Source organism: Sparus aurata, chromosome 1 (genome assembly GCF_900880675.1).
Source record: "Sparus aurata chromosome 1, fSpaAur1.1, whole genome shotgun sequence".
NCBI lineage: Eukaryota > Metazoa > Chordata > Actinopteri > Spariformes > Sparidae > Sparus > Sparus aurata.
Window position 1 is genome coordinate 16,484,715 of NC_044187.1, and position 122,077 is coordinate 16,606,791.

The 122,077-nt window shown below is 41.7% G+C and overlaps 3 protein-coding genes across 6 annotated transcripts; 2 read left to right on the forward strand and 1 right to left on the reverse strand.

The window, feature by feature from the left end:
* The first annotated feature begins 18,220 nt into the window (after window positions 1–18,220).
* Window positions 18,221–78,737, forward strand: fbxo41 (F-box protein 41). 3 transcript variants are annotated; one of them, XM_030421484.1, is made up of 15 exons: window positions 18,221–18,457; window positions 18,610–18,741; window positions 35,789–36,586; window positions 37,192–37,421; window positions 55,881–56,088; window positions 62,515–62,588; window positions 67,563–67,951; window positions 69,698–69,933; window positions 70,046–70,161; window positions 70,628–70,780; window positions 70,964–71,059; window positions 71,179–71,297; window positions 71,652–71,810; window positions 72,028–72,143; window positions 73,909–78,737. In XM_030421484.1, the coding sequence occupies exons 3-15, from the start codon at window positions 36,038–36,040 to the stop codon at window positions 73,969–73,971; spliced, it is 2,508 nt and encodes an 835-aa protein (XP_030277344.1). In that variant the 5' UTR covers window positions 18,221–18,457; window positions 18,610–18,741; window positions 35,789–36,037; the 3' UTR covers window positions 73,972–78,737. The 3 variants fall into 3 exon arrangements, with proteins under 3 accessions (XP_030277344.1, XP_030277335.1, XP_030277353.1); XM_030421475.1 differs by lacking the exon at window positions 18,221–18,457 and having other exon boundaries at window positions 18,579–18,741; XM_030421493.1 differs by lacking the exons at window positions 18,221–18,457; window positions 18,610–18,741 and adding an exon at window positions 18,835–19,420.
* A 1,133-nt stretch (window positions 78,738–79,870) lies between these two features.
* On the reverse strand, window positions 79,871–99,646 carry smox (spermine oxidase). Of its 2 annotated transcripts, XM_030429055.1 has the most exons (8): window positions 99,491–99,620; window positions 94,958–95,032; window positions 92,943–93,177; window positions 89,935–90,161; window positions 86,009–86,182; window positions 84,844–85,576; window positions 81,998–82,158; window positions 79,871–80,442 (listed from the first exon to the last, which is right to left on the reverse strand). In XM_030429055.1, the coding sequence occupies exons 3-8, from the start codon at window positions 93,148–93,150 to the stop codon at window positions 80,290–80,292; spliced, it is 1,656 nt and encodes a 551-aa protein (XP_030284915.1). In that variant the 5' UTR covers window positions 93,151–93,177; window positions 94,958–95,032; window positions 99,491–99,620; the 3' UTR covers window positions 79,871–80,289. The 2 variants fall into 2 exon arrangements, with proteins under 2 accessions (XP_030284915.1, XP_030284909.1); XM_030429049.1 differs by lacking the exon at window positions 94,958–95,032 and having other exon boundaries at window positions 99,491–99,646.
* A 2,395-nt stretch (window positions 99,647–102,041) lies between these two features.
* Window positions 102,042–104,191, forward strand: LOC115568260 (axoneme-associated protein mst101(2)-like). The gene has a single exon (XM_030395410.1). It carries the CDS (start codon window positions 102,108–102,110, stop codon window positions 103,416–103,418), a length of 1,311 nt encoding a protein of 436 aa, XP_030251270.1. The 5' UTR covers window positions 102,042–102,107; the 3' UTR covers window positions 103,419–104,191.
* The last annotated feature ends 17,886 nt before the right edge of the window (window positions 104,192–122,077 follow it).

Genomic DNA, 122,077 nt, shown 5'->3' on the forward strand with positions numbered 1-122,077 from the left:
GAGTTGGACGATGGCAAAAGAAAAATGGAGGACCGTGTGAGACATCTGAGCAGCACTGGGGCGCCTTCTGTTGGTTGTGTTGCTTGACATCCATGCCAACGTGAAGGACGCATGGAAGTATGCGCACATTGATGGTTGTATCATTGGAAACATACATATCTATTAATATACATAAGGGAAGAAACTGTATATGCGCCTTCACCCGCATGACAAATCAGCTGTCTCTGCTCAGAGAGAAGAAGAAGCTGTCGATTTCTTCCCAAATTCCTCCCTTCCTCTCCAGTTTTCTCCTGTAGATGGTCGATGGTTTCGTTTCTTCTGCTTCCGTGAGGTTTATTGGCAGTTGGCAACACAACTGGTTTTATTTCTAGTTTGCGACCTTTCCTTCTTCAAGTCTTACAGCCCTGTGTAACGTAGCCTGTAACGCCAACTTGTTGAAACTACCCGTTGCGTGGCATTGTTTATGTGCTCCCAACGAGTTGATGGAAGCACGTTTAAAGCAGGTCTACATCGCTTCAATTCTGCTTGATAATTAGACAGAAGCACAGCTATGGTGTAGTTTACAGTTAGCCGTTTTCAGCATACAAAAACAGAACAGCAGACCCTATCACCAGCTGGTGAACATAGATGTGCGTTTAGCAGCTAAAGAGATAGATAGATAGATAGACTCAAATAAACGCTAATGTGACTCCGTGTCAGCTGGTCGACTTTATAAGGTGATATACGTAAATATGTCAGTGCTGACAGTCACATCTTGTCTCCGCCACTTCCAAGCTTCCAGAAAATAAATGATTTCAGTTATAAGTCATTTTCTTTCTGACAGACGGTGACAGAATTTTTTTTTTTGTTTTTCCATCAAGACAACCTGCTCCTGCTTGAACAAGAACACAAACCTGATTACCGTCTCTCCTCCATTTCCACTGGATGAATATGAATGAATGATTGAATGAATATTTATAATTCAAGTGGGCTGGTACCTTGGTAAACTTCAAGGTACCAGCCGACCCATGTGGGCTGGTACCTTTAGGTGTATGACACGACTGACAGTACACTTCAGAGACAAGAGAAAAACTAAAAAGCAGCACATCATATCAGATATAAACTTTACAAATAATACATACAACGCTCTTAAACGTTGGAAGTGAACATTCGTCAAAACTAAAATATATTAAAATATCTTGCATGCAAATTCATCTTTCATCTCGAACAGAGCAGGATGTATTTGTTTACAAGCGGCATTATTGTTGGCACTGCTTTTGCAAGGACAACTGGATCGTTTCCATTTTCCTCAGAGTCGTAAATAACAACAAAACAGGACAACATGTGAGTTTATTCAGTCATTCAGTCTATAATGGAGATGTGAAAGCAGACAGAATCGGTGCCAGGCTGCCAAGCCGACTGCATTGCCAGTTAACCTTCCTTTTGGCAGACAAACTTATAGTAAATCTAAACACTGATGGTTTTATTCACATTCCTGTGCAATCAACATTTACGGCAGAAAACTTCACTATGGCCAGTTCAAACAGACAGTTCACAATCAAATCACGAAGATGATTACATAGTTTCCCTCTTACCTGTTGTGCTACTTATTGTTTTGGTGTTAGTTGCCGAGTTTTAGAGATATCGGCGGTACAGATGTCTGCGTTCTCTCAAATATAAAGGAACCAGATGGCACTCAGCTTGTGGTGCTCAAAGCACATAAAAAAATTGCATGTGAAAAACTCAACAGCAAGGTCTCTTTTCAGATATTATGACCCGCTTACTCAAGATGATCCACAGACCTTGTTGAGCGCAATTTCATGGAGGAGCAGCTTTTCTCTTACTGTTTCTTTAACCTCAAATCCAGCTCAGCCTCCAGGATGTAATCTTGAAGATAACATTTCTGCAAACCACAAATACGTCCAAAGTTGACATCTGTAGCAAACGTGCAGAATCCTGCTCACATTAAACGTTTACAGCTCTAGCAGCTTTAGTGGCGACCAAAACCGTCCATCTTTGATGTTGGCGACCAAAACTGTGTATTTTTATGCCAAACCATGACATTTTCTAACCCGAACCCAAATATTTTTCTTTGCCTAAACCTAAGCAGAGCACCAACACACTGCGGTGACAAGATAGAAATAGAAAATTCCACCTAAACTGATGTAAAATTGCAACACAAAGAAATGTCTGGTTTCATCTGTGGTTTTGCAGAAACTTTCCTAGCTGACATTTATTCTGCCGACTGGGATTTTCCAATTCACACTGGTGACACTTCCCATCCTCTCCTGGGACCTCATCCTTTTTCCACAGTCCAACACAAACAGACCTCTGAGGTCTTGTCAGGTTATGCATTGACATGTTGCGTGCTTAATTACACAATCTCGTCCCAGTTCTGTCTTTTCATGATATTTCTTCAGACCATTTTTGTCCATAATTTAGGAATAGCAAAGACTTAAAATAACTACTGTAACACTGCAAGGCAACTTATATAACAAATCATAACAATGCCACACTGACTGTGGTCCAAGACAGTTTGGACGGCTGTGACAGCAGCTTGTGGTGACAACAGGATGAAATGTTAACCATTAACCCGATCAGCTGGTGGCGGACTACTACAGCTTCCTCTGACAGGGAACGATCAGTCACATCAATCGGGATATAATATGTCAGAGGCGATGGGCACACACACACAAAAAAATTCCCCACCCATGCTTTAATAACCTGTTGACAATAAATTGGCCGGCTCAAATACTTTGACGCCTGTGGAGTAAATAAGCCTCGGCTGCACGTATATCATCAGGTCCGTGAGAGGAACGTAGCTGGAAGCATCTCGGATTGACAGTAATGACTCTGAAGGAAGTTTGTGCTTGTGTATAAAAAAAAATGTCCATCATGCTATTATTACTTGTTGCAAATATCTAGAAAAACCGGCTGTCACATTAGCATGCAGCCATCTCGCAAAGTATCTGAAATACAAGAAATATGTAAGAAAATCCACTCATCTGTGCCCCATCACCGTATACACATATCTGTTAACCCCTCTTCCCATAAAATAAATTACGGTGCGACCATGTGTCCGGTAGAGCTGTGAGTGATTACTTTAGTGCTTTGACATTTGCAACAGCAGTAATGAGGCATGTCTGTGACAGCTGTGTCACTAGCGGCAGCCTATGTCTCGGCTGTTCAGTTCAACGCCGGGAAGAAGGCATACTGTGGCCAAACACCGGCACTCTCTCTAGATAATGATGGCTCACCCATAGAGAGGCAAAGAGAATGTGTCGAAGTCGGAGGAAAGCTGTGCGCATGTGAGGGAAAGGAGTGAGTGAGGGAGGCCGATTGAGAGTGAAGTGTATTAGTGTGTGTGTGTGTTTGTGTGTGTGTGTTTGTGTGTTTGTGTGTTTGTGTGTGGATCTGCATGTCTGTCATTGCCAAGATGGAATCAGAGACTGTGAGAGAAGGAGGCCGGGCTGGGACATAAAGACTAGTAGTATAAAAATGAGTGGGCTGAACATGCTCGGCTCATACGGTGCACCCTTTTCCGTCAAGCAGGGCGACAATTTGCATGTGCACGCCAGCCTTTTTCCGACGCCAGCTACAGTATGCATTCTGCATCTGAATTAACTGTCCAAATTGTGCGTTGCTCTCCGGAGCTCCATGAAATGTATGCTAAATGTAGCTACTTCAAGCATTAAGCAGGCTTGTTCTCTCTCTCTCTCTCTCTCTCTCTCTCTCTATCTGCTGCAACAGTTGTTATAATGCCCGCTGAATTCTTGATGGTTGAGAATTGGAGCCATTAGTAAAGAATAACAGAGAACACAGAGCCTCCTTAAGTGGTGGACTGGAACATGAGTGACCTCGGTTGTACAGATGGAATCAGACGGTGCCTGTTCGTTAGGATTTAAGGTGACTTCAGTTGTGTCGAAGTCTTGTAATGTGTAACATGTAACATGTTACTTGTGATATGGTGATTTAATCGTACTGAGCCCTGATGACTTGCTGTAGTTCCCACATATCTGATTGCATACAACCATCATGAATATAATCATTTTTGATACGTGTTTTGCTTCTCGTTAAGTGCGCATTCTAAATTATTAATGTGTTGGTTTTTTTTACTGATTTAGATCAGATTTAATGATCCTTTGGTTTATTTTATTATTCGTTATGTGATTCGAAATGCTTTGGCAACACAAATTATTGTCCTGCCAGTGAAGCGACTTTGAATTTGAATTTGTTCTATTTTGCTCTGTTCAGTCTTGTTTCGTCTTCTCTTCTTTCCTTCTGTTCTATTCTATTCTATTCTATTCTTTTCAACACCCTTTCCTGCCCTGTCTTGTCATTTAACCTTATTTTCTATTTTGTTTGACGTCGTTTGAGTCACTAGATTTGACTATAAACCTAGAAATCTGCCACAGTTGCTGGTAAAATCCATCTCAGGTCTGACAGAATGAGCAGCCTCTAGTCGTATTACTACTATTTTATTCTGCAGCTTTATACAATCATATCATGTGGAGACTGTATTCTAACTAGTAAGTGTTTTCTGTCAAATGATAAGGTTGGAGGTGAGGCGCAGTAAAATGTAGAATGTTTTCCTTGGATATGTAGGAGAATATAAGAAAGTGTAAAGCAACAGTAGAGCACAGCTACCTCAAGAGTTATACATAAGAGCAAGGCCGCAGCCATGGAGTCAACTTTGGGGGGGCCGAATCCCCCAAACCCCCCAAACCCCCCAACCCTGACAAAAATAAAATAACTAAAATAAAAAATAAACAAACAGGACTTTGCTCAGACTTCAAGTGGGCGTTCTTACAAATATAACACAAAAAAACAATAACATGAATAAAATACACTTGTGAACAAGACTGTTGGTCGCTGGGTGAAAGTGCAGCTAATTTGCTCTCCACCTCATGTAGCTACGGGAGCTACTGTTAGTAATGGATAATTGATTAGCGCTTGCAAATCAGCCATTTTTCACCATTTATTTCCACCCCATGCAATGATTGACACCTCTTGGCTAAATGTATTTACAGCCCTGTGTTGACGTAAAGTTTTTGAGTAGATGCACACAGTTACTCTCCACCGCTGGTTCCATGAGGGTCAGTGTGGATATATTCTAACGCTGCTGAGCGAAAATTAAAAGCACTTTTAGGGACGCTTCAGTGGGCCCTCTTTCTAAGTACGTTTACTCAGGTTCTATACTTATGTACCGTTTTTTTCAGGTACTTGCACTTTACTTGAGTATATTCCATTTTCTGCTCCTTCAAACCTCTACTTCACCATTTTAGAGGAAAGCGCTGTTCCAATGCCTTTATTTGACAGCTATATTTAGAGTTATAGCTGATATGAAGCAATTAAAATGTCGTCCTCAGCTTGAAAACGTTTATGCAGAAATAATAATCTGATAGTTTACAATATAATGCCATTCTGCTGCATTATGTGCTAAACGATCCGATCTGAGTACTTCTTCCTCCACCGCCTGCTTGTACCTGTTGGGGGGGGGGGGGGGGGTGCATCACACAGCCTCCTCCCCTCTGTTCCTCACCATTTCCCCCCCAGTGATGCATAATAGCCTGCTCTGCCCCCCCCCCCCCCCCCCAGTGGCTTTTAACTGGTGATGGACCGTCACTTTCACGGGGGGGGGGGGAGCTCAGAGAGTGACGTCTCTCCCTGTCTGAGTGTATAGGAGCCATGCTGGGGTCACACAGGGGCGTATACCGTATAGTACGTTTCCCAAGCCTAAAAGCCCCAGCCATATATCAGACAGAAGCTGTCTCTGATCTCAAACCTTTAGAGTGTTGGAAACCCAAAGAGACGCGTTTTGTCCCCCTCCTGTGATTCTTTGGCGCTTTAAATGGGGGCTTTCATATGTATGAGTCAGATCAGCAGTACACATTTAAAAATCAAAACACCTTTTCTCTCACTGCAGGGCCCAGAGTCTCTTGTCTTGTGCTGTGAGCAATCACCATGTGAATTAACAATGCGATTTAGGTTGTAGTTCTTGTAATTGCTTTTGTAGCTCTGGAGAGTATGGTATGGCCCAATTACTGCTGAAAATGGAGAAAATGAGGGACTAAAAAGTGTGATTTGTACTGCAGCAAAATAGAGTGGGGTAAAATAAAAATAAAAAATAAAGATACTACAAAATGTATAAAATATGTGTAAAAAGAATTGTTGTCATGGTACTGGAATGTTTAACTTCGGTATAAAACACTGAAAAATATCAATATTCAAAACCATTTGCAATACCACAAAAAAAAATTGACACAGCAGGAAGATGTCAATATCTCACCTTTATAGAAACGTTTTTTTTCTCTTTCGATCATACCTTTAATTAAAAATCTTACCATCAAAGCAAGCTTGTCACTCAAATGAAAATATCTTGTCCGCCTTAAAAAGGCTCTATGTAACACATTTGTACAAACTTAAAGATGCAATATGTAAGAATTGACCACCTGTCAATTTCAAACGCCAACCAAATCGGGGCCAGCTCATAACTGATGTTAGCTAGTTAGATCTGTTAGCAGTGCAGCTAGCGGTCCTATTAGCTTTGGACCACCGGGAAAAAAGTTTTTTCAGGCCGGGTGCCACGCTGGGCTAGCTAGTTTGGAGAGTTGCTAGTTTTGCTATACACTGTTGAAAAAACCTGATAGTGTGTTAAGTCGCTGTCTGAGAGACGGGAAAGCGACGAAGCGCAGCATCATCTTTTTTCTCCTCCTCTGATGTTAGCAATTTCTTTGCTAGTAACGTGAGCCTCCTGGCTGTCGTTTGCCTATTCAGCCTGGCTGGGAACTGCTCTCTGAGCTGAAAAACTGAACTAATGTAGTCATTATCACATTATTATTTGGTTGTAAAGCTCTAGCCACCTCCTCCTTTCCCTCTCTTTTCTTTTCTGGCACTTTTATCTAGCACTTAGTTTAGATCAGTAGCATAATGTTCTGAAGTTTTGATGTTGCGTACATAGAAAAGCGTCCATTTTCAGGATAGGGGGGCTTTAATTATGAAACAGCTGCTGTAAATACAGTGTTTATTTTGTGTTGTTTTAGTAATCAACATTACATTTGAAATCATTCCTTATGTTAAAGATGGAAATAATTATTGCTGTCCTCTCTGACATGGCCCCCCCTTATGTGCAGCCATGATTAGATGCGCACATCTTTTTATTTGGTTGCCTCATGACTCATTTTCTCAAATCAAGAATCCTGTAAAGAATAAATAAAGCGATGCAAGCTACATTCAGCTTTGAGAAATTAGCAGCATAAATGCTCAGCGAGGACACAGAAGAGGGAAAAAAAAAAGAGTCTGCTCTGTTGTTGTTAGTCATCCGTGATCCTGTCACTCAATGCTGTGGCGGCAGAGGGTCTGCTTCCTGTTAACAAGATATGTTTACAGCATCAGCATTAGGCTCCCACCGTCTGTGTATTTGTGCATTTATCCTCCTTGTCACTCCTCAGGATTGATGCACCCACATGTCCGTTAACTATTAACTAACCAGGAACTGCCATCCTTGGGGAGACGGATAGTGACAGGGGTCCCCGGTCCTCCACAGTACTCAGTGGCTGAGGCAGGCCTTCCTTTTGTTATGGAGCCAAAATGGTGCCCAGTGGCAGGATGCTGTGTCTAACCATTAACTAGATTCTTGGCACTTGGGCTCACCACTGAGGTGACAAACCACAATGTTCCCCAGAACTGGAGAAATATTAACCCTGTCTCAGCTGGGGCTCTTCCTCTTCTGTCGTCCTGCAGATAAATGAAGAGATGCTGATCCTTCCATCACCATCAGCTTGTCCTTCCTCCTACTCATCCACTCTCTGTGTTTGTGTCTCTTCTGGCACCACCGACAGTGGCGTCTTGTGAAGGAGGAAGAGATTGATATGATGAGAGGACGATGTGCTGCTTCCTGCCTCTGGACGAGAAAAAAAAGGATAATTTATGGACTCATCACTTTGCGGGTCGTGAAAACAGTGATTTTCTTTTTTTCTTTTTTTTCTTTTTTTTCCAACAAAGAATAACCCTCAAAGAAATTATCATTATGAACGAATGCAGAAGTATGATTGAAGTTGAACAATCACTTAAACAGTCGCGGAGCCGGTACAATCAAGGACTTTAATTTATGTAGCAGATTCTCTTCATTTGTGATCTCCTCCAGCACCTGTGCAGCATACAGTCGTTTTTTAATGTGACCGCGTTCCTGTTCGCGTGGCCCATTCAGTGCGCCCTTGAATGTTGTAGGTCTCCCCGTGTTTAACACCTCTAGAATATTTTTCTCCCTCCTTCCACGAGGAGTTAAAAGGGTGACAGATTTAGCTGTTGCCTCCATCATTAAATCCTGTACCCCTTCATAAAGTCAGCAGACCTCCATGGTGTCTCGGTCCTGCACCGTAATGGCCGCTCATGGTCCAAATGGACTGAAGAGCTTTCATGTGTCCTGAACAGTCTACTCCTCTCATTACGGCCCATAGTGGTCTCACATCAAACAGCCTCATTATTTTCATCGAGGGAGGAAGCGCAAAAGTGTGTGTGTGTGACGAGTTGGAGCTACAAAGTGACTACCAAGTTCAAATAAAATCTGCACTTTGTGGTTATGCCGTGCAAGCAAAATGCTGCGGAGATGAAAGTGTTCCTCCAGAACGGTCACACGGGGCTTAAAGTCACCGGTGTTCCCTGTGTACACAGGAATTTGTGCGGAGAAATTTACAGGAAAGCAGGACCTCTCCTGTTCAAGCGACAAAAAACTGAGAGAACTGTGCCTCATGCATGCTGAGCCGTGGTTGGTTTTAAATCTGAAATGCGCTGTGATTATGATGGTGGAGATTAACATTCAACACCAGCACCTCTGAAATGTCCTGCATCATAAATGGCTTTTCACAGTCTGACCATTAAAGCGCTGCCGCAACAATGTTTTGATATCACAGAGACCGTCATATTAGCTCTCAGCTGAATTATGCCTATTTATAGCTTTTGAAGCATTTTTACATCATTTACATAAAAAGCCTCTATTACCAGCCTAATTTAATATTAGCTGACAACAATTTGACGAGGCAGGATCAAAGGTTAAGCTAACACACAATGGCTGTTAACTCCATTAACATGGAAATGAATGCAACAACTCAATAGCCTGTTGTCATACCTACAGTGAACAGCCTAAATAAGTTGCAGTGAAAAAATCACAAGGGCCGTACTTGATAAGACATACTCGTGTTACTATGGCAACATCCATGGCTCAAGCTAAGAATGCAGAGATCTGGATAATCGTTGTCATTGTGATACACGGGGTTCTGCTATAAGACCCGTGTATTACTATGTTGGTACATTAATGTGTTTATGCAGGCAGTGAGATCAGTTTTCCATTCAAAGATCATTATAGCTTTGAATATACATGTGCTAATCTTTTTAACACAACACAAAAGCCTCTGTCCATCAGGATATCTCTGTGTTTGAGATTAATATACACCTCTTCCTGTGGAGATATGTGTTTGAATATTACACCAGTGAAATAACATTATTGTGGCAGCGTACGGAAGAAGATGCATTTTGAATGTTCTGACAAAACGTTTGTTGGACATCCTGCAGAAATCATATTAGTGAGCTGAATACAAGATGTCTAAAATGATCAGTATTGCATGTTTTATTTTTTTGTCTTATAAGCATGATCTTTATTAAACAGAGTGTTTTTAGGTGCATCAGTACATACACACACACACACACACACACACCAAAACAAAACACAGGACTCCACATTTTTGATTTGCTCATACAATCAGCTCCTGAAACCATCCATTTCCAGTTTGATATCTTGGTAAAAAAAAAAAGAAAAAGAAAGCTGGCACTGTCTGCAATGCTCAGAAACTATTTACTGGTCCTCGGGAACAAACCACACCATTAAACAACATTTAAAGCATACATTGTGTGAGTGGACACATGAGATAATAATCCCCCAGTTTGTCGTTTTCTGCAGAATTACTGATAAATCTGCTGAGCGCCAACTCTGAGTAATAGCAGCCTTGTTTGCTAAAATTACTTGACTATATCTTCAAGTGATGTCCAAATGTTTTATATTTACCCGTTATTTGGCCTGCCGCCCCATCGGTGCGCACACACACTGATTTTCGTTGCTGGACTGCCTGATAATATACTGCACACTTTCAGTTACATTGTTGTGCAGTGAATGTGATAATGATTTTCAAGCTGTTAGCCTGCAGTTTCATCACATTTGTATCCCTTTAATGAGAATAAGTGGCACTTAAGGTGATATATTGATATTGGCTGAGCTCCCTCAGGCTTGTATGTCGCTCAATTGTGTTACACTCAGTGTTAGCAGACGGACAAAAAGCCACATTTGACTTGAGTGAAGTAGCAAGAATCCAGTCATCCGTTGAGGATTTTGCACAGGTTTCATTTTGCACCGAGGGGTCTCTGATCAGTGCCTCTAGATCCTTTTTGAGATTTCTGTTCAGTGTTTACAGAAGATGTGATGACATTCAGTTCCTGGACACATATTACGCTGTGCAGCTCATCTTTTTGGAACATTACGTATGAAAGAAATAGGAAAAATGCAGACTGAGAACATGTTAACAATAAGCCATCTGCAAAATAAATTGCAGACATTTCTTATATTTTGCTTGATCTCTCCTAGTGACTAAAAAGTACTCTAATATGTCTCTCAGTAACTGTTACAATGGTCATCCATTAATCCTTGCATATTACTGGTGCCCCCTGCTGTTCAAATCTTTAATCTCTCCCTCTCCCTCTGTCTTTTCTTTTGACATTTTGATGCATTAAAGAGGGATCATTTACCCCAAAATGAATTAAAATTATCTTAAAACCAGAAAGACAGGCTCAGTTCTAATAAATATACTGTAATAAATGTGCTTTTGAGGGCACTATTGTCCCAAAAATAGAGTTGCAAGCCATCTTTCACAATGAATTAAACATGCGATCGCCACAGTTGCTTCTAAGGCGCCTGTCTCCTCCAGTGTGACGTCGACATTGCCCCGAAAATATAAGTGTAACATAACTTCAACACCCGTGACGTAGAGCGTCACACATAATGATCATACTAACAGACCTTGCCTGTGTCCTTCAGTCCTCTTCTCCTTTTATAAATCCTTGCAGCCAAAATAAAATAAACTCTGGGCAAAACACTTTCATTGTACAAAAATGTCAGACATGTGTTGTGGTTGCTAAGCAAACAGTGACTAATAATATCTACATGGAAGAGGTTTGCATTAGTGCAGCAAGCCAAAGCACAGCATGTCTCAGTCTCTACCAATCTAAAGACAATGAAGGTTCACCACACTGTAATTACCAGACAATGAGTTTGTCAGTCACTTCTCATAAATATGAATAAGGAGGGATGGATAAAGGTGTTCGGTCTAAATTTGCCACGGTTTTTGACGTGAGAACGAGAAAACGGCCCAGAATCATATTCATCCTATCAAAATCTCCTGAGGGAGAGAGTTTTTAAGCTTTTGTGTGTCAGTCTTTCCCTGTCATGATTGGATGAGTGCGGCATGTAGAGGGCGTAGAGGGGTAGAGATTGATGTAACAGGTTTGGGTTTTTACTTTCTTTTTTTTTTTTTTTATTATGAAAGGGTTTTATATATATATGTATATATATATATATATATATATATATATATATATATATATATATATACATATATATATATATATATGTATATAATATATATATATGTATTTTTTTTTAAGAAACAGCCTCAAGGTGTCAGCTGTTACTGTGAAATGCAGGACAATCTCAAGGATGTAGTGGACAGAGCAGTGATGGAAAACAGAAAAGGTAGCTCTGAGATTGTTTGATTGTCTAGCTGATTTAAATATTGATTGGTAGTATATATGAAAATAACCACATACACCTCTGCTTTCTGGGTGTATTCATATTATATTCTGATGCATTCATAAGTCTTCATGAGTAAAAAAGATTACCCAGCAGCTGTGCTATCATGTTACAATGTTACAATGGTGAAAAATACCAATACCCATACCAACAGCACTTGTCTTAGTGTCTTGACTAGTTATAAATCAGAGCATGAATCAGCAACCGTTATTTTTTATCTTTTATTTGAGTCTTATGATGAACGTTACCCAGCCTAAGAAGTCTAATTAGCTTAAATATTATCAATCGGCCTCAAAGAGCATTTTTTTTAATGTTTTCACATGTGGCTATTCTGCTCGTTATGTACTTGAGCATGTGTGATTTCTAGCCTACAATAAAAGAAAACTGTTTGTTACTTAATAGGGAGATACTTTAACCAACAAAACACAAAACTGAACTCTTGGTCATCTGTAGGTCTACTTATAAACAGAGTAGCATCATAGAACTATATGCAGGCCTACATACATGACTCCTCCCTGTGTTTGTTAAGATTAAATAAAAAGACACATAGGCTAGTTTCAGTTTAATTTTGACCAAAGTCCATTTCATTGTGAAGTAATCCTCCTCTTTCCTCGGCCACGTACAGCAATCAGCCCCTCTGGGCCTGAGCATGAAACACAACAACAACAAACATCAGCTCAGGGTCGTTCAATTCATTGGCAAAGGCCCAACTTGCAGGAACAGATACTACTCTGTGCGATGGCTTCAAGCATTTTTCTTTTTTTTTTACAATCGGACAATGTTAGAATCACAAGGCCCACAACAGTGATGATTTTGGAAAATAACATTCACAATAATATTCAGAGTCACAGGGTAGACACTGCAGAGGAGCTGAAGAGCTGCAGGTTGCTGATCGCTGCTGCAGGTGGTCATGATGTACGATAAGCCCCATCAGTCAGGAGCATCTGTCCACACTCCTTTTAAGTCATATCTATAGTGTTTTTAGTGTAGTCATGAAGCATTATGATGATGAATGCCCCCATAATGCACTTGACTCGAGTCACTGTTTTGATGACTGACAGCTTGACTTGAGAGAAGATGAACGGACTTGTAAGTTGGAAGACTCGTAACTTGAATTGAGACATGATGACTTGCGTTTTTTTTAAGCCAGCTGTTTAAAAGTGACAGGGGGGGAACATATTTTTGATTGAGAGAAAATAAGAAATAAATACTCTTTTATATATATTTATTTTTGTTCAGTTACATTTATTTCACTGAATATCATTGATTATAAGTATTCTTATTGTCAAAATGGTTGCAATTATGATAGCTATACACAGTTTTGACCGTGCATGTAAGCTCAACAAAGATTATAAAGGTATTCAACTCTTATTAATATATATTGCATGTCCCCATTAGCTGACATTAATTAAGAAGTTTATACATAACGACCGACAAATGGCTCGCTTAATCACACAAATAAAAGCAAAAAAACGAAGCTTCCTCCATTTGATATTTAGATAAATTTACTGACGGTTTTCTCTGTGTAGACATTATCATTTAAAAAAGAATAATCTCCCTCTCTATACACAGAGAGTCCTGTATCTACCACAGTAGAATGAAGACTTGTCGGTCCCACATCTTTGCTCTCCTCCGAGTTTTGCAGAGAAAATCAGTGAGGGACATGTTGACATTTGGCATGAATAATTTGACAGTCGCAGGAGTGTGATGAATTATGGCCCATTTGACACCTTAATGTTCTGTGTACTTGCTCAGAAGACTCTAAAGTTGATGGGGGACTAAATGAATTCTTAGTTAGACTTTTTAATTGCGGCTTCACAAAAACGAGGCAGATTTTATACATTTCAGACATCACGCTGGAATGAGGACCTCAGACTACATGTGAAAAACAGTGTGTTGAACATATTTTATCAGTTCATTTGGCATCCTGATGTAGGCCACCACAATAAAATAGACTTATTGTCTGTTGACAGCTTGGGCTTCATTGTATTTGTGTCACTTTATGTTAAAAAACACTGCGTTCCTGTCATGTATTGCAATGGTAATGATGCAAAGACTTTTTCACTCCTTCTAATTCATGACATGACTGATTATAGCTTTGAGTTTGTTCTGTGCAACGATTTAACAGCTGAACTGATGCCAGTTTACACACTGAATCTAAACAAAATGTGTTAAGGAACAACTGCTGTCGAACAAACAGCTGTGTGTTCAAAAGCCAGTCATTAATCTTAAATGAATTTCACTTCCCAGAGTGGAGGGAGTCTTTTATTGAACGGTGAAAATAATCACCTGTACAAAGAACATTGGAAAGAGCTGGACAGAATGATTGACTTTCAGTAGAAAAATGTGGTCGTAAGGTTTATCTAATATTATATTCTGATGTTGAACTGTGATATGGACAATCATGGTGTTTTCAAATGGCAGCTTGTACATCATGTACTTCTCATGTTTGACCAGTAAGTGGTGCTTGAGCTCCTAAATGGGATTTCTTGGGGATCCTGCAACCCTCTTCCCTTCTCCCTCTCTCCCTCTGTCTCACACACACATTGGTTGTGGCTGAGGTTCTAGTGTCGTCCAAATTTATATTACTTCAGACTATGTAATTAAAAAACATGCTTAAGTTGTAGAGATTTCCTTTATTCAAACACTTGCCCCGACCTTTGCTTGATTTTTGGGGCTGATGACAATTCACACTGGATAGATAGAAGATAGAAGACTGAAAGATATGTAACGGAGTCAGGTTTTAATTACAGTTTACACAATAAACTTTATTGTCTTTATTGTTGATAATTCAAAAATGTGATCATCCCAAGTATCTTTATCTGCATTCTCTAAATCTCTAAAATCAAGAGTGTTCATATCAGGCAACGCCATTAAAGGCAAATATCGGCAGATGATAACAGGCAACCAGTATATCGGTCGGGCTCTAATTCACACTCCTGCCCCTTACATAGAGCTGCAACCATTTGTCATCAACTGCTACATCGATCGACAGAAAGATAACCTGCAACTATTTTAATAATTCAGTAATCAATAAAGTAATTGGAAATGGCGGAATATGCTGTCATATATAGAGATTTCCTGCTCTTCTCTCGTCTCTGTTTTATATCACATTAAACTTTCATCTTTGGGCTTTGGATCGACAAAACAAGACATTTAGAGACGTCACCTGAGACATTTCTTCACTATTTTCATAAATTCTTTGCAGACCAAATGTATAATTGATTGTATTAATTGGCAGATTAGCCAAACATATAAATGACTGTTGGTTTCAGCCCTAGGAGTCTAAGATCACATGAGTTTTAAGACTTCACAGCCTTTACAATCATTTCCTTTGTCGTTGTAGCGTGTTGCTCATTGTATAAATACATCATTTAGTTTATTTTACTCACAACTCAGATTGTCTTGCAGGCATTAAGTTCACTGGGACGCTGGTTGCTTTACATGCTGAATCCTCAATGTGGCATCACTTCAGCGACACCTACAGTCGATCTGTGTTAGCACCACAAAGTCACACTCAGGGATTGCATTCGCATACAACGGCAGCAGGGGGAGTGGGTTAGAGTGGACGCTCTAAAGTGCACGACAAAGGCAAAAAACTAGTCGCCATGAATACACAACTATTTTTAATCACTGATGCAGAAAAATAACCCCTGGGCTGTGACGCACGGGACCAAAAACATCAGCTGGAGACTGAAGCGCTGAGAGCAGATTTCAAAGTCATGCCGTTTGTTTCTTTTTTTCTTCTCTTGACTGTCACCACGTAGTAACCAAACGTATGATTAGTTGTAAGATTTATGACCTTCACACCCCTCAGGCAAAGATCCACGGTGTTCTCAAACTTTGAGACAGAGACACAAAAACCATGCAGCTGATACCATGTCTGACAAGTCTTTTGCAGTTCTTGTAACTACAACTAGTGACTATTGGAAAAAGGGATGTTAAATACAACTAAATCTACAATAATCTTTAGCAGGTAAATCAAAGTAGACACTAAAAAATTTCTAGACCTTCCCTTCCTGACCGAAAGGTAAATTTCTTGAGGAGAAATATTATAATTCCTTCACCTAGACCTTCGGCTTTGGCCTAAAACAGTTGAATGTTATAATTTACTATAACCATTTATTGTTTATAATTGAAGAATCAAAAACTACTATATTTGATTCTAATTGCAGGATCCAAACTCTTCTTCGGGTCATTAAAACCCCAAATTTACCTGAATCATCGCTGAGTACTTGAGCTGAGTACAACACCTCTCTGAGTGCTTAGGCTGCAACCAGGAAATGTCTTCAGTGTCGGCTGTCTGGATCATTATGTTCCTTGATTAATCCGATAATTATTTTGTCTATTGACGGGCAGAAAATATAGATGGATATCGCATACTTCCGTACTTCAAAAACCCAAAGATACTCACGTTTTATTGATATAAAATCATGGCCGGAATAACCTCTTTGGTTAGTCGTGGACAGAAATTGGTTGCTGGGCTCTGGTTTCGTCCAAGTTTCCCCATTAAGGAATCAAATCACACTGTAAATAGCAGCTTCCTTATATTTTGCACAGAGACATGTTTCTACGGTGTCCCAGAACTGACAATTCAGAGAAGTGGCTCTAAAGAAGGATTTTCACATTGTTAGTGATCATAGTGGAGGGAGGTTGATGAGGGGGAGTATTCCTCTGGTTTCAATCTGCAACCTCACAACTAGATGCCACTTAATCCCATACACTGGAGCTTTAATGAGGAAGGACCCAGTTGTTATCGTTGTTTAGAGGTCCCAAACCAATATGCTAGTAGGTAAATTACCCAAAAGCATCTGACATCCAGTGAACATTGGGGCTTGTTGTGAGGTTTTGGAAGCAGTTGACATCCCTGCTCAGTTGGTAATCCAGGCTTGAATAAAACAGCAGAATCCTCAAACAGGAGACACCGGAACCAGAAAATGTCCAGAAAAATCTTTTCTGCTCGATGATCGACTTCAAGAATGAATAGTTTGAACATTATAAGCCGCACTGTGTTTCATCATCACAGGGCTGTTGCGATGGACAGCATCATGATAAAGTAAAACTTTGTAACTTGTAAGACAAAATAACACACTCTTCCTATTTTCTTAAAAGTTTAATTCATAAGCAGAAAAACATCAGCCTGTTCAGTGCTCTACACTCAGGAGTTGTAGAGCTGCTACATCCTTACTTTGACTGGTGATGGGAGCTTAAGGGTGCTGTAATGTCAGTAATGTTAGCAAACTAGATAATAACTGACATAGAGAGGCAACGACCCGCCTCTTCTGAGTTTATTTTGAAAAATGTAAAAAAAAAAAGTGTCAATGGAAAGCGATGAATAGTGTTTTGAACCCACTGGAGTTGTGCCATGAATTACACCGAGGATTGTTTTGTGTGAAACTGCTCAATGAACCGCATCGTCTCACTAAGTATATGTCACCAACACCAATATGGCTGTTTAAAGGTGCAGTTTGTAGTTTTGAGGAGGAAATCTTTATCGAAAGAGAAAAATCTTTAATGACTGTTTTTCTATTTGTATGGCTCAACAAACTAAATAAATCTTCATGACTGAATAAGCTGAGTAGACAAACTGACCATAAATGACAACACAATTTGGTACTATTTCACTTTGTTCAAATGTGGCGGACCCTGCCACCTTTCTAGCTCGGAACAGTGTTCTGGGGAGCTTCTTTTCCTCTGAGAGCAGCACGTTCATTCAATTATGGAAAAATAAATATGTCTGAGTTTGTATTATTACCTCAAATGCTACATAGTGCCCTTTTAATGGATCAAACATGACACAGTTTAAACATTTGTCTCTCACCACTGACTACTTCATTTGTTTTTTTCTGGAATAAAGTCCCATTTTGGTCCAATTACTGATCCAGTTTGCTTCTACCTCTGCTACTGTTACACTTTCATAGCCTTTATAATTGTCTGCACTTTCGCTCACAGGGACAGCAAAAGTTTCATACTTTTCATAATGTCCAAGCTTCCAATCCTGTTTTCATTCTCAGCAAACCCTGAGTGACAAATATGACACAATAAGGTAAAATCGACTTGGTTGTACTACCTTTTACTTTTACTGGAGGTCTATGACTTGACACCGGAAGTCCTTGATTAGTGGCTGAGAAAACATTTTGCTGGATGACTGACAGGATGCTAAGTACTAAACGCTTTGGGATGCATGGATGATGTTTCACTCGATTCACGAAAGCCAAACGGCAGCTGGCATGAACAAAACTGTCTTCACATCTTGAAGTGTTCATCAGGATAAATGGGGCACGATGTCTGTCTTGTCTTATCTTGTCATGACCCTCCTTCTACTGTCAGTCATCCACCTCCACCTCCACAGACTGCTCTCAGGTACAGTGGTGAACTTTGAGAACAAAACCAGCTGGAGGTCTATGACTTGACACCTGAAGCCCGTCTTTACCGGCTGAGAGACATTTTGCAGGACGATTGTCGGATGCAAGATAGCAGAAGATTTTACGGCACATGTATGACGCTTTCGCTTGATGTCGCCTGATTCACAAAGCCAAAGCAAAATTGTCTCCACAGCTTTGCAGTGTTCATCTTGTCTCCTCCTGTCTGTCATCCACCTCCACACCCACAGCCTGCTCTCAGGTACAGTAATCACAAGAAGGGAGGGATGTGTTTTTATTTTTATGATTCATGTTTTTTTTTTCTTTGCATCTGTTCAAGCATTGTCTCTCCTTCTCTCCTCCCTTCCTCCCTTCCTCCTCCTCCTCTCTCTCCTCCCTGGTCGTCCTCTGCAGGCCTGCTGCTGCTGCTGCTGCTCTCTGCTGCAGAGAAGAGGGGCTGCGTGACGTCAGCGAAGGCTCGAGCGGTTCCTTGCTGGTTGGAGCGGAAAAAAAAAATGAAAAAAAAAATGGGGAGAAGACAGCGAGGTGAGTGAGACGCACATTTTCTGTCATTTCTTAACCCCGCTTCTTCTCATCGCATTTGCGTCTCCCTCGGCGTGTGTGTGTGCATGTGTGTGTTTACAATGATCGCTTCATTGACGCCGCTGCTCCTGTGCAACACATTTACGCAGCGTCGGGGAGTCCAGTCCGAGCGGTGAGCCGAAAACGGGAGAATAATCGGGGTGCATGCCAACCTCTCGCCCCGTTCCCTCCGAGAGGGCACAGCTGCTGCCGCCAGCGTCGGGCTGAATTAACCCGGCTCCGGGCATTTCTTTTATTTCTTTTTTTCTCCTTCCTGTAAGCCGCTAACAGTGGCGTTCATCGCCTCTCGTGATGACATTCGGTGATGCCGCTCGTCCACACCCACATGATATTGCTGCGTGCGATTGATCCATGTGCAGTGCAGATATGAGGATCAACGGTGCGTTTCGGCGCTGGATGTGTCAGTGTTTACTGTCGGCCTGAATCAGCTCCCTCAGACCGACAGGGAGACTTTTGGGTCGGCCCTGTTCGGCCTGCATGTGTGAGGATTGTACCTGCCGCCGCCGCTGTATTTACAAGTTCAGTGTGCCCGCTTCTGTGCAGCGCACACACACATTTGCAGCGTTTTCCCCCCCTTTTTTTTAGTGCGTGAATGCGGCATTATTCCATATTTCAACACAAGGTATTTATTTGCGTTCTTCTCGAGTCTTTATGCAAATGTGTGTTTTGTGACATTCCTTCTGAGCACACTTGCATTCAAGAGGAGAGAGTCCAAGGGGAATTATGACTGTGTAAAATTCATCACACTCTCATAATGATACTGATATCGTTCCCACGGGAAAGTCTTCCTGGTGAGGCAGCACACACTCTGCTGAAGTGACAAACATCCAGGGCTGCTGCTGCTGGAGTTTGGGAAACTGTCACGTGACTGAAGTGCATGAGGAATTTGACTCAGAGTCAGTTTGGCCTCCTCCTATATGCTGCTGTGTCTGTAGAGATCAGATGTGACTGAGGTTGGAGCAGTGGTGCAGGAGAGGAGAGGAGGGGTAGCAGGAAAATACACGTGTTATGGGATGTTTGCGGAGAATGAGATTAGAGTAAAGGACTATTAAAGGATGAGTTCACCCCAAAAATGAAAGGCTGGGGAAGTTTCGTGTATTCAACAAAAACATTTCTGGAGCCTCACAGCAAAAAAAAAGCGTTGCAGCAATCTCCTAAAAGACTGAAGAACATGGGGACTTGTTTCAAAATGGAAGACAAAACAAAAAAACCCCAAGTAGCCCAAGACTCTGGAAGCCCTGAGATCCCTAACTTGATCCCTAATTTGCAAAGACGTTAATGTTAACCCTCGAGACAAAGTTGAACTCGTGCACCAGCTTTAGACAGGGTGCATGCTAATGCGCTAAGTTCAGCAACTTCAGTGATGATATTGACATAGAAATGGTAGAAATAACATCTTTTCAATTCAATTTGGGATCTCGGGTCTTCATCCGCATCAGTGGTTTAGGAGAATGCTGTAACGCTGTTTTGTGGACTACAAAGCTACGGCTGACTTTCGGTCGGCATGGTGGTGAGTAGAAGTTAACTGAATTTTCATTTTTTGGGTGGACTTATCCTTCAAGTCCTTGTCTGCTCCTTTCCCTATAGAAAGGCTTCAGTATCTGACTGCAACAGTAAACAACATACATACATGCGACATGCCTGTTTGCACGCCCCATGACTCCTTTATTCGCTGGTCCAAGACCAGATTTTCTGTTAGCACACCTGCAGTTTTCAGCAACCATGTAAATGTCAGTGCTGGCAGATGGTTTCCCAAACGATCACATGTGAGGCAGGAACTCTTACTGATGGAGAATATCTTACTGTCTTTACTGTGCATCGGATATTCCCTCTGGTGTTTGTGTGTATGGAAACGTTACCTTGTGTATGTGTGTTTTCCTTCGGTATGCCAGCGTGTGTGGCTCTTAGAACTGTGAAAGTGACTCCAATGTTTATTACCCATGATCCCACAGGAGACAGAAATCCTCCAGTGTTAGAAAACATGTGAAATTCTATTTACAGTATTTTAATCCACGCCTTTTTGTGACAGTAAGGACAGTTGTGTTTACATTCCTATCTATCTATCTATCTATCTATCTATCTATCTATCTATCTATCTATCTATCTATCTATCTATCTATTTTGACTGCCAGGCACCTGTCAGTCAAAATGTGCTTTGAAGTACACAGATCAGATCTACCTGTCAGGATGTTGTCAGTCAGCCTCGTCACTAAAGTTCACACATTCCATAGGTATTTTAATTCCCTCACTACATGTTTAAAAGATAACACTGGTGATATTTAATTGGATTACTAACAGCAAAACGGACAGGAAGTTAGCTGAAATGACAACAACGCCTCCAGCAGCTTCAAAGACAAAGAGTAAAAATTGTTTATTGCTTCATTTATGATATATATCAGCTCAGTAATTTTGTACAATAGCTGATCTTTGGTCAGACGAATAATGTAAATCAGGCTTTGGATACACAGTCAGTGCTTTTTAGTGGGATCATAAATGTTTTTGTACACTTATGAAAGCTGTTACAAACAATGTGACAAAAATAAGGCTAATAATATTAGTCATGTATTTACCCTGTGATCTGTGTGTGTGTGTGTGTGTCATCATGGCAAAATTTGGCCCAGAGACGATTAATGTAACAGGGAACTGCCACAGAAGCATTTTGAGCACTTTTCCATATATGATATAATATTCCATTTTATAATAGTCTATGTCTTTCTGCTGTCTTTTGCCTGGCAGTAGTAGCATCACAACCGAGCAAGGTACAGTCACAGTGTGTTCACAGGTGTGTAGTTGAGATAAAGATGGCTGAAATCGTAGATGGGTGTGATTTAGCCCACAAGTTTTGACTACTTATGTCATCATCAGTCCTGGGTGGGAACGTCAACATGGCTCATGTGATCATATCCCAAGGTTGCCTCCAGTCGATAGTTTTGTAGATAAAATCTCAGAAGTGCCTTTAAATGTCTTGTTTTGGTCGACCAACAGTCCCAAAGAGACATAACTCTAAAACAGAAAGAAGAACAGTGAGTCCTCACATTTCAGAATGAGCCAGAAAATGTTTGGAGTATTTCCTTGAGAATTGACTTGAGGAATTTTTTATCAAAATAGTTGCTGTAGTTGTTGAATTTTCTATGGATTAGCTCTTATACATCACCAGCCTTATCCTTGTAAACCAAAGCTTTTTCATCTCCGGACAAGTTTCCATTTTTGTGCCTAATTTGAAACTTGTTATTTCATCATTATCTAGCTTCATGCCTTTAGTGCCCATTCTCTTGCGATCAGACGGTTCTTCCCTTTAGCTAATCATTTATTTACGACTTGGTCTCGCTATACACTTTTTGTTATAACGAGACTGTGTGTCTGTGCCCATGCACAGCTGGCTCAGGCATCTCCGGGCTGCTCTGTTATTGTTGTAGTAAAATGGTGTTCATCCAACCGTCACTCGGAGATCAAGGATCAGGCCCATGACTCTGGCTGTTGGGCATTTCAACTTTTCTGTGGGAGACTGTGGGGAACTACTGAATACTCATGTATTATTGTCTAATTCTTCTTTATAAAGGTTTTCAAACCATTAAATAATGACATATGCCTTATGATGGACACGCTATCAAATGTATTAAATGCTCTCTCATTTGGTGTCTTGTCAGACAGAGCGCCATATGTCCACCCAGTTGAAACAGCAAGTATTTAATCTGCACTGATTTCCTTACTTCTCCACCAGAAAACTTGAATATCATGCCAACGCAGGCTCAAGATTAATGAGTATAAAAGGGCCTCAGAGACAGTCAAAATGCAGCCACAAATCACAGAGGCCATTTTCTGCATCATTTCCCACAGACGTCCTCTATGGAAGCCACGTCCCCAGTCTTGTTTTGGCTAACACAGGGGGCTTAACGTACGTACATAAGAGGCTTACCCGTGTTCTTTTAAGAGGATACGAGACACTGAGAAAGTACAGTATCTTAATCAACTCTGATTGGATAAGAGGTTCCTCGATGGAGGGGACAAATGTTTGAGCATATATGAGAGGGGTGCCTGCAAAGCCATCAGTGGCTGAGTTTAATGCAACTAGAATGCTAATAAACACTCAGTATGACTTATTAATGGGTCTAATTACCTGTTGAGGAAACTGTAATATCCGTTAGTTTGATCAGCAATGGACCGGACCACGCTTGCCGGTATACACAGTGACCACAGCAGGGATCAGTGCTGTTAGAGTGCATTGTTGATGCACATATACTGAAAGATAATAGTCTCAGTGAACAGCCGCTTGGATCAATAGTAGACACTGGTGGGACCGCCGGGAATGAGTCTGTCCATCAGCTTACATCTGTTGAAGTCTGTCCATCTTATTTCCCTATCCCCGCCACTGTCCTGACTCGCGCGCCCATAATGAGGCTGTGCAGATTTAGCTTTCTTTTTGTGTTCAGTCTCACTGTGGCATCTGAATGTTAGTACTGCTTCAGTGGGTGCTGGCTGGGGCCTTATGTAACACAAAATTTGGGTGAGAACCACAGCGGCACAAGTGACATTTTGGGTGTAAGTGGGTTGTATATATAAATCAGATGAAGGCTGTTGATGAGCTCTTTCAACTGTCAAAAGGGCACATGTGAATTCAATCCAGAGTTATTAAAGATGCAACATGGAAGATTTTTAGCATTCAAAGTACCAACAATATGTGAAAAAATAACAGATTTGATTATTGCCTCTATGTACTGTGTTGCAAATATATCTAATGAATATAGCATGCTCATCAGCTAGCCCCAACCCGTCCCAGTCTAAAGCATGTGCTAAACACCAACAGTCCCTGAGTTCACCAAGCTCCCTGATGAAACTGCTAGCTACATCGCTAACTGAGCTAACTAGCTAACGGCAAAACAAACAAAATGAGGAGGAAGTATTGTCATGTTTTGTTTTTGGCTCTCTTGGAAAGTAGATTTAATGTGAATTATGGTTTTCACCTCCTCTCCTTTGCCCATGTATTAATCCCATAATGGCTAAAATGAAACGATAGTTAACATACATTAGTGAGCAAGCAATTTCAACAGATTCAATACTAGTCCAATTTATTTGTCGGGCTCTACAAAATATTTCTTTAGCAACTACTGTTTAGCTCTTGAGAGAAATATCTGGCTCTCTTGCTGCTAAAGGCTTCACTGCGTTCACCAGCTATTCACTAACTGTGTCTGTCTGCTGTTTCCTGCTCAGCGAGTGGTGTACTGCGGCTATTCAAAGCTTTTCATCGAAAAACAGTTGCCTGCTGTGGCCCAAAAAATGCTGTGAGAGCAGTGAGAATTAACCAAAAAGTGAAGTTGCAGTTTGAATGACCCCTTTAACATTGTCACTTTGTTTTCACATCGTCATTATGAAAGTACTGATTAAAGTTACTATGCCTTTCAAACGGGCTGCAAGTGACACTAAGGTTGCTGTAAGTATTATTTTCTTATTTAAATTAAGTGTTAAATAGCCCTGTATTCCAACACTCATCACTGTGGTGGAGTGTTATGTTAAATAAAGAAGAAGAAAGAGAATAAAAGAGAAAATACATTTTCTGGTATCCCTGCCCACTTTATCCAGTCAGGACAGAGAACTCCATAATAAGGCGGCCCTGCGTGCTCATGAACACATAATGGCAGAACAGGGAAAGTATGGAGCCAGAACAGTCTCATAATGGATAAATGCACACATAAAGGAATAAATGCATGAAAAAGGACTCACAAATGTATTTGGGGAGTTGTATATATATATATGACTCGATACACTAATGCATTTTCAATGCACACACAAATATGCTTCAATCCATATATAAGTAAAAAAAAAATTCACATATAAAAATAAGATTTGTAAACATATTTGTGATGCGCACACAAATATTTCTTGTTTTAAATATGTGCAATGAAAATTCACAAATGTACAAATCGTCAGTTATTTGCAATTTTCCTCAAAAACATATTTGGAAGTTGTAACATTGATATATGAATTGTCAAACGCGCATTTGTCTCAGTGCTTTTAATTCGTAAACCTCCCTGCATTTGTGTGCAGATTTTTGAGACTCATCTAGCGCGACTCCGATTCACAAATGCGTTTTTTCTACAAGGGGGTCATCTGCAGCCAATCAGATGTCTCACTCCTTTACAGCCAATCACATGAGTGCCTCCCCACGAGGGGTCTTTAACTGACGTCATTAAAGCGCGGATCTAGCCTATGGGGACTGCCATGACAGATAACTACTTCGGCTGGCGGTGTTCTGTGTCCGGTTGCCTTGCAACTGCATGACTGACTGCTGCCGCTAAACTAGCCCTAAACAACTAGCGTTATGTCATAAACGCTAAATTGTTTTTAAAATGAGCTCAGGTACAACATGTGCCGTTGTTGGTTGCCACAACAATTCTAGAAAATTGAAGGAGCAGTCAGTCATATATATATATGTATATATATATATATATATATATATATATATATATATATATATATATATATATATATATATATATATATATATATATATATATGTCAATGGTTTCAATGTATCCCTCTCCATTGTGTCTGCTAAGATTAGACAGGCCCGAAAATGAACAGAGGAGTTACCTTTAGCTCATGTCAGACCTTAGTGGAAATGAGGCGAAGCGTGTTTGAAGATGTCCATGAATCAGCTTGAGAACAGTGAGAGATCAGCTTAAGCTCCAGTCCCATGACTTACTCAGGACTATCACACTTGACCTGCTCATGTAGGTGCCTACTATAAAAGCCATTAAGGGCTTTCACTAAACCTCTTGGTCAGTTCAAAAAGGAGTCTACAGTAGATTGTACTGCAGCTTGTCCAGGATACATGTCAAATCTCTGCAGGGTTCTCGTCCATGTTGGCTGCTGTCACAGTGCTTGCAGTCTTTTTTCTCTTCATTTGATTGGCTGTTTATGATGGTATTGACGATGAAAATAATAATGTGGGAGTGGGAGGAAGAGCACAGTTTAAGCAACCAGCAGTGAAAACAGTTCCAATGCCGAAGCGTAGGTTTCGTTCGTGTCACACCTCTATTACAGTCTTGGCACCTCCAGCATTATGTACAGTTGTGTGCTGCTAACTGCTAGTCGAATTCAGTGCCACAGCATCTCTGGGTGAAGCTTTGCATAGGACTGGCGTGACTGCTGTGATGCACCTTGACTCACTCTGCTCCTCACACCTCCGAGCAAAACAAATCTTTATCAGAGAGCACAGGCACACAGGAATAAATCTCACCTGGCTGTGCTGAGTTAGAGCTCCAGAGTCAGTCCTGTGAACCAAAACTGTGTGAAGCTGAGTGACATTTTGCTTGTAGCTGGTGACTTGTATTATTAATGAATGAATTCAGACCAATTTGATCAGTTGGCGTTCATCCTTTAGAGCTGAACTTTTAACAGTCACGTCATTAGCCTAGCCTGAGGGCAAGCTGATGTTTTATGCACATGGTGCAGAGTTTAGGAATTCTGTTGCAGTGACTGCAGTGTAGACCACAGTGTTTCCACAGTGATAGTGTAAAGAATTTGAAATAGATAAGTTAATATCGCAACAGGGGTTATTGTGCTTCTGTGCCTCTGGTAATGTCAGCTGATCCTGATGATGTCAGACACTTATGCCAAGGGACTGACCAATTATAGAAAATGTTTACAGTTCGATTTGGCAGGAAAGGCTCTGCTATTTGAGGGAGCTCTCAGAAGATTCGATCAGCAATGAGGATTCTGCTGGGCGAAATAATCCCTCTTTAATAAACACACAAATGGACATTAAATCTTAGTTAAATCACCAACACCATTAAATACAGCACATACGGTCCTCCTTGTTTGGGGGGAGGCAGTAATCAGCGTTGGAATGAGCATATCAGCAGAATAGTAGTGAGAAGTGTTGTGTGTTGCATCTACATTGATATGACTGCGTTACTAGTCAGCTGATGGCCACACAGATGGGAATAATCCAGTGATTGTGAAGCATGGATTGAGACAGGTTAGCCTGAACTAACACTATTCTTCTCTGGTCTGTACATTGGTGACAGTGATATGTTGTTGTGGATGCCACAGCATGTTGTGCAGGACCCACCCTATTCTGCATTTAATTGGCTTGCATCTTTGTATTTTTGTATGATGAATGCCTGTAAGGCTTTTTGGTCCTGGAAGTCCGTTTGATAACTATGGGGAGGGAGACCAGTGTGGCCCGTGCCAACAGCCAGTGCCTGTTCATTGCTTTACTGTTTAATCACACCACAAATGATACAAGAATTAGCTAGCTATTTCCTGACTGTGTTTAGTGGTTTTTCTGGTGTTACTGTGTCGGTGTCTTTCTTGTGGTTGGTTTTTATAACAAATAATTAGTGCTGATACAGCAGATTGTGTGCTTAAGTTTCCCCAGTAACCAGACCGACTACATTGGCCGGCAGTATCCCTCGGGGGACCAGCTACAGGGACAACCGATGGGAACCCACCCTGCAACACCCCTGCTGAGCCCAGAGACACTCGTGCAGTGAAGAGTGGCCCTGGAGGATGAATGAGCCTGAGAGGAGCCACAGAAGGCCGGAAGAGAGGCTGAAGAGATTGTTGTGTTTACTGGGGAAACTACTGCTCATAAACCGCCGTATCAAAACTGCAAGAAAAATAAACATAACCAGAACACCACTTTGAGTTAACGTGGAGAATTCAACTAACAAAAGCAACCAATCAGAAGCAGAGTAGGGCAGGTCCTGCAAGAAATGCAGTGGGATCCATAACTGTGCAACAGTGATGGGCTAGTTATGCTAAACTAACCAGGAATATTTTGGGCAATCATCTCCGTGTATTGAATGACCAGCGATCTGTGAAAGCCAGGAGGAACCCTCCATATTTTGGGAAATATAAACACTGCACAAACCAAAGAGACACAATTAAACTGGAAGCTCAAGGTTGTTGAGGTTAATGTACTTGTATGCCACTTTTAGACGTGTCAAAGGATGTTACAGAAGATGACAAACCTGCTTAGGTAAAGAATAAATCTGGAATGAATCGCAGAATGCCAAACAATTGATAAAATATTCAAGAACATAAAACACTGGGAGATTGCCTGTCAACCTGTACTTTCCCTTCATTGAACAGGATTGGTGTTAGAAAAACTTTTAACAAGACTTTAAGAAGACGGCGAATTCGCTGAGTAGAAAGATATTTAAAAAGAAAGTGACCTTGGATAAGCTAAGTTGGAAGGGAAACCCCCTACTGGGATGGTTGAGCTTGCAGTGAGTGCGGTGAAATATTAAAATATGTGCGATTGATCTGCAGAGCTCATGGTTTGATCCAGATGTTAGTGGTGCTGCACTCCTTCATTTTCCACTCTTAGGCAGATAAAATGCTGCTGTGCTGGACGCAGCAGCACAGCAGGTACATTAAGGGTGGTTGTATGCAGAGCTGCGATAGAGTGTCCCATACCTCCTAATTAAAACTGCTTAGATACTGCTGTGTACACAAACTGTTAGCCAGTGACCACACACCTGTAGTGCTGAAGATTAAAAGATATAGTGAGAAGGAGAGAACGACTACAGATCTTTGTCTGAAATGATTTTGGATAAAAGCATCTTAGAGTTAATACCTGGCTTGACATTAATATGAAAGATGTTTCCAGCTGTGTCGCAACACTTTTCTGACTGTGAAAGCCGATGCAGGATTTTAGTTACAACTATTAAGTATGTGGAAGCCTTATCAACATATTTATGTCTCTAAACTATGATTTTGTGCTGATTCCTGATTAGGGCTGGACGATGGTTGTAATCAAATGGTAAATAGACTTTGTTTATAGATTATAGCTGGAGCTCTCATGCAAGATGCCTGCCAAGTAATCACTCTAAACTATCTGCATGAAGAATGTGTTGGCAAGGGACACGATTTTGGTATCGGAAGTGTTCTGGTTTTGGATTGTTGTCCAAGAAGTATTGACCGACTGGTATGTTGTCTTTTAGTATCCTTTGGACTCTGTGCTCTGTAGATAAGTACCAATGATGTTCTAGGCGGCTTTAATCCACCCGCTACGTCGACTTCCTGTCCTGCGCCGTCCACCAACAATGCCAGTTTGTGATGCCTCCAGTCAGAATGCTTTCTATTGCTCCTCTATAAATGTTTACAAGGTTTTGGCGCTGGAATTTAGCCTTCTTAAGTTTAAGTTTCAGTAAGAAGTAGAGCCTTTTCTGTGCCTTTTTTTTTTTTTATTAGGGTGGTGTTGTGTGACAACCAAGGTTCTCTGTCATGTCGATTCCTAGGGAGATAAAACTGTTCACCTGCTTCACCTCAGCTCCAGTGATGTAGTCAGGGGTGTGTGTCTCAGCCTCCCTTTTTTCTAAAATCAACAATCAGCTCTTTGGTTTTGCTGACGTCTAGCAGTGGACTGTTTATTGTGCACCGCTCTGCAAGATTTTTTGATTTCCTCCCGATATGAGCTCTCATTGTTGTTTGTGATGCAGCCGAATGTAGACAGCCTGTCTGGAGAGCAAAAGTTTTCCAACGTGCAGTCTCATAACCCTACGATCATCTGATGGTGATTTAGCTTTTATATGCTTTTGTAAAATTTATCTGCATTCATAAAAGTTAAGAGCCGTGTCTCAACTCCAACTCTATTCTCACGTCTAAGGTTGCTAACCGGGCTGTAAATAATGACCGGTGGATGGTAGAGGAAATCTTGGCTATTGCCACCAATGGCTAAATCATTCTCAGATGGGTTCAGAGATTGCTGGCCGATCCATCTGGTGATCAGTCTCTTTCTTATTTATAGTATCAATATATTTCAAAACATGGCAAACAAATTGAAAAACCATTCATATAAAACTGGTCGACCTCAATAACTCATTGTTAGCTTTAAGCTATATGTTAAAGGTACCTCATGGACTTTATTTCTTTTGTCCACAAAGTTATGCTTTATTATTATTATGTTTACATTCAGTCTTACTTTAAATCCAATGTGTGTCTTGAGGCCTACAGTACTTAACCTGTTTAATGCATTTCCTTATGAACAATTTGCAGAGGAAGACATTAAAACCTTCAGGGTTTACACGCTTGCTCGCAGTCTTCTTCATTGTTGCCTTTCTTGGTGAATCGCTACACTTCTCCAGTGCGTGCACATGTGCATCGTTGTGTAAATGATAGAAACATTGCTCCACACCATAAAAAACTCTACAATATGGACCTTGTATTATTTCCCAGCTCAACTCTTGAATGGGCAAAACACAACCAAGCAAAGAATTTTTGCATGTATTTTGAGATGAGAATCTTTCAGATTAGTAAAACTCCACTTTCACTCTTTGTCTTTCCCATTCACGCAGCTTCCTCACAATCATACCTCTCTGCTTCTCCACTCTCGCTCTTTGTCATCACCTTTCTACATCTCTATTCTCTCCGTCTATTTGAGAAGGCTCTCCTGTGACTTCCTCCTGACTTCATGCCTGGAAACCTTTTCTCTGTGAGATGGAAATGGACTGCAGGAGTTGGCAATGACTGTGGATCAGCCTCCGTTTTTTAAACACCCTCTTGACTTGAGGTTGCTGCCCGGTAGACATGTAAACAGTAATACAGACAGAGTCTTTTAATCCTGATACGTTCACTCGCGCTCATGACCTCATGACCAAGAACTATGATCAAATTTGTATTCTGTTCCATTTTGGACTGACTTAGATGCCTCGCTGGGGCCGCCTCAGAGCTTGCATAGGATTGACAGACCATAAGAATGAGATTGTTTCCCAGCAAAGAGCCTTTAAAAAGAGGCTTTCCATTAAGATCTGTACATTAGGGGAACGCAAGAAAGAGAAATAAAACATCCAATTATGGTGATATTTTTGATGGCCTGTCATGTCAGTCAATAATGTGGTCTATAGCATTATGAAGCAGCATTCGGATCTTTACTAATGACTTTATATCCCCATCAGCCCTGGACTTGCAGAAGTCAGAGAAAACTGAACACAGTAAATAAACATTGAAACGGTCGATAAACGATCGAAATGAGCTGCTGACTTTGATCAACGAGAGCAGGATACATAAAATGCTAAACACCGCGCCACTCTCTGTGGTATTTTGAACATAGTACAGGTGGCTGCTCTGTAGAATCATTATGACTGAGCCTTTCTGTGCTTGTTTTGGATCCCAAAATAGTGTCGCGGCACCAAAATGTGGCCTTGGGATTGTAGCAGATGTGCGTCTGATCGCTGCATGAGTGACAAAGAAGCACTGAGATTTTCCCATTTCTAATCCATCTGCCTTTACCGAAAGGACGTCTTGTGTGTCTGATCAGTGTTCTACTGTCTCGGCTTGTCAGTTGGCAGTTAAAAGATAGAAACCGCTGTATACTAGATGCAGTTGGGACCGCTGGTTTGGTGGGGTGATAGTTGTTGGTCGTTACTGGAAAAAGAGAAGTATCAGTCACATGTGTTGTCCCGACACATCAAACTTGTTGCCTAATGTCGGATGAACTGAATGTCGGAATCCCTTTGGGCTGATTGGAGTAGATTCAGATCACCTGTTGCGCAGCGTGTGGAGACCGGTTCCTTCATAAACAAGTCCTTCACCACTGGAACGATAAATATGAAACTTGACTCTAAGACAAATGTTTTTTGACACTGGTGCTACATGACCAGAGAAAAACAGAGAAAAATGGCTGTTGCATTCATTCTGCTCAAAGAGTAGAATATGTACAACAACCAGAATGTGCCGCACCGGACCAACAAACACTCGCGCCGATGGCTGATCTACTGCGATTTAGGTGGTGCTTAGTTTTGGCTTGGAGTCCTTTTTGAAACAGTACACAGCGAGGCAGCCAGCTGGTAACAAACAATATTATATTACATCTAAACAGCGCACTAAAATATGTTAAAATATGTAGATGCAACAGCCCAGATGGCGGATCCTAGGGCTGTTGGCGCATTTTTGCAGGCTTAAAAAGGCTGGGCTTTGGGTGCGGGCAGAAGAAGTTTAACATTGTTCATTGGAGTATACTACCAACATTGTAGCGATACAAAGCTGGTTTAAAATTTGCCCTCATGGCCAAACAGGGTTTGATGATGCCGTTTTGTGAAGGCTTAAGAGAGTTGGGAAGTAGCAGTAGCACACTCCTTCGTTTATGCGAATCTGTTGACACATTCTGATTTGTATTTTGAGCATTCTGCAGCCTCGTTGAGTGACTAATAAAAATGTCAGTATTCAACTGGCATCAGAGCCTTGCTTTGTGCTATTTGTGCAAGAGCTTTGCCTGCCCCACCAATAGCCTGGTGCCTGCAGGTTCCTTTTGTTGTTTACCTTCACTGAAACCCCTTTAAACCCAAGCCCCTTCATGCGCATCTCATTTAATTTGGGAATCTTTATAGGGAGGTAAAGGGAAGAAACATATTTCAGTTTCATTATCACTGAAGAGACATTTGTGAGATTTGGGATTCCCAGAAAAACTTGATTGTATTTTGATGCGGTTTGGAACTTGTTGTCAGGCTTATTTCCCCCAGCGCCGCCTCAATTCAAACACAAGCTACAGGATTAAATGCAACAAAAACATTGCTTATGATGTGTCTGGTACTTTTGCGGTGTGATTTTAACCGAGATTTTTGTTTAAACACACAAAATGAAAACAGAAAATGTCAAGTTTGAAACAGTGAGCCATAAATGCAGTGATGTGAATTAAGTAGATGAAGTAGTAGATTTCTCTATTTGTGCTTGACTAAGACGGAATCTACTGACGATGTGTGCTGGTGGAGATATCCATAACTGTGTAATACTCACTCGTGCACTATTCACTGATCACAATCAAACATTGAAGACAGTCCTCTGGGATGTCTCAGCTGAGCTTCACTGGCGGGATGTGACATGTGACTACCAAACAGCCTCACTTCCGTCCATGTCCTGCCTGCTTAAATACCTCACTTTGTAATTTCAAGCAGATGGGGAGGCCTGCTGTCTGCAGTGTAGTGACTGCATCTGTGAGATCCTCCTCCTTTAATAAGTGGGCACGGCTTGCCAGCACACTCCCTGTTCCAGCCTCACCAGACGTCTAATAACAGTCTCTGTGACTTCTGGGGATTTCCAGTGTTTAAGCCCTCTGTGGAGAACGGCTGGCATCTGTGATTTGTGATTTCACCGCCAACGTCTGTGCCCACTACTTCTCTCATTAATCACTGCTGTAGAAAGTTCTCTGAGAGACTTTGGTCCAAGCTCCGGTCTTGGATTGTTAGTTTCGTTGAGATAATTAGTTCTTGCAGTTATTATCCTTTTAGAAATTGATTGTTTCTGTATCAACTGTCAGACAAATACAACCACAGCAGATACGACATTACAATTACAGAGGGACATTAAAACAAACACAGCGCTCCACCATAAGAAGTAAGTACAACAGAAAACAAGTGACACGCAGCCAACACAACACCACAGCTGCAGAGTCCAAATGGTCCATATTAAAGCACAGACTGTGCCCACTCGTCTGCATGGGCTGCACTTGATATGCGAACCATGTGGCATTATACACAAATCCAAGTTCAGGGCTTGGAAGCCGATCTGTTTTTGAAAGGCAAATGACACCAATGTTATTTGTTTTATGGGGAACTTTCAGTGTTAAACAGTACTTGTGGAGTATACAGTGTGGATCAGGGTTTCATTTGAGGGGGAAACATAATGAAGGATGAGTTTAGCGGAGCTTCGGGGATCCATGAAAAGCAGCGAGAAATGGTCGAATCCAGTGTTGTAAAAGTACTCAGAAGTCTTACCTGAGTTAAAGTAAATATGTAAAGTCACCCACATGCATAGTAAAAGTATTAAAGTACCTGATACTAGATGTTCTTAAGTATCAAAATGACAAGTATGAGGAAATTATACATCATTTTTGTATGTATATGCTGTATACTTTGGGTTCCGGACTAACTTTTTACTCTGGTTGCACTGGTGTAACTTAGGTTTTCATTTAGGTACACCCTCGTAATTATACTTATTGATGCACTCAATAATACAGTTGAACTTAATTTCTTAACCAATTTTGTAAAATGTTGTATACAGGAATACGGTTGTTCAAAGGCAAGTGCAACCAATGACACATTTTTGGGGTGCATTTTGTGACCAAAATAGCATCATGGTGTCCTGAGTGGAGTCAAAAGCACAATATTTTTCTCCAGAACATTGTAGAGTGAAAGTGTACAGTATGACATGACTTAAATCTATTTACATTTATCACATCAGCAGCCCATATTATAAGACGTGTGAGGTATTTTATTACTAATAACCATTTTTTTTATGATAAGTGTGATAAGAACTTTTGCCGGTGTGCTATAGTTTTCGATCATTTCTGTTATGAAGAGGAATACTTGACCATGGGTGTAACCAACTAAACCTAAACCCTGTTTAAGGAGATTTTTAGAACAATCTTGACACAAAGAGCTTTTTAGAAAGATTCATACGATTATGCAATGTGTAGACAAGAACTAGTGTTGCCATTTTCATATTAAACACCATTTTTATTCATTTATTTATATCTTTTACTAGTTTTCACTGAATTGGTTTGTAGCAAACAGTTTTTCAGTGCAGTGCTGATCAGAGAATCAGAGAAACCTGATGCGGAGGAACTGACCTGAGGCTGGCATGCTGAATTTCTATTTACACTAGGGACATCAAGCGCTGAGTAATTGGATAAACCCACTGATGCAATGTTCTTGCAGTGGCATGACATCGCTCAACATCTTGTAACAAATAGAAATAGTACAAAAAATACTTTTACTGTATATGATGATTTTGAATTATCATATGAATTGCTGAATGCTGATATTCATGCTTTGATTGTCTTTAATTCTTTTGGTGTGCAAACACTTGACTCATCTTTTCTTCACTTTCTACTTGGGTGTTATTGGAAATATAAGGCAACATTGAAAGCTTACAAGATAACTGCAGAGTCAAAGCCCGGAGAAAGAGGACACTACTCAGATAACAGACAGTCGGGTTCCCAGAGAGTGTTATCCAGCTGACCTGGTACACTTCAGACTAGAAGATTGGGTGTTGGCGCTAACAAGCACTCTCACTAATGGAGCCATTTCCTTTTTCCCAAGTCCTCTCCCAGTCTTCCTCTGAGTATTCCAGCATACAAGTGCAAGAGTTAGCTTTTTAACCCTTAGTCAAATACAGGTTTCATGTTACTTGACCACTAAACCTAAAGATCAATATTCCCACTTTAAGGGTTCAGACAGCAGACTGTGATGTCTGCTGTGTCCAGACAGCTGGAGAAGGAAGCATTTAGAGATGGACCGTCACATTTTACGAGAATGTATCAGAATACTAATATCATGCAGTTAACTTTAAGGAAGGTTTCTTGTTACTGTTGAATGAAAGTTGAATACAAATGTATGAATTTGTCTGATTTTCCTTCTTTGTTTACAACCCGGTCATGGTTCACTGCATGTCAGTTTGTCAGTTGAAAGAAGAATAACAACTGAAAGAAGTCCGTAAAGGTTAAAGTAATGGAACTTTTTCGACCTTGTTGCAGGAAAATTCTAAATATATTTGAAGTAAAAGGCTGGGAAAAGTTTGCCCCGGTGTATTGATTTGCAGTAAACTTATGTCAGCAACTTATTTTCAGAAGTTTTGCAAACATAAAACCTCCATAGATCCAGCACCTCTTTTATAATTGTAGTCTACGGGGAAAATGCCTTTTTTTGCGTGCATTGCTGAAATACCGGGGGTGATCACTGGGCTAGGTGGCACCGCCTTATCCAGGTCTAAATAGTAGGTTCATGACCACAGCCAAGGTAGCAAAAGCACTGAAGGAGGTGGTGCGACAACAAGCTCAGGTCTAGACAGCTGACCAATCAGGGTAGACTGGCCTTTTAGGGAGGGGGGCCCTAAGGAGACAGGCACTACAATGGAGCGTCCAGACAGAGTGTGAATTGAATGAATAAAAGTGTTTTTGAATGTTAAAGTACAAACCCAAAATGAAAAAATGACCCTGATCCTGAACCTTTATACTGAGCTGTGTTTTGTTTTTTTTATCTGTTTCTAGGATGTTACGCAGCGGAACCATGAAAGATGGAGTGAAAGAAACAGCTGGATGTTGCCACTATGTGTGGTCGTGTGACTGAGCCGGGCTCCTCCGTTGCACATGGGATCTCTCTTCATCCTACTGACTTGCCGTAGTTGCCCAGTTTTCGCCATGAGAGGATCTGTCAGGTGTTTGACCTCTGTGCCCTCATACTGGCACCACTGTTGTGCCGCGTGAGCGCCTCCTCTCCTCCGGCAGTTACTGCACGGCATGGCCTCTCTGGACCTGCCATACCGCTGTCCTCGCTGCGGGGAGCACAAGCGCTTCCGAAGCCTGTCATCCTTGCGTGCCCACCTGGAGTACAACCACACGTACGAGACCCTCTACGTCCTCTCCAAGTCTAACAGTGTATGTGATGCCGCTGCTCTGCTGCCACTAGTGGCCGAGGGAGCTCTCCTCACACCTGCCAACAATAACGACCCCTTCGAGCCCCTCCGGCCTTCAGCTTTAAAGGAGCGACGCTTCCCTTGCCGCGAGCTTCCTTGTGCTGACGACCTGAGTTTGACCCCGGCTAACTCCAACACAGCAGCCAGGTATATTCCCAATGTGGAGTTTCCCCTGGGGGAGATTTTCATGAAGAAAGCCATGACATCCGCGGACCCGGGTCCCCATGGAAACCCCAGCACAGCTGTAGCAGTGGCAGCTAATGTAGCGGCCAGTGCAGTGGAGGCGGCTTATGAGGAAGGCCTGGCCAGGCTAAAGGCGCGGGCGTTTGAACGTCTGGAGCTGGATGAAAGGCTGGAGAAGCTGTCGGAGGAGGTAGATAAACAATTGAATGCAAGAAAAAACTTGACACAGTTTGGTGTTAACAGTAGGAATTGATCAGATTGTTCCTATGTTGTGTATATCGTCGTAGGGGGACTTATTTTAGGTAATTTATTTTACAAACAAAAGCTTAACCTTCTGTAGAATTTTTTTATTCCCACTAGAGGTTGTAAAAAACTTGGATAAAGCCAGGCAACATTGAGAATCAATAAGATGAAAGAAAGGCACACATTTTACTCAAGCAACTTCAGGCATGAAAAAATGCCAAACATTTGCCGGTTCCAGCTTCTTGAATGGAAAGATTTGCTGTTTTTCTTTGTCATTTATGATAGTAAATAAAAGATCTCTGGTCTTTTGGACTTTTCTAGTTCATTACATTAGCGCTTTGAGCACTTTTCTGTCTAATTTCACATTTTCTTTCCTCAAACTAATGACGCTGTAAAATGTATGCAAAACATGGAGACGTTTGCTGACACATTTTTGCCAATGAACAAGTTAATTACTTAGTTAATGACCTCATTTGCACAACTAGATAGTTCCGCTCACAGTGGGGACTGCGGTGGGACATTATGCAGCTCAAAGCACCTCTTGTCTCGTAGGTGGAGCAGAAAATAGCGGCCCGCGTAGGTCGTCTTCAGGCGGAGCTGGAGAGGAAGAGCTCTGAGCTGGAGCGGGCCAAACAGGAGAGCGAGCGGCTGAGCCAGGAGAAACAAGACCTGGAGGACAAGGCCTCAGAGCTCTCCAGGCAGGTGGACGTCTCCGTGGAAATGTTAGCCAACCTCAAACAGGACCTGGTGAACAAGGAGGAGGAGCTCAATCACAAACAACAGTGAGTGTTATACTCTTACTGTTCTTCACACTTCAGACTGTCTCATTATTGTCTTGGTGTAAGTTTGGAACTTTGGGGGATTTCCTTCCCGGTGGAAACAGTTTTGTTAGTTTCTCAGTTATTTTGTTTTCTCATTTTTTTGGTTAGAATTGATATAATTATGGCTGCTGGTGTGTTTTTTCTTTGGACGATGCTTGATTTGGTCCTCAACGCCAGGCCCTACCTTGGCAGTTGACAGGATACTATTTGTGTGGGTGATCTGGGGGGGCTGCATGCTGTAGGTGTGAAGGGATTCTTTGGTTTTGGGTGTATATTGATGTTGTAGTTGTATGTGGACCTCAGGAAGAATAGAAGGCTACCCTAGTAGACACCAATGGGAATTCAAATAAACAAATAAATAATAGCTGGCCATTCAAACACACAATAGATAGCTGGTTTTATGGAGCTGAAAAGGTTGGTTGATTAATTAATTGCTTCTTTGACAGATATTTAATGAAATGCTTTTTTAATTATCAAGCAAAATTGCCAGAAATTTACTGGTTGCAGCTTTTGAAATTGGAATATCTGCTTATTTTTAATTCTTAATTTCTATTGGTGCAAAAACAAGTGCACAATTAATAATAGAAAATAAGAAATATTGTTGATACACTTTTTTTGATGACGGTAAAATTTGACAAAACAGCATTATAGTGAAGTACTGTAGTTCTGCGTTTATTCATAGTTTTTTCAGTGAAAATAAGACTTTGGCCTCTCCTCAGCCTACAATGGCTACAATACAATGGAGATACAACAATGATCAGAACAAGGAAAAACAGAGTTTGTTGATTTCGTTATCCGCTTTGGTTGTAACTGACGATTTCCACCAGTGTTGATCGATGTGTCGATTGGAAGATGATGTTCTCAAATGTCTTGTTTCGTCCACAACCCAAAGATATTCAGTTTACTGTCACATTTAAAAAGCTTAAATCAGAATATATATCTATATTTTTCCAACTTCTTTGTCAACGGTTATCAAACCCATGAATCGATTATCAAAAAAATTGCAGATTAATGATTCATAGTGAAAACTGACACACTTAACAGCTGTTTAGACGATTATTATGTCATCAGGTGGGTTGCTCCGTCTCTTGTTCATACGGAGGGTACAGTCCACAGGGCCTGTGGTGGAATCAGAAGTTGTAGCTGTAAAAGAACTCAGTTGAATACCAATCTACTCCTGACCCTCAGTGCTCTCTGCTACTTTTTATAAAACACATTGTCATTCACACACACACTCCTCTCCTCTCCTTCACCTCTGCCTCTCTGTCGACGGTGTAATTCTCATCCGCCTACCAGATGTGGCCAGCATCTGTCCCGCTGCTGTCTTCCATACACCAGTGCCCTCCAGGTCTGGTTAGCTGCTCGTGCTGAATGGAGAGTCGGACGGCAGCAGCTGGGCGGGCCGCCTCGCTGTCAGGCCGTCTTCTCTATAAAGCTGCCATGTTGCTTCATGAACTAGTTAAAAATCCTCGGCTGCTGTAAATAGCAGGAGCACTTGGATATAAATCAGTGTGGTGATGCGAGTTATTGCTGGCTCTGGGTCTGATGAACATGATTTGGAGCTCTCCCACAGCATGGCACGAAGACTGACCAGGCTTTGTTTTTCAGGCTTTTATTGAAATTAATCCCAGAGTAATTTATCGTGTGCTCCGAACACTGACGCTATATTTAGCTTGACAGGCTGGAAACGACCCATGAGATAAATTAAACATGAGTCAAAACGGTTAGATTTCTCTAAAAAAAAATTAAAAAACCCCAATGTCAAAGCGTTTTGTAGTTTTTATTCATGGTTAATTACAAGTTTTAAAGAGGCGAGTCATGGGGCACAATACCAAATTTATTGGGGAAAAACGGCTCTGGAAACGAAAGAATGTGAAACTGGTTATTTTGTTGGTTGAAGCGTCTAATTTTGCTCTCAGAGAGTCTAATAAAGGTGTCAGGTGAAGGCAGTGTCCGTGCACTGTTAGAGATTAAGTTTTTTTTGAGCTTTCGCGACCACAAACACGAGCTCTTTGCTCGTTTGCTTTGTTAAAGAGATCAACGTGTGTAGATAAGTGTCACTCAAGGCTCATATTAAAGCCAGCTGGTGTCTGTGCCACGTCTGTATCTGACAGCACAGCCAGCGACGTCTTTCTATCTTGCTCTCGGTTTTTTATCTCTTCTCTTCGGTTTTCTTTATCAGGCCCGAGTGTCAACAGTAGGTCAGAGGCAGAAAGGTGCCTCCCGCGGCCTCTAATCTCAACACGCAACTGCACGTATCGCTGCTCTGTATGTGCCTGTGTGTTTGTGTGAATGTGCCATCTAGTGATTCTCATTGAAGGCACCAACAAATGTCACAGAGGTAATTTAAATATCTATGTAATGGATGGGTTGACAAGAAAGAGGTTAGAGAGAGAGAGAAGGGGGATGGTGGTTGACAGGCAGCAGAGGGCTACAGGTCGGATACAAAACCTGGGCTGCTGTGGCGAGGACACAGCCTCTCTACATGGGGAGAAAAGGGTCCAATCAGATTTTTTACAAAGAGTAAATATTCGTATAAACGATTAAAAGGAGTGATGGCTAATCAAAACTGTCTTCTATGAATGAACTGCTCAGTTGACTAATTGTTTTGGCACCAGAGTCGTCCATAGTGTGTCAGCGCTCCTGAGATAATAAGGATTTCTGCAGCTTAGTTTTTTATTTATATTTTTCACTTCGGTGTCATGCCAAGCATCTGCCACATCCCACGTGGGATTACAAGAAACTGCAAACAGCCAGGTGACACATATACAAAGAAAAAGATCTTTATTCTTCTTTTAAATCGCACATTTGAAATAAGAATGAAAAGAAACTGCAACACACCCGCAGTTTATCCTGATACAGTGTTTCCTCTGTGATTGTTTTGTAGCAGTGGTGGCTGGTAAGATTTTGTTTATTTTGTCCAGCTTCTACCCATCTTTGATCATAATTACAGGGCTACATCTATGCACACGGATTGTTGTACACTATAATATTCAGTTTTGTATTTTACCTAGCTGTTTTAGTAATGTTTTCACTGTGGCGCTCCACTACTCCTGAGTTAATACAGTACAGAGGAAACTCTGTGATGAAGATCCTCATTTTCCGGGCTTTCTCCCAAGTAACAAACTAATCTAAATTTTTTATATGTGAACAGCTTACAGCAGTGTTTGTGCATCATCCATATTTACAAAATCTGTTTTTAACTCACTAAACAAAGTAGTGCACAGTTCGTCTTCGAAAATAGAAAACATTACATGTCAGTAGTTAATCTGGGTCAGTGCAGGTGTCTCTTTGTGTTGGTTAACATACACACATTAACAAAATCACTTTATATTTCCCATGCTGTAGTCATTCAGGCAGTTAAACTTGCATTAGGGGTTAACTCGGCTGATTCTTGAGATAATGTGGTATAAAACAGGGTTTCATTGGGTTGTAGGAGCAGAAGACAAGTGTGCTTTTCTTTCTATTCAGTCTCTCCTCTTTGTTATAAAGGTTACAGTAGCTGTGGTTGGTCGTGTTCCTCAAACCTGGCAGCATCACGCTGGGAAGGTCACTGTCACACTGATACTCTGAAAATCCCTGCTTGGGCTGTGTGACTCCGAGATATGCCAGCAGCCTGGTTTCTCCCTCACACACACACACACACTCTCACACGCACACACACACACACACACACACTGGCAGTCAAACAGTGGGCTTATTCAGACTCTAAAATACAGAGTCAGTCTGAGGTGGAAAAAGAACATCACAGTCGGTGAATGTTCAGTAGGGTTGATGACTAAGCAGTTGTTAACAGACACAGAGCAGCTTATTGGCTCCAACATGGACGCCTAATAACCTCAGCTGACTTTAGAAAAAAAAAAACTTTAATACTCTGGAGCGTCTTCGGAGAGACAGGCGTCACATCAGTGGCATCAAATGCTAAAGATGAGAGTCACCTCACTGTGAGGACTGGAGGAGACTCCTACGAAGGCACTTCTGCTGCAGCAGCGCTGTGCATGAAAATATCACAGCAACCTAATGATTTATTCTGCACTCGCAAAACGCTCTAAATGATTACGAGAAGCCTTGAAACGCCTCAGGTAAAATTGTCCGTTCTTCTTATCTCAGTGTGCAGTTTAGTTTGTAGCAAAATTAATTCACAGACAACAATACAGTCTACAAAAGAAAAAAAAACATGTTGCGTGCTCTGAAACAGTCACTGGAAATACATAATGATAAACATCACACTCTACTGTAGCAGTCAAAACTGAATGAATCACAGAGTCCCTCAAGCATGGCTGTTAAGTGGTTTAATAGCAGCTGGAATAAACGAGAACAGCTGTAATCAGCAGAAAAACTGGAGCCAGAGGGGAAAATGAAAAATTGGTGGGTCGGTTATCTCCGTCACTTCAGCGCGCTGCAGCTCCACTCGCACTAGAAAAACAGCCTCATTTTGTGTCTGTCTCAGAAATATGTTGAATGCTGTCGTGATCTTTTCAGGCACTGGCGGTCGCTTGATGACATGCAGAAAGGTTTATTAAGAAGCTCTGAAATTGCCACAATCGCTAATATGCCCCTTTGTCTTATTATTGTTTAAGCAGCATCGCTTTGAAGAGCTGTTTCTAATTAACTTCTGATATTGCAGTTCAGTTTTGTGATCTCTTTCATACATGGAAACGATGGCTGGCCTCATTGAGTGCTCCTGCAGGAGGACATATCGGTGTGTGTGCTCCAGTGGCAGCCAGATTATCAGATGCTGGTCTTTTAATACCTAATTGTTTCTCTTCTCGTGGGGAAAGCTGGTATGAGACGGTATCGTTTACACCTGGGCAGCATTTGCAAAATCCAGTTCTCCATCCATGACACGAGTTAGAGCTAAAACTAGGACTTCACAATATGGCAGACGGATGAGTGGGAATGATCCTGTTCGTGTCAATTTGAAGCCGTCTTGGAAGCTGTGTATAGAGCAAAAGATTAACCGATTGATTATGAAAATAAGCAGCACATTACTCCATGATTAAAGTGTTTGTTCATTGCAGCCCTATTAGGCAGATTATCATTTAACAAACGAATATTCAGCATTTTTTCATACATATAATTCTTTTTTAAATTATAATTCCTCCGTGCCGACGATAGCGTGGCCAGAATGATTTATAAATGATAATTATGATAATAATAATAATAATTTTATCTGTATAGCACTTTAAAAACATGGTTTACAAAGTGCTTTGACAGAACAAAGCAAGAATATAAATTACAATTACAAAGGACGATAAAATAGATTGCATGAAATAGTTGAAATAACAGAGGTAATGATACAAATTAATAAAGTAGGTGAGATAATAGAGATGAAATGAATAAAATAAGTAAAACAGAACTCAAAGACAGTTGGAGTAAAAATAAACATAAAAGGACCACATCACATAAAGGCAAGTCCATAAAAATGTTTTTTTAAGAAGTGATTTAAATGAATTTACCGATCCTGCAAGTCTTACCTCCTCAGGCAGGGTATTCCAAAGTCGAGGGGCCCTTATGGCGAAGACACGGTCCCCTTTAGTTTTTAGTCTCGACTTTGGGACAATTTGGAGGGCCCCGCCTGAGGATCTAAGGCTGCGAGCTGGCTCATAGGGAATTAAAATATCTGTAATTTAGCTCGGAGCCAGACCTGAGTGTGCTTTAAAAGTGATCAGTAAAATCTTAAAATCAATTCTAAAACAGACAGGGAGCCAATGGAGGGAAGCTAATATTGAAGTGATGTGTTGACGTCTGTTAAAACCAGTTAAATTACACCTTAGATTTTAAAAGCTGACTTTACTTTAAAAAGATCTGGTAAAGTAGACCATTAAATGTAATTGTATGAGTTGCAACAGCTCAAGTATGAACAGCTTAAATTGTTATTCTCATTTATTTAAGTGATGCGAGGTCCCTTTGACAGATTTTAGAGTGTAGGGTTGTCTTTACATTCGTCCATATGTCCGTACATCCCATTGTTATCAACCAGGTATCTCAGAGATGCATTGAGGGAATTTCTTCAGATTTTGCAGAAACGTCCACATGGACTTAAAGAAACGGTTAAACTATTAGATTTTGATGGCCATAGGTCAAAGGTCACTGTGGCCTCTCAAAGCACATTTCAGGGTGTTACTCAGCCATTCACATGATTCACATTTTCTGCAATATTTCTGCAAAAGAAATTAAGAGATCTTATTTAAGCACAAAGGACGAACACGTCGGCGCCCCAGCTTGTCAGTTATGTTGATTTGCTGTTTTTCTTGCTGTCTCTGCTGTTTGAAGACATCACCTTTGGCTTTAGGACATTTCAGGAGTATTTTTTCAACATTTTCTGACATTTTAGCGACCAAACCAAACTAAATAAATGAGAATAATCTGCATGTAACATATAATTTAAGTAATTGTTAGTTGTGGATCTATAGCAAACACTTCCTTTGTGAAGCTTACAATGTCCCTTTTCTGTTGTTGTTGAGAGAGGTGATTATTATGGTAATTTAGCAGCCGTACATTTTGGTATTGTTTTGTCGGATTGTACGATATTGTGATTTGTATTGTAACCGCATCAGACGGGTTTACTGTACAAACAGGGGAGGGACTGCAGCACAGAGTGAAGGTGTTCACGATCTCTGTGTATGAAAGGGTACAGAGAGAAAGCTCCTGTCAGGTTTACATATCTTATTCAGTGCACACACACGGTTGCTGCAGTGGGCCTCAGCCCCGAGGCTTGATTTATTCCTACAACCAGATATGATAAAGTAAGAGTGCCCTGTGCAGCATGAGAAGCTGAAGGCTCTAAAGGCACCCCAGAACATGGGGGAGTTTTGTTTATTTGCTGTCACTGTGTCTCCCCTCCCTTAAAAAAATAAAGCTCGTTTTTCACTGAGCAGCAATCGAGAATGCAAAGTGAAGCTGTCAGGGCCGAGAAGGAACTCTGCCTCATTAAAGCCAGCGTCTGAGAGAGGGGAGCTTGTGCTATCAGCGTGCCAAGACTCCTGAAGGCTTTCTAATGAAAGAGAAAGTAATAACGTGATCTGCGATACATCTAAGAATGTAGAGGGATTGGATTTGAAATTTACTTTGACGCGAGCAATAAAAAGGACGTAATCACATTAACGTGCGGTCAGTCAAAGAATGAGACAGTAAGAGTATTATTAGTCCGAACCCTGAAGGAACGGATCTCACGTAAGCCAGGAAATCATTTGAATGACATTCAGACATTGCAGCACTGATGCTTTGAAGAATGCATTGTTCAGAATTCATGTGAAATATGTCTTTCAACAGAAAATGTCCTCAAATTCTGCACAATTATTACTTGACACATTGGTTGGAGTTACGTGGGAGCCAATGGGAGCTGAGCTCACACAAGGAGGTGTCGGAGCTCCCATGAATGCAGTAAAATAAAACATGTGTGGGCGTCGCTAATACATTACTAACAACCACAAGCAATACATTTTTCAATTTGATGAGTATTATTCACATTCATGATATAAATAGGTTAAAAGGAACATGTTTTCCAGAGAAACTACACACCGTAATCTCTCAGGAGCGACATGTAACAAGTGGTGATGGATCTTTCTCTTTCTCGCTGGGGTGTGTGCTGTCGTACCTTTTTATACCGCTGTTGCTGTTATCAACTTTTAACTATTAATCATCATACTGTACATATTTCTTCTTCAATAAAGCTCCATGAAGAGGCAGAGCCCCGCCCCTTCCAGTGTTCCCCATGTGGCCTGAGTTGTGTCATTGATCACACATATGAAGCTTACTCTGCAAGTCAAGAAAGTCACAGTTTGTTGCAAAGATATTAGTAAAAGCACCGATTAGTTTCATTATCCACATCGTCTCACTAGATATGTGTCACCAACACACAACATGGTGGAACAAAAAGTATGAAAAAAAGGTATAAAATCACAACAGTTGCATTAATGCTAGCTAGCTACTGTTCAGGACTGGATTTACAAGGTTTCCATTATTGATTTTGGTGAGCACGAAAGGACCTTTTTGTAAGAAAAATTGATTTTGAGTCTCATTCATCAAAAACTGACACTTTGGGGTGGCAGACGACCCGTCCTACAGTCCCAAAGAGTCGTTATTTTTGATGAGTTGGGTACATAAATGTTCAGTGTTTTGTCTTTCTAATTACATACTTTCACATTTGTCAAGTTAAAAGATTATCTTTTAATTCAGCAGATATGTGTAATTCATGGCACAATTCAAACAGGGTAATGATCAAACTGTCTGTAGTCATTAACTACCGTACATATTTTTTTTTTAATTATGTCCCGTGTGGTCGGCTGGAAGAGGAGAGACTTCGCCTCTCTATTAAGTCTATGGTATACAATGTTGAGCTTTAATAAGACAAGCTTGGAGGGAGTTACGCTGCATGTTTACCAAACGTACATACGTAGACCGCATTCAGGTTCCCATCAGCGATTTGAAGTGGCTTATAACAAGAAAGGGTTCTGCGTGAAATCAGAAAAACCCACACTGTGTATGTGGATGTTAGTCTTCAGTTAGAGCAGGATTTATGAGCGGACGACTGCTCATGGAGCTGACGTGTGTGTCCTTGAGACTGGATGAAGCGCTTTGAACACAAAGGGTAACAGGAAGGATGCTGCAACCACTCTGTCACTGAGTGGGCACGTCGGTCCTCTTCCTCAGTTTGTTCAGGCTGACAAGAAAGGTTGAAGTAACCATTGCGTGTTAACAGATGGACTAATAGGAGTGTAAGATGCTTCAAAAGAAAAGATGGGCTTTAGTCTAAGTATGTGTGTGGTTCCTCAGCGGGAACCTGATACTGAGACAAGCGCTGTCATGAAATTTCTTCTTTCTTTGCGAGCTGTCAAGCTGTCACAGAGCTGGTGTGTATAGGATGAAATGCTCGAATGCCTGACAAAAGTCCACACGAGAGCTGAAACATTTAGTTGAGTCATCTTGTAAGAAAGTTGATGGTAAGAAACGTTTTGATATCAAAAATGTTGTGCTTGAATCAGTTCTATATAGCTGCGAGCTGATTATCTCACTGTTCTTTGGACAAAGAAAGCTATTTGAAGACGTCACTTGTGATGATGACATTTTTCTCTGTTTTCTGACACTGAATAGATTTAGCGGCAAATACACTGCCTTCTCCCTACAGTTCCAGTTATATTCCTTATATTGTTTTCATAAAATGAATACATCTGTGACTACATTTAGATGCATGCTAGTTTTCAGTGGCATTTCTAAAACTAGAGTATGACGATTTTTCTGAAGTTGATATAGGGAAGTAAACAGTGTAACCTATTTGGTTATTCTGAATTTGTTCTTATTAAATGCACAGTACGTAATATCTGCCAGTGGAGGTCTTTAAATCCAAACAAAAGATGTAAATAGCTTGAGATCATGGGAGTTGTTGTCTACATTGCAACTCCAATGCAATGCAAACCCACAAATAGACTCAAACTGGTTGTTTCTTTATATTCCAACTTTATGTTCTTTAGGTTGAATTTTCAGTTTCTCTTTTGCGCTGCACTTATGCTCCTTTTAGGTTACGACACAAAAGCACTTGGTTAGGATTAGAAATACGTCATGAGGTGGCTTGAAATACCTGTTTTAATCGCGGAGCTCACGGATGACGATGGTCCGACTTCCCACGCAAAATAGCCAGTTTGCTAAAGGCGCTGTGGGAAATGTCTGCAGCTCTCCTTAAACTCCTTCACACCACAAAAACAGAAGGCTCCTTAAAAAAACTTGGTTTTGTCACTGCAAACACCGCTGGAAATGTCAGCAGCTCCCTCTAAAAAAAACAAAAAAACACACCCAGTTTTGTCAGTTTTGTCGCCAATAAACATCTGGAAATGTCTCCAGCTGCCCTTAACAATATCTTGTGGACTTGCACCAACGTCACCACCTTCCCCTCCACCTGCTGCTGTACCACGTTTTGGTACACACATCAACCTTTGACGTTATCGTGGTTTGCAACATGACATCCTGGCGGCTGAGCTGCTCAACGCAGGCGAAGGTAGTTGAAATTGTGAATAATGTTTGCTAATCAGTTACACACAGCTGCATGTAAACAGGAGTATTAGCGGCTAGTGGAATATCCAGTTTCATTGAAACAGCTCAGTAGGAATATCGTCCTTCTGCATGTAGTCACTGTCATCGTTTGCAAACAAGCATTCGAGGACAGCTTCAGTCTGTCTATAATGAATACATTCCTGTCATGATTGTTGAGATGTTCTGCATCATGCCTGTTGTATCTCAGGGTGACGGAGCCATCTGTGATTTGTCACTGGAGTTTAGATTTTCAGTGTTGAGCCACAATAAAATATTTACTTTCCCTGACTGGTCGGAGCCTAAACCTGGATTAGTGCTTTCTTGGGAAACCAGTCTTTTTTTTTTCGTTCTTTTTTTTTGTTTGTTTCCTGAGAGCCTTTGAAAACAGAACATTTCAGCCTGCATCTCTTTCATCATCCCTTTTCTCTCACCCTTTCATCCCTCTCTGTGTCACATCTCCTCTCATGTAGCCATACCCCCCTCCATCCACACCTCCTCATGCTGCCTTTTCTCTCTGTGTGTCTAAAGCATACAAATGTGTGACATTATGACATGATGATGGCACAATGTAGCCGGCTGAATTTGTCGAAAAAGAAAGAAAACACTATTTTATCGAGGCGTCAAAACAGAGCGACGCACGGGCAGCTGTCCTTTGTTACGGCGGAGAAAAGCTCGTATTCATGCGGCAGCCTCGTCTTCCTCACGCGGGCCTCTCAGTCAATCATCTCTGCTCTTTAATATTAATGAGGCATAATTTTGAATAAATGGCCAGAGATGATGACAACTGTGAAAGGAGGCTGACCAGTGGTTGTAATTAACATTTTAAACAGAATCCTTCAGAAGATCATTCCTTATTAATCATGTCTGACACAGCTGGATGTCTTCGCTAGACTATTTGTTATGGCTGTTAAGTGGCAGGGAAATGAAACGACGTACTCGTCTTGTTCATTATCTCTCCGAGCGCATGCAATAACACTGGGCAATTATCGGGTATATTTTCATTAATTTGAACCAAAACTAAAATGCTGTTCTAACAGTTGTTGCAAGCTCTCAAGGCCTACGTTTATCAAGACTGGACAAGAGGGCTTCAGATTTAAAATACATCACGCAAACAAGACACTCATTCCAGTTTCAAGGGTGAAAGAAAAAAAAGATCAGGACCCGTGTCTGTTGTTGGGCGCTGACCTTATTCTTTTTAATCAGTGGTATTGATTGTATCTCAGCTGTTGTGTGTTAGTACAACAGCTTAGCTCTTGTATGTAATTTAATACACTCAGATCAATTGGAAATGTGTAGCAATATGAAGACTGGAGATAGGACAAGAGCCCTCCGGGAGTCTCAATGGTGTTGGTGGTGGTGGAGTGAAGCCAGCGGACTCCTGAACACCGTGGAGGATCGGAACGGCAATGAGATTCAAATAGAATAATGTATAATAATCACTAATAATTGATTATGTGAACTGTTTTTAGGCATATACATCAAAGCAGAGCAACATTATCTTACATTAATTTGCCCTCCAATGGTTTCAAGTCCGACGTTCACTTTCTACTATTGGCTCGGTCTTTGGTCTCCACCAGCGCCTGAGGGGAAATATCTGGCTCTGTTCACTAGCTTGTTGCTAAGTTTATCCGTCTGCTGTTTGGTGTTCGTGGGATGGATAGTTAAATGATGAACTGAAAGATGCATCATAGCTCTGTAAACTCGAGGCGAGCTGCAGATTTCAGTTGCACTTGTTATTTGATACACTGTGACTACAATAACGCCAGTCAGAGCGGCTTGAAAGCCCATCAGTCAGTGTTTCTTCCTGTCTAATGGTCAACCTTCTTTCTTAAACAGAGTATGGGGCCGTGGTTTATAGTCCTAGATAAACATTACTGGCATAGTTTAGCAATAGCGTCGATATTAGCACGGACGAGCAGCATGATTATTAGCATGTATAGTGATAGCTATCACTCAAACAGAGGAGCTAACAGTTTATTCATAGTCAAAATGTAATCTGGTGTACATTTACAGCCACTAGACAACCTTTCTGATAAACTTTCCCTTCTGCTCTGGTTGCTAACACCAGTCTTCTTTTAATACCCCTATTGGAGGGTGATGTATGACTCTCAGATTCTACTATAGTCATGTGCCATTAATCCCTGTTAGCAAAGGCTAAAAATGTGTGACTTTGAGCTAGAAATTAAATTATTTGTCAATACATATCCGTCAGAATACGTGGCTCATCAACATTATTCATAAGAATATGAAATATCATAAAGATAGCCGACTTAGATACTATGGACGATGGCTTTAAAGAGTAGCATCCAAGGAAAGACTGAAATTGTCTGAGAGCAGAAGCTAGAAATTGCAGATATCAGTGCTGGAGAACTTGATAGTGATCAATTTTTTTGTTGTCCTAAAATTACTTAACATTTTCAATATGAATTCCTTACAACATACATTTCTATATTACTTTAGATAAATATTTAACAATTTACTAATGTTACTGTGCTTGTGTCATGCTTTGGATTTTTTTGGTTTAGTTGCTTTCCGGTTTTATTTTGTGGATTATATCCTTGTGTGTTCTAGGATGCTGAAAAGTCTAGTTTGGAGAATTAATGAGTGTAATATGTTGTTTATTCGATAATAGTGAACAAACGTCCTTGACATCATATTCATTAAAAGTTAAGGTGAAGGTTCAGTGTGGGCATTAAAGGGTTTGGCATGAGGAACAACATCGGCTGACTTCCCCACATAGCTTCCTGTGGAGGTGTGAGAGTCGCAATCAATCTTCTCACGTGACTCTTGGCAAGAAAGTGAATAAGCATATTTTCTCAACTGGCGAGTTGTTCTAAGGTTCGCTTCTCTATCTGAAGCTGGACATGTTTTAGAAAGTTTAATTTGTGTGTCTGTATCTGGATGTTCAGTGTTTTGCTGTGTTAGAGATGGAAACAAGACTCGAGAAAAAACTCAGAGGCAGCTTCAGTATACTGGTCGTGAATATGCGGTTCTCCCCTCAACCGCAAACGTGAATCGGGCGCCGCCGACCCAGCGTGGATTCGCCGCTGACTTGTTTTCTTTGAATCATGCCCCGACCTAACAAACCTGCATGTTCATCACCCAGAAAAAAAAAGATGGATGTCTGCCTTTTGTTTTTTAGAGCTCCCCCCAGCGTTCCGGGTAAACACGCGAGCATGTTTGTCACCTTGAGGCTTTATTTCTGAGGCGTCGGAGTGAGTCACGCTGTCAGGGCGAGGTGTGTGTGTGTGTGTGTGTGTGTGTGTGTGTGTGTGTGTGTGCGTACATCTGAGAATGTGTGCCGAAATTAGGATTGACAACAGGAAGCAGCCGCGTCCCATTTCTCTCCCCTCCTCTTGTCAAACCTCCTGTGCTTTCTGCTTCCACATGACTGCAGATTTTTTCTGTTTGCTGTCTGTTGCTTTAGCCTCTGCAGTGTTTTCTGCTCACAGCCATTCCCTCCTCTTCATCATTTTCACTCCTCTGTTTTTCTTCGCTTTATTTCTGCTGCCACCCTTTTCTCCTCACAGGTCTCTCAGGAATCTGGTGAAGATATTTTTTTCCCCCGTCTCTCCCCCTCTGCCCACCCTCAGACACATCTATCAGTCTATTCAATCATATTCCTGACTCCGTTCCTTCGGCTGCCGGGCGGTGTGCTGCATCGGTATGTTTTTTTCTTCCTCACGCAGAGGAAAGAGAAGGAGAGGCTTTCCTGTGTTGCCTCCAACATGTTCCGCCTCCTGGGCCCCGTCTCCCATAACAACAAAAAATCTGATACTTTTGAATAATTAACTCTGACAAGTTACAGATGCGGTGCAATTTGCATGGCGAAACACAAATGGCCCTAATGTACGGTGCAGCTCAGCCATCTCTATAAATAGCACTTGTGAGATGGCTATATGTCATTATGCTGGAGGCTGAACTATAAACAGCACTCTGTGTATTGACTCAAATAATGAGAGAAAAAACTTAACGCTGCTCAGTTATACATTACTCACAGCCTCAATCATTGAATTGAAATAGACAATACATTGCCTTGTTAATTGTGCTGCGTAATGAGATGCATCATATACAGAAGGATGAAGAACTGGTATAATAAGCTGTTGGCTAAATGCTAGTTGTTTTGACACGAGCGCTTCGGCCTTCCTTCATGTTCAGCGTGTCTTCTTAAGTGCCAAGAAACGGTCGTGTGTGTCCAAATTTGTGATCTACGCAATCCTCTGTCAGCGTTGATGTTGACCTTCGAGCTTTGAGAGAATTCTCCATGTTGGTCTGGTTATTTCTTTAATTTAGTCCAGAAGATATCAAAGAATCATTTTAAAGGTGCATTATGTGACTTTGGGAAAGAAACTGTAATCAGAAAAGAAAGATCTTCATTGTTTTATGCCCCAAACAGCCTAAATAAACAAACTGTATTCGTTTGCTTGACAGAATAAACAAACTGACTCTTAAAGGGCAACACAATTTCATACTGTGTGGCGGACCCTGCCACCTTTCCAACTTCAAACAGCATTCTGGGGACCTTATTACAACTGGTTCATTCAGGCATATTTCTGAGTTTGTATTATTACTTCATTAATATTGTAAATATAAAAATTCTGAGTTTGAATTTACTTTATCAATGGATCACATTACTGATCTGTCATAGTAAGAAGAATTATCTCCCAACACTTCAGCTGTATGAAGCCTTTGAGCATCTTGCTCAACGACCCCTAACTCCACTGTTTTTGGTTCAGTTTCACAGCTCTCATCAGCATCATTTCCGCCCACTGAACACTGCAAACACACAGCACAGAAAGGCAGACACACAAAGTCGGTGACTAGCAGGTGAACGCAGTGGATCATTTAGCAGCTCTGGAGACGGAAACTTCCCTCAGAAGTTGGCGGAGACAAAAGACAAAAGAGACAAAATCAACACTGAAAGTAGAGGGAATACTGGACTTCTTTAACCAGATGATCACAGAAATACCTTTAAATGGTTTCCATTGTTGCTTTTAAGAGACTGTTTGCTAATAAGCTCAGTGTAACTACTTCTAATGGTGACAATTTTTTCAGCCCGTATCTCAAGTTTCTTTCTGTCAGATCCCCGTTGATACAATCTTCCCAGTGCGTGGGCTGGATGTTCAGACAGAGCTTATGGTTTGACGAGGATGAGATGGACGGAATAGCTCGGAGCTGAGGCAGCAGACACACACATTCCTCGTGTTTTCCACTGTGAAGGAACTGTGTGCAGTAAAGGGCCTCACTCAGTCACTTTTCACCGTGTTGAATACGGTCCAATGTAGATTCAAAAAATCATGTTATGTCACATTATGCGCTATTACCAGACGGATCACAGGAGAGAAGCAGTAGCCGCCTCCTTTGAATGTCATTTACTAATTCAGGGATTGTTTACTCGCAGACGTAGAAACACATGTGCTCCCGTTCCTCACCCTACGGTCAAACACCTTGACTAATTTTTGAGTCGTATTTTTGTATCTTTGCCCGAGGAGTAGAAAAGTTAACTGTGCCAGATGTGGAACTATTTTTACCGCTGAATGCCCTTGTTTCAAGAAAAACTCACTGTTAGTGCTCTGGGGCGGATTGTGGATTGTGTAATGGGTAGTAGTAGTGGATGTTTGACATGAAAGTATCCCTCCCGATGAGTGGCTTGGTTTATTTCATGAGCACAAACTGCACTGAAGGGTCTGAACCTTTTTAATGGTTCCTTTGGCTTTGTCAAGGTCAGACGTTGGAATTGTCTCGTTAAGCCCTCCTGACTGCATTGTTTAGACAGCAGTGGCTCGGGCTGTTTATGAGGACACAAACAGAGATGCATAAAGAAGGAAAAAAATGGAAAAGAAAATGGAGCCTGGAGGAAATCTGCAGCTTCAGGGAAATGAAGACGTCCCACATGGAGACGGCTCCGCATTAACAGGCATGAAAAAGGGAAAAGGGACATTTTTAGAGAAGGGGAATGTGGGACGCTGGGACGATTTGTAGAGAGATATTCAGATATGGAAAGGTTTGTCTGGATTTGAAAAGAAGTGCTGAAGCATGAGTCAGTGGATGATCAATAAGTTAATCTGTATCACGCAAAGAAACGCTGAACATATGCTGGTTCCAGCCTCTCAAATGTAAAGATGAGCTGCTTTTTCCTCTGGTAGGAACCGAAGCCAGTGAAGCGCTGAGATAATGATTAGCATTTTTCTCCTGAATCTGAAGCTCCCCTCGACTTTACAGATCTTTAAAGCGAGTTCCAGCTGATTGTTTAGCTGTCCATCTTCACTCTCATGGCTCTCATAGCCACAGCAGGCAGCTGTTTACAGCAACAAAAAAAGGGGCTCTGAAAACCCACTGCAGACATACAGCTCAGCACTGAACAGCAGACAGAGGCTGTTAGCGGCTACCTGGAGAACAAAGTGGAGCTTTTAAGAGCTAAAGAGCCAGATATTTCCCTCAGGAGTTGGTAGACACCAAAAAAAGAGCTAAAAATGAGAGTGCTTATTGGATTTAAGTTAATCAGAGGGCCAGAAATACAACTACCAAACAATGATAGTACTGCTCTGTGACTGCTGCATGTGTAATTCGTGGCACTTTTCCATCTCAAACCACGGCACGCTCATTTGCGTTTTCCGCCTCCATGTGGTGTGTGGTGGCTTCTCGCAACTGCAGCCAAACCGTCAAGACCGCCTCAAACAAGCCCGTACGACTCGACTCGACTCACGTGAGCCCACGAGACCAGAGAGAAAGATCTCAGTACTCTGATAGCTTCTGACTGAATCTCTGTGGTTTGTTCACAGAGTTCAGTGTCTCTCCTGCGTCCCGACAGGAGTTATGTTACTGCTGATGAAAAAAACTACTTTTCCTTATTTTGCTGCTTCATGATGAAAGCTTTAAATTAAACAAAATGACTTTTGTTGTGAAGAATTTAAAGAAAATTAACCCTGATATTTTTGCTATTTATGACATTTACCAGTATTGCTTTAAGTCTGATTTTTATAATGAAGTGAATGTATGACTCTCTTCTAATATGATTTACCGGTTTGATATGCACTTTATGACAGATATGTATGTACTTTGGGCTTCTGTAGTACTGTGACTGGATCAGCCAGGCTTTGTATTCTGATATAAGCATTTTTGGATGTCATGATCGCGTGCCAACGTAAGTTAACAGAGTTGAACAGTGGAATTGTCGTGACTATTACCTATTATTGCTGATTTTGTTAAGTGTACTTGCTGGATTCTCTACTGATCAGCTCCTGATTAAAGAAACACTAGTTGGCAATTAAGCACAGACCGAATCTGATGATGAAGCAACATGAAAACATGAAAAGCCTAGTTTGCTCCTCATTGTTTTTAATGTACTTGTTAATAAAATAGTGTTAGGATAGTGATAGTGTATCCTAGTATGCGCAGGAATTTTGATTTTGGTCCAAATAAGCTTAAACATGTTTATCACTGAATTAGAGACCAGGGAAGAAAGAGTATTTACTGCCGCTCCATTGACCACTTCTTAAGCCCCATAAAAGGTGATGTCAGTGTTGTTTTTGCTGCCACCAAGTGGCAAAAAAACAACAACCAGGTTTGATGGCCGGATAGAGCTGTGTGAGGACAGAGGCAGCACTAGTGAGATAAAGTTTATCTGCACATCTTTAAATGTCAGTAAGGTCATCAGTAACATTTAACACTGACATTTCATTTTTGGGTTCAACTTGGTCCTTGTGGCTAATTTGACTCCCATCATTCCAGAGGCCGCTCGTTGTTACTGGACCGCTTATGTAATTCATAATCCAGGCTTAAACTGTCGAGTTAATGTGATATGACTAATCGTGTCCGAATGTTTTGGGGAATTTTTTTTTTATCACCAGACAATCAGATGACACTGAGCAAAAATCGCTGCAGGGAAATGCTGGAAACACTCTGCATGCGGCCTGCAGACAACTCCTAACGCAGTCTGAATTCCTGGTTTGTTTGCCTCTGCATCTGAGTAACACACTGTCCCTTATAAATGACAGGAACTTGGCCCTGCCATGCCTGCGGTTGTAAAAGTATCCAGCTGCTCTCTCACCCTCTGTCCCCCTTCTCTCTCTCTCTCATTCTCTCTCTGTCTTTCTGTCTCTCTCTCTCTCGTGTATCCATCTCTGTCACTAACCCTCGGTGTGTCGTCTCCTTGCAGGGAGCACAGAGAGGAATTAAAAAAATGTTCCCTGAGGTTAAAAGGATCATTTATTCATTAAACAACTGCAGATGTCAGTTCTCGCCACAAGCAAGGTTCATCAGGTCTGCAGTTTTCCCCCTGATTAGACGAATTAACCCAAAAAAAAAAAAAAAAGCGATGAGAGATTACGCTCACGAGTTTAAAGAGTGTCTCATCAATATTTTGCCGTGCTCCCCCTCTCTGCCCCTCAGGGAAGTGGCCCAGATCGACCAGTTCCTCCAGGAAACGGCGGCACGTGAGGCCAATGCCAAAGTGCGGCTGCAGCAGTTCATCGAGGAGCTGCTGGACCGGGCGGACCGCGCCGAGAAACAGCTGCAGATCATCAGCAGCTGCGGCACCACGCCGAACGGCAGCCTGGGACGCTGCAGCCTCCAGGCCTCAAAGGGCAACGGGCGCCAGGTGAGGATATCGTGACTTGCATAATCCGTTGCATGCATGTCGCAGAGCGCACTGCAGCATTCATCATGCAATATCGTGTTCTCAGATTTCTTCCTGACAACAAAGCATCAGCCATGCATAACGACACCCTCCCACATACTTGCTTTTTAAAATGTAAAATGTAGATGACTCACTAATATATCGTGATTAATCATATCATAACACTGTGAATTTTTGTTTTTACCGCGCGAGACTCCCCTTCAAGACTCTTCAGAGTGCTGCTTCCAGCCTTCTAACAGTCCTTGACACAGCAGCTTTTTGCTTATGAATAGTGCATAAGCATTGATTATATTGAGCACAGTCGCTGTAAAGCACCACGGGTCAAACTCATAATAGACTTTAAGATCCCGGAGACGACAAGTCTGCTCTTCTTCACGCGGCTTAAGAGCAGTAACTCTCGCGGACGCTCCCAGGTGAAATTCAATAAACCAGAATCGCTTGAAAAAACTGAACGCACACGAGACGAGAGGACGATTGGATGAGGGATAATGAAACGGTACGCTTGTGCTCGTTATGAGTTTATGTTTAATTTGAGATTTTAAATTGAACCTACAAGCTCGAGCTTCGTCAGTAAAACAGAAGATCACGAGAGTGTTTATGTAAATGTGTTGTGAACGTGTTCTCGAGGTCTTTTAAAGTCATTAAGCTCATTTGTTGTGCCTCCTCTTCCTGGAACCAGTCAGACATTACCTCCTCCATGGCTGTATTACCATGACTTTAATTAAAGCTCGCGCAGTTGTTGTTTTATTACCTGAAATTAGGAAATGAAGTTACAGAGCATGGATATAAAATGTGTGCTTAAATGACTGCACGTGGGATTAATCTTTCTCTAGAATGTAGGTTTTGTTTACGTCCCTAACGCTGTACCGTACTCATGTGTTTGAAAGGTCATTTTCAACTAGAAAACGTTTACGTGCTTTAATGTTCTGAAAAACACTCACTCTCTTTAGAACACTGTGTCAACGTGATGTTGATGCAAACCGAACAGTTCCTTCTGCTGCAGCTTCACATTTAGAGCATTTAACAGGCAAAACATGGATTGACTTTTTGTAGGGTGGACACAAGAAATGCAACGTGTTCAGTAAAATTGGCATCAGTCACCGACATCGCTCATCAAAAAAACATTTACAGAGCAAGTCAACATCATTTTCGGCATTTGTAGACTGTGGATCAGTTTTAAATATACAGGGAGGAGTTTCATTCAGTCTGTGAGTGATGAATAAAAGAAGGAGCAGTTAGATGAAGAGCTGCAGGCGACAGGCTGCACACTTTACAAGGTACTCTGCTAATATGTGCTGCCCCACTGCTGCATGGAGTGGCAGTTCAAACTGTCCATCGCTGCAAAATGATGGTGGGGGCGATGGGCTAGTAATGTTATCAGTGTCACCGTCACCACCATGTAACACCAGGTTCACTGGCTGCAGCGGCAAGCTTACCTACATGTAGTGAAAAAGGGTAGGACAATCTTATTTCCTATAAAAATCCAACTAGGTCTCTCTCATTTAATTAATCAGATTTAGAATGTAACATTTTTAATACCCACTTTCAAAGACTGATAAACTGGCTGAATACACTACCTGGCCAAAAGTATGTGGACACCCAACCATGACCCCACTGTACTGTACGTGTTGGTAAACATCTTTTGCTGGCCGTTAGTATCCTTCTCGATTAGCCGCAACTCACCCAGGACCTTTGGCCACAACGGTTAGTAAGATTTAGGCATGGACCTGGATGAGAACTCTGTCATGTTTAAGCAGGGAAGGGCCTCCTCCAAACTGTTGCTGCAAAATTAGAAGCACAACAGTGTTTTGAATATCACTGCATAGAATAGAATAGAGTAGATTTTTATTGTCATTGTTTCAGAAAAAAACAGCGAAACACAGATAGCAGCTTGCAGAAAAACAGATTGCATGCTGCAGCGTTATCTGTAATAGGCCGTGCTTATGCAGGCTGAGAACAACAGTTCACAAAAATATGTGGATAAGGGTGTCTGCATACTTCAAGCCATGTATCTACAGCATTTTGTTCTTCTAATCAAGTAAGGCTCGCCCACCACAGCATCTTATCATAGCAAAGTGAATGTACAGGCTTGACCCCTCGCTCGAACAGTGGAAAACAGTGAAGCTCCGCAGCAGACGACATCCTGACCAGAGAGTGTACTCGCATAAAAAGCTGCCTTGTGCTCCGGAAACTGGAGATCAGCTCTTTATCTGCAGGCTCTCTACAGCTCCCCCCCCCTCTCTTGCTTTTGCCTTATTACACAAGGCTAAAAATGTAAAAGCACACTTTCTGTTCTGAAAAATGTCACTTACTCAAATTATCATCCAACACCTCTTGGAAAGAGAGGCGACCTGTTTCGTTGCACGGATCTGTGTGCTGCCATGGAAACCAGTTCTTGCTCCTGTGGAAGGTCCAACATGATTTTGAATCAGCTGTAACGTGGCCACGGATCTGCCTGTTTCCTTTTACCTCTCATGTGTATGTGAGAGATTCTCAGTCAAAAAATCCCTGTCAGTGAGTGCACAGATACTGTTGACATCCTCAGTCACTTGGTACCGTCGTAAAGTGCGGTGAACACTGTGAGTGATAGCTCTTTTGTAATGCTTTAAGTAGCCTGTGGGAATATCACTTAAGTCTTTATTGCCTTCTGGCAAACACAAGTAAAACATTAAAACACAACATTTTATTCGCTCCAACAGAATCGGAGTCATTCGCATTTTTCCATTGCGAATATTTCCTCTACGATATCTTTACCACTGTCGATGCCTTCCTGCCACCTGTGAGTAACCAGGTGATTATCTTCATTTAGCAGCCTCTTAGTTATATTGCCAAGGTTTAAAATGTCTTGGAGATTGTATTTCCAGTACCACATGCCATACTGACAATAAGGACAGAATATGAGCAGGATTTGCATTAGTATTGCCTCCGACATGTTTGTTGCCAAATAATTTGTTTGCTTTGCATGTTAACAAAGAAACAAACTAGGTTATTTTCTATTCAATTCTCTCCATTTATCTCCAAAATGAAACGCACCGTTTCCTTGAGTATGACTACAGACATCTTTGAGTTTGAACATTATTGGAAACATTTGGGATGATTAAGTACAGAACGTGGGTCTGGTGGCCTTTTCCACATTTGAATGCAGAAATGCTGCAAAAACATAAAATATTAGGGAACTTGTAATGCGGAAAATAAAAGTCTTGATAAAATTCAACTGGGGGTGTTTCATGGTGATATGACTTTACGATACATATCTTTAAAGGCCAATCATAGTGTGATTTATATAACATTTTATTCCTAAAAATATGGCAAAATTGTCTTTCTTTTCTGATTTATGAAGGGATAAAAACACAAATTGCCCTTCTAAAAACCTTTGATTCTAATATTTAAATGAAATCAAAGTGATTTTGAACCTGGCTTTATCCAATTTTCCGATTTCTGTTGCGGAAATACACATTTTTGCATATTTTCCATTTTATCAGCATTAAAACATAAAACTTCAGAGAAACTGTAATACAAAATATTTAGGTAACATTTAAAATGGGGGAGTTTTATGGAGATATCTAGAACTGGTGACATTTCTTTTGCCCTCTTCACCTCTAGTGTCTCCCCTTGAGATAGACCTGTGTTTGCTTGACCTGTGGCTGACCTGAAGCGCTGCTACCTAAACTTAGATGTTCTCTCTTTGGATTTAAACATCGTACGGCCATGAGTAATCAACGCAACAGGAACAAAATGTGGAATCACAGACTGGTTGGCACCTTGTTAAGCTGTCAAGGGAAGCCCAGAGATGTCACCAAACCAGCCACACGCCCTCGCGACCTCACTTTCTGCATCCGTCTGTCACGGCATCAGCCGGGTCGCCCTCATCTCCTAGGAGACAGGTTTCAGAGCCACAGAGGTATTTTAGGACTGACAGCGAGAGAAGCGATGGATGACTTGTTTCCTGTTCTCTCTCTCTAGTGCGAGCTGAATCATTTCTTTGCAGGGATGATAGCTTTTAACTCGAGTTTTAAGAGCAAACCTGGGGTCACCAGATTTAAGTTTTGGTTTCCGATGAGTGCGTTTCGTTCCATCCATTTCTGGGAGATTTTGTCCCTGCTTTGCCTTTCACTGACGGCTGGCCAGGGCTTAGAGCCATGGATGGTGTTTTTCCTGTTTCCTCCATGGTCCTGTTTCGCTGGCACGAGGCCAGGAACAAGCTGTGTGAGTAGAGGAAGAGAAAAGAGAGAGAGAAAGAGAGCGAGAGAGAGGGAGAGAGAGAGAGAGAGAGAGAGAGGGAGAGAGAGAGCAACAGTGTCTGTGTTTGTGCACATTTTCCCTCTGTGGCACGTCGCCAGTCTGGTACACAGCGTTCCACCTGGCACTTCTACGCACACACACACACACACACACACACACACATACACACACACACACACACACACAAACACAGAAACACACACACACACAGATACATGGGCGTGCAAACACTACGCACAGCATAGTTCAATGCACAGGCAGCTCTGAGTGGTGCATGAAAGAGTGACTCTGAGGATTTTTTTTTGCTCTCAGGCAAACAGAGAGCGAGCGAGGCTGCACACCCACACCTAAATACACTTGAAATGTTCTCACCTGCTTTCTGAGCTACAACCAAATATTTTGGGAAGCTGGAAAAGAGGATGGTGGTTTGTGTGTTGTCAGAGGGAGTCCATCCACAACTTGGTCAAGAGCAAGATATCTTTTTCTTACTACCCGGCCAGATCGCCTGGAAGTATTTTTCAAGGATATTCAGAATCCCCAGTGGATGAGCACTGAAGACTTTGGTCCCCCTCTGACGGTGGCCCCCGAGAGCTCAACGCGCCGCAGCTCAAGAAATGCATGCAAATAGATTAAACACAAGCAAACCAAGAAGACATCTTCAGCAGTTTGACAGCATGGACAAAGCAGTAATTGTACTGTGTTGTTCAGATGCAAAATGGCAACAAACCAAGTTCCCTTGATTTTACTACATTTCTAAACAAAGTGTCACTCTGCTCAGATTATGAAACATAACGTATAATAATAAGGGATGCTACATATTTGAAAAGCATGTTCGTTTTATTAATTACATTTATTCTAACAACTTCTGGGCCAAATCGAGCCTCAGTGCTGGCTAACTGTGGCTCACGGGCCCTGATTTAGTGAATGTGCTGTACAGTTAGTAGAGAAGACACAACTGAAAACAGAAAAGCTGCAACTAACACAGAAAACAATAAAAAGCTGTTTCTGGGGGGCCATCAAAGTGATGAACACATCTGAACAAACCTATTACTGTCAGTGTTTGTGACCATTAAATTTAGGTCGGCTTTCAGCAAGCATCGTCTGCAAAAAGAGTTTTTAGGTGGAACAACCAGCATGACTGAGTGAGTGCATCACATTTAAGTGTCCTCTGGCAACACTTTCTGTTCTGACCTCCTGTAGCAGCGGTATTTGGAAAATGTTTTTACTTTATGGCAATGGATGAAAAAGAAATCTAATGTACTTTTATAATAACATTTATTGAGGATGTTGTTCCTCTACAGTAGGTGAACTCTTCCTGTACTGCCACCTTAAGGACAAACTGCATACTTTGGACACGAGATATTTATGTGCAATTACTTCTTTGAAATGTTTTATTTGTGGTCCCAAAAGATGATTTTGAATGGAGTCAATCCAACACCAGGTCAAAATGTATCTGTAGAGCAGCACTCAACTTGGTTGATGTCAGAGTATAATTAAATCTGTATTGACTTAGTTTTCATTTTGAAGGACAAGAAATATCAGAGTGAACTAAACATGACCATGAATCTTTAATGCTCCCCAGTGGGCAGTTCACTTTCTGAACTTTTCTTTTGTGCCCCCCTTCAGGACAAAATCATCCCAATTATTTTAACAAGCGTCCTCTTCCTGTCAACTGTGACTGATCATCATTTATTCTCATTGTTTTTTTGGAGAAAGATTTCTCCGCTGATGTCCTTAATTTATGCCTGATGCTGTCGCCATTCATAGTTCACATGCTCAAATCTGTGAGATGAGGTGAGATCAAACTGTACAGAGAAAAACACTTGTGTTGTTGGGCTGTGTTTCAGTTTTGATTATTTGTTGAACGTCTGAGCAATCACAGCCTTGGATCAGCTTCATAGATATGGAGAAGCTTCCCGTGATGACAGCAGAATTAGGCTACTTTTTTGATTCGCTGAGTGATCTTATCTTCTTTTTAGCGGGCATTTGTTAAGCAGTGCCAAGGCTGTCAACCACTGTTCTGGAGTATACTTACACAAATACAAAATCTCACCAACCTCCACACTTAGAGGCAACTTTTTTTGGCTAATTTGACTAATAAAACTTTTCTTTGTCCCCCCACTTTGCATATTTGTGTCTCTGCAGAGAAACTCCAGCCTCTCTGGGAGCACGAGAGGCATGTACCAAGTGTCGGAGCGCCGATCCTCCCCCAGCACAGGGTGAGTCAGCACGCCGCTCCCATCCCACATTCATAGAGGACTTCATGTCACTGACTGTTGCACTTAACCATCCAGAGGTGAAGAGAAGATTTCAATTTCCACATTACTTTTGATTCATGTGGAATCATTTTACTCACATGTTTTCAATCTGCGTGTGTCGTTTTATTTATTTGGAAAAAAGTAAGGATTCTCATCCAGCTCGAGGTTTTGTGGCTCTTAGCTGTCATGTGGATTTGGTGCACCTCATCTCTCTTACCGTGTGAGAGCTGATGTAGTGAAACCTAATCCGACAGTTATGTGGAAATATAACCGAACCTGTGGAGCCCCAGAGCTTCTAGCCAACAGCTGCTGTCGTTCGCCGGCCCTGGCTTTTCGGGTTTTTGGTAAAAGCACCTCAGAAGAAGACAATACAAACAGTCAAAGTGCCTCACAAACCCTTTTATATTTCCACACATGAGTTGAAATTAAACGTAGATTATAATGCGGCTAAAAAGAATATTGACATATTATAAGTTTGTCTAACATTTATAGACCAGTGTGTGCACTCAAACAGGAAGGCGCACTCTGTGGCTCCTCTACAGAAATGATACGAGATAACAAAAACAAATACTAGATTAATCTTTAAATAGACTTTTTTTCATAAATTATAATGATTCCAACCTCTTAAATGTGAGGATCCTCTGATTTTCTCAAATGCTTTTTCATTATAAATTGAATATGTTTTGGTTATAGCACAAAATGGCTAAATGGACCTCTGAATGCCTGTTTTTACTATTTTGTGATATTTTTAAAGCTGTTTTAAATGATTTTTTTTTCATTAGAATAAATGTTAGATAGCTCTTTATTCCAGCAGTGATCACTGTTATAGAGTGTTTGGTCAGTAACCATGTTCCTCCTCCTCCCGCTTATGCAGTAAAAGACATTTTCTGACATCCCCGCCCACTTTACCCAATCAGGACAGAGAACTCGGACAGGAAGTTAGCTATCATCTGTTATTAAACAATATATTGATGGAAAATATCAGTAGTTGCAGCCCTACAGCGCTTACACAAAGCCTGATTTACTGCAGATAGTTTGTTTAACACTGAAAATACAGCGTGTCCTCTTCTTACATGTAGTTTCGCACAATATGTAGTTAATATGTAGTGTAGTACAGAACAGTTTGTAATGGAATGGATGAAGAGTTTATTTGCCCAAAATGTTCTTCTGATTTATACAAACAACCTAACACCATATTGAGTGACATGCCTGATACGATGAAGAAAATTAAATCAAAAGCCCCTCAGATCGTTTGTTTTCAGTCGAAGCAGTGAGGCGCAGGTTGGACGTCTCTCTGCAGGAGCCCCGACTGAAGTATTTCTGGGTCCCTGCTGGACGTTTCAGACACATGGTCGTGCCATAACACTCTGACTAACACAACTGTCACTCCCAGTTGGTATGTGAATGTGTTTCCTAACGTGACGTCACGCACAACTTAGCAGGCCTCCCCCCTTTGATTCACTGATTGCACAGCACACACACACACATGCACAGACGCACACAGACAGTGACCCAGCAACAACCTGTTGAGCCTTCTGTCTTCTGATTATTAATATCTCTTCATCGGGGATCATGATGTCTTTGCCACCAGATGAAAGTACAGGTTGTAATCTCAAGTGTGCAAAAGTGAAGTACTGATACTGACGTCACCAGATGCTCATGCAACAAACGTTAGTCTACGTGTATCAGTTTTACACCTCAGGTAGTCATTCAGCCAGAATTTTTGTTTAAACATGAGCAAACATTTTCGATGAAGAAACAACAGTGCTGATGTTGAGACTTTTATGTATTCTGTTGCAGAAATATCTGCTGAGGTTAGCATGCTAACCTGCTAGCCCCAGGCCTTCCTGTCCACACTTTGTACCTCAAGAGGCATTAGCTCCCCCATAGTTGGAGTTGGGAGTCCTATGCCTTCTCTACATTTCACAATTGCTCTTAGCCTTTAAAGGCTAATAAAAAACAAAACAAAACAAAACACTCCATTGACTCAAATGTCAAGAAAGGAAATTAAAGTCTCCTTCTTTTACCAAAGTAAAAGTCGCCACTAAATCCTCAGTTCATGGAGTGAGATGTGAAAATGTTCCTACTCTACACACTGTTTTTGCTTGATGCCGATGCCCGACTCTCTCGCTGCATGCCTGTCATGTCCCTGCCTGCTGCCTTCATCCTCCCTGGAGTCACAAACTGGCCTCTGTTGGCCGCTGAGACTGTGTTCATACTAAATCTAGTGCCCGACCTTGTTTACTTTACGTTGTCCACAATGAATCCCAGTCCAGGAAAAACTCCAGTCATCCAATAGGGCCTCTTAGCTCCACTGCTAACTGAGCTACGGCAAAGAGTATAATGAGCAGCAGTTAGCGGTTTCCTCTGTTAACATGCTGTGCCCTGCTTGTTTGGAGTGACCTTCGACAGGTGGACGTGTCTCACACGTACCCTTAAAATACATAATCAAGTGTTGTAATGCTTTAATTCCAGACATCCAATCACAATTCATCTTTGTGGTTCTTCTCAAATTTGCATGAGGACATAAAATGTAACTTTTTATCAGTGTAAAGCCTCCTTTTCATGCTGGCAGATGTGTATAAGACAAGATATACTGTTACTTGAGTGTGTTTCCTCCACTGATCATTGAGTTGTTTTATATTTACTCTCTGAGGCTACTTTACATTCTGGGTGCACACTGAAATCAATCAGCAATTGCTAATCATGAGCGTCTCATGATGAGAATCAACTCATGTGATTGCGTCGGGCACATTATGTCTTATGATTTAATGTTGACTAAACACTGAGCAGTTCTTTATCAAGTCGCTGCTCTACAACCAGCTCATGAGACTGTAACAGATCACAGTTGTGTCATTGACCCAGTTTAGAAACCGTAAACACGCAGCACTGTTTTTAATTTTTTACATAATCTGAATTCATGTAGGCACAACATTCATCTCATCTTCAGCGCACCGCTTTCCCCCCTGTAAGCGCTGATAAGTGGCACCTGCCGTATCAGCCGTCATGCTTCTTCATTTTTTAGTCGTAAATTGATGTGTGCCGATGCCTCCACTCTTCATATTAGGCTGCGAGAAAGACGAGAGGAGAAGATAGAGAATGGCGAAAAGAGAGAAAAATGTCCTACTTTTGTAGAGGCTGATATTTGTAACCGCTCATTACTTGTATTGGATGGGAGGTTATTTTAAGGACTGTAGCAGATCGTTTATACAGAAGCTGCCCTCATTCTACTGTGAATCCCCTGAAATGTAGCTGTTGTTTGTCAGTATTGCGGTACCTTTTTTTGTGGCTCATCCTGGTTTCAGAGGTGCACCCATTACTGTCAAATTAAATACCAATGCTGCTGTTTGCCCTCAGTGGACCTTTAAGGATTTTACTTTGTGCTGAAGAGACTGAAGTCTCCACAGAAACAAATAATGAGGAGGAATCAAATGATTAGGTCGCAAAAGGATTCAGAGCAGGTGCAATCTCGTGTCTTTTGTGCGTAGCGTGTATACGTGAGCGTAGAATCAGATTAACATACTTAAGATCACTATCTGCTGTCTGTAATACAATTAATGTTAGCGTATGATTAGATAGCATTTAACTCTCCGAAACGTGGCTCTACAAGATAATCCAAATCAGAACAAACAAAAAACACAACAAATATCTGATTGTCAGTCACTCACCTTCATGAGTCTGTGCAAACTGTTCAGCGTTTCAAATTTAAAAATACTAACAATAGGCTTCAAGAGCTCTTCAAACACTCATCGGCAGCTTGATTCTGACATTTTGTTGGTTAAAAGCAAAGCTGATGGTGCGTCATTAACAGATTAAAGGAACAGTTCAATGTTTTTGTAAAGTACACTTGCTCATTTTCCTGTAAACATGAGCCGTTCGATACCACTCTCTCATCTGTTCCTTGTAGTGAAGATACAGATGGGCAGCGGTTAGCCTAGCTTAGCATGAGGAGCAGGAAGAAACTAGCCAGCTAGTCTAACAGAAGCATTCGGCTTTTGTACATCCCATATCTGGAAAAAACGGATATCAGTCTTTTGAATCAAGTCGTAAGACTTTACTTCGGATTATTTGTCAAATCTTGCAGCACCTAATTTTTACTGGGAAAAACCTTAACTGGGAAAATAAGGTTATGAGTTTGATCATTTTGTTACTCTGATGCTACTCTGATGCTTCTACTATACAACCTACAGTTAAACATATCCAATGGAAACTGTGTTTTTTGTCTTGAAACCACCATAAAAGACGACTGTTATTGTACTCTGTGAGACACTCCTTCTGACCCCTTGTTATAAGGTTTGTTTGTCTCCTATGTTTTTATTACAGTAGAGTCAAGGCACGCTTTCTTTGTCTGTTTTGTGTTTACTTGTGTGTTTATTCAGTCGTATCCATGGTGCTTTTCATCTTCTGCAACAAAACCTTTACATTGTCTTGTTTTTTAATTAGTTATATCTTGTCTTAAAAGCACATTGATTTACTTTGTTATTGAGACAGAAACACATTTATCTTACAAATTAGAACATTATAGCTTGTTTATTTACTTTAATTTCACTTAAATGTAAAAATCGCAGGCTGATTCTTGGCTTGGTTCAGTGACTTGGCGTCTTCACTAGCGGCTGGTCGCTGGCTGCCTGTCCAGTAGTCCTCTTCATGAACCCTGGTAAAACCACAATCTGTCATGTTTACACTTCAGTTTTTAACATGTAGTTTAATGAGTTTTAAAACGCTCTTTTAAAGGGCAGATTTTGTTCCCTCTGCCTGGAGGCAGGTCAGCTGTTTCCCCATGTTTCCCTTCTGTGTGCTACGCTAAGCTAACCAGCTGTAGCTTCATATTTAAGAAGCAGACATGAGAGTGGTGTGGATAAGTGCATCTAACTCTCGACGAGAAAGCAAATAAGTGCATTTCCTGAAATCTCAGTTGCTTCTCTTTCGCTGCAGAGCGTCAGGGCGGATCAAATCCGTCTCGCAGGGCTCTGGAGGTTACGACAGTGACAGCGTGGAGATGCATCCCATGGAGGAGTGTCCCGAGGCTCAGTACTACCACATGCAGTGCCGGCTGGGTGAGGGGGGTTACGAGCGCTCCCCTGGATGTGGCGGTGGTGGATCGAGGAACTGGGGTCTCCGTAAGCAGGCCATCCAGAACTGGCAGCGGCGACCTTACAGGAACAGCACCGAAGGCGAGGAGGGAGACGTGTCGGACGTGGGCTCCCGGACCACCGAGTCCGAGGTGGAGATGTGGGAACAGGAGAGGAGAGCCGTGGCTGAGGTCCAGCAGTCTTCCGCTCCCTATCCCCACCACGGCAGGGCAGGATATCGCCCTAACACAGGTAACGGCTCTCTGGGAAGTTGCTCCTACCTGTTATTCTTAGAAAATGTCCCACACTCTTGTCCAATCTCACATCCAGCCAGCAGCTCAGGCAGATGGGAGCCAGGATTCATATAATAAAAGCTCTAAAATGACTCCCGTGAGAGTAGTGACCGATGTGGATCTAGGTCAGGTTAAGTTGCAGTGGAGCTGTGCTGCTGACCGGAGCTCAGACCACAAACTGAATGCGGATCAGAACATATATGGTAAACGTGGAGGGAAGAGGCCCCATTCCCCAATCTGCTGCAGTGTGTAGACACAGAAATGTAAACACTGCCACGGATGTTGTCCTTAAGCAATTGATCTATGGACTGAGGGTGGTATATGAGTAGGAGACACTTTTAGAGATATTTAAGAGACAAACAAAAGCATTAAACCATCAGAAACAAGATAAACAGTTCAGGGTGCGTGCGTACGACCTCATAATTCAATTTGGTTGCAGCGATCTCACTGGTGAGTTCATCATCTGAGGTTTACACTATGCTGTTCTCCAACGGAATGTCTGTTAAAGCTGATGAGTAAACTGATTCATACATTTCTGTTGTTGCTGTATTTGTGAGCACGCTGTTTGCCTGCTGTAACATCACAGTCGCTCGTCTCACTTAGCTTTGCTTCCCTGGCCGAGCCAAGTCGGACCGCCAATCATGCCCGCACATTTCTTCAAATCCACCACAGATTGTACGTCTCTCTGTTAGCTTCCCAGCCCCTGCCAAGATCCCTTAAACTCACTGCTGCCACCCCTTCCGTCTCTCTCCACCTGCTGTCGGGTTTCTTTTCGAACACCAGGACTGCTGAGGAAGTGGGTGAAGTAGCAGAACTGGGCCAGAGCCCTGTGACAAATTGGTATGAACTGCCACGACCGCCTCATTAACTCAAAGATTTCTCTCACGTAACGCTCTACATGTTACTGGCGTTCCTCCACTCTGACGTAGTTTCCTTACTGGGAGAGCCTCTGCCAGCTCTTATCAGATGGTATGTATCTACAAGTGCGCAGTTTTTTCACAGCATGTAACACACAGCTTGGCTTTTTTAGTTCATTTGGCAGTCTTGAGCGTAGGTGGTGTGCGTGTGTGTGTGTGTGTGTTTGTGAGAGAGAGAGAAGTAAAGAGGGAAAGAGGAAGAGAGAGCGAGAGTGTAAGTAATGGTTCATAGCCCCGACCGTTTGGAGCAGACGCCTTTCAAGGCCAAAGATGAAATGAGTCATCTCGGAGCAATCTTGCTGGGAGGAATAAGACGAGCCTGGATTGGACACAAGGCATCAGCCAATAGAGAGAATGAAGAGATGGAAAGATGGAGAAAAAAAAATTATATAATCTCATTTGTGTAGCGTCCTGTTGAAGGTTGGCGCCATCATGTGACAGAATGTCTTCTTAACATTCATTCTTGATGTTGCTTGTGCTGGTTCATTAGAGAAATTGACTCCTCTTCGGAAATAAAAAGTCAAATGAAGTCCATCTCTACAAGCTTTTTTCAAACATATAACAATAATAATAATAATAACAATAATAATAATAATAATAATAATAATAATAATAATAATAATACAAATTAGTGGCACTAGTGGCACAATCATGGTCCAAAACATGGCGGCCATAGTCTGTATTTCAAGGATTGGTACAAATCTTTGAAAACGAGTCCCTTTTTTTTCCTTGTACTAACCCACATTGGGTTAAAGGATTAAGCAGATTGTCTGTTTGTCCTCCCTCAGGTCGGTCCGATGGAGTATACAAGCCATGCCGTCATGAAAAGAGCCCATCCAAATCCAACGAGGTGATCAGTCCGGAGATCCTGAAGATGCGCGCAGCTCTCTTCTGCATCTTCACCTACCTGGACACCAAAACCCTGCTGAGAGCAGCCGAGGTCTGCCGCGACTGGAAGTTTGTGGCCCGTCACCCGGCTGTGTGGACCAGGGTGCTGCTGGAGAACGCTCGCATTTCTTCCAAGGTGCGTTGTGAACATTTGGTTTTTATACACATGCAGCTGGTAGCATTACCGGAACTGTGCAAAGCTGCATGTTGTTTGTAGGTTTTCACTGATCTCCATGTTTGTCTCTCAGTTCCTGAGCATATTGTCTCAGTGGTGCACTCAGACGCACTCTCTCATCCTGCAAAACCTCAAACCACGACAGCGGGGAAAGAAGGAGACCAAGGAGGACTACCTGAAAAGCACACGGTGAGACACACAAACAGGCACAGTAGGAGGTTACAGCTGCACTTACTTGCTTACTATCATTAAACAGTAATTAGGAGGCCTAGTAGATGCAGAACAAGGCATTAATAAGTGCTTTATAATTACACATAAAGAGCCAATATGGTAGCGTTCGGCGCTCTAATAAACAACTAATTTATGTGTTCCCTCATATGCAGGCTCACAAAAGCTTGAAAGGAGTGGTTTGTGTCTAAATGTTTTGTCTGATAGAGATGGTGGATATAACAGCTGGAATCTGCTCCTAAGTCTTGCAGACAATGGCATAAATGTGCTCCTTCCTGCATATATTGCTGCCAGCATCGCAGGAACATTTTGTTTTGCACTACAAATGGTAGAAGTGCTGCTCTGAAGGACAGGAGAATTACTCCCTCTGCTCTCTCGGTCTGTCTTTTTTTTTTTTGTTGACCTTCCGCTGCGTTCTCATCTAAAGTGGCTGTCTGGAGGAAGGTCTGGAGGCGTTGTTAAAGGCCACAGGAAGTAACCTGCTGATACTGAAGATTTCACACTGCCCCAACCTGCTGACCGACCGCTCCCTCTGGCTGGCCAGCTGCTACTGCCGAGCTCTGCAGGCTGTGACCTACAGGTACACCAGTTCGCCCAGCAGCTCCCACTTCTCCCAGTCCACTGCTACCTGCACTCATGTTTCGACCCAGTTACTTTGCTTTCACTGCATCCGTAAGACTGCACGTTGTCGTATGCTGTAGACGTACAGTGTCACATGTATGTGAAATAAACGCAAACTGTGCGTATGCTCGCTGTGCTGCAGGAGTGCCACGGACCCAGTCGGCCAGGAGGTGATCTGGGCCCTTGGAGCGGGATGTAGAGACATCATCTCCCTACAGGTGGCGCCACTGCACCCATGGTAATATACAGAGAAACATGATGAACCTCTGAGACTGCCTTATCAATGCCAGATGTTACCATATCAGTGCATTGGGTGATTAAACGAATGACCTCGGACTGTTTTTTTGTCTCTTTCAGTCAACAACCTGCTCGTTTCAGTAACCGGTGCCTGCAGACGATTGGAAGATGTTGGCCACACCTCCGTGCTCTCGGCGTGGGTGGAGCTGGATGTGGCATTCAGGGTCTGGCCTCTCTAGGTAAACGTCGCCTTTGAAAAAAATGTTTCAATTTCAGGTGATTTATTTTTTGCTGATATTCACGATAGGACCGTCACACTGCATCCTTATTCATGACTGCAGTCGTACCATAGCGTAAACAAGGACTGCACAGATGCTGCGTTAAACCAGCGTCTTGTTTGCACCTTCACTGGCAAAAATGTGTCCCCCCCCCCCCCTAAAAAAAAGAAACATTAAAAACAATGTGTTTCTTGCTTGTAATACATACACATTTCTGCCGAAAATCTCAAAACAAGTGAAACTGTGTCTTTTATTCAGAGTAATCACTTCTTATCTTCCCCGTCTCTACATTTGCTTTCCCTCCCTTCGACCCAGCGAGGAACTGCATGCGCTTGCAGGTGCTTGAATTGGATCATGTGAGCGAGATCAACCAGGAGGTGGCGGCAGAGGTTTGCAGAGAGGGATTGAAAGGGCTGGAAATGCTGGTGCTCACATCAACGCCAGTCACTCCCAAAGCCCTGCTCCATTTCAACAGTGAGTCTGAACACTGGCTACAGTAGGCCCTGCTGTCTGCGGTCCTGTTGAGTAGGCCCCTCAAACACTTTGGGTTGAGCTATAACCTCCATTTAGGGGGTTATGTGTAAATTAATTTCCACATACTGTTCGTAACTTTAAATAGATGTGTGATACGAACACAGAGCTGACTCCCAGATAATCATCTCTTGCCTAAATCCTCCTTTCGCTCACGTAGGTGTTTGCCGCAACCTGAAGTCCATCGTGGTTCAGATCGGTATAGAAGACTACTTTGAGGACCCCAACAGCCCTGAAGCCAGAAAATTATTTGATGAGATGGTGAACAAGCTGCAGGTAACCGCCTCCTCCCCGTCTCCCACCACACCTCACACACCTCAGTCAGCTCATACATGTGGAAAACCTTAATATTTCAGATGAGAAGATCGCGCTTGTTGTATTCATGTGAATAACTAACATTTCACGTGCACGTTTAGGCGCCCTACAGGAAGACAGGTATTGTTTTTTCAGTCACCGCATGAGCTTCCCCTCAGCGCCACCACACACTTATTACTTCACTCAGTAACTACCACCAGGTCTGCTTGCTGTTGAGCGCTCTCTTGTGAATTTTGTTTCTTTTTTTAACGCGTTTGCCAACAGTTGTTCAGGGGATAAGATGCATCTATTTATACCACAGCTACACTCCGTTTAAAAACCATGACTCAACGCTTGAAGCCCCAGTGATGGCTGGTTGTGGATGCGCTGGTGCTAACTCACTCGAGCAGAGGCCTCGCTGCGAGAGGCTCGGGTCATTGCTGCAGCCGACCACACACACACACACAAAAACCGAGATATAAAAGCTGCGAAATCCCAGGTTTTATTTATGTTCTGTTTTTATGAGTCAGCTTACAGTGTGTTCATCTTGGATGAAACACTCAAGATGGTGGGGTTGCTCACAGCAGTTAGGTAACCTCTCCAAAAAAAAACACAAACAGCTATGATTTATTTTTATCCCTCCCTATTTAAGTTTGCCGTGAAAAAGGCAGCCAAAGTTTTCCTCTCATGCTTAATCATCCGTGTTTTGAAGCAAGTTCTGTGGAGGTGAAGCCGATGAAGCGGAACAGTCATCCTGACCTGCTGCACCTCAATGCTTTACAGGTTTTATAGTTGTCTGTCATGGATCATTTAGTGTGCGCATTTCATGTCAACGGAAGAAAAATGTAAAGGCACCAAGACAACGGGGATTGGAGAATTTTTACTGCACAATATACAGAAAAAATCAAAGAGGTTGCTTTCAGAACAAATGTATTTTTCTGTGAATCACAGGTATGTTGAGACTTTACATGTCTTTATGCTGCAGCTCCTATGTTTCTTTAGGTACAGATTTCTATGTCGTGTTGCGAGAAAACCATGGTCCAGTTTAGATTAAGCACAAAAAAAACACTTGTTTATGATTTGGAAAAGATCACGTGTTAGTTTACCTGGTTCGGTCGGCACAAGCATGGCTTGAAAGCGTCCCGACGTCTCCTTGCAAATATCCAGTTGTTTCAGGCTTGCGAATGTTTCCGTCTCGCACGGTGATCACTGACTTGGCAGCTGTCTCAAAAATGGAAAATGTACAAAGATCTCATGAAAAAATATCCAGTTTTGTTAGCACTTTACACAGCTGGAAAATACCCCAACATTCTTATTCGGTAAATATTCATAAATATTCAGCGGTTTCCAGCTTAGGAATGTTAAATCACAGCCTTGAACACTGGTCTTTCGTTGGGCAGTCATCCAGACGTCTTGTTAAAAATATTTGCTAACATGGCTGGAAAATGTCCCAATGTGGTGCTAAGAAACGTGCAGAGGTTTGACGCTCACAAACGTTAAAACGCTGTCTTGAACAGTAGTAACTGGCTTGGCAGCCTTATCACCGAGCTGTCACCCCTCAATGAAAATCACCTCATATGCTCGTAGTGTGAGACTGATATTGTAAACATGTTTACATGATGATATAACATGTACACATTTTAATATACTAATGGTTTGTAGATTGTAGTATATCTTATTCTGGCGACTGAGCTGCTTTTTAGAAAATGAGATCCTGATATTCCCTCCTGCCTTTTTTTTGTTCCAGGCTCTAAAGAAGAGACCCGGCTTCTCCAAAATCCTCCATGTGAAAGCAGAAAGCCTCTGCTAACATCTTTCGAGCAGATCCTTCAAGCCTGGAGAGGCGCCATCTTGGCTCCAGTCGATCAAAAAGACCCAGCTGTTTTGAGCCCACTCCAAGGGGTTGAATACGTCTGCGGCACAGACAGAAACAACAGAAGATCGGCATGATGAGCCAGGGCCGAGGCTCAATGTGCATACTCCACTAATACAACCTTCAAACAGAAAAAAAACTAAAACTCATTCCAGTAAGGGGAAATCAATGTTTCCTTCATGTTGGTTATGAGTGAAACTAGTCTGGAGGCTCATTTGGACTTAAAATGGCACTGTATACCACAATGAGGGCCTGTCTTTCACTTTCCAGACTCCAATAATCCAACAAAACTGTCAGATCCTCTTTTTCAGTCGTCACTCGTTTTAACACAAAAACGGATCGTGTCGCCGCACAGAGTCAGATCCCTTTCTTGGAACGCCTGGAGCCAGGTGACAGCGCTGTATTTAACTGTCTGCATCCACACAAGGTTTGACATATACTTGAGACTACCTTCAGCACCAACAGCTCGTGGGCGGGGAGCACATTATAAAGCATACATACTTTCCGCTGAAGTGCAAGGTTAAGAGTTCTTGAGACGGGAGCTTGACGTATGCGTGTGTGCACATTGATTAAATGGGTTCTCATCCTGCCTGTTCCTGCAGTAACTGTGCTCTGGAGCAGGACAAACGGACAACTTTCAACACTTTTACCGCTTCCACCCTGGGCAGAAAACTTGCTGCACCAGCTCCGGGCACAGCGGAGAGAAAGCGTGGACGGCGCTCCCTGCACACACACAGACCTGGACAGTCTTCTAGCCAACTGCATGGCAACGATGCATTTAGCCTCCTCTCCCATCCTCTGCTTCCTCGTGCGATCGGAATCTCGTCACAAACCCAGACTCTGTGTTTTTCTCGGTGGTTGTAGTTTCTCCCCTGATGGAAGATGACCCATAATGCATTTCTCTCTCTCAAAAAAAAAAAAATGGTGCCATTTGTAACGGTGTGCGTCCTCATTCCAGTGAGCATTTTCTCCAATGTGCCATTAATGAACGGGAAAGGGACCATGTGAGGCGGATATTTAATGTCTTCAAGTCAAAAGTAACATTATTGGAATTTGATTTGATTGATAAGGGTGTTGTGTTTCATATGTGACATGGTCACCAGGTGTATACAGGTGTTAGTGTTTCTATATCATGTGTGTTTCATACTTCATACTCAACGGTGCCATTCCTATTAATAGCAGCTGAGGCCCTGATTAATCCTGATTTATATTTCTCTGCTGACATCCTCTGGCTCCCTCTGCTGGTGGATCCAAGCACCTACACAACCAGCAGCCAGCTGGTGAGATATGACACTTTGCACTCGTTGCATCATGGAACATGTGTCACCTTTACTGTCTTACCAAACTCAAAGCCAAAGGGATCAGGTCTTCAGTATCACCTTCGATTTAGAAATTTGATTTGGTGCGATTCGAGGCTGCAAATGTCGTGAAGGTTACGTTGCAGAGGTTTCTTAAGAAGTACAAGTTGCAATACTGAAAGCTTAAAGGAGGATTCCAATGTTTTTAGAAATCAAGATAAATGTATAATTTATAAGGAGCAGAACTCATTCTGTGAAAACAGTTGTATCAGCTCTGATCCTCTGTGACTCTCGATGAGCTCCGTCAAGTCAGAGAAGAAAACATTCATAACGTTATCAGGAAACTACAAACTTATGACAGAGAAACCTGTATTTCAGGCTCTTGTGTGTAGTTCGAAAAATGTGTAGAGATGTGTTTACAAGGAAAAGAGCATGGCTGCCCAAAGTCGGTCCTCCACAACGTTCAGTTTTGCCCCGCCAGATGTGTCGGGTGAAAAAAACAAAAACATTTAGAAATGACAGTATGTTGATGCTGTTAGGTGTTAAAATGCTCTTTTCATAATCGTGTCAGTCCAATCACAGCAAATTTGGATCCTAAAACAATTTTTAGAATCTTCATAATACAATAGGCATTTGTATGGAAGCCCATACAGCCGGTTAAAGATGAGATAGAAAGATGAAAACTAAGAAAATGAAAAATATTCTCATGAGTCATAACCATCAGATAATGGGTATATATGTAAGAGAGAGAGATATTATGAGATAAAAAGTTGAAATCATGTGACAGAATTGAAATTGTGAGATTTCAAAAATCTATTATGAGAAGTAAAGTCATAATTATGAGATAACAAGTTAACATGTATCTTGTAATTGTGACTTACCATGGCAACTCAAGTTTTCATGAATTTCTTTTCTTTAACTGGCTGAGACTGGCTTGGTTATGTTTGCCTCTGGCTGGTTGCCCACCGTTAAGTTCCAGTTTTGGCCCTCCGAGGGAAAAAGTTTGGGCACCCCGGGCATAGAGGGTCCAGATTTGTGGGAAGGGTTAGGATCCAGAGTTGGTGCAGTCATCCCCAATCAAGGGACCCAAATTCAGGATTTTTCTGCCTCTGCTGCGTTTTGTAATCAGTCTTCTTGCAAGTCCCCGAACATTATGAAGTGCAATACTAGATTACTGTTAAACAGTAACCCTTGTTAGACACTTACAATCACTTTGGTTCAAAGAAATCGTGCACACCGTCATGAAACGTGTCAGGCAGGGCATCACGTCTCTTCCGGCGACATTGTTTTACCACAGGTCTCTTAACAAGTTGTTCATTTGAACCCGGCACACTCCATTTGTCACGACAAGCAACAAGCCCCGTCTCTTTCAACGCAATCTTAACAATCGAGTGTGCAGCGGAGCACGGTGACAGTTTCCAGGGATGCTGGGCTGGTGTTTAAAACTCAAAAAACTCGCCCCAACAAGGAGAGCTGCTGTTTTTTCGCTCTCCGCTTCAAAGTCGGAAAATGTTCACGAGGACTTGTGTAGCTGCATATTGTAGTGATGATGTTCCGGGTCAGTGTGTGAGATGGGTCATGGATGTCCATTTCTTCATGATCTTCCAGTACTGATTATTCGTATTATCCTACACTGGTCGGTTTTCATTGAGGGGAAATAATGTTAAAAAAAGAATAGACACAATAGAGAAAACACAAAGCACTTGTTGATTTTGAGTTTTAGACAATCCTGCCTTCGCTATCAGCTACTCTGTACATAATGTTTGTAAAAAAAATCAAGAAAAAAAAACTGCCACAAAAACAAGAGAAAAAAAAAGGACCAACATTTGATGTTATATAATATTACGGTCTTACTTCTGAGTGGAAACAGTTGAAGTTTACAGGTCGTTCTGTAAGCATTTTCTCTCCAAAGTTGAATGAAAGATAAATATAGAGAACTATATTATGTATAACAGTAGTGTTGAAATTGCAGTTGTGTATTAGATACTTTATATTAAATGTGCATCAGAGTCATATAGAGATGGAAATTATTTAAGAAGAGGATAAAGACGATTATTCAGCTATTTATTTCTATAGAAAAAGAGCGATGTGTATAATGTTGGCATGTTTGTGTTCGAGCATCAATCATTAAGTTGCCTTCTTAACTGTTCTGCTACTGTGACGAGAAAATTATTAGATGTTTAAAGAGCTTTGATTGCCTGCAGGTTTAATAACGCTTCTCTTTATTTGATCCAGTCTGTTGTTGCACTAGTGAGAAAAAACAAACAAAAAAAAAGAAGATATTTCAGATGTTTATTATAAGAGTGTTGTTTTTAATGTTCAGCTATTTCTCAGTATTTGACAAAAATATGAAGCACTTTTTTTCCTGAACACTTTTAATGGGCCTGCCAGTTTATCCGATGGCGGGACGAACGCCTGTCGCGCGTTTTTTTTCTGTCGCGGTAATGAAACCGACGCACATGTTCGGTTTCATCGGAAGGGAGATCTTGGGGAAAGAAAAAAAAAAAACGAGCAATTACATATGACCTTCTGTGACTCAACAGACGTGCGGTTAGCCTCTTTTCTCTTACAGCGTCTCTCATATCTCATCGGTTGGGAAGTTAAAGATTGAAACTGTTTCAATGAGATTGAAGTGCTTTTTTCCGGTTCATTTGCCAAATGACCTTATGCTCACCTTTTTGCATTCGTCGCTGACTTTTGTTTTCAGCTCTGCATTATTATTACTGTAGATTTCACGCTCATACCAACATTTACATTTGCTTTATTGTGAAAATGGACCTGCTGAAGATGTTACAGAGCCTGTGAGCTCTGGAACTGCAGACTAGAGGTGCCAAGTACGCCAGAATATAACTTTTTGGCTTACATCTCCATTCTCTGCCTCTCCGAATATAAAGCAGAATAACTCTCTAATTTATTTATTTTTAATTCAGAAGCTGAAACATCACTTATAAACCAGGTGTTTCCTCAAGTCATTTCATTATTTAATTCTTTAAATTAAGTCTTATTCCTGCTCTGTTGCAGCAAACACCCATGTATATCATACAGTGCAATTAAAAAGCAGTGTCTGAGTGTTCATGTACCTCTCTGTACATATTTTATGTATGAATGATTGTACTCTGCCCATTCATCTGAATAGTAATTTACACATTACCTCAACACTTATCTGGGCAATTAAGTGTGCCGTCTGTCTTTGTACTCATTCATTTCTCGACTGCCATCGACAGGTATGCCAATCGGTCCGCGATCTTCATCCATGTTTCCTACGAACGACACAGTGGAATCTGTTTGCTGAAAAAACTTTCCCGAAAAGACGATCAGCCTTCTGTAATGACTGCAATAGATGGAAATGTTTTACTACTCATTTTCACTCATTTGTTGTCATCAATAAAATTGCTTTAAATTGTATTCACTCGTACATTGCTGTTAAATCCCTTATATGTGATTTTTCTGAGGAAGTCTCTGCACTCACAACACTATGCTGAGGTGCACACAAAAAAAAGGCAAACGCGTTGCTTATTGTGGTGCAACTTTACGTTTCTTTAGGTTAGGAATTTGATTATTTTCGTTGTCACAAAGGTACGCTTATGTTCTGGTTAGGTTTAGGCGCAAAAAAAACAAAAAACAGGTACAACAGTAGTCAAGAGTTGGCAGGGGTGGATTGAAGAGCGGTGGGGGGGCTGATGAGTGAGGAGAGTGGAAGGAGAGTGTAAGCTGTTTCCAAAGGTAATACATCCAGTGAGAAGTCAGGACATTTCCTCATAAGCTAACATACAATTGGACTTGGAACCGGTGAGGTCACCCTCTGCTGGCCGTTAGAAAGAATGCATGTTTAAGGCACTTCAGCATCAGCTACACTTTCAGACCCAGTCTTGTCTCAGTCTCGATACACTCTGGTCTTGGTCGTGGCTTTTGTCTCAGTTTAGGTGATCCTGACTACAGCCCTGCCTCACAGCAGGAGTCTGAGAGGAGGGCGTGACCCGATGCTGTCACATGTCTCATCCAAAGAAAGCCGCAGCGGTGATTTTGTGGTGTTCATTATTTCACCACTGGCACGTGGCAAATGTAAAAAATAATATGTGATGTGCCCTCATTTCAAAACTTTTGCAAACACTGAGTAACCGCCTAACTGTGAAAGAAATCATTAGTCAGTGGGCAGGAAATACGGAGTTTTAAAACTAATTCCCTTGTTTTCCGTTGCTAATTAAAACTTTCCCACTCCTTTTCAGCCTCTGATCGTGTTTGTCGCTGAAGAAGAGGATTAACACTGTTGTCCTGCAGAATTGAGGACTGGGTTGAGGTCTGTTCTCACACCATCTGTCACTTTGGCACAGCATTACAGAGCCTTTTCTTTTCCTTTCCATGTGCACCGACTTTCTGCCTTGCTCGCGTTGATTCAAATAGATACCGACATGGTGAAAGTATGGAAACCTCTCTTGCCCGCGGTTGTGCTTTCCTGGAAAATATTCCAGAGGAAAAGAAGTGGACGCGGAGGAGATCTCGTCCCCGAATTGAAAAGACCAAACTTGTCTCGTTAGATGATGATAGAATTTTTATTTTGTTAAAACCTTCTCAATTTTTTTTGTATTAGGTGTTTCCATAATTTTTTAAGATAACATAACGTTACGTACAGAAGGCACTTACAAAAACAAAGTTAAATTACAGATGTTGTTATTATAAACATTAAATTACTGATTAATTTAAAAAAAAAAAGAACATAACGACAGAATGATAAAGACGAGAAATGACAGCACCATTGGCAACTTTTGAACAGTACATCTCAAATAAAAATTTTAGCATGATTCGAATCTACAATACAATAGAAACAATACTCATTTGTTATCAATGTAATAATGCCCGAGCTATGCCTTTTAAGTATAACTTAATCATCAAGATAAAAAGCTTAAATCTCAACAGTTCTGTATTTTATTTTTCACTAGTCAGAGGTTCATTTTTATTTTTACATATTAGGCTTTGTGGTTTGAGCTCTGTGCAAGTCCTGGTACATCTCTGTTAGGCGAGTGGCCTCCCTCTGTCCTGACAGCAAAGCACCATGGGTAGTGGAATAGTATTTTCTGTGGGTGGCCTCTCCAGCAAACAGGACCTGTAGAGGCTGAGGAAGGAAGGAAGGAGGGGGTGCAGAATAAGAAGGGAATATAAGCAAAGACGAAAGGAGAAAAGGAAGCCAGATTCAAAACAAAGATCCCTAAATGTCATCCTGACGTACTTTTGGCCTCTCGCACAGTCTTTTTTCTATTTTAATCCTTTGTCAGCGCCTTTACATGCAACAGGCTACAGTAACTTCCCCCCGGGGCTCTGACGGGACTTCGGCAGAGGGGTCATGTCATTTCTTCAGCACCGACAAGTGAGCACACGATCTCCCCCCCCTCCGCCCAGGACGAATCAAGTTTCACGGGCTAGACTTCTGGCGAGGAATCGACCTTCATAACCCCCCCCTGACACCAGCTGTATTTGCTCTGCATGTGCTGCGATGTGACATGCTAGTGATGACACCGCCGCATTAGCCAGATGCTCTCAGGGTGCGAGCAAAGGATTGTAAACAACCGAATGTGCAGTCAGTGAAAACACGGCTGCAGGCGGGGGAGTCATGTCTTAAAGCTTTCTACAGCATTCAGAGTGAATTCTGTGGGTGACACTTTGTAATAAATGGTAAACTAAACAGTTGCTTAAATGGTTAATAAAACATTTTATTGTTTTCACTGTGCTGTCAGCAGTGACATAACGATTAACTTGGGTGTTCCCAGCCGGTGTTATCATCAGTGACCCTGTTTGGACACAGGAGGAAACGTGACTTTATTCAATCACTTAGTCTGTAAGGGAAATGGATTATTTATCACCATCCCTTTCCCGGGAGGTTTCCTGATTGGTGGCAGAACCACGTTGTAAAATGATAGCAAGAGAAAACTTGTCTATTGCCAGTTTAGCTACAAATCTATCTATCAATGATTGTCATCATTAAGTGCTACTAAGAATTATTTTATAAATATTTAGCATAACACTTCATTCTACAGGTCCCATAAGCTCCCAGACGGGAGCTGATCTGGCACTGTACATTCAGATTCCTAGGACGGTATGAGAGGATACAGGTCAACAACATAAACGCAGATGTGCGTGGAGAAGTTTAGGCACGGAAGTGTTCAAGTCGTTCACCGTGTTTACATGCGAACGAGGATCCTGCTTTTGAGTATATTTGGGATACGGCGTTTACACGGAACATGAAAGAACCTGATTATTCATATCTCTGATTACACGATCATTACAGAATTACAGGGTTTTTTAGACAGAACTTTGTGATTTAGTTCTAATTCAAGAGAAAACCGAGACAGTTTTGACTGTTTTAGTCAGAACACATACATGAGAATTTTGTCGAACAGCCAAAATTAGCCTGTGATTGACAAGTGGTTCGTCCAATCGTCTTTCGAGAACTCTTTCGAAAGTGAGCATCCTTTTTTAAATAGTTTTTGGTGCGCGTCAGGTTAACAAAATAAGACAGTGCTATCTCTTTGTCCTTATCACTATCGTGGGGAGTCAGTTTCTTTCCTGAAATAAACATTGTATTTCCAATGCTATTGAATTGGATTATATATTAGAGGTGTTCCATTATTGTGCCCACCCCCTTTGTGTGTGTCGTCTTGTAGTTGTCTTACCGACGCCTTGGTGCTGTTGGCGTAAGGCAGCGGCATGGCCAGCCTCTCGCAGTCCTCGCCGCTGGATCCGACCCTAGTGAAGGAGTAGGAGCCTCGGATGAAAGGGTTACTGCCCCACGATGAGCGCAGGACGCGCCAGGGCTTTGGAATGTCAGGGTTCCCTGTGGACGGACAGACGGAGGAGGGTGAGTCAAGACAAGACAGTGGAGGGTCCGAACGGTACATTACAGAAACAAACCAGTCGGGGCTAAGAATGGGCCGGCTGCGGGTCGAGGCCTTTCACTGGGACGTCTAATCTGCCAGCACTAATCAACTCATGACCTTCTGCGAGCAGCGAGTCTATATGTAATTAAGCGACAGCTGAGGGGATTAAAGAACGTTGACCTAAATTAGCAAAGTGTGTGAATGTGTGTGGGGGGGTGTCATTTCTGTGTGTCATTTACAGACTGTATCTATAGGAAGCCGGCTGACCTCATCATGAAGTGACAGTCGCCGCGGTCTCTGTGGTTTCTGCGCCCACTCTGTGACCTATTTCTGAGGCAATCACTTTACTGAGTAATAATCTGAGCCTTTTTCTACCCGCACATCCCTGATCTGTTGGTTGCCGGATGACAAATAGTGAGTCAACCTAAATCCATGTCCTGTACCCTGTTACAGTCAACGGCGCAATCACCTTGAAACAGGTTTGTATTCTTTTGTATACGCAAGAGGAATTATTCTCTTGAGCAAGAGGTGGTGTGTTCCAGATAACTAACAGCAGCAACACTGGCTTGAAAACACAGAACCTGTGCCGGTGTGTGTGTGTGTCTGTTTGTTTGTGTGTTTTTGCATCACAAGACAAACAAGGGATTGACAAGATGTCACTGATGCGTTTTGTTCTTTCCTGGTATTGACACCAAACCAGTTAGCTGCTGCTCACTGGACACAAAACCAACACCTGAGTCATTCAGCAGATATTTTTCTTATTAAAAAAAAAGTCACTGACGCCACAACTGATGATGAACCAACGACCCAACCCGAGTCATGGATTGTGTGAGTCACTGAGCTGACAGGCTCAGCCTTCCAAGGCTATCATGTTAGTTTTAGATTACTGAGTCTTTGTATGAGCTTTACCAGAGGGCAGTTATTAAAGCGGTGGTATCTTTTACAAAAAAAGAAAAAAACACTTGTCATTGTGAGAAGCTCTTTGGTTAGATAGTGTCACGGTTTGTTTTTCTTTTGCTTCGTTGGTTTCCTGTTTTATTTTGTTGTTATATCCTCATGTGTCTACTCTCTTACTTTGTCTGTTTTCTTGCACTTTTTTGTTCCCGACCACGTTTCATTAAATAATCAGTGCCTGTCTATTCACGCCTGTGATTTTTTGTTGGTTCCTGGTCCTGTCATCACATCGTGTTTTCCTGTATTTACTTCCTGATTCCTCGTGTTACATTTGATTTCTTTGCTCTTGGATTACTCCTGTGTTGTTGGGTTGCCTGTTGTCTGCCATTGTCGCTCGTATTTTGGACAGCTTTTCGTCGAAGCTTGCTTTTTGTTTTCAGCCAGCTCTCCTGGTTCTCAAGAAGAAGAAGAATCTTTATTTGTCAGACATGAAACACACCTGAAATGTATCCTCTGCATTTAACCCATCACCAGCTGCACATTCTAAGTACACACATACATACACACACAAGCTAGAAGCACACACTAGCTATGTCAGCGCCCGGGGAGCACGGTGTCTTGCTCAAGGGCACCTTGGCAGTAACCTAGAAAGTGGACTAGCACCTCTTCAGCTACCAGTCCACTTCCATATTGTGGTCTAGACTTGAACCGGCCACCCTCCAGTCCCCAAGCCAAGTCTCTACTGACTGAGCTACTGCCGCCCAAGCGTCACCAGAATACAATTTTCTTCATTTTGTGACTTCTAAGCCAGTGACCACAATTCAAGTGTGCACATCGACACCACTGGATAGTTTTTAAGGAGGCCTCAGGACAACTTCCAGCTGTGTTTGTGGCGACTAAATACTGGTGTTTTTAGCAAGGCTCGACCGTTTGTGGCAAAAGCAGCTATTTTAAGCCAAAAATGTGTTTCTTCCTTACCTCAGCACAGTGTTGTCATAACATAAAATAGAAAAATGAGCCTTATGAAACCTGAAATTGCAGCACAAAGAAGTGTAAAGTTTTAAAATGTGCATCACAGACCAGGTGTGGGAGTAACTAACTACATCTGCTCAGATTACTATAATTAAGTCAAGTTTTGGGAGTATTCTTTTCGTTTGCATCATACCATGTAATCTACTTTGTTACTTTTTCAGAGTACTTAGTACAATTGGAACTACATCTTAACCTCTTTCATCAGTGGTTTAGTTGCTAATTAGGCTGAATCTGAGGACAAACGGGTCGGTAAACCCTGACACGTGGGCAAAACACAACACTTTTGAACAGGTGAAGGCTTGCAGAGGTGACAGGACCACTCGCGCAGAACAGAAGAGGAGTTGGGATTAATTTAGACCGAAGGTTTTTGATTGAATGCCTGCTATTCATCATGCACTGGACATCAACGGTTAAAAAGTAACTGACACTTTAAGTAGTGTTTGAGAAGAATACTTTGTACTTTTACCTGTTTATAATTTTAATAGTAGTAACAGTAGTTTAACTTGTAATTAATTAATATTTCAGTAATGTAACTGTACTCGTACTTGACATTTTCAGGACTCCTTCCAAGACCTTTGCTGACATTTATTCTGGCGAATTAGAGCATGAGAACATCTTCACCTCTCTAGAGAACCCTCTGTGGTGTGAACAGGATGTACGCTGTGTAACGTTTGCCCACAATGCTCAGCTGTTTCCTCTTATGTGCATGTCCTAACCTGTGAAGCGCCTCAGCAGCTCAGTGCAGGTCTCAGCCACTGTTTCGTCATCGCAGCGCTCCATGTACAGTGCCTCCTGCCCACAGATCCAGCCGCTCAGCATGTAGCCGTAGCGCTCGGGCGGGTAGAGGACGTCGAAGCTGCAGATCTTCTTGTACCACAGCTCCTCGGGGTACGTCAGCTGTTCTAGCTGAGCCTCATCCTCCCACACGAACTGGATGCTGTTGCACTCGGGGCTCCAGAAGGGCTCCTCGAACTCTAGGAATATCTTATCGGTGGTGCTGATGCCCAGCTTCTCGATGGCGAGCACCTTGTCCTCGGGCAGAGACGGGGAGAACATGGCCTCGTGGTTCCCCTTCAGGACGCCCAGAGACGCTGTGACGATCACGTGGTCGGCTGCGATCCACTCCTCGTCCTCGCACTCCACGTAAATGGGACGACCGAGGATGAGGGGGTCGTCGTGAGGTCGGCAGCTGTGGTTGTTCTCGTTGTGGTTGGAGTCACTGCTCTTGGCGATCACCTCCTGATGCTGGGCTGAGTAGTTCCAGTGGATGCAGCGGACCGGTTTGCTAAGGCAGATGGTGCGGGAGGGGATGTCCTGGGCCAGGAGCTGCACGATCTTCATGAAACCTTCAGGAATGACGTAATGTGCACCAGGGATCTCTGTCCACTCGCCGAACTCACTCAGAGACACCTCATCCATACTGGGAGAGCTGCTTTCACAACTCTCCACCTGAAACGTGACAACATTTCAACACAGTCAATTATATTCTTGCCGTGTATCCCCGCAGCTTCAGTCTGACTGAACATGTTTTAACATGCTGGGAACACATATGCTTCGCTGAGACGACAACACCTGCTGGTGGTGATTGAAAAAAGCAAAAATATGTTCCTGCTTCTGCCTCATTAAATGTGAGACAGCATGGTCGAGGTTACCTGGTGGCCGCCGCGCCTCCGTCTCTCCAGGGCTACATTTTCACAACATGTTTCCTGTCTTAGTAAGTGGGCGGGAGCGTATGGCGGAGCATTAATATAGCACTCATGTAGAGTGTTCGTTTTTAAGTCTATAATAATCATGAAGGTCCGAGGAGGTGATAAAGTGTCGGATAATTTACAGGTAGACATGGATATGAGCACACACACACACACACACACACACACACACCTTGAGGTATTGTTGGAGCATGGACAGTTTGAGCTTCTTGGTGCTCTCAGAATCCTCGGGATCCATCGTGATCTTCTTGCGCACCACATCTCGCGTGAACACGCCAACACTGTTCTGGCTCTCGGCGCAGACTGGCTTCCCATTCTGGAAGAACTCCTGAGTCAGCTCGTACACCTACGGATGTAAGACGAGTCAAAAGGTCAGAGGTGGAGGGTATTTAGGAGGAAGAGGAATGAGGAAGGATGTAAAGAAAGCAAAGGAGGGCGAGCGAAAGAGGGAAGAAACCGCAGAACGAGTTTAGGGCAGATCAGGCCACTACTGTGACTGTTTCAAATGGTAGCGCAATGGAGAAACACCACACAAGAAAGATGACGGCAAGAAAACAGATTCAGAGGAAATGTTGCTTTATGGACAAGATGCAACTTGAATGCTACCTTCTGTTTCTGTAAAGTTGTCTCTATCTTGATTGTGGTTACAGTTAATCAAGTTTGACTTTAAAAGGGGCTCTTTGTAACTTTAAAAGGACGTGTATCCATTACTGTTTTTAATGGCCATACGTGAGCAGATTGTAACGTAACATGAAAACTGAGACCTTCCGCCTGTGGACAATTTGTTTATGTGGTCTAAAGCTGCTGGACAGTGGATTGCGTTGCGAGGGAGTAAGGTGAGTATTTTGCGGGACAGTCCAAAGGATGTGACTTGATGCAGGCTTTTGAGTGCCTCGTCTCGGTGCCTCTCTCCGTTCAGCTAACAAAGAGCAACAGCAGCTTACATAAACCAACAGCCGTCTTTAAGCACAAAACAGAGTCTCCACAGTGTCCCTTTAACTTGAAAACAGAATTGACTTGCATAACAAGTACTGTACGTAATAAATGCTGCTGAAGACAACCCTTGATAATGAAACAAAACTTTGATATAATTCTTGATGATTTTGAAGTTTTTTGATACATTAATGAAACAATTAGTAGATTTTGTGATTTCAAGGGTCAGAAAATTGATATGTAACAATTTTATAATCATCAATTAATTGTTAAAATTGTTTCTTTTTTATGTCTTAATGTCTTAATTTTCCCTTAATTCGGGTCATAAGGTGTTGTTTTCTTAGTGATGGTAAACTGTGAATTTTCAGTCAGACAAAAAATAATTATTCTGAATTCGTCAACTTGGGCTCCTGACAGCATTTCTTTTAATATTCTTTGACATTTTAGACCAAATGATTGATTTAAAATCAGATAAATGAAAAGGGATCACTAGTAAAGAAACTGCACATAAAATAAAGCTACTGCTCAAGTAGAGAGGAGGTGAAACAGCTGCAGTGACGGTCGTGGTTATGGAAAAACAAGGTGACGATAAAGAGTGGAGCTCAGAGTACAGTGAGTGACTCACATACTGTATATGATGATGACCCTGAAGATCATCAATGTGAAAGGCAGACATTACTCTGCACTGTGTCATTCGGGGCTGGATGACATCACAGGAAGTGGTTAAGGTGAGGTCACCCTGAAGGCCCTTTTGATTTCTCTTTTATTGTATAAGCTACTAAAAAACACACACTGGAGAAAGCAGCACGGAGCCTTTGCACGTCTAGTCAAGTCCATTTTATTTATAAACCTTAATGTAGCGAACTTGTCGCAGCTAGCTTCACAACATACAAAGAGAGCACAATTAAGACAATAGCTGAAAGAAAAAGCTGGAGGAAGATGACTGACATGGCTGCTAAATGTACCAGAGGCGAGGATATCTCTGAAGCTGCCGCTGTGTCTCTGAAGGGGGGTTTGGCGTTTTGAGAATATTCGTCACACGGAGACGGCATGTGTACCGAGGTTACACAGAAAACACAGATGCACAGGGGTTAATGAGAACAAAATGTGTTCTATACCTTCCCTCTGTAACTGCTTTTCCAGACGTGACCTACTTACAGTGAAACAGCCGTGCTCTAACAGGAGCAGCTACAAAGCAGAGAGCAGGGAACTGGACGGAGGGAAACGGCTAATCTATTAAATTCAGCATGGTTTGTTGGATTTGATCTCAAGATGGCTGACGATGTATATTGAATAATGTTGTCATGGACGTGTTGTGCCTTTTAACATTGTGATGGTCCTGAGTTTCGTCATTTCCTGTTTTACGTTGAAAGCCTCTCCTCGTATGTCTTAACACTTCCTGTCTTTGTCTTTTTCCTGCCTGTTTTCTGTGCTCGCCCGTGTTCCATTTGTTAATTAACCTCTGTGTAATTAAGTCTGCGTTGTGTGTCTGTTCCTCTGGTCCTGCGTTAGCTCCTTGTGTCTCCTGTGTTCCTGCTTTTGTTCCCCCTTGACTTTCTCTTTTTGTTCTTAGACTTTTGTTTCACTCTGTAGTTTTTTTTTATTGGATTCTTGTAGCCTGGTTTCGTTGCATTTTTCTGGGCACTCCAGCTTTTTTTCATAGAGCTTGCCAATATCCAGTTTCCCCTTTTACTTCCCCCTTGCGTAACTTTAATGAAGCTGCATGTTGAGTGAAAAAGTCAACCTCAAATTTCCATTTGTACCTCCCCAAGTTCAGTCCGCTCTTTTCAAAATGTTGGGATTGCCACTAAATTTTAAAACACTGTTTGATAGATTTGAACACGTTATTGGCTGCAGAGCATTAGGTTTTACTTCTGGTAACTATGGCTATGTAACATATCTTGCGTATAGAGCTCAACAGTGACCGCCCACTTTTTTTACAGCTCCGGTTCCGGAAGTGAATTTGCCATTCATTTACTCACATACATTGACGTTTCATAAAATCCTTATATAAAGAGTTTTAGGCCTGGAACCAAGCCAATCAGCTAGCAGATTAATCGTGACCATAAAACATTTAATTTGGCGCAAACAAAATGTTGAAAAATGGAGAAAAAAGCAAAAGGTACAAAACTGTGTACATAATTATCGTAAGAGTAAAGGAACTACTCATCCCATAAACCATTGCAAATGTAACAGCGATGTCTCTGATTGGTGGAGCTCACTGTTACCATGTAAATGTTTACCGAACCCGCAAATTTCATGTTCGGCTGAACCCTTAATAAACTCTTCTCCTCATCACTAAATGAACGCAGTAGGTCAGAGAGTGAAATCATGGTCGCTCTGTGGTAAACAATCGTAGAGTTCAGTGTTAGCAGTAACTAGCTAACATGAAATTCACGGGTTTGGTAAACATTTCCATGGTAACAGCGAGCTCCACCAATCAGACACGTCGCTGTTGCACTATAGGATTGTGGGTAGTGTATTACTTCTTCATGACATCGCAAATAAAACATGTTTTTCTCAAAACAAGATTGATATCATACGGACTTGTGACTTCTACAGGATCATATATCATCGTATGACAATTTGATAACTTGTGGTAAGTCTACTTTGGATGGTTACGACATTATGGCCAATAGTCAAAATCTATATGCAGAATATGAATGGCATTTTCACTTTCGGAACCTCACTGTTGAGCTCTATTGTAAAGAAACAGTTAACCCAAAAAATGAAAATTCAGTCATTAGCTACATATGCTGATGGAAAGCCCGGCAGAGTTTCAAAGTCCAAAAATAATTTCTGAAGCTTCGCAGCAAAACAGGTATAATCCAAGTTTCCAGAAGTCCCAAACTGATTTAAAAAAATTTGATTAGATTACTTAAAGCGAGATGTATGGAGCAAGTCAGTGCTTTTTTACGTTGTTTTTTTTTTGCATTTTAAAACAAGTCTCCATCTATTTCAGTTGTTTAGTTGTTGTGAAGCTCCAGAAATGTTCAACCAACTATCCATCAGCATGGGGGTGAGTAGATAGTGACTGCATTTTAATTTTTGGGTGAACTGTCCCTTTAATGTTCTGCAGGCTGAACTGTCAGTCCATGTACACATTCAGTTGTGCACATAAGCATGAATTCACATGTGTACCTGTGTGCATATGTGGCCCCTCACCTCGTTGTACAGGTCACTGAACTCCTCCACCAGGTCCTTGGGGATCCTCTTCCCGGCGTTGGTCTGGTAATGAGCCACGCCATTCTTGGCGTACAGGCTGATGCGTCCCACGCTCCTCTCCTCGTCCGTGGTGTCTTCCAGCAGCCCGTTGTCCTCCGCCAGGTGGTACACTGGGTTCCCATTGGCACCATGGATCCAGGTGGCTCCAAGCTCCAAAGTTGCTTTGCCTACAAAAACATAAACAAAACACAAACACACGGATTACTATTTATTTTGCAAAAAGTGATCTCTTTCAACTCAGCATCTCCTGAATGAAACTTTATATCAGTCTGCTTTTGTAAAGGCACATTCACACTTGAGTGTTAGATAACTGGCCAGTTCAAGAGGGGGTCAACACTGTTAACACGCTGCACCCTGAGGCCCACTTGACTACCATTAATTAAATATTCTTTCCGAGGACGATGCCATTACACACTGTATGTTTTGTACAGCCATTTATATAATAAAAACAGGCCGCTGTGAAGACAGAATTGGCAGAAATGCATCTATGCTTATGTAATGTCTCAGCGTATAAACATGCATTTACATAACAGATGCAGTTCATGTGCCTGACATATGGCTTCACATTAAACAGTGTTTCTACATGTGACCTCTTTTATGGTCATATGGTTTAAGCACCATGAGCAGATGCTGATTTCATACTCCTTTGTTCTTGCCAGCTGAAAGAATTCACATAATGGAAATCACCAGCATTCAACTTTCGTCGACCTGCAGTTCAGTCGACTTTGTTGGGAAAATCTACCAGCGTCACTCAAGCACATCAACTGAACAACCTCTGTTATTTCCCTCGGCGCCAGACATGCGTCTGATCCAAGTGTATTAATTCAGCTTATTTAGGGGAAATAAAGTTGATGGAGCGATTGTATGGTTACAGATAAAACTGTTTGGTGCAGCACGGCTCCTAAACGTGTAAACTCCAACTTGTATCAATAGATTCTTTGTTCATAAATCAGTGGTGCTGTAGATGGAGAAAACCAGCTAATGAACAGTGAACGTCTTGTCATAAAGGTAACACTTAAATTTTACTAAGATAATCTGAAAATACTTACTTTAAATCCACATATTGATCGTCTCTGATCAAAATGCATCTTCCTTGTAAACCTTCCACCCCCCTTCTCCATCCCGAAGTAGGATTAGCTGAACATGTTAGTCTGGTCTGCCTGACTTACTTAACTTTTATCTGACTGAAGTTTCTATACGTTAGAATCTAAGGTCAAATTGTAAATGGTATGTTGTGGTTCTGTGATTCTACTGATGTATTGTTTGTTACCAGTTTGTTCATCAGAAAAAATTATCAAAGGTCGACTGTGAAAGCTTCTTATTACGACACATATTGATGTTTATTGTAAGGTGGCGACTTTTAGTGGCCTTAGTATTATTACAGCAATATAAAATGAGATTCAGACGTCACGTACGTAACGTAACTACAGCTAGGTAGGTAACGTAAGTACGTCACCCTTTAACCGAATGTACAAAAGTAATGTAGTTATTCTTACCCAAACAACCATGTTTGTCGAGGCCTAACCAAGTAGTTTTCTTGCCTAAACCTAACCAAGCAGCAAGGGTACGACAAAATCCAGTAAGCCTGTCACTGCTATGCTTCAACAGCCATCTTGTTTTGTGGAGTGACTGGTATCAACCTATTCAGTTGTTTTGATGTGAGCATATATTCTTAAAATATTGCTTCAAAACATAAGTTTAAGACATTAAAATATTGGTTGGAGAGGAGAGGTGAAGTCGCTAACAAGCCATGAATTGCTATATATTTATAAAAAAATAAAAAGTCAGAGGACAGTTGATCCTCCGTGTAGTTTCCCTCAGCAAAAAGTAGTTTATTCAAGTGTACTACAAGTATACCTATTTTATACTAAAACTGAGGCAGTATACTTGAAGTGTACTTTTTATATACTATATTTTATATACTTAAGAAAAGTATAGTGAAGTATACTTGGCTTATACTGAAAAGTATAAAGAATAGTCTAAGACTAAATACATTAATACTTAGACTTATACTTTAATACTAAAGCTTGTACTTGTACTTTAGTATACTGTGGACTATGGCGCAAAGACTCTTGGGTATTCTGTTGTTGTTGGTGTAATTATGGTTCGTGAATGTGTTTGTGATTAAGATGATGTGTAAGACGGTTGCGGTTTAATTCACATCCTTGTTCTGTGGTTAAATTGTGTCAAATTAACAAAGATGATAAAAATGTTGGCACCGTGAGTGAAGGGGTGTTTTCCGGGAGAGACTTCCCGTCTGTTAAGTTGTGTGCATGTATGATAATAAATGGTGAATCTTTTGCTAGAGAGACATATTACAAGTGCTAATACTTACAATATCTTGATGTTAGTACAGAAAAAGGTTGAGTCATTGAGTTGTGCTTACATTTAATTTAGCAGAATAAAAATGTTTTTCACTACACACATTTGCTTTGAGGTATTACCCCTGTTATAAACTTACATGTTAATAAACTAAAATGTGGACTAGAAGTATATACTTAGTACACTAGTAGTATAAAGATGAGTGTACTTGATGTATACTTGAAAGTGTACTTCTGTAAACTTAAAATGACCTTATAAAGTATACTTAAAGTATACTTTTATAAACTTAAAATGTTCCAATTTAGTCCGAAGAAGTATTAAATTAGTATACTTTCTAGTATGCTACAAGTACATGGTCCATAGTATACTTGCTATACTTATACTTATACTCAAGCATACTTAATAAAATGAACTTCAAGTATACTACTTTTTGCTAAGGGTTAGTGTTCTGTGAATGTGTTTTTAACAGTTTGAGATTCAGCCTGCATGGGAATGAATGCATTTCACTCAGGTTTTAGACCGTAGGTGTCAAACACTGACTGATAATTCACACTTGCGCTGTTAAGGCGTCATAGAAAGTTGAACACAAAGGCAACAACAAGTAACCAAGAGGCACATCTTCTTACCGTGCTGAACACTTTGAACTCTCCCGCCGACGTGGTCTGATGCCTCTAGGACAGTGACATCCGTGAAGCCGCTTCTCAGTAATGTCCTAGTCGCAGCAAGGCCGGCCAAGCCAGCACCGATCACTACTATTCGAGGCTGCCGATGTGTGCGTAGGCCGCTACTAAGAGGATCATCAGTGCTGTCTGAGGAAATTTCACAACTTTGCATGCCGTCCAAGCTCCTCTTCGATATAGTCTGAGGACAAAGGAAAGAAAAGGACCCAAGTTAGACGCCCATATTAGCAGAAGTCAATATTGAGTGAAAGAGAGATCTTTGAATTGTCTATAAAACGACACATAAACCATGAAATACCTTGAAAAAAACATACTGTATTCTTTGATGTAAGTTATTTCCTGACTGAAAACACAGCTCCGCCGCTGGTTATTTTTTAGCTACTGATCATCGTTGCTGACGCCACATTTAAGTTATTATCAAACTCAATGTAAAGGAATTTTATTGAAACATAACAGAAAAAATGTGTTCTGTCACTATGGAGCACCTGAAGTCCTGACAGATTATTTTTTATCACTGGGTGCATGTCATCCTTCGCCCCGGCATCCCCCACACGGACACGTATCTGCTGGAATCTAGCCGTAGAGTCAGTCTCAGGCCTACAAGATATGGATCTTATCCACATACGCTCATATCTCGCAAATGTGAACCCAGTGTACCTTCTGGCATGTAATATATAATCTACACGATAAGAAATGATGATATTAGATTTATCTTGTCAGCACGATATATTATCTCATGCTCACAAGGTATCGAGCTTGTGAGCACGAGATAATAAGTCGGGCAAACAGCTTATTAACCTGTGACAATAAAATACGTGACACACGTGACAATAAAATATATACGCTGTAAAAATGATAACGATGGCCTGGATGACTGTACTGTACAGAGTTCAATCAGGTCGTTAAAGAAACTTTATCAGCATTTAAGATGACTTCCCAGCATACTTTGTCCGAGACCCTTTTTTAAATATAGTTTGAAGAAAACTTAAAAGATATCTGATGGAAACCTGCTGTGTGTCTTTAATAGGCTACACTTATTGAGAGATGTCATGGTCGTTTACTTCTACAATAGTGAAAACACTGCTAACCATTAAAACTTTGAGTGCTGAATGCAGTCTTTAGCGCCCCACACTTTGAGATTTTAAAATTCATTTCCATGGTTACAGACCCCCTTTGGCACCCTGACTTGGTGTTCCCCCCTCGTCAGTGGCCATGACTACATCTCCTATTCACAAACTTGATGTTACTAAGTTAAACTAGACATTTTAGGTAGTCTCAAATGTAAATTAAGTACTTTGAGCTTCAGAATTGACGTTGAAATACATTTTTAAAATTTGGTTGACTCAACTAAGACCATTCTGTAGGAAACACATTTTTGTTTAGTTATGTAAACCAACCAAATACAAGTGAATAAATATCATGTTTATAGGATGAGAAAAATGTGGTTTGAATCATAATAACCTTAATTTGCCAACTCAAATTCAATCAAATTTTATAGCAACCTTGCACACGAACTTTTATGAAGTTAAAACACCTTTTTATCCAGAGAGTCGAAAAGACAAAACACATTATGGAAAGACACCATACTGTCAGTGTTTAAATCTAACATTTCAGTGCTGTGAGGCCCACAGGCTAAATCCCCCCTGACCTCCACTGTGGAGCCAAAAATCTCAGAGGCGTATCTCAAAACTTGGCATGACTAGATACCATTTTGTTATATGAACCGATCCTTTAAAGAAAGAAAAAAAAGACCAATGTACCCTCAATCTTGGCACAGATAATTTGGCCTCTTTAGAGCTCTTGTGTCTCATTAAGTGCTTACTACACAGAAGCCTTTTACAGCTGATACGTTATCAGCATTCACCCGAGTGTGACCTACATTTACAGCTGTATTTGTAACAGATTAACTTAATTAAGAATCTTTTTACATGACATGACTTCATTATTCTCTATAATTATACCTGCTGTTGTGTAACCTTTTGTACGACACCGTTGAATGAGCCCAAATTAGGAGTCCTGACACAACCTTGTTATTTCTGTAACAGAATAGACAATGTATACAATCAAAAACTAGATATCTCTAAACATTATGCTAAAATGTATTCAGGGACACTAACATTCAGAGTGAAGAATAATACAAAACACAAGCAACCTTGTTATCCCAGCACACAAGGCAGCTTGCTGTGGATGTATGGACAGCTGTGTGTGAGAATAACACAGTGGGAGTCTATTCAGAAGACACCCCTGTTGACCCAACAGAGAGATTTACAAAGAACAGTAACGGTAATTGGCCGTAAGTGTTATCTGAGAGCTTTAAATATGAATTGGGTCTGTTTTTTTTCCAGGTCTGACATGTAGGAGAAACAATATCAAGTTCTCAGAGGCTCTGTTACACAACACACACACACACACACACACACATACACATGCTCCCTGCTTTGTTCCCACAGCAACACTGGACACAGGATAGTACATATGGTGTAGAAAATACACACTGAGTTTCCCCTCAGCGGATCTGAATATCTAACTCGAACTGGTGTGTCATCCTGTTCATCTTAAAGGAGACTTTTTATGCTAATTTCCTGGTTCATAATTTTATTTCGGGGTACTACCAGAATGCTTTACTGCTCAGAAACACATCAGTTTTCCTGCACGGCGGCACTGTGTCCCCTTCTGTCTGAGAAGCTTTGTTTTAGTTCTCGTCTCTTTAAGGCCCCTCCTCCTGCTCTGATTGGTCAGCTCATACAAGCCTGAGTCAGCGTACACTCACCGTGTCTGCGCTAAGCTCCGTTTGCATTTTTCAGCTTCCAGTTAGCTTCAATTCAATCTTGAATATAGGTATAAATTATGAAAACATGTGACATAGCCACGTAGGGTGATGTCACAAAGTCACAGATGTAAAGGCGGGGCTGCTGACGAGGCATTTTAGGAGCAGTGTTTTCTGTGGGAGAGGAGCTCCTGTTGGCATGAACTTTGGACTTTGTGAAGTAACACACAGAAGGAAATAAAAAAAAAAAAAAGCATAATAGGTCTCCTCTAAATTATATGAGGTCCTCTGACTGGCAGGAACTCTACAAATCAAAGCACTGGGATTACAGATTACTGTGACCCAAGATAGAGGCTATCATCACTTGCTTTGAATCTTGACTCAACTTTTGAGAAACAGTGCTGCAAGCAAGTTGTCATTCCTGACAACTGGGCTGGATGAGTCACATGAACAACAGGCGCTGACAAAGAGGAAACAACCGGCCAACTCTGCAAGAAAAGATGCTTATGGATGACATATGTTGAAGTAAGAACGAAACTCTGGTGTCAATTGAAAGAGGACATATGGAGGGATTTCCGTAAAGCTCTATAGGTTCTTGTTTCATACTGACCTCCTACACAGATGTTGATTACAGCTTCTAATCTGGACGGGTCAACACGCAACATCTGACTTCACGACCCTTGTCCCGAATGTGGGTCGGACGCGGCACAGATTTATTGAACAGGTGTTTCTATTAGAAGTGTCATTATGAACACAGGAGACAAAATCTGCCCGCTGTCTGAGACTCTGTTTGTAATGGAGTTTCCATCATTTCATTTCCAAGTGTTTTAGTCCACTGACCCATATTGCAAAATCAACTCCCAAGACTTCCCAAACACATCGCTGCTAAACCACAGATTTACACTGAAGTACGTCTTTGTAAGTGCCAAATAAAGCCCAGTTTCAGTTTCACTTCTGTGTCTTCCCCCTGAAACCAATCCCGGCCATGAATGCTTTGCATCAAATCTCTGCAGTGAGGATGATGTTAATCATCAGCTGGGTTTCCGGAATCTGACCTGAAAAGTCGATGCAACACCAGCATGAATGGACTCATTCTTGGGCTTCAGAGAAAAGTACAGGCTGATTAAAGGTGATGTTGGGTCAACCTGTTTTTGTGTATTTTTGTAACAACTATATTAACAGAGGAATGACCTTAAATTATCTATCCTGTCAGATTTTATTTTTTTTAATTTGACGTCACGCAATCAAGCCTTTCAGTCCCTTTTACATCTGAGCATTTGAATGATTAAGGTTTTATAACCTCAGTCATGTGAAGTTATATAATTGCTATAGGGTAAAAAATGCAGATATATGAAAATGTTCCCCAGGGACCAGCTCGGTCTTTATTCATGTATTTATTTATTCATTTATCTATTATGTACCTTTTAAAGATTCAGTTTTCCCTCAGAATGTCTTGTTGTTGGGCTATAAGATAAATCCTGTTTCATTAAGATTTTAATTGAACGACGGATCTAATTCAGGGGCAGCGTCCGATGACTTCACCCGCTGGCCTCTCTGACAGATTGTGCATCACTCCCCTGTGGTTGCTTGTAATTCCAAAGCTGGTAAATACACTCGCCACATGCCACCACTCCACGCTTTCCACCAGCACCACTGCAGATTAATATGTGGGGCTGGCCTTGGGTAGATAGACGGATCAGGGTGGGGAGGATGAGGAGGGAGGGCGGGAGGGAGGGGGCTACTGCTGACCTAGAAATGGCAGTGCAGTTTGTCTGCCGGTGGCCTTTTCAGGAGCAGGACCGGCCTTGAGCGGGAATATCTGACATTACTGCGTCATCTCTCGAGTGTTGCTCTTTCCAGCTGTTTCCACACTCACATCTGCATTTCCTGTATCAGTCCCATGTGAGTATCAGCATAGGGTCAAACATTTTCTACATCATAAGAAGAAAAAAAAAAAATAATCCAGTGGAGCCTCAGGGCTTCGTGCCGAGGGCCAGACATTCCACACTTCTTTCCCAGCTCTACTTTTCCCAAGCCGGGATGATGGAGTGGAGACAACCACCAACACCACCACCACCACCACACACACACGCTCCACTGCTGGGCTACTGTACACCACACTGGTTGTTTTACTGAGTTCCCTGACACTATCGCAGTATTCCCAAAGACACATACAAGTGTCAGAGACTCAGAGAAAAGGCTCAATATGTCTGTTTGTTTGTTCTTGTAACGCATGATTTTTTTGAGCCGGCGTGTGACATCGGGTGCGATGCTGCGTCTCTTTTGCACTCAGCGCTTCAGTATGCATATTTCAGTTTCATGTGTACGCCTACACTAACTGGTTTAAATGGGGTATGTGGAAAATGACAGGCTAACAGTATAAGATAACATAAGAGAAGTTCCTCAAGGGTGGGAATATACAAAGAGAACAGAAAAAAATTGAATTTTAAAAAAATAGTCAAATAAATAGGATAAAATAGAATACAAACACTATATACAGTAGATGGATCTGTGTGTATATACCTGTGTAAATGTGCAATGTGCAAACATGGGATATATATGAGATATTTCCTCTGGCCCTTAAACAAACTGACATTTCACTTTAAGGCAAACTTTGACTTTCGTGGTCGCGTGTTGATTGTGTGCCCTGATTTGCGACAGACAAGCCCAGGGTGAGAAACCCCAAACTGTTGTCTTCTGTCACCGTGTGCCTGACACGCCACACAAAATGTTGTTGACTGTGTGTACTCAGGTCAGCTGTGCCTTGGATTATTAGAAATGTATAAATCATTCGCCAATGCCTTATAGATGCCTCATGGAGGTCAGGTTGTGAGAAAAAAATCTGGCTGCACTAAAATCTACTTTTAATAAACAACAAGTTCACTTGTGCTGGGGGAACCTCTGCAACTGACGGGGTAAACCCCATTTTAAAGATTTTCTTTTTCCTGACCTAACCTGACCCGTCAGCTTGCTTGAAAGTGGTGCCAGAAATGTAAAGTAGAGTAAAGATATATGAGTGAAGACAGAGAAGGGGGGAAAGAAAAGAAAAAAAAGGAAAAGGAAAAGAAGTGTTCGATGTCCTCTGTATCTTCCTATAATAACATGCTGCCGGGCTCTATATGAAGAGCGTCTGCTGCCACGTATAAGCTGTGATGCCAAAGTGGCAGCAGTTTGACTCAAAGCACGCAACTTTCACTGAGAGTCTCTGAAAGCCCCGCTGATCATCTGTGAGTGGAGGCGATAACAGTAACTCCACACATTTAAACACACACAATCAAATCAGGAGGGAAAACAAAAAAAAACAAAAAACATAAATCCACCTTGTTCCAGACAAAACAGCTGGTCCCGTTATACACACACACACACACGCACGCACGCACACACACGCAGCGACCCACAATAACGCATCGGTGTCAGTGACGTGTGATTGTGATGTGCAGTACACAGGTTGTTTTCGTGCAGCGTTTTCTCTGTCTTACCAACACAAACTGTGCTGACATGTAGTTGGACGCGTCTCCGGGTCGCTCTCCGCGCTGATAACTACACCGAACCAGCTTTTTTCCCCTTTCTCTCTCTCTCTCTTTCTCTCCCCTCCTCCTCAGTGTGTTCACAGCGATGAACACACTGATACAGCAGCCCGGTCAACATGTACAGCTCTCACCATCACCGTGTGTCTCTTCACAAAACCCTCCTCTAAATGTGTGTCGTGGTGTCGCGGCTGCTTTACCTGACTCTCCTGCTCTTCAGCTTTAAATCCTCTGAGTGCTCCGCTCTCCTTTGTGCCGATTTTCCCTCAGACCCGGCTCCGCTTTGTATTTATGCCTGGAAACCAGAAGCAGCCAGTTTTTCCCCGTGGCCGCTGCCCCCTCATTCATTAAACATGAGCGGTGATGACGACAGAGGACCAGCCCTCCTCTCTGAGCGAGCCCGCAGTCACACTGCTGCCGCTGCTGCGTAACACACACACACACACGCGCGCACACGCGCATCCTTTGCCACATGTAATAAACACACACACACACACGCGTGCGCACACTGTATCAATAAATTATATATTTTGGCATTTCACATTTCATTCGACGTACATATTGATAAAAGCTTTATCGGCTCACATACATTTGAACACGTCATCTATCTTTCATGTGTTCAGGCCAGTGGTGGAAAGTAACTAAGTACATTTACTCAAGTACTGTACTTGAATATTTCCATTTTATGCCATCTTATAACTACTTTACTCCACTACATGTATTTCATAACTTAATTTACTTGTTAATTTTCCGATAGATAGATAGATTTTTTTTCTTCATCACAAAATTTCTGTCCTCATGAAAACGCAAAAGTCAAGCGATGTCAGGCGCACGCCACAGCAATAGGTGACGATATAATCTCTACCGTATCAGAAGCCTGCCAAATGGGAGGGAGTTTTCCAAAAGCTCCTTTATCAGTGACCTGAAACACCGCTTTTGTGTGTACAGAAGACCAAAACACATAGAAAAAGCGCTGTTTTAAGAAAGCCCTGTGTACATGTGTACATGGCCTATTTTATATCACAATAAACAACTCATAACCATCTGCTTTAGGGATGGGCAATATGGCATTCAAATAATATTGTAATATTTTTAGTGATATACGATATAAACCTCTATATTTTAAAATCTTTGAAGCACTTAAAGGGATATTCCGGCCTAAGATTAATCCAGGGTCTAAAACACTGTGACACTGAGTAAGACCTCCCCTCTAAAGATCAAGTTTTCCGACCGCTAGCTTATGTAGTTTTAGTAGCCTCAGAAAAGATCGCACGATAACAATACACTGCAGTCTATTCCTCCAACAAGAAACCGCCATCAAAAAGCCACAAATAATGCTCAGAACAGCACCAAACTTCAGCAACAGTACAAATAGGGTCCTAGCACATAGTTCGAGGCATCAAACATCTGCTAGCTTTGCTGAATTTCTATTGAAAAGAGAACACAACTCACCACTCTCCTGCAGCAGCTTGCTCTTGTGGGGAAGCCCTGATGAGTCGATTACTGAGTGCAGTAGAGTTCCGCAGCTCAAGGATGAAAATATATGATTATTACTCAATGGAAATGCAATCAAAGTTCATATGTGTCTTGCCTACCAGTTTATAACAGTTATTATTGAGAGCTAACAGGGAAAAGAACAGAACTGAGCATTTCTAACTGCACTCGGTAATCGACTCGTCAGGGCTTCCCCACAACGAGCAAGCTGCTGCAGGAGAGTGGTGAGTTGTGTTCACTTTTCAATAGAAATCTGGCAAAGCTAGCAGATGTTTGATGCCTCGAACTATGTGCTGGGACCCTATTTGTACTGTTGCTGATGCTGATCCTCAACAACCAAACTTGCTGCTTGGACACTTTTGTGACAAAAGCCCGTTTTTACCATTTCTTCCTGCACCAGACACAAAGCAAACGTGACGGCAATGTTCGCGAACAAGCGTGGCGGACATTATTTACCCTAGGTCCAGTTTTGGACGTGCCGATGCTTCCGGTCCGTCGCCTCGGGCGGTGGGCCGTGTAGCTAGCGACTAGCTGCTAGCTAGCCCCTAGCTACACATGAACATCCACAGATTCCGATTCCACTTTGTTGTCTGCGCGTCTCCGGATCTCCTCAGACCCGAACAGACTCGGTCCGGACTCGTTCAATCTCATCAATCCACAACAGTCAGTTTAGATGCACAGAACAGAACAGAACAGACCGAACCACCGCCAAAATCCCGGTCCAGCTCGCGCCGCTGCAGGTATAAATCTGCTTGTTTCTTAAGGTGGTGGGTCGCGGTGGGCTCTGCAGTGATTGGCTCTGGTGCGCACGTGACTGTAGGGGCTCCGGTGGACATGCTCGTGGAATTTGTAAAGCATTTATGAAATAATTTATTAACAGTATCATTGCAGTCCAAACAAATGCAAAATAGCACACCCTTGAACCAAGCAGCAGCCATGTTGAAACTCTCAGGTCAGTCTGATCCTGATCCGCAGAGATATTTGAGGAATACACACACACACACACACACACACACACACACAGACAGACAGACAGACAGACAGACAGAGGTTATTTGCTTTTATAGAGAGATACACTTTGAAATAAAATATTAAGAAAAAAGGCCATTAAGTTTTTGTAAACCACAACAAACATTGTTATTGTTGCTATAGCAACAAAAAGAAGAACATCGAAGGGAACATCAAAGCATAATGTATCAAAGCATCAGTGATGTCATACAGACATTCTAGAATCTTGAAATAGTATAAATAGGAGCTCTGACTTTACATTTGCCATTTGTGCACCGACGACTGTTTGATTCAGACACACTTTTCTCCGTCGCAATGGAACGTACACAGAGCAAGGCGAAACAAGGCAAGACAGGAAAAGCAAGCAAGAAGGGACAAGATCCAGAGGATTGTATAGGAGGAAGAAGCGGTCGGAGAGATCGCTCACAGGGTAGGAGGAGACCTACAAGCCTCAGCAGACAAGACGCTGAGTACAAACAGTGTAAGAAGCTGGAAGTCTCCAAGAAGGCCAAGCCTTCATTTGCTTCTTTTTCGCTTCACCAAGACTTGCTCTGCGATGAACCAGAGGGACAGACTAAAGTGCAGACTGAACACAGCAAGACCATTCAAGACACATCGCAGGAGATGAAAAATATGAAGAATCTGAAGTCAGAGGAGATCGAGGATCTGAAATCACAGCTCCGTACGGTCTCAGAGAGATTGAAGAATCAGCTCCCTGACATGAAAGGGGCAGAGCTTGAGTCTCGCACAAAAGCCGAACAGCTAGAGGCCGATCTTGTATTCGAGAGGGCTCAAGTTCAGAAGCTGCAGGAAAAACTAGCCAAGAAAGAAAAAGAGGCTAAGAAGACCCAGGCTTCCCATCAACTCCAGATTGAGAAGCAAAGAGAGGAGACCAAGAAGATCGTATCTGCCCTGAAAAAGGCAGAGGATCTGCTGGAGAGTGAGCGCCTCTGCTGGCAGAAGGAGAAAACCTCCCTGCTGGAAGAGATGAAAAAATCCAGAGTTCTCTTTCAGGATCAACTGGACGAGCAGAAGCACCAGAACGACACCCTCGCGGCTGCTCTGAAGAATGTTGAGCAGAAGCTTGAGAGTCATCAGGTGGAGTGGCAGGAGGAAAAGACATCCCTCATTCAGACCACAGAAGACTTCAAGAAGACGCTGCAGGATATGCAACAGGAAGCAACGGAGGCTGTGGAAAGATCCCAGGCTTCTCATCAAGCCCAGCTTGAGGAACACAGAGAGGAAACCAGGAAGATCGCATCTGCCCTGAAAAATGCAGAGAGTCTGTTGGAGACCGAGAGCCTCAGCTGGTGGCAGATAAGAACCTCCCTGCTGGAGGAGAAGGACAAATCCAGAGCTCTCTATGAGGCTCAGCTGGATGAGCAGAAACGTGAGAACCAAACCCTCGCGGCTGCTTTGAGGAATGTTGAGCAGAAGCTGGAGAGTCATCAGGTGGTGTGGCAGGAGGAAAAGACATCCCTCATTCAGGCCACAGAGACTATCAAGAAGACGCTGCAGGAAAAGGAGCAGGAGTGGGAGGAGAAAGAAAGCTCCTTGAAGTCCCAGCTGGAAGATCTGATGACCAAGATGAAGACAAAGAAGAAATGGTACAGGAGGTTCATCTAGAGCCCAGATCCACGTTCAGGAACTGAGCCAGACTCTAACACAAGCATTTGTTCTCCCTGAGCTACAACGGGTGGTTTTCCCCGGGTGCTCCGGTTAGCCAACCTTTATTAAAGAACAAATTCTTCAATGAAAAAAAAAAAAAAAATGCTGAATTAGTTCAGGTGTGTAAAACTATCACCTGAACTAGTGAGGAGCTCACAAACATACAATAACAAATGCACATAACACACCCAGCCGTCCGAGGAGAGGGGATCTCTCTCTGAATTGCCTGTCCCGAGGTTTCTTCCCATGTCCACTCAAGGTTCTCCTGAGGTTCATGGGGAGTTGTTCCTCGTCTTCTTAGAGAGCTCGGGCTGGGTACCAGTTCCTGATCTGTACCACCATCATCATTAAGTCTGAGCATAAAAAAAAAAATCAGAATGTAATGAATTCAAATAAAACAAATTGGCTTTTAAAAAACTTTTAAAAAGATAATAATAATGTCATGTTTGTCAGTTGTTTCCAGAGAATTTAAAGTTTGTGATAAAGCTTGAACTACTCACAGGACATTTGACTGCAGAACCCGTGCTTTTACTTTGGATACTTGAATTACCTTCAGCAGATTATACCTTTACTTAAGTACGGTTTTGAATGCAGGACTTTTGTTAAAGTGTCAGTTCAAGGTTACCAAGTTTCTTAAAAGTAATAATTAAATGAATTCTATAAACGTATCATATACTGTGGGTGTCAAATCTTCATGTTAAAGCAAATAAATAAATGAAGTGCAATAAAAAGTACATAGAATTGTACCTAATTCAAGGCTTAGCTACTTTACACCACCATCCTGCTACAGAGGAACCAGTCGAAACCGTGTCTCCTGGCCTCAACTGCACCTCCATCCACCGCCCACACAAAAACAATAATTGTCACTTTAAAGAAACAATATGTCCATTAGCAATACTATCAGGATTGTTTAGCTGTTGTCTGCTAAAAAATGTGTTTATGGTGTTGTCTCACTGACAAGACAGGGCGTTTTAAATTGATGATGCTGCCTGTGGTGGATTTGTTTCATGTTGTCGAGCAGGAAGCCCCTCAGGAAGCAGGCGCTGTTTATTTTGGTGGTTTGACCCTTTAACTTTTCCAAAAGGCCATCCCCAGCTGTTTTGTCTACAGGTCCAAACCCATAAATCAACAGGAAGTCACGGGGATGATTCACTGGTGCGGTGCAGCTCTCGGATGTCATCAGCGTTTGTCTGCGCGTGTGTGCAAATAATCGCTGCAGTTCATCTTGCAGGTCGCCTCCCTTCCTGCACCGAGCTTTTGTGTGAGCTTTGTTGAAAGACGGATGTTTGTCAGACAATCGTTTCAATAATCAGCAGAAAGTGGTGCAAGGTGCTATAGAACAATAAAGATCTTTACACCAACCGTTACACTGTAGGGAATGAGGAAACATAAGTTGAAATATGAATAAAAAAAACTTTATCATACACAGTGACACGGTTTTAGTTCCTTTTAATATAGGATATCGTTACAGCCGACTAAGGCCGAATATACATCAGCCACTGTATCCAGTAAAGCCACTGAGGACACTAAAGGTTTGTCCGTGGAAGTGTTTCAGGATATTCAGGAGTCTACACCTTTGATTTTGATTGTTATAGGCAAAAAATCTAAGCTGCTCTATTTAATATTTTGTATGGAATAGAATGGAATATGTCTTTATTGTCACTATACACATGTACAATGAAGATGTGAATGGCTTTCTCTTCAGGTCTGTAGAAACAAATAGTGCAAAGTAAGAAAAGGAAAGTATACCAAATTAGATATATAGTAAAAATAAGCGCACATATACAGTAAAAAAAAAGAAAAACGGAATAAAAATATATAAGCATATACTATATACAGTAAGAGTATATGACCACAGTGTAACAAATGACTTTGACGATTTGAAAGAGGTCAGTTGCATAAAAATTGAAACTGATACATTGACTGATGTTTGGGGGGTCATTCACAGGGTTTTCCCTCTGGAGACTGGGGTTTGTTTTTAACTCATGTTGCGTAACAAAGTTAATGTGTGTAAATATGGTAACTTTAAGTAACCGTCTTTTATGTTACACAAGTGTCGGTTACGTCACATATGTAACTTACATTACGAGACTGAATGTAGTTATTTAAACCAAAAGTATGTTCTTTCCTAACCTCTTCTAAGGTTTATAGTATGTCATACTTTGTGATCTGTTTGTCAGCGAGCTTCATTCTGACAGTCTAACCAGACGTTGCATATCGCTGTTATTGATCACTAGACTGTGAACAATTATCTGAAATAGCCTTTCGGATTATCATACAGGGAGATTAAGTTCACACCAAACAGTTCAACTAAGTTGGGGGTTTGCGGAAATTTGCACTTATGAGCTCACTGTTTCAGGTTTTTGAAATGACTTCCAGTGTCACTGCTTTCACATGGATTTTGAAATCTGCAAATCTGCTTCTTCAGTTTCAAGGGAGTACAAAGTCCTCTCAACTCTTCTCTGCTGGCATGCAACATTATATCACACCTGAAATCTGATTTACACAAAACCAACCTGACAAACAAAACAGCTTGAACCAGTGAAGGAAGAAAATATAACAAATAAGATATGAATATAAATAAATATAAATATAAATAAAACAGAGCACTCTTATTATTTAAGTGTGCCCTGTTTGATGGAGTTTGTACATCATAAAAGTCGAGATCTGGAAATTCCTCCACGTAACTTCAATACATGACCTATTAAATGTCAATGTCCTGCTGGAAAATGTCCCGTTTTTTTTCAGCTAAAGGTATCCTGAGGAAGAGATGACACTTCTCTTTGATCAGTGGGTGATTGTTCCCAACTTTAAAATAGATTAAACATCCTTTGTGACTCTTTCACCACCTTGCCTGACTTTGGGTTGAACCTCTCATATAAGCATTCAAACTCCATATGTGATTTCCCAAGTTTGATTTATTTGAAAAATATTTATGTTCCACTTCCCATCTGGGAAAATTTAAATATGTGTCGGATGTTAGAGTTCAGATTCGAGGCTCTTGTTTGCGGTTTTTCTTATTTTTCGGTGCAGATGTTGCTCTTCTCTGGGTTAATATATTTCTACTACTGCTTTCAGACGGTGGTGTAACTTTAGGTCAGCCTAATCATAATGATTTGAATTATTTAGCTCCATGGAAATTGTTTGAGTGTGCTTATCCTCATAGACATTGTAGTGAAATTATAGTGCGCTGTCAAAGACCTCATTAAAGTTCATCAACCTGTGCAGCGCTCTGTGGAGGAACAGTGTGTAGGCAGAATACAAGCACTTAAATACATGTATCAGTGAAGTAAATCGTGGTTTGGTCTTCTTCACCCATGTTTGAACGTCATGTGGGTACATTAAATGCATTGATTGGTGTGCTTAAGCTTTGTATATCGAGGTTTACTTGTAAAGTACCGTCCAAAAACAAAGCAATTCAGCGTGGTTTACAGAGGACATAAAAGGACATTGAGACAAGATGTGAAAGAGGCCAAATAAAAAGACACAAAAAGAAGATTTTAAAAGAATAAGAATGAAATAGCATCAAACCAAATTAGACAATATTTGGATCTAAAACTTGCCTCGTATTAGTAGAATATGTATATTAATAGGATTATTGTTTTGACATGAGATGGATCCATACTGTGCTCACTGAAGCTAAAATTGTGAGGGCACAGCAGGAAAGCCTGCGGGTCGCTACAAGAAGCAACAACCCTGATTAAACAGTCAGCCTCAGTCTCTTATTGACAGGATTACACAACAGCAAGACAGTTATGTCCTATCTATGCATTGGTCTGCTTTGATCACATGTCCCTTTCCTATCTTAATTACTTTACAGGGTGTCCCGGCCGCGGTGACGTGATCAGCACGTGAATATGCATGTGTCGGCTGCATAATTAAAAGTGCTGGAGGAATGCTGGCGTGGGATTGGTGGAGCGGTCGGATCATGAGAAAGGCCTCTCTGTTTGTTGGTCCACCAGTGCACAGAGACCTCACATTGTGAGTCCGGCCAGCACTGGGTTAGTGTATTGTCCGTGGTTTTCCCACCTCCCTTTCGCTCTCCTGCGCAGCCACGCACCAGAGAGGGGGAAGAAAAGTGGCTTTTCATTGATGGATCAGATGGAACATACACAGGAACTCAGTGAAGAGGGGAGTCAGTCAGCTGGCTACAACTGCCTTTCATGATCCTGGGCCATTACCCAGCAACCCGCAACCTGCATGAATGCTACAGAGTGACTTATTACTGCCGCCACCACCACGAAGGACCAATCAGAGTGCGCTCATTAATGGAGGTTTTATTGTTACAGTGTAACTCACTCACTGGTCAGACTTCAAAGTCCGCTGCAGAGTTCAGTGCGGGACAGAGGGCATTCACACTTATGTGAGAGCAAATAAAAAATGTTTCAAGTTGAATCTCATGACGTCAAAACATGTCTCCAGTAAGTAGACTTCATCCAGCACCTGCTTGCTCGTCAAGGTGCTAACAATAATAATAATAATAATAGATTTAATTTATATAGCGCCTTTCAGGGTACCCAAGGACACTTAACAAAGTGGAACAAACATATATGAAAACAAACAAAACAAAGAATAAATGGAGCGCCTGTCAGTCAGTACGAAGGGAACAGCCGCACAGTCATCAATATCGCCATCTGCACCGCAGGGAACAGCACCCTCAGTCTAGATGTGAACTTGCGTGTAGAGGCTCCGTGCACACAGCGGGGGGCGATGCAGGAGACCCAGAGATCCAGTCCCAGCGACGGAGACCGGGGCGAAGCGACAGCAGAAGTCCAGGAACTCCCGCGCTGAACACCCGCAGACCCCACCAGCAACAGCGGAGCATCGACCATCCAACATCGCCACGAGCCAGGAGAGACCACAGCAGCAGAGGAGTGTGACAACGGAGCCAGGTGGTGAATAACCCCAAGGCTGTGGTGGAGGGAGGACCAGCGGAGCAGCGATGGACAGCCCACCGAACATCGAGTACGTCTGCTTATAAGTTAGCGTTGTTATGCTAACAGCTGATCGGTGAGGCTGACAGCTGATCAGCGGAGAAAGCGAGTCCATGGAACCAGTTCTTCCGGTGTGCAGGCTTCGAAGGTAGTAGCACAGCCTCAGAGCTTGTAAAGACAACTTGGCTTCCTTCTTTTAACAGAAAAAGCCGTTTTGTCATGGATCGAGAAGCGGCGATATTCACGCAGGCGTCCTCTCGCATCCGGGTTGCCATGGAGACTCAATGGTGCTGTCACCAAAACTGTAGAAATATTGATGTCATGAGTCGAACCGATCAGTTGTTAACCTGCCTCTCTTCAGGCCAGTCCCAAAGATCAAATGTTGGCAGTTGGCGTTTCTGCAAACCACTGATACGCTCACATTTCTACGTCATTGGCTACGTGCCGTATTGACATTTCTTCAAAACACGGTATATCACATTTAGATTGTTTATTATCTGAGGTACGGGGGAGACGGCTGTTAAGCCACCGACTACAGTTCGAGACTGTGTTTCAACAATTGTAAGCGTGTCATCACCGGATATTTTTATGGAGACCTAGGGACAATTCTCAGCTGCAAGAAAAAAAGCAAATTTTTGATGAGAAGACAGAACCTGTCTAGCCCTGTTAGTTGCAACAAAAACACTTATTTTAAGACAAAACATGATGTTTTCCTAACCCTATCCAAGTGGTTTTTGTATCAAAACCTAAACCAGATTATGAGCTCAGCATTATCATGACATAAAACATAAAACTCAACTTGGAGAAACATAAAGATGGAAATATCTGTAGTTTGCAAAAACGCGCCAACATTTATTCTTTTGTCGCTCTTATCAGCTGTTGCTAGCTAGCTAAGTAGTTTAGCCAACAATTCTTTGACAGGAAAAAGGTTGAATGGAGTGTGTAAGCCTGCTTGATATCCAATGAAGAGCACAACATAGCAACTAACGTTTGTCAAAACCCTGATCCCATCCAGGACCAGCCTCCAAACAGAACAGGTACAGTACAAATTGGGTATGTTGGGCGTGAATAGGCCTTTATTTCATAGAACAGCTAACCCCAAAAAACACATATTTAAACCCACAATAACTGATTTTTACTGGCCACGTGGAGTGAGCAGAGACATATTGTGAACAACTCACCTTTTAAGTTAATATGGCAACATGGCTAATATCTGCAGAGGGGTTAAAGTGATCATTTGCCAACCATCCCTTTAAAAGCAAAAAACGTTGTTTATTGTCTCCATAAATGATTATTTTTTTCAGTAAAAAATTCAATATGATGTAATATATTGAGGCTAAACTGCAATCAGCATGTGAAACACCTACAGTATGTTAGGTTTGAATGAGATCCTCCCCCCAGCCCTCCCAAGTTGATAAAACCTTGGCATTCCCAGAAAAATACTGACGACATTTCCTCAACTTCCTTAACAGTAAGTACAACCTTGTCCATGAAAGTATTAAATTACAGTTACTCTAGATTTAGTCACATCGATAACTGGCACTATCTGAGGAAGGTAGATGTTTCACCTGATGGAAAATCATATGTAAAGAAATTTCACCACCGACAAAAAAGTTAGGTAGGGATCACTTAAATGTGAAAGACACAACAAACACAACATAACGGCAGAGGGATTTCACTATAATTTCCAGATACCAACTGTTTCTCTCCTCCCCCCTTCATCCCCGTTGCCCCTTTCTCCTTTCCACTCCCTTCTGTGTACACTATCACACCACCGGTTGCGCAACAGGTCTTGGCCAGAGGTCTGAGTTTTCTGTTGTTGTAGTGTAACAAGGAGCCCTGTTACAAAGTGTTTTTGCCAAATCCTCCCCCCCTCGCTGAAACTGATGCTCCCTTCCTCCTCCTCCTCCTCCTCCTCCTCCTTCTCCTTGTCCTTTACTCCCTCCACTTTCAAGTCTCTCTCAATCACACATGTTAACCAGTAAGCTGCCTTTCCTCACAGAATGACCCAAAGGACAAAGCAGCTTATCCAAAGTCAGGCTGAGGAGTGGTACCAATATGCACACACACAGTCAGAACAAAACAGTCTCCACCCTCGCTTTATATTCTGTTATGTGTTTCTTTTTTTTTAAAAGGCAAATATGTATTGATATTGTCGATACATGGATCATAAGACCTGTTTTACTAGTTTGCAATATAGTTAGTTGTGCCGCTACAGTGAAAAAAAGCTCAATAGCAACCAATTATCAGCAAATAATGGCAAGTTATAATAATGTTATCATGGTAGAGATTGTTGAAAGTATTTCTCTGATCAGCACAAAGTTACTGAATAAGAGAAAGAGAAAGAAAGAACAAGGAGAGTGCTCACTTCTCAATGCTTTACCTACTATTAGCATGTCTGTGACCATCTACATGAACTTAGACTTAGACAACTTTCTTCATCCTTTTGAGAGGTTCCCTCAGGGAATTTGAAGAAAAAATTAAGACTAAAAGCGTGTTTTCAGATGTGTGCACTACCACCTCCATGTTCTGACTAAATTTAGCCCAAAAGACCTCCGCTTTACCTTTTAAAATCAGTTGAGATTGAAGAAAAACGCACGAGCAAAGACACGAGAACCCTCTTTTTAATATTCGACTGAACCACATCTTGTAAATAACGTTTTGAGATGCCATGTTGCCTCTACGGTTTTTTCGAGACATTGCTGCGTCCTCTCTAAGAATTTAACAAGGCTTAGCCTACAAATTGGAGGATTATGAGAGTCTACACAGCACCCACGTAAATCTGCTCTGGGATTTCAGTGTGAGAACAAGACAAAGAGAGTGAGAAACAGTAGTACTTGAAGGATCGCGGCTGAGCTGTGTAAGGCTTGCTTATATTCATGTGAGACACTATGGCGCACATCTACGCAGATGGTACGCCAGCTAGAGGTATTTACGCTCAATGCTTCGCTGGCTGCAGTAATTCTCCATAACGGCAGGGGGTGAACAAACCAAACATTCGGTGAGGAAGAAAGACGTAAGCGAGCGTTTACCAGAGAAACGCGGCTAAGTGCGCTGCCCTATCTGTACTCAGTGCTGAGGATGCATCGACATGTTTATAGCTATAAAAAAAGATAAAAGTGACACAGGTGACGCGTCTGATTCAAAGCCAATCGTGCTCAAAGCCAGAGATGTTATGACTTTTTGATTAATTCTGGCGCGCACATCCTTGCGAGGGGGACACTGTCGAACATAAATCTAGCTTATAATAAACAAATCATCAGAATTTCATGATTTCGTTTCGCAGGACAATTAGTGTCATTCTCAAGGGCAAATGTATTATGTGCAAACTTGTTTTTCCTTCTCTCCATCTAAAAAGACTGAAAGAGATTTCTGAAAGAGAATACATTTAAACAAAACTGGCTATGAATTAAATTCTTCGGTACTCTTAATTGAGATTTAGGTGGAAAAAACACATTTATGTTCATTCATGTCTTGTAAAAGAAACTGCTTTTATGTTTGTTTGTTTTTTTAAAAATCTAAATAAAGAATGCAAAAATATATTCTTAATAATCAACAATTACAGGAATCCATGAATTATGCTAAATTTTGGGGGGTACAAAGACACTGAACCAAATCACTTTGGGCCAACAATAAAAATGTTGATTCTTTCTTTCATCTTGTTTTTATATTTTGTGAGTATATTCCTTTTTATTCTATTCGTCTTGATTCCAAAAAATAGATCTCAATGCAATTTTTGCACTGTTTTATATTTCCAAAGCTAAATCCAACCAACAACACATTGTCATTAGTCATACTTGCTCAGTTTGTTAGTGTCCAATCTGTTCTAGATGTTTGTTTAACCCAGCATATTCAATTCCTTGGTCAGTTTCCACTTCTCTTTCTGGATAAGCAGAACAGGCTGCAATCCTCCTTGTACTGTTTTTTTTTTTAAACTAGTACTGTCTGGTTGGATGGAGGAAACAAATTTGCAAAGAGGACAAAGGAAAATGCTGAAGACACATTTAAGGTCAGCTGTTCTGGTTTTTATCCCGGTCAACAAAATGTCTTTTGTAGCTCAAGCAAAGAGCGTCATGTTTGTCACACTTATACTTTGCTGATGTTTGTGGTGATTTAATTCTGCCTTGGACAAACTCCCCCATACTATTTATTTCAAGCTCATTCAAATATACAATAAAGCAAAAGGAAAAAGAGGATGTAAGATGAGCTTTGGGTTTTCAGGAGGTCGGAAGCGGACAAAGATAGACATGAAGAGGGAGGGGCAGGATGATAAAGATATCAGCTTCCTGCCTTATCTTTGGCCCGAAGAACAAAAAAAAAGAAGTGACGTATGATGATTACTGTATTGTCCCTTTAGGGTGTCTCATCCGGTAGTCCTACAGTGAGGACATGAATGGGCTGGGAGAGATAACCCTCTGACCTGACCTGTGCACATGCACGGGTTATTTTAGAAATCCAGGAAAGGGATGAGGGACCAGCGCCCTGACACGGTTGGACAAGGTGCGGACAACACCTCTGAAGTTTTAGAAACACTAGACAAAAGCCATGGAAAGGCAACATGTTACAGATCAGAAGTTTTGGGGGCCAGCAGAACAACCTTTAAACATATTTTATCATCTTATAAGGTTGATGTTAATTGGACCTGCATTTCTATAGCGCTTTTCCAGTCTACATACCACTCAAAGTGCTGTGAAACACTAGTCATATTCCCACACTGATGACAGAGGCTGCCATGCAAGGTGACAACAGCTCATCAGGAGCAATTTAGGGTTCAGTATCTTACTCAAGGATACTTGAGATACAAGGAGACCAGCGGCCTTCCGATTACTAGACGACCCGCTCTACCTCCTAAGCTACAGCCACCCTAATGGCCCAAACACTTCAAAAAAAGTCAAATATTTAATTGGTTTTAGCTCAGTTTTGGTCTCCACCAACTCCTGAGTAAACTATCTTTAGCTGATAAATGCTCCACTAAGTTCACCACCTCGTTGTCAACTGTATCTGTGCGCACTTTGGAGCTGGGCAGGTATTGCACATTCAGTTAAAAAGAGCCGAATACAACCAAACAAACAAAAAAAAAGCAACTCTTTATTTTGCAACTTTGATGTTTCTTTAGGTTTAATTTTCAACTTTGTGTTGCAGCTACAACTTGTCCTCGTACCTAAATGACTCAATCCATTGTTTGTCACCGTCTCCCAAGACAGCATACAGTATATCACCATTCCATTCAACAACATCACAGCCAGCGACACGTGTACCAGACCCTTGTCGCACAGTCACAGTGTGGTTTGGGTTAGGCAAGACAACTACTTGGTTAGGTTGATGACAACAATGTGGTTTGGGTCAAAATCACCATGTTGCCTCTGTCTTTTCTGTAACAAACATACCTATGTTTGCCTAAGTAACTTACTCACATCACTTCGCTACGTGATTAAGTTAAAAGACCTCGCCATTGACCTCTGGTTTCATACAAAAGCAGCGGTTTCCTGAATGAAACTCCTGTGCCTATTCGAAATCTCATGCCCTGCTTGCTCTGTGAACGTTTCACTCTTTGTACTACTTCTCCTCACTTCCTCCTTTGCAGCTTCAATAATTGCTGCAGCAAACAGAGCTCGGTGCCCAGCGACAAACAGGTCGGAATTACTTTTTTTTCCCGATGAGGATGGCTCTGGGGCAATGCTTTGCTTATGGTCTGGATAGATTAATAAAAGAAGAGATATGAAAACAGACTGTAAAGCATATGTCATTTTTAATAACCACTGAAGTTTGTTTCTTTTCGCGGACGTCATTTTGTAGTCTTGTGTTAAACTGTAAAATATTCTTCCTCCATTACATACGTGTCTCAGTCATCTTTGTTTGATAACCACATTTGAGGGATCACATTGCCCAAGGTCCTGTTGTTGAGAGAGATTTCTAAAGATCTAGGTCACAGGTGATCAGGAGCTATTGGGTGCACCTGTGATCAGCTGACTCCCAGCTGACTGCACTCAGTCAGGGAGGCTTTGTAAGGGGGGTTGGAGTTCCCCCGCTCAGTTGGTTGTGTGTCTTCAGGGAGTCAACACCATCAGTTGCATTGTTCTGTTTGAGTTGAGTGTGTTTGACATTTTTTCTTTTGGCCAGTTTCTATACATGTTGTTCACCCCTCGTTTAGTAACTCCAATTTCACCTTTGGTTTTTGGGTCTAGTCATTTTGTGCATCTATCATTTTGATAGAGTCAGCGTGTGGCTGTGTGTTTTATTTCCACCACCATCTTTGCTCTGCTTTCTGGCGAAAGGTAACAACTGTGGGCTTGTCCGGGTTCTAGGGGTAAACCAATTTTGAAGGTATTTTGTTTGTTTTTGTAGTGTGGAATAGTTTGTTAACTGCAAATTGCTCACCTGTTTGCCATTGCAGGCTGTGGTCACTAGTTTGTTGGAGAAACAGATCCTCACTGATGACTCTAAACACAAATCAGAAAGAGTGGGTGAGGAGGGTGACAGTGAAGGGAAGGTAAATGGTCTGCATTTTTAAATGGTCTGCATTTTTAAAGCGCTTTTCCAGTCTAACGACAGCTCAAAGCGCTGTACAATACATGCCACATTCACCCATTGACACACACATTCATACACTGATGACGGAGGCTGCCATGCAAGGCGCCAACTGCTCATCAGGAGCAATTTGGGGTTCAGTATCTTGCTCAAGGACACTTCGACATGCAACTAGGGGGAGCCGGGATTCGAACTGGTGACCTTCCGACAACCCGCTCTACCCAATGAACCACAGCCGCCCCAAGGTCACTGAACCAATGACGTTTTGTGATTTGTGCAGTGTTTTTGCTAGTTTCCCAACTTGTGACCCCTGTATTTCAGGTTTTGCTTTCTGGGGAAACGTAGCACATGTACTGTACAGATGTTGTTATGATATGTATTGCACATGCAAGTTTGAACATATCTTTGGGTTGTAGAAACATAAAATGAGACCCCTCTTTTCCAGTGACTGGGCTGTCCGTGGAGGTGATGGGAACAGTATGTAAAAGAAATGTAGTTGTTTTTCAATTAATGGTCCTTTTTGCATACTGAAGATACAGTTGTGCAGTGATTGCAGCGACCCTCCTCCATACTCGGCTCCATGTGAGGTCAGCAAACACACTCCTGTTTCCATCTCGCCTGTGTTTGTCACTGGATACGCCGCCTCGTCACAGGCGAATCTGCTATGTGTGTCTCAGTGGGAGAGCTGTGGGAGTTATGTGACCGTGGACCTCTCCTGTTACAAAACACAGACTGCAGCCGCACAACCTTGCTGATTCTAAATGTCACAGAGACTGCAGGAGATGCTGACTCTCTCGTGTCCAAGGTGGCTGTTCATTTCATTTTCAATCTGAGCTGGCAGGCTTGTAAACGCAGAACAAAGTGCTGTCTGGCTGTGGCTGATTTGTAACTACGGCTGCAGATTTGTAGGCAAAAGGGTGTTGACTCTGTGTTAAGGTTAGTTAATAAACTGCAGTTTTGTGAAAGAGATTTGAAACGTTGACATTGTGCATCTCTCAAAGCCAGGAACAACATAAGAAAAACAAACAGTAAATGCATCCGAGGATTATATGTATGTATATTATATGTATTACATATATTGTATTCAGCATTGTCACTGTAATACATGCTTAATAGACTCACTGTTCTGATTCTACCACAGGTATCCACTGCTCAGTCAGCTTCAGATTATCTTAGGGTGTCAGAGATGGCTGTTCACTCAACAGGATTTATTTTGTTGTTACAAGATAGCATGAAGCCAAGCAGATTAGCTACATCAGTGAGCCACCGATGCAAACACGAAAGCAGTGCTCGGCCTGAACCAAAGTATTATGCAACACTTCTTTAAAATGTAGGTATTTGTAATAAGAGTTAGTTAAAACACAATAACACACATAAGGAGACCAGATACCTAAAAAGATGATATGCATTTATAGCCGAGCAGTGACATTTTAAAAAATCAAAGTAGCCCAGTGTACTGGGGTAAAGAGCTCTGCTTCATCCGTCCCAGTAACAACTCTCATAACTCAAATGCTATTTTGAACAGTCCCGGACACAAATACACCAGTCCAGTACCTGAAACATAATCATGACATCTGTAATACAGTAAATGCTCTGAAGTAGAGGTCATTTTCAGGAGACTCCACAGTAGCCTATAAAAAAAGCCCCACTCTGCCCTCTACCGGGCCGGGCTGCTGACACAACAGTCCAACACAGTGCAGCTGAGCACACAGGGCATGGATGACATGAATTACACTCAACCTGCTTTCAATGAATAGAAACCTATATAAGTACCTGAATAAAGGTAAAAACATTCAAACAAAGCACAGCATTAAAGACAACAATTTAGGAAATATCTCATGGGCTATATATGATTATCTAACATACAGGACATACAAATATAAATATTATTATGTAAAGCCTTTTTGTTTTTTAACATACTTTTCGGATTCCGTAAGTTACATTGTGTGAAATACACTAAGCAAAAAAATTGTGTTGAGTGTTTTTTGAAATCCTTGACATTGTCATACTGTGGAAGCAAATGGGCTGAAGGTGTAACACACATTGATCACCACTAGAGGGTAGCAAATAAATGTTAATGTAAAAATGCAACAATCAGCTATTACAAAATGTTACCTCCTAGTCTCGCAGCAATCTACATAGTACAGTATGTCTGTGAAATGAAAATGACATGAACAATTTAAAGGTTATTTTTAATGTTTTATTTGTTTTATTCTCGTAGATGATAATAATAATAATAATAATAATAATAATAAATTGATACATTGATGATATAAACCTTCAACTTGAAGTCTGGAAAAACAACAAGGTGTCAACGAAATATAAGTTGTTGGCTGTAAAAAGCTGCAGGGAAACAATATGTAACATATCTAATAGATGTTTGGTGGACTGTATAATCTGCTCTATTGATTTGTATTACAGTAAGTGCACTGTGTGTGTCTGATTGTGTTATAGTGCTGCGTTACAGTAAGTGCTGCTGAAGAGCTTTACTGAACCTGCTGCTTCGGAGACCGAGTGCAATTTTTGTCATAGTCTCCTTATCCATCTTCTGTGCACAAGCTGTCAAACAGTTACAACTGGACAAAACAAAGAACTGCTGACCTGAGACATTTGTTTCCCTGTACTGTCTAGAACTTAAAATATTTCTTTAAAGTTCAAGTTCAATTACAAGACATTAAATCTGAGCCACCATTAAATCACCACATGTCTATGATTAGACGCACACATCTGTGTTGATTATAATAATGGCAGATTTGTAGTAACCATGGGTGACATTTACAGTGGGGAGCCAAGTACTTGTTAAAAATATTCTTAGAAATAGCTTGCAACTGGAAGTTTTCAAGCAGAGACTGTCCAAAGCCAAAAACCAACCGCAAGGATCCCAATTTGACTGAGAAAGCCTGATGTCTGTGGTATGAAGAGGTGCAGTAAAACCCCTGTTGTGTCATTGATTTGGCAGGTTTTGTTACTTAGTGATCCAAGTCAGTTCTGAACCATCTTCAGTCCTGCTGGCAGGCGGGGAGGACATACAGTCTCAGCAGAGTAACAGACTTTGACACAACACCGCCGCTCTCCATTGAGTGAATTTCTGTCCATTCACTCTTGTTTAACCTTGATTTCTATCACACCGCCTCCTTCATCAGCGGAGTTCTTTTTTATTCCGGTTGTTTAACTGTTACCTTGGCAAAATTGTCTGTTTGAAAAAGGCTGACTCTCATGCACCTGTGCTTTCTAAGTAGATGCGATATTGCGTCAGAGTTGCAGAGATGATGCATATGGAAGACCTTTATTTGGTTATTGTGCGTTTCATGCTTAGGATTTTCATATAGTTGATTCTGTAATAGACTAAGCTATGCCCTACTGAGGCACCCTCATACTGATCTTCATATTACACTGGCCAATAGATGTGTTTCATACCATATAAAAGATGTCTCTTCACCTGAGCCCTTGTGTCCCCTCAACGTTTTAAATCAAACTGATGCCCTGAAGTTTTTCTTAAATGTATTTTTCTTTTCTTTTTATAGCCAGTCTAACTGGTATGGCAGCATTCATGGAGTTGCACGATTCTCTGTTTTTAGACTGGAACCTGAAAGCACACATGTTTGCAAATTAAATATTTGTTCTTGAAAGAACTGGAGAAAACAAGACTACTATTATGGACCATATGCGGTATGTTTGATCCCAGAGAGGGAAATGGTAAACTACCATTACTTTTTTCTGATGCTATCATTTTAGGGGTACAAGAAAATAGAAGTGTTGTTGAATGCATAAATTGTCACAAATGTTGTTTTTTTCAATCATTACTTTTTGTAAATGAATAAGATGACAGTATTTGTTAGTTATTATTCTGACCAACGGCAGAGTCAAAAGATACATAATTACATCTCCACAAATCTAATTTTGTACCACTACATGTGATTGTGGTGAGGAAAACACAACAGCCTATTATTAGGCTGTGTGGTAAATCACACAAGACAGTAGTGTATGTGCAGAAGCGGACATAATGGCCATCAACAGACTGAAGGAAGTGTAACATGGTGATTATAAACCTCCTCTCTCCAATTCTTTCCGAATAGTCCCTCCATTCAGTCAGTACCAAGCAGCAGCCTCCTCCTGCCATCCCATGGAAGGGAAGGAGCACCAGTGCCAGTCTTGTACCTAGTCTACAATCCCTCAATGGGCCTTTGTGGATGCTGCCATCCTTCCCCCCCGGACAACCCCCGGCGGCCCATTCAGGAGTGTCACATGGCACTCCCACTCTGCGCCCATCTCACAATGCAGCCCCTGTCATTGGCACCTCATTGACATGCACTCATAGTGATGTGCATTGGGGAATGGTCGTGCTCCTCCACTAGTTTCAAAGGAAATGAAGTGCCGGGCTGGGTGGCCAAAGTGTGGCTTCCTGGATACGGTATTCATATTTCTTAGGAGGAAGTGCTCAAATGTGTGTGTGTGTGTGTGTGTGTGTGTGTGTGTGTGTGTGTGTGTGTGTGTGTTGGGAGATGGCACTGAGTTTCAGCAAATGTTTCACACTAACCTCCCACAACCTTCAACTGTCAGTTACCATGAGAAAATGTTTGATGTTATAAATGTTCACCACACGATGTTGCTCCCATCTTACAATGAAGAATGGATGTCAGATTTGAGTCTTAGTGCTAGACTTTTGTGTGGAAACTGTCACCTTTTCATATGAGAGATAAAGTAAAAGAAGAATGGTGTGGATCAGGAATGAAGACTCTGGTTCCAGACCTCCATTTCACCTTCCACATCTAGTGAATCACATTATCAGGCTGTAGACATTTGAGATTTTTAATCTTTGGTTATCCCAAAGACTAGGTTGGTAACTAAGGGTGACTCTGGAACAGAAACCAACCTATTCTTGGAAACCTCAAAATAGTTTTTTATGTCATTGTTCTGGTATTCTGGTTTTGATGTCTGTGTACTTGCATAATATGGTCTCATGGTTTGTTTGTCAGCTGGATTGCAAAACACCTACTGAACGCATTTCCATGAAACTTAGGTGGAGGATGGGTCTCACTGTTACAGGATGTCACTTTCTGTAACATTGTGAGATAAAGTGTTTTTCAACATTTTTATTAACTTTTTTTCAGGGAAATATTTGTGAATCTTAATGAAAAAAAGACGTATTTAGTTGGCTGGTATCTATGAATGCTTATCATTATCATGTAATGTGTGAGAATTGAAGATTTCCCATGCCCACATAACAACAATTGAAACATATAATTTCAAGAGCAAACAGGTCAGTTGTAGTAATTATTGATATATGTCTATAATAGGATTTCTACATCGATCGAGTGATCAGACGTGTACAGCTCTCTCTTGGACAATCAGAGGTGAGCTTGCAGCTCTCAGCCTCCTGCCTCTTGGTGGTAATCTTGTTAAATGTGAGCGGATAAATGACACTGAGTCTTCGCGAGGCAGGCAAACGCGGATTACTCCATTGTCAGTCTTTCACAGCTGAGATAAGTGTTTATGTCTAGGTGTTTAATCCAATGTGGACTCAATGGAAGTATGTAATCTATTCGCAAATCTGGTATATTTCATGCCTTATACCGCAGAACGAGATATCGATGATGCTGGTTCTCTGCATCATAGTACAGCACAGAGATGGGACGATTAAGAGCAGAATGTGGCTTAATGTCAGAAACTTCACAATACAGCGGCTCTGCTACATCCATATTTGACAATTAGCTAGTTGTGAAACACACAGAAAAGCTTTTCCAAATAGCTCTATAAAATAGGCTGCATGAAACTGTCATCTGCATCAGAAAGAACAAGTGTTGTTGTTGTTTTGATTGGAATTAAGACTATATTATTATTCACACCTGATCTTAAAGACACTGGGGAAGTCATTTTTCTACCAGTTTCAAGTGTTTCTGTATGCCAAATATTAACATTCACCTTCAAACTTTCTTGGTCCCTTAGAGGCAACAGAAATCAATAATTAGTCACTGATGGCGTCTGAATTGCCTCCCCTAAAAAAAACCCCTCTAAACCTCAAGGTCAATTTATTTCACATTTGAAGATACATTGTCTATCTTTGTCGTAAGCTTTTTTTGTTCCATCCCCACACATGACGTGTTCCAGAACAAATTGACTGTGCCTCTATTGTACAGTAAATGACCAAATCCCATGAGGGGGAGAGAAAAAAAAGCCCTAAAAATAGCCATGACGTCTATTTCGTGATGCAATTTTGAGTTGATGACTGCCATTTGTGTGACTGTCTTTCTCAGCCGTCTCCACCCCTTACAGAAAGATTTGAGAATCACCATCATTGTCATTGAGAAAGAGCCAACAGTACACTACAGCAGGCAGACATGAATAAACACTGCTCCCTGCTTATTGTGACAATTACGCTCAAAAATAAAAGTTCAATTTAGAACCAGTGGTGGTTCTCAACGGTGAAGAACTGAACATTTGTCTTTTTTGTGTTTGTTTGGTGCCTATAGGAACATACTAGTGTTTTGTGTCTTAACAGTGTACGTCATTTTTTAAAGTCATTTTTATTATCCTCATTTACTGGGATTTTCTGTACTGAGATGGCGGCCATGTTGCCGTTGATGACGTGGGAGAGCGATGTAGTTCACTGAGTGGTTACACGCAAAACTAGATGTTATTTTGCTGTAATTACGACAAACAACGACTTTCTTGACTTGACAAATGAACTCTTAAGTGAGTTTTCTCTCTCCATTCACAACCATACAAAGTTGTTTTTCAAAATAAGGTCCCATGGCGCAAAACTATTAAATGTCCAAAGTTTTTTTCGGCTGTCACAGATTAAAATACTAAAATACTCTAAAGTCTGGATGAGTGGAGCCAGTCAACGCTCTTGTATGCAGGGACCACTTTGTGAAACAAGATGGCAGCCATTTAACGTTGCCTTCGATCCAATGTTGTTGACCCAACCACACTTGAAATAATTACATTGCTCGGAAATTGCGTTGTACCTTTTCTGTAAAATCACTTTCCTGTGAAGTGTCGAGATCATATGTACCAACATGTCTGGACATTTTCTGCTGATGCCTGCGGGTCCATCTAAGGCTTTAGCATATTCACACTCCTCCATTGTTCTTCACATCCTTCCCCCCCATCTGACTTTCTCAGGATCAGTAACTGCAAACAAGCTACAGACTA

Bases quoted from the DNA above. Each gene is read 5' to 3' on its own strand.
- fbxo41 (XM_030421484.1), top strand. From the start codon at position 36,038: ATGGCCTCTCTGGACCTGCCATACCGCTGTCCTCGCTGCGGGGAGCAC. The intron at 56,089-62,514 runs GTGAGGATATCG...GTGTCTCTGCAG, and splicing joins CAAAGGGCAACGGGCGCCAG to AGAAACTCCAGCCTCTCTGG. The intron at 70,781-70,963 runs GTACACCAGTTC...GCTGTGCTGCAG, and splicing joins CTGCAGGCTGTGACCTACAG to GAGTGCCACGGACCCAGTCG.
- smox (XM_030429049.1), bottom strand. From the start codon at position 93,150: ATGCAAAGTTGTGAAATTTCCTCAGACAGCACTGATGATCCTCTTAGT. The intron at 90,162-92,942 runs GTAAGAAGATGT...ATGTTTTTGTAG, and splicing joins AGTTCAAAGTGTTCAGCACG to GCAAAGCAACTTTGGAGCTT. The intron at 80,443-81,997 runs GTAAGACAACTA...TTCCTTCCTCAG, and splicing joins CCAACAGCACCAAGGCGTCG to CCTCTACAGGTCCTGTTTGC.
- LOC115568260 (XM_030395410.1), top strand. From the start codon at position 102,108: ATGGAACGTACACAGAGCAAGGCGAAACAAGGCAAGACAGGAAAAGCA.